The sequence below is a fragment of the Engraulis encrasicolus genome, chromosome 14 (genome assembly GCF_034702125.1).
Source record: "Engraulis encrasicolus isolate BLACKSEA-1 chromosome 14, IST_EnEncr_1.0, whole genome shotgun sequence".
In the NCBI taxonomy this organism is placed as follows: domain Eukaryota; kingdom Metazoa; phylum Chordata; class Actinopteri; order Clupeiformes; family Engraulidae; genus Engraulis; species Engraulis encrasicolus.
Genome location: NC_085870.1, coordinates 26,267,661 through 26,372,660, shown reverse-complemented (window position 1 = coordinate 26,372,660; position 105,000 = coordinate 26,267,661). Strand labels below are relative to the sequence as shown.

Below are 105,000 nucleotides of genomic sequence, written 5' to 3'. Positions count from 1 at the left end.
TTGTTTCCCGAACAGTCCCCTTTCATTTCTGTGGGTGGTGGCAGGAGAGGAGACATCCCCGAGGGGGCTTTTTTTTTGGACGAGACAAAAATCCGTCATCGCATTTTGCTCGTTTTCCCACCAGGGAAACCGGCCGGGGGGACAAAGGGGTTGGTTGTCCAGGCCCGGGCCCAGGGAGAGAGGGGGCCCAAATTGGGTCCTCATAACGCTGTATGTATTGGATCGGGGGCCCTTTCAAAAGGCTTTGTCCCGGGCCCGGCAAAAGCTGTCAGCGGCCCTGCTTCCCACCATGTGCTGCTACAGTATGATCCAGATGCAGTGTGAAGACTGAGGAGCAGAGCAGCACACAGAACAGAAGCAGTAATTGGCTTCCTTCAAAAACAAAACAGAAAAAATTACAGGCTGCATGTTGCCAAATAATTACTGGGTTGGCTGGCTGAGCATCTTTCAGAGATATTCGTACACACACCGTAAAAAAGGTATTGTTAATTTAACACTTAGAGAATATTCTGGAATCAAATACACACTATAAATATATCAAATATTAATATTATATTAATATATTAGATATTAAATCGACTCTTTACATATTGAATTCACACTGCAATTTTTACTGAGTTTTTTTGTGTGTAAGCTTGGGCCCATTGTGCCTGAAGCATCCAAATGCTCTCATGCTTAATAAAGAACTGGGGAATGGCTTCCTGTCTGCTGCCAATGCTCATTGATTATGATTATGTGCAAACTAGTTTTCAGGCTGACAGCTGCTGACTGAGAGACGTCCTGGGAATAATGAGACAAATTTGATTGTGTGTGTGTGCGCGTGTGTGTGGGTGTGTGTGTGTGTGTGTGTGCGTGCGTGCTTGTGGTTGTGTGCGTGTGTGCGTGCGTGTGTGCAAGCATATGTGCGTGTATGAGGGAGAGCATATTTAAGCCTGGGTATTTTGGGAGGGGTGTCCTTCCAGGCAGTCAGGAAATCAAAAGTCCATGTTTACCCAGATTTTGGATGCCTATCTGTAGGCACTACTTTCCTTTTCGGAAAAAGTTCAAGGGTTTGTTTAAAAAAAATGTGGACTGTGATAGAGCAGCAGCTGCCTCTGTGTTTAAAGGGTTATTTAAACATTTAGGTTGGTCTCTTTTCAGGCCATGAATGGGTTTCGACATTGCCTGGAGTGTTGGATTGATTGGGCTAAGCTTAAAGATTAGTTGTGACCTACTAACAGACATTGAACCTCAGCCCAAATCCGCCAACTGTAGCTAGCTACGTATATAGGCCCCTAGTACTGGAGGGTTTATGTTACCCCCATTACTAAAACTTCCCATCAGAGGCAAACAGCATCCTGAGTTTATACCCCCACTAAAGTCCATAACAGCATCTCAACAGCACAGCATCAACATAAACCACTACATAATTACCCCTTTCACTTCTTTTTGTCTTTCCTTTTGTCAGGCAGGCAGTCTTGCTTGCCACCGTGAAAAGTCTCTCACGGTTATCTTTTTGTGGTGAGATAAGAACAATGCGCTCTGAATGTACAAACGCACAAACGTGCAAATGTGCAAACTAGAATAACCACACTATCAGGTAACCTGACGCCCTGTTGCGGCTCCCCTTGTTCGTGGGAAGACAGAGAATTCCATAAAGCTCCGGAGTAGAATGCTGACAATCACAACAAGACAAAAGAATGAGGTGTGGTTGGGCTGGAGCTGTGGGTAGTGGGAGTTTGAAATATGCTCCTTCAGGTTGAACCCGAGACGTGTAGTATAGACCCACTGTAAGCCTCACAGCTGTCTTATTCCTCTTTTCTACACTCAGCTGATGACTTCTGATAAATGTGTTGATTACAACCAACACGTGGCTTTTTTTTTTTACTTTTTCTTTTCAAGCATCATTGCCAGTTGACTTTAAAACAGTGTTGCAAGTTATATCGATGGAAAACAATCCATGTCATACATTTTTGTGACATTCTGTAGGTATTTTTGAGTTGGTTTTACATAGATGTTTTACACTACAGACTACAATTATACGAATAGAGTGTCAGAAAAGGGCGGTATCTGAAGCAACCTCAACGTAAAGGGCAAGCTGTCAAATGGAAGATGTGAATGGTTTGCTTTGCCGCTTTCTGATTTTTTTTTTCTAGGATATGACACATCTTATTTTGATGGTACTCATCTAACTCAACTTAACCTTTGATGATATATACTGTATCTCACACCTCCCCTGAATGTTATGCTTGTCCACTCTGGGTGCCAAGTAGTTTGTTGTGGCTGGACACTATAGCTCTACAGAATCTTCTACGACCATTTATAGCTCGTTTATTGAATTGGAAATGCTGACCCCATTAAAAGCAACTGAACAGCCTAGACTAGAGTCACACAATGCCACACTCTGTTGTTGTTCCCAAATGTGTGTGTGTGTGTGTGTGTGTGTGTGTGTGTGTGTGTGTGTGTGTGTGTGTGTGTGTGTGTGTGTGTGTGTGTGTGTGTGTGTGTGTGTGTGTGCGTGCGTGCGTGCAGTGTGTGTGTGTATGTGCTGTGCGTGCGTGCGTCTGTCAGATGTGACAGAATTTGATATGATGACAGAAAATAGATAGCTTCTGGTTTACAGAACACATATTTGGCCCTTCACAGATTTGCTGAATAACTGATCTACAGCCACCACACTGTAGATTAAGAGAACAATGTTGTTGCATAGCCAATAACCTTATGCGGCAATGTGTACGGATGGGAAAACCATCCAAGGCAGCCAAAGCTGTGGCGTGTTGATAATAATGTAATGCAGTAAGGCCAATTTTGAGCCACACGTAATCTAGTTGGACCTGTGCAGGATATCACATGGCTGCTCTGTCTATTGTTTGTTTTCCCATGAAACAGGAAGCGGAGCAGCAGCAGTGAGTGACCGGTAGCCAGGAGAGGTCTTTAAACTTTTTCCCCCTCTCTCCCTTCCCTTCCCTTCCTCTTTCCTTGGGTTCACCAGGCAGCGGCTCCCCCTGAAAGACCCCAGCTTGTAATCAACACCCACCCCTCAGCATGTTTTTACAAGTCCACAACATGTTTTTTCACACGGCTGGGTGCAAACAAGACACTTAGCCTACATTAGGCTGCAGTTATAACTTGTCGCAAGGGAAATAATTTACTAGTTGGCAGGTGCATTACATGGTGACCCTTCTTAGGGGGATCTGTTAAATTCGTATCTCTTATAGCTCTTACAGATCAACGGCTAATTTAAACATAGTTCTTGGCTGGCACATTCATATGGCAATTATGTTGTATGAGATCGCATCATAAAATTCAATCCTGGGCATTTTGAAGGTGACACAGCACACAAAACCGCGCAGGACACATACAATGGCATGCTACGATAGAGTTAAAAATGCATCAAAGCTTATCCGAGTCACTTTCACAGCCAACGATCACAGACAAAACGAAACCAACGGCTGGTCAGACAATAAGGGGATATCGCGTACGCTACGGGACAACAATAATGGACAATTGAGCACGACGGTGCCAACGGTTGAACCAACACAAAAAAATAAAGCTAACCGTGCGTAAAACAGACAGCGCTGTGCGGCGCCGGCACCTTCGCTACATTATAACTTCAGGTAGAAACTCATATTGCCATCTAAACTAAACCCAACCTAAACCATTGAAACCCCAGACATACAGTAGCCTACATCCCCTTACCTCTGACAACTGATGCCGCCGTATTCAGTCCAGAGACGCTGAGTTGGGCGATGCTGTATCAGCGACGAAAATAGGGCTTCACTTTGCTTTTGTCTCTCACAGCATTCAAAGTCATTTGTTTTGCAGTGGGTGGAAAAACTCGAGCGCGGGATAGACTGTCCAGTCTCTGTCTGGTCCTGCAGGAAGGTGAGTCAGTGCACATATCCTTATCTCCCAAACTCTTGTCTATTCACACATCTCCTCCGCCCCTCACTGAACAGACGAATTTCCCACTACAGCCACCAACGTGACAAGACCCCGGCTGACGCATCCGATCTGGCCCCAGTGTGAAGTGCATACAATACAAAGGCAAGGGGGATGCTCTGCCAATGTATAAACACCTCAGTATGTCACAAATGCAGCAACTTCTACAAATACATACCACAGTAGAACTAAATCTAATACAAAAGTACCTGCCTGTAGCATGTAATAATACTAATTTCCCAGAAAGATAGACTATTATCTAAACGGCTCAAATAATTGTATCCATTTTAATGTGACTAGGCTACTTTTATCACAGTTTTTTTTTTTTTTTTAAAAGGGGCCAGGGTGTTATTGTTCCAGAGTAATCTCCAGATAACAGTGGAATCAAAAGTCAGAGAGACAAAATATTTATTTACAAAACTTTGAAAATATTACTGTGACCAAAAAGTAAAATGAACACTATTTTTGGATGGGACCCATTGCTATTTGAAATGGAGTGAATTTCAACTCTTTAAGAGTTAAAATAACTCTGTGTAATACTGTGTATAATCAGTCATTCTTATAATACTATCAGCCTACAACAGTGATATTACAAAATTATAGTAGAGGTGTGTGGTCTGTAACCAGGAAGCTCAGTATTGTGACAGTACTATGGCAATTGATGAGTGGGGGTGCAAAACGCACACCAGAAAAAGAGGTGCTGGCAACCAGCAAAACACTTGCAGGAGGAGAGAAGTGCCGCACACTCCCGAGTTGTATAAACAAGTTTTTAATGTGACAACGTTTTGGCCTGTCGGCCTTCCTCAGGTCACGTGTCTAGGGTTATACTGTATGTGACCTGAGGAAGGCCGACAGGCTGAAACATTGTCACATTAAAAACTTGTTTATACACAACTTGGGAGTGTGCGGCACTTCTCTCCTCCTGCAAGTACTGTGGCAATTAACTCAGTGTGCTGCTCTCCCCATAAGCCTCCAGGTTTACTGTATAATTTCCTCCTGGCCTGCTGACGTCCCACACATCCAATATCATACAGGGGAAATATTACCATACTAATGGAACTCAGCGAAGCCCCATCCCTCAGAGACAATTCCCACAGTGGGCATATCACAACATCATGCTGACTTGCAAACAGCTAATGTGTGTGTGTGTGCACGTTTGTGTGTCCGTGTGGGTGGTGTGTGTGTGTGTGTGTGTGTGTGTGTGTGTGTGTGTGTGTGTGTGTGTGTGTGTGTGTGTGTGTGTGTGTGTGTGTGTGTGTGTGTGTGTGCGTGCAAGTATGTGCATGTGCACACGGGTGTACTATGTGTGTGTGCGTGTGCATGTGTGTATGCCTGCATGCGTGCATGTGTGCGTGCGTGTGCATACATGCATATTATATGTTTCAACAGCCCAGGCGTCTTGTAAGCTGCACCAAGGTTTCACTTCACACATTTAATGCTTCTGGAATGTGATCAGTAAATATCAATTTGTTAACGCCTTTTTATGTGGCCAGGACTCCAGTGCAGTAGCTGTATGTTTGGCTCTGTGTAGCAAGTGAGCTGCAAACGCTCTCTGCAGAGGACAGCGAGTGAAATATTGAGTGAGCAGGGAACACCCCCCCCCCCCAACACAAAGACACACACAGACACACACACTAACGCACACACACACTAACACACACACACACACTCAAACACACACACACACACTCAAACACACACACACACACACACACACACATACAGACACACACACATAGCATATCCCCTCCGTGTGCAGGATTTTTTTATTACACACTTGGCTGAGTGTGTGAGAGGCTGTTGGCAGTGGCAGCCCTCTCCTCTCCTCTCCCCCCACATCACATTCATCTTGATCTGGGTGATTATCTGGGGCAACCAGCTAATATAATGACTCTTCAAGCCTCTCACCCCCTCGCAAAGTTTCCCTGCTTGGCTCCAAAACACACATGCGCACACACCGACATACCACATACACACATGCACAAATGTACACACATGCACATGCAAAACGTACTCACACACGCTCTCACACACAAGTGCACGAACGTATACAAACGCACACGCACACGCACACGTATACACATGTGCACGCACACGCGCATGTGCACACGCGCGCGCGCACGCACACAGACACACACACACACACACACACACATTGTGTGAGTGTTTATGGGCCCCATGACATACTCAGGAAAGAACTCTTTAGGCTTTATATGATGTGAGAGGCTAGAGGATTATAAACATTAATATAGGTGATCATATATCGTTTGTGTCTAAACAGCATCAGTACACAGAGAAATCCTGAATGGGGCCATTTTATCCACAAATCAAAAAATGAGAGAAAGGGAAACTTTTTATTTTTTACTACACGGGCATGTTTCGGCCTTCTGCCTTCCTCGGTACCCTGAAAGAATCAAAAAACTGTTTAGCCTGTTCCACACTAACAGCTGTTTCGCAACAACTCCCCATCTTAAAATAAGGGCTCTTTTTTTTACCTCCGTCAAGGAGCTTATGTTTTCAGTTGCGTTGGTTTGTCTGTCTGTCTGTCTGACTGCCTGTCTGTCTGTTTGTCTGTCAGCAGGATAACTCAAAAAGTTATGAACGGATTTTGATGAATTTTGTAGAGTTGTTGGAAATAACAAAAGGAACAAGTGATTACATTTTGGTGGTGATCCGAATCACAATCTGGATCCAGGATTTTTTTTTTTTTAAAGATTCTTCACCATTGCGGGATAGGGTGAATTTTGACATTACAGTTTCTAACTCCACAAAAAAAGGGCAGAAAGATTAGGAAAAAAATAGGGTGTAACATAGTCAAATGTTCTATCAAACAGCTTCCTTCTGCATTTCCAGTTTTACATTTATTTCCTTGTCCTGGTATATTCAACCAAGTAGCCACTGTCTCACCTAGTAAATTTAAATTCAAATTCAAATTCTTTATTAGACGATAGCCCCTTGAGATGAGCATCTTGTTTTCTATTTAGGTCAATCACCAAGTGCACCTTGCGTGGACTTTTGTGTCCACTCAGATTTACTCAGAATACTATATGCCTCTTTCTCTTTCAGCATCTGTCATTTCTACAGAATCGAGATTATTGAAGGTGGTGTGTCTCTTTCGCTGATGCATTAATGGATGAGTAAGACAAACTGTAAGTCTGTCTCTTTCGCAGATGCATTGGATGAGAAATGAAATAGTTTTTTTTTCATTTTGGCTAAAAATGAAAGCCTGTGTGGCAGTCAGGCAGCCTGACCCGATTCCGAGTGCCTCTGACCCACACTGTAAGGAAGGAAGGGAGGCACTGAGACACAGCCGGCCAGAACAATGGAAAAGCCCCCTCACATACAAATCCAGGAAATAGAGATGGGGGGTAGGGATGGAGAAAGGAGGTGGGGGGTCTGACATGGGTTTCATTATACCAAAAATCAAAATTACACCCATTTTTTCAGCACTCACTCAGAGTGAATTTCACCCAGAGATTCAGAAGCGGCACCAAATTTAGAATGTGTAACAAAGCATGTCATTCCACCTAACCAGTGCTGGCCAGCCAAGAGGTGCACTGAAGTGCTACAGCGCTACAGCTTCACTGATATGAATGGAGGACCAAACCCCCAGCCTTGGCTACAGTGTTGCTGACAGCTATAACGGGGCCCTGGACAACGTCAGCTGAAAGGCCACCCTCTCAATACATATGTATATGTATATGTATATGAATATAATGATGACCCAATTCTGGGCCCCCCTTCTCCTTGGTCCTACGACAACAGACCCCTTTGTCCCGTCCCCCGTCCCCCCGGCCCCCCCGGCCTCCCTGCTCAGCCACCACCACTCCACACCACACCACACAGCACCCTGGCCCTAACCCCAACCCCTCTCCACACCACACCAACGCCCCCTCTCCACACCACACCACACCACACCAACAGCCCCCCTCCACACCACACCACACACCACCCCGGCCCTAACCCCAACCCCTCTCCACACCACACCACACCACACCACACCACACCACATGCCACCCTGGCCCCAACTCCAACCCCCCTCCTATGTCTTTGAAGACCCCGTCTCGTTAAGCATCTCCGTCAGAGCCATATGTACAAACAGGAGCTTTATGTAAATAATTAGTCGGCCACGCATTGTGCCAGTAACGGTAAGCTGTCACATTGATTAAAAAAAGAAAAGCTTCTTTTTTTTACAGCAACTGTTTGTGTTTTTTATTGTTTTATTTTATTTTATATATTTCAATTTGACTGTGATGTAGGTTAGCATCAATTCAGTGGCTTACAGAGATTCGATTACCATTCCCCATTTTATGTAATTGAAGCATGTTAACAACATTACGAAAACAAATACAGCATGTAATTATTTAATCATGCAAATAATCCCCCCAATACCTCTCAAGGCAACTAATAAGCCGATGTTGTTCATGATGATTTTTTATTTATTGGCAAAGTAGCTCCGTAATTTACCGGTGCATGCCCACGACATTTACATAGAGGTAATGGAAGAAAATAGGATGTAAACAGGCAACAATGATACAATGGATATTGAATATGCGGGATTAGGTTTAATCTGCCCTGCGCTGTGCTGCTCCTGGCCTCAGAACAGATGTCATACATGGGGAGGGGATGCTGCCTCCTCCATGCTGGATGCTGCCTGCATTGTCGTTGCTGATGGCCCATGCTGGGAAGCCAACAGGGTGAAACAAAGGGGTCAGTTGTCCTGGGCCCAGGGCGAAGGGGGACCCAGAATTTGGGTCCTCATTATATTGTATGTATTGGGTGGGTGGGTGTTGGTTTAGATCACTTTGTCCTGGGCCCAGAATTGGGTTGGCTTAATTTTATTCAGGATTAATAAAGGATACTCTAACTCTACTCTACTCATTGTACTGTATGCTAAGGTTGGGGGGGGGGGTTGCTTTAGATTGCTTTGTCCTGGGCCCAGCCAAAGCAGTCAGCGGCCCTGTGCCAATGCGCTGTGCTTTGTACTGCCTACCCACTACACCACACCAGCACAGCCAGTCTGCCTGCCTGGCCTATTGTTGTGGTGTGGGCTGTCATCAGCTTGTCTCCTGAAAGCTTGTCTGTCTTGACAGCCACATGGGCTCAGAGTCGTCAGCCTGCTGTGATTTCAGTACACCCCCCCACATACACATACACGCACACACACACACACACACACACACACACACACACACACACACACGCACACACACACACACACACACACACACACACACACACACACCACAGACACACACATGTACACACACACACACACAAGCGTGCACACACACACACACACACACACACACACACACACACACACACACACACACACACACACACGTACGAACACACACACACACAAGTACGCACACACACACACACACACACACGCACACACACACACACACACACACACACACACACACACACACACACACACACACACACACACAAACACACTCCCGCCCCCTTATTAGACAGCTACAGCACAATAAACACATCCCATCCTCTCCTCCGTCTCTGTTGCTTTCCATCACAGAGCTGCTACTAATCCTTCACACAAACACTAACGTCATGATATGACATGGCACGAGGCAGCGGCGACAGTGCAGTGCACAGACATTTTGGAGCGCAGTTGCTGAAGGGGGGTTGAGGTGTTGGGGGCACGCATGTGGAACTTCTAACTGCCTACAAGTCTATATAGGCTATTATTGTATTACAGTGTATTGCAGCATTATTTTCACATGTTTTCGGTCATCACACATTCATAGATTATCATGTCAACATGGACTGCAGTACATTGTGACGAAAAACTTCTTAAAAATTGCACACGCCTATGGCCAGGGCTGGATTAAGATGGTCCGGGGTCCCTAGGCTACGTGTTTCTCTAGCTACCCCCCCCCTTCAGAAGGAGAATTTATTATTACCAATAATCATTTCACAATTCTGACGTCTACCCCACCTTTGACCAAAGGGGGGCCCCCTGGCAGGTGGGGGGCCCTAGGCTGCAACCATGGTCTAGTTTTTGTGATAATCCGGCCCTGCCCATGGCATGAAGGAAAGCCAGCCCCTGTACGTATTGGGGTGGCTAACAGAACAGTATTTATATCCCCGAAACGCGGAGCGTCGGGGATGTAATGGTTTTGCGTGCACCGCCGCCGCCGCCGCCGCGTCCGCCGCGTAAGGTCTTTCGTGTTAACGCGATAACTTTTGAACGGATGTTTGGATTTGTCCCAGATTTGGTGTGTGAATGCTCTAGGGCAGGCTCATGAACTGATTCGAGTTTGGAGGTCAACAATTTCAAGATGGCCGAATTCAAGATGGCCGAATTTTTGTTTAGCCCATTACTTCTGACCGGGTGGATGGATTTGTCCCAGATTTGGTGTGTGAATGCTCTAGGGTGGGTTCATGAACTGATTAGAATTTGGAGGTTAACACTTTCAAGATGGCCGAATTCAAGATGGCCGAATTTTTGTTTGGTCCATAACTTCTGACCGGGTGGATGGATTTGTCCCAGATTTGGTGTGTGAATGTTCTAGGGTAGGTTCATGAACTGATTCGAGTTTGGAGGTCAAAAATTTCAAGATGGCCGAATTCAAGATGGCCGAATTTTTGTTTGGCCCATTACATCTGACCGGGTGGATGGATTTGTCCCAGATTTGGTGTGTGAATGCTCTAGGGTGGGTTCATGAACTGTTTACAGTTTGGAGGTTAACACTTTCAAGATGGCCGAATTCAAGATGGCCGAATTTTTGTTCGGTCCATAACTTCTGACCGGGTGGATGGATTTGTCCCAGATTTGGTGTGTGAATGTTCTAGGGTAGGTTCATGAACTGATTCGAGTTTGGAGGTCAACAATTTCAAGATGGCCGAATTCAAGATGGCCGAATTTTTGTTTGGCCCATTACTTCTGACCGGGTGGATGGATTTGTCCCAGATTTGGTGTGTGAATGCTGCACGGTAGGTTCATGAACTGATTCGAGTTTGGAGGTCAACACTTTCAAAATGGTGGAATTTTTATTGGCCCATAACTTCTGACTGGGTGGATTGATTTGCCCGGTAACTCCTTAATTTTATGGTTCACCATTTCAGTGAATCTACCATATCAGGTAGGCCTACAGTGTAATAACCAGTGTAACAATATTTAATACCATGTAATACTAGTGTAATACCAGTGTAAAAAATAGGCAATACCAGGTACAGTGTAATAACCAGTGTAACAATATGTAATACCATGTAATACTAGTGTAATACCAGTGTACAAATATGCAATACCATGTAATACCACTTACACACAAATAGCCTACATGATATAAGTACAAAATTGGTACATGGTGTCACACTGGTATGACGTGGTATTAAATATTGTTACACTGGTTATTACACTGTACCTAATGTGGTATATCCACTGTAATAGTGAACCATTAAAACAGTGTTACCATTTGCCCCATGTTTTCCTTCATTTTCACAATAGTCATTTGGTTTTAAGCCTATGCACGTCATTGATCTATGTATAGATATTAAATATATTTATTTTATATTTTGTATTTATCATAAACGTTCATGAAAAGGTGGACGGGAGTGGTAGGAATGATTGGGGACTGGAAGCGTTGCGTTTCGGGGATATACCTTAAGCAGTCGAAGGCGACTGCACAGGCAGTCTAGTTGTTGTTGTTGTTATTGTGGCTGCTGGCTGCTGTTTTGAAGTGGCATTGCGTGGCTCCACTCGTCATGTTCATTCATTGATTCATGTTTTCCTGAGTCATGTTGGTACTGTATTTTTGGCCAACGATAACAAAACACCAAAAAATAAACAATACCCCTGCGTCAGCCTCCCTGTGGGGAAACAGCACACCGTGAGTGTCATTTGAAACGCTTGTAGTTGTACAGCATTGCACCATACACAGAGTACACAGCTGCAGTGTAATGATATGCACAAGTCATTCTCTTCCCCATTCTCGGGTTGTTTACTTGTTTATTTATTTATTTGAACAACACAAAATCATCATTCCACTCCACTCGACGGCCCTTCCCTGAGGGTGCCTGAGATTTTTGTGTTCTGCTTGGCTGCCACAGCTGTCCTGCATGGCAGTAAAGACACTTTAGTCTTCCCCGGCCTGGGTCATGTCCTACAGTAAAGACACTTTAAGCACTCTCTAGGCCAGAACAAACTGACACCTCCATCAGTCCTGCAAATGGCTTTTGCTTTCTCTCTCTCTCTCTCTCTCTCTCTCTCTCTCTCTCTCTCTCTCTCTCTCTCTCTCTCTCTCTCTCTCTCTCTCTCTCTCTCTCTCTCTCTCTCTCTCTCTCTCTCTCTCTACAGTGTGACCCACGCTGGCTGGACACCTACGGAGGCCCTGGGGAAGACACAGCTATTAGTGTGTGTGTGTGTGTGTGTGTGTGTGTGTGTGTGTGTGTGTGTGTGTGTGTGTGTGTGTGTGTGTGTGTGTGTGTGTGTGTGTGTGTGTGTGTGTGTGTGTGTGTGTGTGTGTGTGTGCACCTACAGGAGATGCAGGCTCGTGTTTGCTGCTCGAGTCCTCCGCGCACAATATGTAAGGAATAACGGCCAATGAGGTGTCCCGATTTCAGGGAAATAATGGACGAGGTGAAGCGTTCTAAACAGCCTGACGCTGCTTCGCGTCGTGGCCGCATCACCACCTGGGTGTGCATTATTATGCCTGTTATATGCAGACCGTGTCGTCAATTATCCCTTACTTAAGCTACTTACGTTCTATTACATTTCATTGCATTTTTGTATTACATTCAGTGATGGGCCACCTGGATTCAGAAGCTAAAATCCGGTGCCACATTTTCCAACTGACCTTTTACCAGTTCAATATAACAGTATGTGGCATTGGATGGCAACTTTGGATTGTAACTGGTTCCAGGTTGCCCAACACTACAGTAAGCATTACATGGGGTTTCATTCAGCATATGGGGTAGGTCTCCAGGGGGGTGATTTACAGTTCACAGAGGACAAAAACAAACCAAGCTACTGTAAACATGCAACGCAAAGCACACAGAAAGCATTATGAAGTGTCCTGTAGATGACTGTTTAGTGGTGAGATGGTCGATAAGATGCCTTTAGCCTTTAGCTTTGTGAAGAGAGAAAGAGAGAGAGCAGAGAGAGAGAGAGAGAGAGAGAGAGAGAGAGAGAGAGAGAGAGAGAGAGAGAGAGAGAGTTTAGTTGTTAAAGAGAGAAGGTGTGTGTGCACGTTCGTGTACATGGGTATGCGTGTATGTCTCTGTGTGTGTGTATGTGTGTGTGCGTGTGTGTGTGTGTGTGTGTGTGTGCGTTTGCGTGTGGGAATATCATTATATGCACGAGCCTGTAATGCCTTCATTATTGGCTATAAGTCACATGTGGGAATATATACTGTAGACTCCATTTCAATATGTTATGACCTTTGATAACTCCCACCTGCACTCTCACATCTAGTCCCTTAGGAAATAAAGGCAATGTACTGGGCATGAGAATGAGTTTTCTAATTTCATGTCTTATAAAAAACTGAGCTACTTCATTGGCGGCATGGCAATAGGATTTAGTAGAGCTGGGACAAACAACATTTAGGTGTATAGTGACACTAAGTGGTGAATTGGGGGTACTGCTGAAATGGATTAAAAAAGTTTTGTGTGTAAAAAGTTTTAACTTGTTTCCTATTACGTAGTAAACCGAGCAATTTATGACCCTGATGATGTGTATTGTATTAACAGTTGTTTATTTACAGAAAAGGGAAAAATATATTTTTTTGTTAATGGGCCTATGTTTAAATCATAGTCACAGTAATAACGTCATACTAAAATACTTTACGTTGATTTTCATTATGTCTCCACTTAAAAAAAAAAAACCTGCATGATAAATGTGTCTGCACTAGAAGATGACATTTTTCAGGCATTCCCGTGGGTCCCGCGGGCAGGAGCAGGAATAAAGATGAATGGGAGCGGGCAGGAGCGGGAATGAAAATGAACGAGAGCGGGAATACTCGCTTACTTTTTCATTTAAAAAGCCTCATTTTTTTGATGAAATGGGAGTGTGATTGATTTTGAGTGGGAGTGGGCAGGATTGGGAAACATTCTTTTCAGGAGTGGACGGGATGGGATTTGTTTCTTTTACTCCAGTCTGGGATCATGGGATTTTTTTTCTGGGACCGGGATGGAACGGGAGTGAAAATCCACTCCCGTGTCATGCTCTAGTCTGGATTGAATACCTGTAAAAATATTACCAATGTTTCAGGACCTCCAATCTCTGTTCTAACTCTTTGGCGCCATCTGTGGGGCATGCAGTGCATCACACTGAACTTTGGAGCAGACAAGTCATCATCATTGCAGTAATATACCGCAGGCAACTTAGCCCGAACAACTTTGACTTTAAGGCATTATAGTAATAAAGACTAATATAAGATGAAATATATCACTAAACACTAAAAATAAAGTAGTGCAAAACTGGTACATTAAAAACAAACAAACAACAAAAACAAAGGTGAGACAATGGTTATTTGGTATCTGCTTGTCTTGGGAAAACAAACTACAGTGCAGAAATAATCAAAAGCAAATTCCACCACTGAACAGAATTTCAATGGCATTCGAAAGAAGGTCATGTAATTTTGACTTACACAGTTTCATTCCAGGTTCCCGAGCCCTCTCGTAACTACCAATGTTGAAGTAAAGAGAGAGAGAGAGCGAGGGGCCCATGCAGTGCCTTGACCTGGGGCCACACAGCTTAGGAGACTGTTCCTGTGTGCTGCTGAGAGGGACATGTGACTCAGCCTGGTCCCTGAAAAGCATTACTCACTAAAGAAGAGATTTACTGAACTACACTTCTGTGCCCTCTATCCCCCACACCACAACCCACCCCACCCCACCCGCATTTTGAGACTTCCCAACAGCAACCATTTCCTCCTCAGCATAACGAGTCAACTTCCACCCACAGCCTGAAGCCCTAGAGAGGAGGAAATATGTAGGAGTGTCCCAAAAAAACAAGTAAACCATGATACATGGTGGTTGATCTGATATCACCAAGTATTTACGACATCAAAGTTGTTTACCCAGTATCAATGTTACAGGTGACCAATCAGGGATCATTTGAGATTGATGATGTCATAGCCCTGAGACATGACAATTCCAAATTTCCCTCTCCTTTTACAACCCTCACCATTTTGAGCCTGCCAGACCGTGAATGACAAGGGGGTCTCCGTTTGACTTTCTTTGATCTAGATTTTCTTTTCTCTTATTCACTGACAGCCTTTTTAATAATGTCTTCCATCTCTGAAAGAAAAGAGCACATTTTCAACATGACATGCTTAAATTCCATTGTAATCCAAAGTAATTGCATAATTCATTAATCCAAAACATCTACTGGCCTATTTCACTATTGTAGTTCATCAAAAATATTGATAAAACCATAATTAAACATAAAAAGCATGATATCGAATGGATAAAATGAGGAATGGTTCTGGATTGCTGTGAGCAGTAAATTAACCAATAATTAACCAGTGCTCTCCCCCATCCTCCTCCATGACTGAGGTACCCTGAGCATGGTACCGTCCGGCCACACTGCTCCCTTGGGGCACCATCGAAGGCTGCCCCCTTGCACGGGTAAGGCATACATGCAATTTCGTTGTGTGCAGTGTTCACTTGTGTGCTGTGGAGTGCTGTGTCACAAAGACAATGGGAGTTGGAGTTTCCCAATGGGCTTTCACTCACTTTCACTTCACTAAAATGAAAATGGGCCTGGATCGCTGTGAATGGTAAATTAAACAATGGTCCAGGATCGCTCTGAGCGGTAAATAAACTTCTGTCCTGGATCACTGTGACCAGTAAAATGGACAATGCTCCTCCCTTAGTGTGAGTGATAAAATAAACTTGGGTCATGGATCTCTGTGAGTAGTAAAATAGACAATGGTCCAGAATCACTGTGAGCGGTAAATAAACAATGTTCCTGGATCATTTTTTAAAAATTAATAATGATCCGGAATCACTGTGAACAGTGCATGATCTGGTCCTGGATTGCTGTAAGGGGTAAAATGAACAATGGTCCTGAATCACTGTGATTTGCAAAATGAACAATGGTCCTGGATCACTGTGATTGGTAAAACAAACTACAGTCCTGGATCGCTGTGAGCAGTAAAATGAACAATGGTCCTGGATCGCTGCGAGCAGTAAAATGAACAATGGTCCTGGATCACTGTGAGTGGTAAAATTAACAATGGTCCTGGATCACTGTGATTAGCAAGCGGTAAAATGAACAATGTCGCTAGATCACTGTGATTGGTAAAATGAACAATGGTCCTGGATCATTGTGAGCAGTAAAATGAACAATGAGCCTGGATCATTGTGAGCAGTGAAATGAAATATTGTCCTGGATCATTGTGAGCTGTAAAATGAACATTGAGCCTGGATCACTGTGAGAGGTAAAATGAACAATGGTCCTGGATCACTGTGAGCGGTAAAATGAACATTGAGCCTGGATCACTGTGAGAGGTCAAATGAACAATGGTCCTGGATCACTTTGAGCGGTTAAATGAACAATGGTCCTGGATCATTGTTAGCAGTAAAATGAACAATTCTCCTGTATCGCTGTGAGCAGGGAAATTAAATATTGTCCTGGATCATTGTGATCGGTAAAATAAACAAGGTTCCAGAATAACTGTGAACGGCAAAATGAACAATGGTCCTGGATCCCTGTGAGCAGTAAAATAAACAATGATCCTGGATCACTGTGATTGGCAAAAAAAACAACGTCGCTAGATCACTATGATTGGTAAAATCAACTTTGGTCCTGGATCACTGTGAGTGGTGAAATGAACAATGGCCCTGGATCAGTGTGAGCAGTAAAATAAACAGTGCTCCTGGATCAGTGTGAGCAGAGAGTGGTAAAATGAACAATGGTCCTGGATCCGTGTGAACAGTGAGCGGTAAAATGAGCAATTGTCCTGTATCGCTGTGAGCGGTAAAATTAACATTGACCCTGGATCACTGTGAGAGATCAAATATATAATGATCCAGGATCACTGTGAAAGGTAAAATGAACAATGGTCCTGGGGTCCATATCTTGAAAGCGTCTTTGCTAACGACGGTAGCAACGTCCTTCGTAAGAGCGACTCAAATCTCTCTCGACAGCGACGCTCACCACTAAATCCAAGGGAATGATAAGACGGTCTTAAGACGGTTAGCAACGACAAGAATCCAGAAACGGACCCCTGGATCACTGTGAGCAGTAAATAAACAATGGCCCTGGACCACTGTGATTGGCAAAATAAACAATGGCCCTGGATCACTGTGATTGATGAATTAAACTTTGGTCTTGGATCACTGTGAGTGGTAAAATGAATAATGATCTTGGAACATTGTGAGGGTGGTAAAATTACTTATGGTCCTGGATCACTTTGAGCGGTTAAATGAACAATGGTCCTGGATCTTTGTTAGCATTAAAATGAACAATGGTCCTGGATCACTGTGAGCAGTGAAATGAAATATTGTCCTGGATCATTGTGAGCTGTAAAATGAACATTGACCCTGGATCACTGTGAGAGGTAAAATGAACAATGGTCCTGCATCACTTTGAGCGGTTAAATGAACAACTGACCTGGATCCCTCTGAGCAGTAAAATAAACAATGGTCCTGGATTGCTTTGAGCGGTAAAATGAACAATGTTCCTGGATCGCTGTGAGAGGTAAAACACTGTATACAATGGTTCTGGATCGCTTTGAGCGGTAAAATGAACAATGGTCCTGGATCACTGTGATTGGTTAAAATAAACAACGTTGCTAGATAATTTTGATTAGTAAAGTAAACTTTGTTCCTGCATTGCTATGAGAGGTAAAAATTAACAATGGTCCTGGATCACTGTGATCGGTGAAATAAACTTTGGTCCTGAATCATTGGTAAAATGAATAATGATCCTGGTGAGGGTGGTAAAATTAATTTTGGTCCTGGATCACTGTGAGGGGTAAAATTAACAATGGCCCTGGATCACTGTGGGGGGTAAAATGAACCATGGTCCTGGATCACTATGAGTAGTAAAATAAACAATGGCAGCAATTGAGGAGCTAAAATTGCACTTTGAAGCTCATGTGCTTTGTGCTGGAATGATAAATAAAACATGGTCTTGGATGAATGCCATGCTTTCAAAGAATTCTGACTTCAGGTAGGCTATATGTTAGATACTATGTTAACTAGTTGTTAACTATGTTAGCTACCATAGTTGCTAACTATGTTAGCCTATTGGAACTATACTCAAGTTGCTAACTGGCTAACAAAATATTTTTTATCCCACCACAATGTTTAATATTATACTCTAGCTAGTGGTTAGTATCTAAATCTGTGGACACGCCTAATGTTATGTGAAGCTAATTACTGATAGTCTACATTGGTATGTTAGCTAGTTGTTAACTACAGTATATCACGAAAGTGAGTACACCCCTCACAGTTTTTTGCAGATTTGTGAGTATATCTTTTCATAGGAAAGCATTACAGAAATGTCACTTTGACACAATGATTAGTGACCTTTTAGCAACGTATTTAACGGCTTAAATTTCTTGTTAACTCAGAAAAAACAAAATACAGCCATTAATGTTTGAACATGTACTCACAGAAGTGAGTACACCCCAGATGACAATCCGGTAGAGAAGGAGCTGTGTTTGCTCGAATCGTCTCGAAATGAAACAAAATAAAAAGGGATGAAAAGGGAGGTCATCAGTGTGCGTTTCAACCTTTCTTTGCATTGAACTTTTACATTTTGAGTCTGCATCTGTCTTAAATAGATTGGTGTGAGATTTGAATGCATGGTGTGAGATTTTGAATATCATATCTGCTTCAGTAGTCACAGTGCATGTTGACATGCATGTTTCTTTTAGGTGTATTTCAGATTACCAATGTGGACAGCATCCATGCATCCCCAAACCATGTCAGTCCCACTACCATGCTTGGCTTTTGATAGGATACACTTTTTTTTGTAAAACTCACTTGTTTACCACCACACATGCTTGACACCATCTAAAGTAGGCTATATTTGTTTATCTTGGTCTCTTCAGATCACACGACATGATTCCAGTGATCCATATCCTTGGTTTGTTCATCTCTCTTGGGACCAAGATAAACTGTGAGGGTTGTATTCGCTTTCGTGATATACTGTATGTTAGCTACCAAAGCTGCTAACTATACCCACACAGCAGAGGACAGTTACTAACTGGCTAACAATATTTTTGTCCCACCACAATGTTTAATACTATACTAGTGGTTAGTATCTAAATCTGTGGACACGTCTAATGTTATGTGAAGGTAATTACTGGTAGGCTACATTGGTTTGCAATTCACTCATGAATATTTTTTGGATTAATCTTAGGCCTACCTCTGATTTGAGAAAGTAGGAGACTGCCTTGCCATTCACAGTCTGGCAGACTCAAAACGGTGAGGGTTGTAAAAGGAGGGAAGGAGAGGGAAATTTGAAATTGTCATGTCTCTGGGCTATGACATCATCAATCACAAATGATCCCTGATTGGTCACTTGTAAAATTGATCCTGGGTCAACAACTTTGATGTTGATCCTGGATCAGCAAATCTTTGGTGATATCAGATCAACCGATACATGGTCAATGGACACAGTATGTCACGTAGTACACTTCTCACATTTTTGCGGCTTTGTAAGAGTATCTTTTCATAGAACAACATTAAAGAAATGTTACTTCGACACAATGATTAGTGACCTGTTAACAACATATACGTATAACCACTTAAATTCGTTGCTCACTCACAAAAAATCTAAATACAGTAATTAACGTTTTACAATATGTAACAAAATTGAGTACACCCCCGGCTAAAATCCTGTAGAGAATGTCTGAGAAGGGGCTGTGTTGGCCCGAAACGTCTCGAAATGAAAATGGATTAAAAGGTGATCGGTGTGCGTTTCAATCTTTCTTTACAATGAACTTTTACATTTTGAGTCTGCACCTGGCTAAAACAGATGGGTGTGAGATTTGGATGAAATCCTATGGAAAGTATCATGATCTGCTTCAGTAACACCATCAAAAGCAAATTTGTTTATCTTGGTCTCATCAGACCACACGCCATGGTTCCAGAGATCCATATCCTTGGTCTGTGTATTTCTCTTGAGACCAAGATTAACAGATTGGCTTTAGATGGTGGTAAGCATGTGTGGTGGTAAACAAGTGAGTTTTACAAAAAAGTGTATCATCTGCCTAGTCAAGCATGGTAGTGGGACTGACATGGTTTGGGGATGTATGAATGCCGTCAACATTGGAAATCTGAATTATACCTAAAGAAACATGCATGTCAACATGCACTCAGAATACTAAAGCAGATCACGATATTCTCCATAGGATTTGTTTTTTTTAAAGTTTGGTTTATATTTTTGTTTCCGTTAATAAGGAGGCCTCAGTCAAAGGTTGTCATTGAGGCCAGATCCTAAAAGGTTCCTGCATGTGGTGACAGTGTTAGAGGAGGGGACGGTTCCCTTCCTGTGAAAGACATTGTGCAAAGCAGCTTGGCATGTCCAAAAAGAAGAAGTTGACTTAACAAGTATTAATAACCAAAGCCTATTCTTGGGTTACACATCTGCGTTGACGAGCTGGTTGCTGTCACAATGACTGTTGCTTTGTCATAATGCTTTTCTGACACACACACGTCGCGCACACACACACACACACACACACACACACACACACACACACACACACACACACACACACACACACACACACACACACACACACACACACACACACACACACACACGCAGTACACTTGCACACAAGTGCACACTTGAACACATACACGCACATATACACATGACATGCACACAGAGGCACGCATGTACACACACACACACACACACACACACACACACACACACACACACACACACACACACACACACACACACACACACACACACACACACACACACACACACACACACACACACACACACACACACACACAGAAGGGGCAACTGCCCCCTTTGTCAGCTTCCCTGCCCTTGCCCATGTCACCCACCATATTTCTCCCATCCCATTGTGCCCTGCCCCACTCATCATTTGCCCAAAGTGTTGTCAACCTCTCCTGTGGGTCACCTTGTTGTGACAATGCCAGGCACACAAACATGTTGACAATGGCCTCACAGTGAAAGGCCAAGTCGTGCCCCACCTCTGCCTGAAAACACATGTACTCCTGGGGCCATACCGGACCAGAGAAAGGTCCCCAACACCACCTACCACCCACACCCACCACCCCCTTACTCAACAGCCCCCCACCCCATCCACCCTGGCTCAGTCCCAGGTCAACAGGGTGGTGGTGGCAGGCCGTGTCCACACTGCTGTCACAGGGCCAGGCCAGACATGACGCTGTGCTGCCAAACTGCACGCTCTACCAGATTTGAAGCCATTCATCACAGGCTGGATGATCGTTTGATTCTTGTCACTGTCTGTCTGTCACACTAGCCATGGCTCTCTCGTTACAGCAGCCAGGCCCTCCGACAGGGGGGCAAAGGGGTATGTTGCCCCAGGCCCAGTGACATAGGGGGCCCAGAATTGGGTCCCCATTACGTTGTATGTATTGGGTAGGGGGCCCTTTCAGATGACTTTGTCCTGGGCCCAGTGAAAGCTATCAGCGGCCCTGACAACAGCACCCCTAATGTGCTACCAGATTTAATTACATTGTCACTGATGGAAAAGTTACTCAAAGGCCGACTCTGTTTTATGCTGTTCTTATCCAATTTTTGAATGTAGCATACACAAGACCTTGAACTTCATAAAGTGGAAGAACATTTCAAACGTCTTAGAGGTCAGGTCTTAAAGGCATGCATTTCTTTTACAGAGAAGCCTTAAGAACATTGTGGGGGAGATTGTAAATGGGTGACATACACGTACGTTTGTGTATACTTCATTGTTTGTTGTCTCGCCGCAGGTCAAGCGTTTTACTCTCACCGTCATCCCCACGTTCGTGAAAAGATTGTACGAATACTCAGAAGTGTCCACTTGCTTCGAGCCAATTTTTATTTTTTCTGTTTCAAAGAGGACAACACTCAGCCTTTTTACTTCTTTGTCACGAGTTCCCATCTACCTCATCACATCTTGTCTGTGAGCTACAACACTGGTGCTTTATTCAAAGCTGCAAGGCTGCTCTGACCTTCTCTTTTGGTGGACGAAGGAGGTGCTTGGTGCTTGTGTGCCCATTGTAGTCTAGCTGTAGCATATCGGGAATCAATGGTTTGGCTGCTGGGCAGAGAGAGACGTGTGTGTGTGTGTATGTGTGTGTGTGTGTGTGTGTGCGTGCGTGCGTGCGTGCGTGCGTGCGTGCGTGCGTGCGTGCGTGTGTGTGTGTGTGTGTTAAATGAATGTGTTCATTAAACAAAACATCTGTGCTGCAAATCGTGAGGTACAGGCTGTGTTCCTCTTATGTAAAGTCTTCTCACGTTGCTCAAGTTGAGTCAAGCGTGAGTCATGTTCATGACTGAAGTGATTTTTTTCCCCAAACATTGTACCAATTTATGTGGTACAAATGAAATTATTAATCATTTGTTTTAAAGAAAAAGAACACATTTTCTTAACCTGCAGTGACTTTTGTAAATCATGGAGGGAAGGGTGTCTTGTCATCAAGCTACTGTATAATGCTGTATAATACTGTATAATACTCTCAGTTGATTGATTGATTGATTGATTGATTGATTGATTGATTGATTGATTGATTGATTGATTGGTTGATTGATTGATTGATTGATTGATTGATTGATTGATTGATTGATTGATTGATTGATTGATTGATTACAGACAGCATTATTAGACAAACGTAGCCTTAAAATGAAGTGGTGTCGTGCTGTGCCTCCCATGCCTAACAGGGGGCAAGTCTTTAGAGTAAGACTACCACACAGACACCAAACATGTTACTTTATCGTGGGAATGTAATTTTGCAAATTATGTCAGGTCTGTTACCGTCAAGAAGCACAAGACAAGAAACTCTGAATGCTGTTTCTTTATTCAATAGTTATGAATTCATTTTGGTGGCGGTGTGGCTCTGTTGAGAGGAGTCCCCCTGGCTTTCCATGACCACCAAGGAAAACAGAGATTCAAGGGACAGCAGCAGCAGGGAATGTTCACCCAATTTAAGATTAAGAGAGCAAGTAATTCCCCTATGAACAGAGCAACTTTACAAAGAGTAGCCTATGCCATGTTATACATGACGAGGAGAAGCCGGGGAGGTGGTGAAAGGCACCAGAGAAAGAGAATCTTTGAAAGGCACCAAATTTGAAACTGACCAATCAGGAGGGAAGAGAGTTGAATACCTGATGTAAAGTGCTTGAACAGTTGGAAGATGGAGATTGGCTACGTTTACATGATGGTTTTAATTTCGAATTAATAATTCTGAATTAAATAGTTCCGTCAAGTTTACGTTGCACTTTAATTTAATTCTGAATTGAAGTGAAGTGAAAACGTGATGTTTTCAAAGCAGAATTAAGATTTATTCTGTATTCATTTCAGTTAATTAGAAATTAAATGTCCCGTGTAACAGAGGCCAATGTCAGCAGAAAGTAACTTAAAGATGTATTTATTAAAGCTTATGAAAATGCAAAATAATGCAAAAGAGCAACATAAACTCAATATAACAGACAGATATAATGACACAAAATTAATCTTTTGTCAGGTATTAAGCCATGCAGACAACAGCTTGGCTGGCGCTTTGCATGTAAAGTCGGTATGGGAACTGGAGATATTGAGTCAGAGGTTAGCCAAGAGAGGGATTACAAATAAACTAGGCCCTATATATAGGGGGGGTCTCTTTTGAAATTGAGGAAATACTACACAGTGCTGTGACACACATACAGTATCACTCATTCCATTCTCTGCAGGTGGTATCCTTAAATGTGGTCTGTAGTACTGTATATGTTCACTGGGAAAGGCAGTGAAGCGTTCTGCAGAAATCTGGCTGTCATGAAAAGAAAAGCTGCAAGCAGAAGGTGCCATAGTGCTAAGCTGACATAGAGGCAGAGGTTGTACGGGACAGGGGCAAGAACGAAAGTTCAAGGGAGACCGCCTTGGATTAATGTGTCAAAAGAGCAGTCAAATCTTCGGTCCAACTCCTTTTCAGTCACTGTGAAAGGTAAGTTAAACATATTTCAGCTATTCACTTCATTCACTCATAAAATGACTTTGTTTCCATGTAGGTATGTATGCATTGTTCATTTTATTAATATAGCAATGGTTGCCATTGCACTTTGTCTTACGGTAGAAAGAGCTTTGAGGGCCAAACCGTTAGGAAAGACTTATGGGGTCTTGATGATGATTATGATGGTGATGATGATGGTGATGATGATGATGATGATGATGATGATGAGGAGGGTGCGGAGGGCAGCCACAGGCTCAGTGAGTAGATTCCAGAATGACACTTAAAGACCCGCCACCCAAGGTGGGGAGTGTAGTGGATGTGAGTCTAGTCAGTGTAGGGCAGGGGACAGCCAGGAGATTATGACTGCAGGGTTTAAGGAGAATGGAATTGAAGGCATGGGGATCGGAGATCAGGAGATCACAGATATAGAAATAACTAAGGACTCTGAAGGTGATTAGCTGGAATGTATATAGCCGCCCTCATGGGTGGCGCTAGGGGGGAAAGGTGTTGCAGATTCTGAGGGCCCAAGCACTGACAGCACTGACAGGGGTCCCTAAAGGGGCCCAAAATTTGAATCTTTCACAGAGCCCAAAATATCTGGCGGTGCCCCTGGCCGCCCTTCTCCATGGTAAACAGAATAAGATATGACTGCCACATTTGCCTAACAAGATTTAACAAGCCAATATGAGCAACAACACTCCTCATTAAGTGTCCAGGGAATTTTTTTTTAAACAGACCATTAAAGGTACACTGTGTAAGATTTTTAGTTGTTTATTTCCAGAATTCATGCTACCCATTCACTAAAGCTACCTTTTTCATGAATACTTACCACCACAATCAAATAAGTATTCATTATGACTGGGAAAATTTGCCCTTTTCATACATGAAAAGGGTATTCTTCTCCATGGTCTGCCATTTTGAATTTTCAGAAATAGACATTTTTAGCTGCAAACTTGCTATACTTTGGTCATACTGGTAAATATCTGTTTATTATTTAGTAAACTTTCATGAAAAGATCACATTTGGCAAGGCAACCCAGTTTCAATGAGCAGCATAGTTGCAGTACCTTTTTTGAAAATTTCCTGCACAGTGCACCTTTAAAGGGGGCGATTAGACATAAATGGAACGATGTGGCAACAACACTAGAATCAGATGGAAGGCTGGATAGATCCTAGATGAAAACAATCAAAGCAAAGCAGATTTTCTTTTTGACACCCTTAAAGCCCCACTCCCACAAAAAAAAAAAAAAGATTTGCTGTTCATTTACAGGTTGCACTTTGGGCAGCCATGGGTAAGCGGTTAGGGTGTTAGACTTCTAGCCCAAAGGTTCAACTCCTGACCCGCCAGGTTGGTGGGAGCAGTAATTAACCACTGCTCACCCCCATCGTCCTCCATGACTGAGGTACTCTGGGCATGGTCCCGCCGCACTGCTCCCTTGGGGCGCCATTGAGGGCTGCCCCCTTGCACGGGTGAGGCATAAATGCAATTTCGTTGTGTGCAGTGTTCACTTGTGTGCTGTGGAGTGCTGTTTCACAATGACAATGGGAGTTGGAGTTTCCCAGTTGAGCTTTCACTACAGATGGGATAGAAGGACGCTTCTATACAAAAAGGTCTCTCAACATGCTCCCACTTAGTTCGCGCTATTATTCAAACCAAGTGCAAGTTTATGTTTCTTCTGAGGTTCTGTGTCAATAAGATTACCAAGATCTTGTACCATTGTTGGAGGCTGCCTACTTGCAGCAATGAGCTCCCAAAGTATAGCCTCTGCCTTGTGCTGTCTGCACGTGACAGTAATCTGTTACGCCAGTGATCCGGTTCATCAGCACAGCGAAATCAAACACAATTTCACCTCCTTTAATGAAATACAGTAAGTGCTACCATATCAGCAATATTAGCTTATAGTTATTTTTGTATCATTGACCATTGACTTCTCATGGTACGAATGGTCATTTCCAACTTGTGCCAACCAGACTTCAATATCTTGTGCTTGTCTGTCACCCTACATGGGTACTGACGGACCCTGTTAAGAAAGAGACCGAAGATTTTGCCTAGTGCAAAGTGTTCAAATATGATTGAAAAAATGCAAAAGCTTGAAAAATTAGCCAAACTATTAGCCTTGAATAACCCTGGAACTTTTTAATTTTCGCTTATTCATGCTGTCGTCATGAATACATTGTAATAGCTGTATTTTACATGTCGTCATGAATACATTGTAATAGCTGTATTTTACATGTCGTCATGAATACATTGTAATAGCTGTATTTTACATGTCGTCATGAATACATTGTAATAGCTGTATTTTACATGTCGTCATGAATACATTGTAATAGCTGTATTTTACATGTCGTCATGAATACATTGTAATAGCTGTATTTTACATGTCGTCATGAATACATTGTAATAGCTGTATTTTACATGTCGTCATGAATACATTGTAATAGCTGTATTTTACATGTTCCTTGAAGCTCTTCTGGGTCAGTGGCGCTTCAAGAGTAGCACACATCAGGGTAGCACAGCACAGCAGCCATTGCCACTATTGTATGGATTTTTTGTTTGTTTTTAGTGGACTCTCTAAGAAGCACATTCATTGCTGCATATCATCCACCAATAACAAGTAAATCTATGGGCATTAAATGACTTTACCCCACTTGACGTCTGAGCCCCCCAAAAATCTTTCACGCATGTACAAATGTTTCTCTGTTGAGGAATCAAGTAAAATAGCATATGTGTATAGCTTTTCTATAGGCTGCAGGAATGTGGAACAGTTTGGGGGGCTTACCCAGCTCTGGGCCACACATTCATTCATTGTGTAAGCACTGCCACTCAGGGAAGCTGACAGGGACGGACAAACAGGTCAGTTGTCCTGGGCCCAAGGAGAGAGGAGGGGTTCCATAATTGGGTCCTCATTACGTCATTGGTTGAGGGAGGGGGATGTTAGAATAATAGTAATAACTGTATTTGTATAGCACAGTATCATACAAGGCATGCAGCTCAAAGTGCTTAACAAATGGATAAACATCAATGTTAAAAATGAAAATAAAAAGTGAAGTAGAAAAGAGAGACAGAAACAAGAAAAGTAGCAAGAAGACAAGAGAAGAAACTAGACAGAATAGAGAAAATAATTAGATAGGTAAATAAGTAGATGTAGAGAAAATGAAATAAGTTTAAATAGTTTAAAGAGGACATTAGTAGAGATTATAGAGGCATATGGTCCACCAGGGTTAGGCCCAGGATAAGTGATAAATAGTCACAGTGAAGGGGGCGCTCAGAAGACTTTCTCCCAGGCCCAGCCAAAGCTATCAGTGGCCCTGCGGTCACCAACATACGAAGATCAGATCAGGCTTTCAGCTTTGCTGCTAAACTCTCCTAAAACTCTCCTCTCTGTGTATGGCTTACCGTGAGATGTGCTTAACACCATGAACTGATCATTTGCACTTACATGTGTATACAGAACCTCCGTCTCCCTCTCTATCACTCTGTAAACACCTGTCTGTCTGTCTTTCTGCCTGTCTGCCCGTCTTTCTGTCTGTCTGTCTACCTGATTTGGATGAGAAACGAGAAAACAAATGTTGCTAGATGACAAATGATATGACAAAACAAAATCTGTTTAGGATGGGACTGGAGGCACCTTGAAAGGATCAAGAGAAACATGAAACATTTCCTCACAGTTTTTTTCCCAGTTCTATCACCTTGTTCTTAATCTTAGGCGTCACTTGTCCTGTTAAAGCTGTCTGGCTCACATTAATTACATTAGTCTGTGTGTACCCAGTCTTAATGTCCGGACTGGAACAATGTTAACCCTAGAGCTCCACCGATGGCCCTCAAGTCTCTGTCTCTCTGTCTTGGTCTCTCTCTGTCTTGGTCTGTGTGTCTGTGTCTGTGTCTATGTCCGTGTCTGTGTCACTCTCTCTCTCTCTCTCTCTCTCTCTCTCTCTCTCTCTCTCTCTCTCTCTCTCTCTCTCTCTCTCTCTCTCTCTCTCTCTCTCTGGCCAGTCAACAACCCGTAGCAACAATGCTGATGATGGAGCATCCATGAGAGCAGGAGCACCGACCGAGCGAAAGACGAGGAGAGCAGGAGAGCAGATCTCACTCATACACCCCTTGAGTGCTGCGGACCTCCCTCACAGCGCAGAGGGACAACAGAGTACAAAAGAGGCACCCAGAGGCAGGGAAGGGGGGGATGAGGCCTTGTCTAAACCGCACCTTGTAGGCCTACACCCTCAAGAAAGCCAGGAGCAACGGCAGCCATCAGGAGCAGCAGACCCCATCCAGACAACCCCCCAACTTGCAGACCTCCAACGTTGACACCCCCCCGCCTCTTCCCACCCTCTAGACGGGACCCACTCTGCTCAAGGTGAGGCCTGTGAAGGTAATCTCGTAGCATGGGTGGAAATTTTCTTGTGTAAACTAGTAATGCAGTGTGAAACTGTACACAGTATCGGCTACTGACAAATTGACAGTGTCATTCACCAGCCAACCAGACAGTAAATTGATATTTGATGTACAGGGTTAAGTTTAGGCTTAAGGTTAGGGTTAGGGTTAGGGTTAGGGTTAAGGTTCAGGTTAGGGTTGCGGTAGCTGGAATGTAGAAGATAATGTCATAATAATTCAACCAGCATGTTGCCAATTTCAAACTATCCTTAACTGTGTCTGAGCTGAGCTGGTTCTTACTCAACCCTGGGCCTAAACTGTTCATGGCCAAATGTCTTTTTGTACAATGAACATCAACACCTCAATAACAGCTATGAATATCTCTGTAGCATTGAGGTTACTTGTACCATTCATGAAATGTTGTGCACATGAATGCCATGATGACACTGTGTATCCATATCCAATGTCGATGCGATTATATCAACACTTATTGCATGTTTGTTGTGTTGTTCCCTGTGTAACTGATGCAGTGTGTGTGTGTGTGGGGGGAGAGATATAATCAGGCAGTTATTCCAGACCTAATGTCTCTGTGGCAGGTCTGAGACGTGAACTGTTTTAAGTCTATAGGGGGGATTATGGCCCTTTGGTGAATTCCTCCCCTCCAACCCTCCCTCCCTCCGTCCCTCCATCCCTCCATCCCTCCATCCCTCCACTGCATGCCACGTTTCCAGACATTTGGCATTCAACAGTTATAATCCTATTTTCTCCAGTACACTGGCGTGTTTTCACTGCTTTGATTTTTTGGGGTTGGTTTGGGTGCACTGCACGGGGAAGCAAACCTGATGTTTTAACATCATACTGCGCTCGTTTGGGGAACTTTATATCTCTGAAAATGAGTTTACGTCTAGAGCACCAATTCTGGTAAGACCTTGCGTTTTGCCTTTTAAGTTGATATCCTGCTTTTAAAAACAATTCAACCTCTCAGAGTGTATTTTGATGAATGACTAATTGTACAAAATGGCACCATATGAGTGGTGGCATATGGCATTGTGAGAAATGTAAGTGAAATTGAAATACGAAGTTCAATACTGAGCTCAGCATGTGAAATGAGAATCGGATGTAGATCTTTGTTGCCAAATGTCAGTTTTCTTGAGACTTCAGGTAAACATGACTTCAATGTGTCTTCCAGATGTGTCTTCCAGTTTGAAGTAATGTTGAAGAAAATGATCGCTTAGGGTCAGTTAAAATGATATTTCAAATATCAATTATACACCATTTGGGTCCCAAACTTTTCCTCTCTGCTTCTGTGTCATTATTTGGGTCCTTTTCCTTTCGGGATAGATAAGAGTTACTATATCCTGTGCAAAACTCTCCTGTACTGTGCTGACAGGTCCTGTCATCTCGTAATGGCTACAGTAGGCCATAATGCTGCAATGGTTATCAGTCATTTGTCTGTGACATCAATTTGAAAAACTGCTCTTTTGACTACTTTGAAGAAAACTGAGAGAAAACTGCTCTTTGGTCTGCTGTCAGTGCAATGCTGACATGAAACACCAAGTGGCAAGAGCTCTTCCAGGCATCTCTTTTGGAATGTCTCCATGTATTTTCTTGTTTTCGTTCATCTTCATTACCTTCTCTGTACTTTAATCCAGTAAGACACAGCCCCTGTTATATATGAGCTGTTTACCAGAATGGAGATGACCAGCTTGTCATGAATTAAGGCCCTGTGCACTGTCATAGTGATGTAGTACTACTATGATAGTAATGTTTTTTTCAGTGACTATTACAGTGTTCCAGTGTTGGAATGGCGTGCGTTAAGGGGCTACCATGTCACCTGTAATAGACCCTACATTCCATAGACCTTGTATTGTAAATATAGGCTGCAGTGCCTTTACACCCATTGTGTGAATGATAGCTTTCAAAGTTTCACTACTTTATCCACTGTATATGCATGTTTGACGTTCACTATCAACATTACGGAATTACATAAAAGCGGGAAAGACAAAATTAGCTTATCCGTACCAGGCAGAGCCGTAGACGACGTAGAGGGCTAAAACATTAATCTTCGATGGGTTAGCTTTTAAGACTGGGTAAACTCTTAATTAGCCGAGTGACCCCTGACCCCTGGTGAAGCGAGCAGGGAATCAGTTCAGGGTTCAGTGGAAAAGGGGGCTAACGCGGCCTTACCACACAGCACAGAGCACTAATTCATTCAGGAATGTGCGTAATTAGGCCTACTATACGCCAGGTCTCCAGCAACTCTCATGGAAAAGAAATCCCTCACAGCTTTGAAATAAAGACAGCGGGATTAGACCCGCACGAAGCCTTTTATCACCACTATGAGAATGTGTGTGTGTGAGTGTGTTTGTGTGACACCGTTCTATAAGCAGCGAGAACAAATAATTTGATTTTGCGGAATGCACATTTTTATCCTGCCAGTGTGTTGTGAATGGTTGACTGTGATGCAACAGTATTACGCCATTTATGTTTGTCAACAATTTTTTTCCAGAAGTGCGGCAGACATTTTCACTGTTTCACATGTGAAGAAGTATGTGTCATTGTTCTTATGTTGAGTGTGATTGCTGTTGTCCGATGATGATGATGATGATGATGGTGGTGGTGGTGTTGATCTTGTTGATGATGAGGGTGAAGCTGATGATGATTATGGTGATGATGATGATGATGATGATGGTGGTGGTGGTGGTGTTGATGACAGTGATGACAATGATTATGATGATGATGATTATGATATGATGATGATGGTGATGGTGGCGATGATGACGACGATGATGATGATGATGATGGTGATGGTGGTGATGACGATGATGATGGCAGCCATCCAAACAAACCCCAGATCCTAGTCAGGCTGCCAATTATGTTGTCCGTCTTGAGACTGTAATGTTGTTGAGGGGAGGAAATTGCAGAAGAGATTTTTCTCATATCTGAACATTTTTTCTTTACACAGAAAACCAGAACAAGGACACAAGACTGTACAGACCTGTTGAGTAAAGGAGCTAAAGTACTGTAGCCATTAGCCCTTGTGGAGATGGGTCAGCTAAGGGTTTCTCACCGGGAGCTCTACAGTCCCCAAGGGGGGCCGTTGGGGAGCCCTATGGGGGCGTTGAGAAGGATATAGTTGAGAGGAGGCGGTGCTTAGTTGCCATTTGGTCGAATTAGCCCATTCTGTCTTTTAATACTTAGGGCGGCGTTGGCAGGCGCATGATGAGGTCAGGGGGGCGTTGGGAGACTTATGGTGTGGCCCAGGGGGTGTTTGTTTGTTGTGAGTGCGGATTTTTCTTTTTTAAGTTGACACCTTTCATTGCGCACTCAAGGACATTCATTTTTTCCACGAAGTTGAGCGGTGAGCGCGTCCTTTGACAAAACTGGTAAAATCTCAAACAGTCAGCCAGTGAAGACTGACAGGGTCTGCACTGCATTTGACTGGTGGTTTGCATTCAGACGTATAGCCAAGTTGGTTAGGGAGACATGGAGGCATGTAATCAGGAAGTTACAGGTTGTAATCCTTGGGCCAGGCACATCCAATGGTTGCACCCCCTTAACGCACACCGTTCCACCGGTGGACGTAATAAATAATCACTGGAAAAACGTAACTACCATTGTATTACACCACTATGAAAGTGAACAGGGCCTTTAGTAATAATACATAACGACAATACTTACTGGGCACTATAGGGTCCTTCCAGCTAGCCATCATTTCTCAGCACAGTCCAATCATCTGGATGAAATGATGCTTAACACAAGCAGGGCCACTGAAGCGGGGGGGGGGGGGATGGTTTAGATTGATTCTAAGTTCCTGGCACATCGGTAGTTGGTACATAATTGGCACATCATTATTATTCTTTTAAAACAGATGGTTTGGAACTGAACCTGGTTGGAATCAAACCTGGGTCTCCTGCTTCATGGGGCGGCGCCCCGGAGTCACAGCACCCCCATAAACTCGTCAAGCCAAGCCAAGTCAAGTCAACTTTATTGTCAATTTCTTTATCACATGCACTGCTCAATTGAAATTACGTTTCTTACTTTCCCATGCAGACATAGGAATACTTTAGGCATTAGACAGTGTAGAAATAGACATAGACATAGACATAGACATAGACATAGACATAGACATAGACAATAGATGCAGGGCCGCTGACAGCTTTGGCTGGGCCCAGGACAAAGTAATTTGAAAGGGCCCCCCACCCAATACATACTATGTAATGACAACCCAATTATGGCCCCCCTCGGCCCCTGGGCCCAGGACCACTGGCCCCTTTGTCACCCCCCCCCATTCATAGACGTACACATACAGTACACCTACAGTAGGCCTACCTATGCAATACACATGCAGACATTTAAAGTGCAAGACTGGCCAGCAGAAGACATACAGAGAAAATATATTAAAAAGAGGTACTGTTGTGCATTTATGAATATAAAAATAATGCCAAATACCTTCCATGGGCCCCAAGATTTCTGGCTGTGCCAATGAGTATGACAGACTGGTTGAGTAGGCCAGTGATGAGTTAGACTTCTGCTGCCTTATCACCGGATACTTGTAAAATCTATGGAACAACTTGCCGAGAGCTCTGCTGAAGATGCTAGAGGTTGTGAAAAATGTTATTTCCAGTGGCAACATTAGCAAAGACACAACAGTTTCTTTTGTACAAGCACTGGTTGCTTTCTCTCTCTCTCTCTCTCTCTCTCTCTCTCTCTCTCTCTCTCTCTCTCTCTCTCTCTCTCTCTCTCTCTCTCTCTCTCTCTCTCTCTCTCTCTCTCTCTCGCTCTCTCTCTCTCTCTCTCTCTCTCTCTCTCTCTCTCTTGCTCTTTCTGTCCTATCCTCTTCCTTCTTTATTGGATTTCTCTATCACTTTGTCTACACTCGCCTCCAAAAGAGTTGTCGCCTACCAATCTGTTTGGAATAACAGCTAATAAACTGACTTTCAATTAATCACTTGGCTTCAGAAGTCACTCATATGAACGCTACAACCCTCTCGAATGAAAATGAATGTTCAAAAATACATTTCATGCACCAAAGAAAGATTGACCCTTTAATGAACACAGACAGGGCAGATTTTGACAAGACAAAAGTTGTGTCGCCTATCGAACATAATGTGAAAATGAGCAGATAAGTCACTTCAAAACACTTCAAATACGCAGATCGGGTGTCATACTTAATCACTGATTCACTCACACCTCTCCAGAAAATCAACTTTGGCCTTAGGTGTATGTTTAGGGTCATTGTAATCCTGGAAAGCAACACAATGAAAATCAATGGAGTTCAATGAGAGGTGGTGACATATTTGCTATTCGTAGAGCAATACATTTTTAACTTCATGATGTAATCAATGATAAAAGCCCTCACACACCAGCAGCATGCATGCAGCTCCACATAAGAGCTGTATCCCTCCCATGTTTGACTTTAGGCACCATGTATTTATTCCAAATTCTTCACCTTTAACACCAAAGAAGTCTCTCCCACTGTCCTGTCTCAAAAAAGCCAACCAAGAGTATGTCAAGCCTAATTCTGACAAAAATGAAGGCTAATGGGACTCATACTCTGAAGTCAAGATCCCAAGATCAACCATTTTAGAACTGATAGCATCAAAACTATATGGTGTTGGAGATGAAGAATATGAAAAAAGAGAAATGGTGCATAAAGTGAAACATGGTACAGATACAGCTCTTATGAGGAGCTGCATGCATGCTGCAGGTGTTTGAGGGCTTTTAACATTGATTAAATCATGAAGTTAAACATGTATTGCTCTACGAATAGCGAATATGTCACCATCTCTCATTGAACTCCATTGATCTTCATTGTGTTGCTTTCCATGATTACAATGACCCTAAACATACACCTAAGGCTAAAGTTGATTTTCTGGAGAGGTGAGAGTGATTCAGTGATTAAGTATGACACCCAATCTGCGTATTTGAAGTGTTTTGAAGTGACTTATCTGCTCATTTTCACATTATGTTCGATAGGCGACAAAACTTTTGTCTTGTCAAAATCTGCCTGTCTGTGTTCAATAAAGGGTCAATCTTTCGTTGGTGCATGAAATTTATTTTTGTACATACATTTTCATTCGGGAGGGTTGTAGCTTTCATATGAGTGACTTTTGAAGCCAAGTGATTAATTGAAAGTCAGGTTATTAGCTGTTATTCCAAACAGATGGATAGGCGACAACTCTTTTGGAGGCGAGTGTATGTCTCACTGATTTATGTGTTCTGGAAGAGAATGCGTTTGATGAAGTCTAGAGTAGACTAGAGTGGACTAGAGTAACATTTATTAATCACGTTACCTAGAAATCCAATAAACAATTGTGCTTAAATCTGGTGTTAAAGTAATAAATTAAATTGAGCCAAAAAACACTGTCCATGAAATTTGCCAACATCAACCTGCATAAACATAAGTCTTGTGTAACAAGACGTACGTAATTTATTCTCCCATTCCCTTGAGTTGTGCAATAATTAAAGGATGTATAGTGTTTCTGAAGACAGTTTAGCAGAACTTTTTGGTGCGAGATGCTGTGTGTCTACAGATAACCGTCCCCCTATCTTTGCAATAATAATTTGTTTTTGACATGCAAGACAACGAACATCCCACACTGTTAACACTCATGCAGTAATGTAATGCCATCCCCAATATTAATGCAAAAAGAGTTCACTCCAAATGAAGCTGAACTGCATTGATCAGTAAGATTTTTAACCCTTTCAGATGAGAATGTCGCATCAGTGTAGGATGAGCCTTCTCAAGAGTCTGTGCAACATTATTGGGAATTCTAGAATTGTTGAAGATCACTACAATGTGGTCCTTTTATGGAACATTCAAAACGTCCCTGCTGGTTCTCAGTAGAATCAAACATGGAGGTCCATGTCAAAAGCGCCTCTCCAACAAGCAGCCAGTCAGGCAGTGGATGAGTTTGCAAACAGATGACTTTTAAATACCATCAGATCTTCAGCCCCACGTGCGGAGGACATGCCACGCCATGTTTGGGGGCCTGTTGGTTGCCTTGACCTTTCCTATCACAGAGCTCCGGGCATGGCTGTCTTGTCTTGACTTCATGAAACTGCATCATTATACTCGAGCCTCTGGCTCAGAGAGGCACTGAGATTTCATATTCTGTGCAAACCGAGCCACAAGAAAAAGAGCCCCTTTGTTTTTACACTGGAGGACAAAAAAGACTTCTCTCTTCCATGCTCCTCTGCAAAGCTCACCATATTTCGCTTTTCGGACAAACCCCAAGTCGGCCAAATCAAATGGATTAGTAAATCGTCATATGAAAACATTGAAGATTTGTACTTTGTCTTTTATGCTATTTTATTTGGGATTTCCCCAGTGACATGGCTACATCATCTAAGTAATTGCTATTTGTACGCCCCACTGAACACGGTCTTCCAGGAAATGCTGTTTCCCTTTTCCCATTATTCACAACTTCGTTTCTGGAATAAAACACCAATCATTCTGTGTCTTCAGAATACCTCTTCATGTAAAACACACCTCTGTGCTTATGAAGAGTCTATTTGCAAAACTGTGTATCTCCATGTTGTTGAATGTTGGGAAATTGTCATTTTGTATTGGGCATTCCATTGCATTGCAAAATGCATTTTATATAGGTTGAAAAAGTACGTTCTCAAAATAGTTGAATGGCAAGAATTTACAGGTGATAGGACCTCTGAACATTTTTTCAACATTTTCAATAATAAAATGCAGTTTCTATAAGTCAAAAATGGTGGATACACCGTTTTGCAAATAAACTCTTCTTATAATGTGTGCCAGTGGAATGCTTGTCGAATAGACTTAACTACCATAGTACTACACTAGCTACTACTGGTCGTCATGACATTGATGGCCATTGCCATTCTGGTAACAGCAAATCTATGACAGGGGCCATGTCTTAACAGATGATACATTTTCCTTAGAATATCCCCCTACCTTGTTGTGTGCCATCTATCAGTAATTCTGGTGTAAATGTGGTGTAATAAAACTGTTAAATAGGATACCAGTAAGTGCGCTGTTTTGGACATTAAACTCCTTCTATGAGTTGTCTCAATGTTTTACAGAAGCCATGTTTCGTTACAAAAAAATGTTATGGAATACCAGTGAATACGGGCTTAACAATTGGTGAGTTGCCCACATTGGTTCTTGAAAACAAATGTTTAGGGTGCTTTTAAGAACAGATATGGACATAGATGGCCTTTCTAAAACCGGTTGAGACAAAATCCAACTTAGTGAAATAACAGAGACAGCAACAAACATCAAATTAAAGGATAACTTCTGCCAATTTCAATATGCTGCTGTATTGCTCACGCTACCCTTGACTTGTCAGTATCTGGTGATGCTGCATTTTTCGACTCAGCCCTTTCTGAAATCTGAGCCATTCTAATGGGGGCAGACTTTGTTTACATTAAAACATTTCTTAACCTAGGCCTATACCAAATATTATCTCAAAAGGTATCGCTGTTTGATAGTTGTCTGCTGATGTTGCATAACATTTTGGATGTTATTGGGAATAAATAAACATTTTATTTAAAAAATGTAAACATACGTCTGCCCCCATTGCAATGACGAGGATCTCAGAAAAGGTTGAAGGAAAAAAAAAATCTCAGGTACTGACAAGTCCAGGGTAGTGTGAGCGCTACAACTCCATGTCGAAATTGGCTGAAGTTATCCTGTAATGGTGAGTGGTAATGGCCAACAATTCAGAAAAGAGTCTGAACTGCCAATGTTTCGTTTGAAACATTTCACTTTTCATGACATGTTTCGATCCTGCCCTGATCTTCATATGGCATCAAGAGGCACACTAAAGCAAAACGGCCCACTATGCATCAGCATAAACATAGTCATTCAGTCTATGGGTGAACCATGAATGCATAGATAGATACATCGACCCCTCTGATTTATGGAGCTAACACACCCAGTTATTTTTGGGCATGAATACATTGACCCCTCTCACCCAAAATAGCTTTTTCACATTCCTGACCCTAAATGATCTATGCGGCTAGACTAAGGAAAAATGATGTGGATGATTATCACACATTGTCAAAAAAAAAACCTCAGTTGATCTTAAAGCATTCACCCATAGATACGCAGGCTTTTTTTTGTTCGTCAAGCAAGTGCATTAAACACAACCCCCCCCAACTGAAATACTGGACAATGATGCTCATTTTCGAGAGCGTGACAGTTCATTCTCATTAATGTGTTGCGCCGGGGGCTTGAAAGCACATTGCACGGATGCGGGTTTAAAGAAGAAGAGAGCTTCTTTGTGTGCCTGTGTGTCTCTGCAACTGAGCACTCTGTGTAGGCTGGCTGTGCTCCCCTCTTCTCTTCTCTTCTCTTCTCTTCTCTTCTCTTCTCTTCTCTTCTCTTCTCTTCTCTTCTCTTCTCTTCTCTTCTCTTCTCTTCTCTTCTCTTCTCTTCTCTTCTGCAATGGCACGGTCACCACCACAGGCACAGAGGAGTCACAGCTAGGCCCCCCCTGGGCCCCTTGACTAGCTTACACTTCTTTTAATGCACATTAGCACACTGATGGACAGGCACACGTGCACTATTACAACAAGCAGAGAAATGCACGTGTCATCGCAGCACATAGAGACACGAGCGCACATGCACATGGATATGTACATGGACAGATATACCAACAGCAACAGGTATACACACACAAGACAACAAGCACATTCAGAACAGCGCGATACACTCACATCGTACACTGTGAAACAAAAACTAAATTGCCCCGCTGCCTTACGTTTGCCTTAAGTCTCAAGTTGAGTTAACTTACAAACTTAAGGCAGCAGGGCAACTTACTTTTTTACATTTAACTGGCTTGCCATGTTTTACAGTGTATGCACTCCTTTTGGATTTTTGGGGAGGGGATTTTGTGTCTTGAATGACAAGATAGTGAATAAATGACTGAAGATGAGCTGGAGAGAGCGATGGGATAGGGTTGGGAAATGAACCAGGCTGGATTTGAACCTGGGTCCCTTCGCGCAAGTCGGCCATCCATGTTGTGCATTATAGCACACTGTTTTACAGCACCCTCCACACATACATTACATTACATGACATTACATTACATTATGTTGCATTTGGAAGACGCTTTTATTGACCAAAGCGACTTACAATCGAGGATACAATCATACATACATAGATAAGAGCACTGGGTGCGCACAATACACTCAACACAAATGCTGTAATGATGCACAGACCATGGAAATGACACACACACACAGGCAGTCACACACACGCATGCTCTCGCCCGCGCGCGCACACACACACACACACTCGCACACACACTCGCACACAGGCATAAATTATATGGATATGGATATGCCATGGACTCTGTACTTTGTGTCAGTGTCACTGCTAATGAGGCCTATGTCAACACATTCTAAACAACAGGACACGATTCATTTAAATGTAAAAAAAGAATGCATTTGAACTTATCTATTTCTTTTGTGATTTGCATCTGATAGTGGTAGCAATTGCACTAGTAATTCCAGTCTAAACTATTCTTCGTCATTGTCCCTGAGTCGTGGAACAGCTACCAGCTCTATGACTCTTTTCTTTTCTTTTCTTTTCATTTATTTTCTTTTCTTCTGTTCTGTCCTGTTCTCTTCTCTTCTCTTCTCTTCTCTTCTCTTCTCTTCTCTTCTCTTCTCTTCTCTTCTCAGCTGTGCTCATCTCTCTGCACTGTTATGCATGTGTCCTCTGTATTTTCCACACACATTGTTGCAGTATTGTCGCCATTCAATGTTACAGTCCTCTTTTATAAGTGTTTTGACCACCTCTTTGAGTTTGAAAGACGTGTCATTCCTTCTTCAAAGGACATCCTCAGTTTCTGCTTGATAAGTGTATATAAGAGGGAACACTAGTTTGTTCACTGGAGACAAGGTTGGTCTAGCGAAGTCTAGAGGTGTTGCCTCTAACCAGGCGAATACACCAACCTCGACAAGATCTAGCGACACGACAGAGACTCGCTGGACTGTGCAGTAAGAGCGATGCAAGCGATAGAAGCAACAGAGTATGTCCATTAAAAGCAGAATGCAAGCATTCCAACATGCTCATTGGCTGTGGCTGATGTCACCGAAATGCATCATAGGTAATTTGCATCATATTCACTCAAGTCCAACTACAAGCTGTCACTCAAGTTGCCTGAATCGCTTTTGTTGCGTGATTCACTAAAAAATCAATTACTTTCATCGCAGGAATCGTTCATGTCGCGCTTGGTTTATTCATGCACTAACATCCACCAGAATCTTACAGCTGTACGTTGGGTAGGCTAATGCAGTTTTTATCAACGGGAGCTCTACAGACCCCCAGGGAGCGTTAGGGAGCCCTCGGGGAGTGTTGAGCCAGCTGAGGTGGGTTGAGGAGCTAAATTGCAAATGGGGACCATTATTTAGTTTATTTATTTATTTATGTATTTATTTCATTTTTCTTCAGGGGAGAGTGTGGACACAGTTTATTTAATTGTTTATACTAATGGGGTTGCTGGCAAGGCTTGATGGTGATGAAGTCAAGTCAAAGGAGACGTTTGTTCAAAAAAGGTTGATTATTACCAGGGTAATGTGACCAGGGAGAATGAGGATCTTCACCAACATTTTGGAAGAGACCGCTAAATGTCATCCAATACATGACCTTCAAGTCGCCTTACTCTTCTTCTACTGTACAAAGACTGTTGTGGTGGCACTACAGTCGTCCCTGTGTTTACTCTTTACATAAACGAGGTCTCCGTGCGTTTGCAGGGGAGATGTAACCTTTCAGCATCCCCAATGTGGTCGGCCTTGCTCTGCTCCCAGGCGTGCCCAGACGGGGAAAGAAGGACTTAACCTAGTTGCTATAGCTGTGCGAATACAACTTCTCAAGCTGACAATGGATATTTTGTTTTCTAAGCAGTTGAGTTCCTAAAAAAAAGAACGAACGAACGAAAGAAAGAAAGAAAGAAAGGAAAGATGATTATTTGACCAGATCTCTGCCAAAAATGTATGCAACAGAAGCCAGACCACACAGACAGTGGGGTCAAATCTGAGTCAAATGAAAGCTGTTTCTCAAAAAAAGATAGAAAGAAATGTTGATACTGTTGCAGGCGATTGTCTATTCTTCATTTTGTCTTCCAGCAACCCACACACACACACATACACCAACTTAAACACACACACACACACACACACACACACACACACACACACACACACACACACACACACACACACACACACACACACACACACACACACACACACACACACACACACACACACACACACACACACACACACTGTTATCTTCTGAGACACGTGGTTGTTCAAGGTTTGAACAACTCAAACAATTACGCGTAGGCAATTATGTTGCCCTACCAGCCTTACTCCGGATGAGGCCTCACTTATTCTAAACCTCAAACATCAACAGTGAATTCATTTGATATATTTTCACCCGCGGTGCTTCTGGCTATGAAGAGATGTCTGTCACAGTACAGCCAGGAGCGCTGAGATCTTTTTTTTAGAGAGTGTGCTCAACTCCCAACTATGACTTACAAGGTCTTCGGGTGCGAGCAAACAGCAAAGTTCATATTTAGTAGAAAAGCCGCTCTCTTGGGTGTAATTCTTGTATTTTATTCTAGTGTATTAGCATGACAGACAGACGTTTCGGCCTAAGACTTCCTCAGAGTCATGCTAACCCACTCGAATAAAATACAAGAAGTATACCCGAGAGTGCAGCTTTTTTACTAAAGGGGAGCTGATATGAGATCCACACAGGGCTGGGCTGAGGGAGAAATAGGGCCCGCACACTTTTGGCTTAAAGGGACTCCTCATAATTAGCGACGCAGAACTGACTGACCGGTGAGCCCTGCTCCCTCGTGGGCCCCTATTTTCAGAAATGAAAAAAATGGGAAATGCCCGCTATGCCAGTTGGCCAGTCAAGCCCTGGATCCGTATAACTGCTGTGACCGTATGTATGGGAGAGCTGGCAGAGGAAGATAAGCATGAATGGTATCTTCAGGGAATCTCCCCTTCCCCTCCGTCAACCAACCCCATTACATGATATACAAACACGCACCCACAAAAGATGAACACACCCACAAACTATAGATTAGATATGTCATGAAAGCTTCCATTGTGGTGCACACTGGACAGCTCGGATATACAGAGGGAGATTCTCCATAGGCCACTTGTTCATCATAATGTGTATAATGATATGGTTTGTGGTTTGGCCTTGTTTGTACTGTAAGCTCACCGTGCTTCAGCAAGACAGGGTTGCTAGTGGCACTACCATGTTGTTACACAGCTTATGGTTCCACACATTTGGAACGCTGAGAAGATTTGGCAACGAATGAGAATGTCAAATGGTCCTGTATAAACACGTAGAAACATACAGAAACAAAAAACCTTTATTTCATACTGTCATGAGAAGAAGCAACAGACGTGACCACCATGTAAGATGTATTCATCATATCATCACACATAGTAGTAGTAAGAGTTAAGTTGTGAGCTTGTATGATATTTAATAACCTACCCAGGGACTTATTCGGTTCTACCTCCTCAGTTCTGGCCTGGTGTTAGAGAAACAGCTTTCTGGATTGAAATATAGGCCTACTGAGATTTTGCGCATACTGTAGATGTTTCTTATTTTCTCAGATAAACCGATAATTTTCTTTGTGTGAGTTTGTGTTTCTTTCCTGTCTCTTTCCTGCACTGTAAAAACATTATTATAGTTTTAACAGTAACTTACTGGCAGCTGGATGTCAATTAATTACTGTAATACCATTTACAGTAGCATTACTGTATATCGGTTTATAGCATAGTATCTAAATGTCTTAATTCTTTTTCTTTCTGGATGCGATGTTGTTTGTGGTTAATTCTTCTCTCGCAATTAGTTCCATGTAGTTCCATGTATTCGAGATTTTTCATTGTTCTGCATGATTTTCACTAAACGTCTCATCACTGGACCATAAGCATTTAACCTGAGTTAAAAGATCACGTTCAGAATACCATGCCATTGGGAACAATGCTAGTTGTGTGTGGTAGGCCTACATTTTTGAGATTACTATGTATTGCTTTAATTTGATATGATGAGTGACTATATCACGTGCAATAAACAAAATATGACACACGATAAACAAAGTATGACCAGAACGCTAAAAGATTAACAAACTGTAAAAGATGTTTTTCCTTGAAGGCAAGTTAGGAAATGTGTGAAATGAAGTGTTGAGTTTTCCTTGTTTTCACCAAGCCTTCCTAACAGCTCGGACTTGGGGGTAGACATGCAGACTTCATTTAGTCAGACTAAAGTGTAGCTGCAGTATACATGACTTAATACTTCGATAGCCTATTTGTGGAACTATGGCAATGAATTGAATGTGAATGTAAACTGACTGAGTATGTCTAAGTCTGTAGGCTACGGTAGGAATGACTTGGCTGTAAAATGAATTATATCTGTGGAAGTGTTTTATGAGCAGGGGTGAATTGGTTGTTGTACTCTCCCTTTAAGAAGGAAAAAGGAAAGCTTTTTTTACAACAAAGGGTTAGTTTGTAGACGATTGCCAAATTATTGCCCATGAATGTCATGGTCACCTCTAGGATATTGCTTTTGGCTACACCACGTGTCCTTCTCTGTAAGGTGACTAAGTGGATGCTCTGTGGAAATGCACAAGTACATAGCTTCAAGAAAGAGCTACCGGGAGAGAGTGAAAGTTGCTTTTTTTAAAACTTATTTCATGCTTAACCAAGAAGGTTCCAGGGAGGCCTTATCTTCTTTATAGTCATACTCTGAACCTAAATGAATTGTCTATGCCACTAATATGTAACATATACCTCCACTATTAGCTTTACAATTTGTGTTTTCAACAATAATTTTCAATGGACTGTATGAACGGCACCCTTTATGGCAACTGAACACCACTTCTGCCGGGAAGATAGAAACTCATAGGCTACTTTCAATTATGCAACATTCTAAATGTGCTGACTGACATATGTACACCAAGACATATTTAATTTGATTGAAAAAAGGGAAACTGATACTTGTATCTGTACTAGGTGTACACTGTATGGCTACATTGGCTGAATCAGTTTGTTTAAACTCACAGTATAATGTATACAGTAGGCCAGGGCTATTCAATTGGAGGCCCGAGGGCCACATGCAGCCCAGATGCAGTCCACATGCGGCCCAGGCATGGCCCCCAACTGAAGCAGTATACATTTCAGTTTTGTTACTGCAGTACAACACATTATTGCTTGTGAATCTTCTGCTTGTCTTACACATTCACATTCAATGTGGTTAAGTTTTAGGTTAGGCGAACATGTTTAACATTTGTTTGTGGACTACTGATTTTAAGTGTCATTTCAGTGGTCGTGATGTCTGAAAATGTGTGGCCCGACTGCAGTTCTTGGTTTCGAAATGTGGCCCAGATGAAATTCTAATTGAATAGCCCTGCAGTAGGCCTATACAGCATAAAAACTTCTCTGCAAGTATTTTTTCTTCCAAATGTTTCTTCTAGCGATATAAAATCCAGACAATGGGGAACACATCATCCAGTCCTGAAACCTTTGCACCATCTTCTTATTGGTAATTACATAGTTCAGTAGTTATAATCCTAAACACATCAATATAACGTTTCATCAAATGACAGCTGTCACCTTAATAGCCAAATCAATCCGTTTGGAGGCATCAAGTCAAACGCTTCGTGTGAACCCCCTCCTCTTTCTGAGTTTACTCTTGTCATACTCTCTTTTTTTAGACCAACAGTCGCAGTTATTGTGGGCGCTGGACTCTCAGGACAAATAATGTTTTATGCCGGATGAGCGGAACCAAAGATGAAACGTTAGGTAGCCATAAGCCAGTTGGTGTCTGCGGACGGCCTGCCCATCTCTGAAAGCCCTCTTTGTGTGGCCATGAAGCTGACGTCAAATGCATTGCATAGAGACATAAATTCATCGATGGGCCGCAGCAACACACAACACAAGGGGAAACTAACCCTCCTCCCAGTCCCCTTCAATATACATAACTAATTGGCGCATTCTCCATGCTTGTGGCTTTATAAGTTCAACCAGCCACGACTCCTCTCTTGGTTGTACGTGTTAACTCCTCGGTCAGACCAAGCTCAAAAACAGAGAACCACTCAAAGGGAATATCTATCCAAGCTATTAATGCACTAGGAAAATATAGACAGATCTTTTTGACACCATGTTGGAAATGCTAGAATACAATCATTACCAGGTGAGTAGAAATGTCCTTTGTGATGATTTACAAACATATTTTATTGTTACATTTGAACATCTATTTGCAGTGCTTGGGTTTCAGGTTGATGTGTGCATTGGACTGTGACGTTTTAAATTGGGCAGTGTTTTTCAGGTGAAGAAAATCGTGCGGTACGGTGTACATTCCATGAACTTATTGTGGTGTTGAGGTTGCCTTTGAGTCTTCCGGATATCAGCAAGATGCACATCTATTGCAATTTCGATTGAGACACAAGCATGCACGTGGCTTCAACTTTTGCAAGAGAAACAACCAAACATCTTGTTTTTTATGCTAGCAACTTTCACAAATCCAAGCACAGGTTCATCGTGCTTGCTATTGATTCTGCTCCTACTGTACAGGTCTACAGTACAGTAGGCACATCTTGAGAGTCCGGCCACACCAAGTACCATCTCTAATATGACAATAAAGTCTATTCTATTCTATTCTATTCTATTCTATTCTATTCTATTCTATTCTATTCTATTCTATTGTACAGGTCCAGACGCATCTCGATAGCCCTGCCACCAAGTACCACCTCCAGCATCAGCATCAGCAGTCGTCTCCGCGGCAACAGCAGGTGAAGCAGTACCTCAGCTCCACTCTGGGTGCCAAGCTCGGAGGCTCAGGCAGCAGCGGGTCCGCGTGCGCCAGCCAGCACCCGGAGCACGGGATGCCCCCCGGCCCAGGCACCAGTGCCCCCAACAGCCCTATGGCCCTCCTGACCCTCAACGCCAACTGCGAGAAGGAGGTAAGGCGGACGGACGGGCGGACTGCTCCGCATGTATGAATGCCAACCGGCAGACTGCTCCAGTGCATGGGCTAGGCAGAAAGCAAGAGCTATGGGTATTGGGCATTTACTAATGCCGACCAGCATGGGCAAGGTAGCAAGAAGAGCAATGTATATTGGAGATGTACTAATGCCAACACCACAAAAGCTCCCTTGTTGTGATTTAATAAATGAAGGGTTGGCACAAGGATTTTTTTTTGTTTGTTTGTTTTTTTTTGGGGGGGGGGGTGTCTTTATATGGGGCCTTTATGGAGGCTTTATGGGGGCTTTATTGGGGCTTTATATGAGAAGACAGTGAAGACAGGAAGCAAGTTGGGAGAGAGAGACGGGGAAGGGCTGGCAAAGGAATCGAACCCGGGTACTGTTAAGGCACGGTAGGGCCTGGCACAACGTTTTACCTGACGAAGACCTTACAGGTCGAAACCTTGTGCCAACCTCTCATTTATTAAATCACAACAAGGGAGCTTTTGTGGTGTGCTGATATTTCAGCCTTTTTCCGTATGCGTTCTCTTGATATTCTGTAACCATGGCAATTACATTTTTTGGGATGTGCGCGCACCTCACAACCATTTCATGTACTTATGCCAACAATTGGACTTCCCGGCTCCGTGGGCAAGGCAGAAAGCAGAGAATGTGTATTGGGCATGTACTTGTGTATATACTTGTGCTGATGCCTGTTAATCAAATATTTGGCATGCTACTGTAGGGTGGTAGTTGTTGGGTATTATTACCAGAGACGGTTTAAATGCAGATTAGAATAGAGAATCTTTGTTATTACCAGTCTAGCGGTTGATGGAATGTCAACTATTTGATTTCAAAATGTGCTCAATAAATTTGTTTTGATAGGCTACCGCTCATCTGTTTAGAAGGTGCAGGATTCAGTAGAAATTTCTGTATAAAAAGAAGACAATCCGCACACTTCAGGTCTATTTTTGTGCAAAGTCAAGTAAAGCTTCTTTGCACAAAAATAGACCTGAAGTGTGCGAATTGTCTTCTTTTTTATACTCAATAAATTTGTAAAAATTGAGATCTGGATATCTTAGGTGTGGGTGAGTTTAATTGGCAAGGTTCCAATTTATTGTGGAATGAAAAGCAAACAATATTTCTTAACCCTGTGAAACCTGAACCATGAAAGCAATGAGAGAAAATTCTATTTTTTTGGAATTTGCTTCAATATTGGTCCCTTATAAGAAAATGTAAAAAAAAAAAATCAAAATTTTGTTAAGGTCACTGAGATATTTAATGCATCATATATGATGCATCAGGCTTTTAATGAATGAAAATTCCAATTTCATGACCATTGAAAAATGACTTTTAAACAAAGCATTTTTTGAATATCTTTATTTAAAGTGACATGCGTAGTGTGATGGAGGGAGCATCAACAGGGTTGTCTGTGTGCTTTGACTAACATGCCAACAAGCCTGGCTCTCTGGCGTCAGACAGGAGGTCTGGGTTCGAGTCCCGGTGGGCCAACTCTAGACCCCTTTGCTACACCCCGAAATGAGGAGGGAATTTAGCAGTTCGGGATTGATGATGTAGGCCTACATTTACCTAGTTATCTGGAAAACAGTAGCTTATATATGGATCCATGACGTCTTCTTCAGTTCATGTCACGTTTGTCATATTTTTATGAACTGTCTGGCTGATCTTACATGGTATAGCTAAAAAATGTTTTAGCATCTTTGTCACTTTATACTCTGTTTATTTGCCTTTGCTTTGTTTGGTCACCAGTGGAACTAGTGGAAATACCTAATTTATTTAAACAGACTGTTATTATAAATCTGGTTTTCACTTTAATATGTTAATGTACTAAATAGCTGTTGTTTTATTTTTGACCAAATATGTATGTTTAACCAATGAATAGTGCACAAATACAGCATTACACATATGAGATCAACTGTTAAATAGCCTACAGCCTATACGCTCTACAGTTTATGCCTTTATGAGTCTGTATAGCATTTGGACACATAATGGCACTAATGTTTCCACCACACACAGATTGTGATATTTTTACTGTGACATGAAGTATATGTCTGAGGCCTTTCTGTGTAACTTCAGCAGTGTTCTGCATTCATGGTTTTGACAGATGGATGACGTACTTGAAGACATTATTAGCCTGGAGTCAAGCTATAACGATGACATCCTCGGCCTCATGGACGCTGGACTGCAGATGACCAACACGGTATCCTCACTTGACCCTTTACATGACTTTCAAGGACAAATAAACACATTTTGTTAGTCCTGCCCTAAGATGCTCTGTTTATTTTTTTCCTGGTTTTTTTGTGTGTGTGTATTTTTTTGTTCAGATTCCAGTGTCCTCGAACCTTCTTGAGATGTACAGCAGTCATGGCATCCCCCCTCCTGGAGTGGCCATCAGTAACGCTTGCCCAGCCAGTCTGCCCAACGTCAAAAGGGAATTCTCAGGTAAATACCTCATCCGCAGTCAGTTTTGCTTTCAATGCCAATATTTTATTATCCAGGAATAGATACGGTAGGCTATATTGTTGCACTGACTATTATGCATTAGTTTGTACACTCATATTTTCTTGGAAGATATACAAGTTCACATTTTTGAAGATATTTTCAAAACCCATGTGATAGCCTTACGGCAAGCACTTCATGCAGACATTAGCTTCATAATGTCCATTCTATCAGAAAAAAATGGTCTTATGTAGCCAAACACACACACACACACACACACACACACACACACACACACACACACACACACACACACACACACACACACACACACACACACACACACACACACACACGCACGCACACACACACACACACACACACACACACACACACACACACACACACACACACACACACTGTCCATGAAACATGTATCATATAAGTTAAATGAGTGTCCACACATTGCTTGACATCCATATTGTGTGCAATTTAACATGCATATTTGCAATTTTCTGTAACATTCATCAATGCACTGGTGAATCATGCATTGAAATACGTATGATATTGTACCAAATAGTTGCCCCTGCCCCAGGAATGATGCACATACTGGACAAACCTGGATCCTGTGGCAATTTTGAAAGCTTTCAAAGGCAGGAGGGATTCCCAGTAGGTATGTTGTCTTTTTATCCCTCAAATGACGCCTTCCTCTTGTGGCCTTTGCATCTGTGAAACCAATACAGTACATACACAGTACATTTCACAACATTTTCAAACTTAAAAAAACGGGCAACACAAAACACAATTTACAGTCGGTCTCGGTCATGTGACCGTGTCTGAATTAAGGGGCATACAACCCTTTATTTTACCACTCAATTTTACAACTAAATTGCAGACACTCCATTTTTAGAGCTGATAAATTGCACACAATATGAGTCATTTTCTGGAGAGTGCTTTCTGAAAGTGAGATGGTTAACACAACAGACATCAATTTGTTCTGTTTGACATTAAACTTTAGGTCTCAAGTCATTTTTATTGGGCTTTGGGCTTTTATTTGGGCTACTGGTCTCCCCGAGTAGCTAAACAGCTGATTCCATTATGAATACATCTTTTCTACCACGGACATTCCAAAGACATGATGCCAATGTCTATCTGTGTTTTCCCCATTTGCAGTAGTAGTTCTTCTTCGTTTACGTTTCACTGACACTGAGCTGCCTTATTTTCAGAAGCTGAGGTCAGGGCACTCGCCAAGGAAAGACAAAAGAAAGACAACCACAATTTAAGTACGTCTAGAAATCATTGCCTTGACTATGTTACCAGCTTTCTAAATCTGTCCAGTGTTTATATCTGTCAAGATGACAAACCTTATTCATTTTTTTCCCTTTAGTTGAACGAAGGAGAAGGTTCAACATCAACGACCGCATCAAGGAGCTGGGAACACTAATTCCCAAGTCAAATGATCCGTAAGTAGTCATAATAGTGAAGTTGTGACAGTAAATTTGCGGGGGGAGAGAGATGGGGAGGGTTCGGCAAATGACCTCGGGCCAGAATCGAACTCGGGTCGCCAGTGTAACAGTTGAGTGCCAAGCCAATTGAGCCACGGCTGGGACATAAACAAATAGATTTAAATGTATTATTCAGATACACAAAATAAACTTGTAATGCACATTTGCAAATCTGTTGTCTGTAGTTTGTATGATGTTTTAGATTGCTCTCCCCATGATAATCTACATATTGATATATTGTTGCAAAGACTATTGTTTGCATTCTCAAACAGAGATTTCATCAGTTATGTTGGACATGTATTGGGTCAGGAAGCCACCTTTTTTCAAAATATTTTTTTGGGCATTTGTGCTTTCTTTGAGCCAGGATAGCTACAGAGGGACAGGAGAGAGAGGTGGGGAGAGAGAGACGGGGAAGGACGGGCAAAATTCGGCTGAATTCTTGACAGGACAGTGAAGGACAGACAGGAAATGAGTGGGGAGAGAGAGAAAGAGAGACGGTTAGATCGGCAAATGACCCGGGCCAGAATCAAACCCAGCGTACTAGTAACCCAGTGTCCTATCGTTTGGCCACGGCAGGGCCTTAATTCTGCTGAAATGTACTGTGAGGATTTCAAATGTTTTAACCCTGCTGTTGTCAGGGACATGAGGTTACTGGGAGGTATAAAATAAGCTTATTTCCAAAAATGGGACAGTATCACTTTAAATGTGCCCAAATGTACTATGAAGATTTCAACTGTTTTCGCCCTGCTGTTGTCAGGGACATGAGGTGGAACAAGGGCACCATCTTGAAGGCGTCGGTGGACTACATCAGGAAACTGCAGCGGGAGCAGCAGAGGGCCAAGGAGCTGGAGACGCGCCAGAAGAGGCTGGAGCACGCCAACCGACACCTCATGCTGCGCATACAGGTACACACACACACACACACACACACACACACACACACACACACACACACACACACACACACACACACACACACACATGCCAGAAGAGGCTGGAGCACGGCAACCGACACCTCATGCTGCGCATACAGGTACACACACACACACACACATACACACTCATATACGCATGCACACACACAAACACACATACACACACACACACACACCAGAAGAGGCTGGAGCACGCCAACCGACTGGCTGCGCATTCAGGTACACACAAATACACATAGACGTGCGACACACATGTACATCCACGCATGCACAACTCAAATACTCACACATAGAGTTGACACACATACAGACACCCCCACACACACCTGTACTCTTTTTGAAACACCCTGAAATTCCAAATGAATTGACATGACATCAGGGCATTGTTTTTGTTGGTATGGATCACTCAAAAAGTAGTTTTACAATTGCAATTCGTCCCATGGTTGGCCTTTTTTGAGCTAGATTGACTGGCCTAGTGGTTGATGTCTGTATTTGGTGTTCTCCTCCAGGAGCTGGAGATGCAGGCCCGAGCCCACGGTCTCTCCATCGTGGCCTCCCCCACCCTTTGCCCGTCCGAGCTGATGGCCCGAGCTATCAAGCAGGAGCCCGGCAGCATGGACGAATGTGTAGCCGCCAGCCTCTACTCCAGCCAGGCCTCGCACCCGCACTCACACCCTCAGTCCTCGCCTGACCACCTCTCCCGGCCCTCCACCCTCGACCTCAACAACGGCACCATCAGCTACGGCGACAGCAGCAGCCACTGCGAAATGGACGACGCGGACGGGAGCTCGGAGGCCTACGGCAGCCCGCCCAGGGGCCAGCTGGGAGGAGGAGGAGGAGGGTGCGGAGGGGGCAAGCTGGAGGACATTCTGCTGGACAGCGCCCTGTCGTCGGTCGCCTCCAGTGACCCGCTACTCTCCTCCATCTCCCCCGGCGCCTCCAACAGCAGCAGCCGCCGGGGCAGCACCAGCACCGAGGACAATGACCACGACACCGGCTGTTAGTGTGTGTTAGTGTGTGTGTGTGTGGCGGGACATGGTGTGTGACAATGACCACGGTACCAACTGTTAGTGTGTGTGTGTCTGTCTGTCTGTCTGTGTGCGTGTGGCAATTTGTAGAAGTTCTTGCACACCTCCTTTGGTCATGTGCGTTGGAGGAGAACCCCAGGGTGACCAACGTCAGAAAACAAAAAAGGCACTCGAACAGTGCGCTGTCCTTATTTGCGCATTTATTTCCAAAGTTTCGGCCTACTGACCGCTTAAAAAAGGTCACTAGACCAAAATCGTTGCAAATAAACTTGCAAATGGGGACAGTGTTTGAGAGCTTTGTTTTCATGTGTGTGTGTGGCGGCGGGACAGGACAGGGTGTGACAGTGTGTGTGTGTGACAGTGACAACAGCACAGGAGAACAGTGTGTGCATTCCAATATGCGACCTTGCGTCCTCCACTTGGGATTGTGGCCTCACATTTTGCTGATGCCCCGCCCCCGTGGAGAAAACAATTAAGTTTCCAAGTTGTCAGCCTAGCCAAAACAATTTTGGGGGACTATTCTTCATTTACCATACTGTTTGAAAATGAGAAAACGATTTTACAATTGAGCTTTTGCGAGATATTAAAATATAATGCTGTTGTCTGTGATGTCACCACAACATATTACTTCCTGGTACAAGGTCATACGCACAAGTGGAGGACGAAAGGTCGCATGTTGGAATGCACACAGTGTGTGGAGAACAGGACAGGGTGTTGACGTGTGTGTGTCAATGACACTGATAGTGTGTGCAGTGTGTGTGTGTGTGTGTGGGAGGGGGAGGGGGAGGGGGGCATGACACGGTGTGTATGACCATGAGAATGGGACTGGCTGTCAGTAAAAGTGACTATTTGCCATAATGTGACAGACTGCCGTCTACAGTAGCTCCAGTGATGGATGCTCCACAGCCAGCTAGTACCTGTTCAACGCAATGCTGATGTTTTGTATATTTTGTCCACACATCGACTCACTGTAGACTTCAAAATGGTCTACACTACTAACTGAATTGGATGCCTTTTGGCCGCCAAGAGACTTGGCTCCTCCGTACTACATCTGGCAACTGTTTTCTGTGGAGCGATGTTGGGAGGTAGGATTTGGCCGGCCAACCCTCCCCAGAAAACAGCCAATAAGCGAGGGACAGGTTGGTGGGGGAAAAAGGGGGACGATGTCGTATGACACCCGCGCTATGTTGTTGTTGAGTAACTGTCAGCGATTGGGTGAGAGCTGTCCAATCATTTCAAACCAGAACTGAGTGCAAACTTCCCGATTCCTGCAATCGCGTCAGATCAAACAAACTCCAGACCATGAATACGAAATGAAATGGTAATATTATGGGATGGCCAGGACCAGGCTAAGGTTTCTCTACACTGTTCAGGTTCGCACTCATGCTGTAAAGAGGGGGATTCACTACATGACTTGTTTACTGATAACATGCACTGGAAGGCCCTTGTTTTGAAAAAAAAAGAGATTTTGATTTTTTTTTCTATTTTCTTAAGATACTGTATGTTATACTGTGGTAAAAATTATATTTCACTGAGATCACTGGGTTGTTTATATGATGTGTTTCGTATTACATAACTGATCTGTTTATGAACTTTTTAAGGATATGTGCCAAACTGTAATTGATTTATGTATGACCTTTTTAAAGATACAGTATGTGCCAATATGAACGTATGCTACATGTTTACAGTGTAGCTGTATTGATGTAGGAATGCATTTTCACATCTTGCGGGTAACATTCTGTGCAATTGACCACTGATTAAATTACATATATTTGATTTGATTAATGTTTCACACCCCCTCCCCCCACCCCACCCGTTCAGTGCCTTGAGGATAGCTAGCATTGAATACTTTTATATTTAGAATGAACTATGTAGATGGATTTTATTTTTTAAAGGTAATAAATGTACCATAGTAGACTGTCTCTATTGATAGTTTTGGCAATCAATAACAAGGTCATGATATTTTAGTAAATTTTTGAAAGACCAATAAGCCTGCACTCTCGTCATTGTGTCTGAGCTATCCTTGACAGTGTAACCACACTCCTCACTATGTACATGTATGTATGACAAATCAATGCATATCGTATAATCAAAGAAAAAAGTATGTGTGCCCACCAAAATATCGGAGTCATCTTGATCTTGCCTCCCCATACATGACACAGCTAGCCCACAGAAAAGGCAACAGTGATAACAATGCCCCATGTGTCACTGTGGAGTGAGCTTTACCTTTGGCATAGATCTACTACTACATACTGTGACTGGGATACTGTGACAAATTGATATGAGATAACAAAAACAGTAGCATGTTTGTTTTTGAAAACGGTTATTTCCGCACATAGAATGACACATGAGGGAAGTGAAAACAACGAGACTGCACGTTTACTTCTTGGTCGAAACAGCCATAACAAGACACTATAACAGCACGGTAACAAACATAGGACATAATAATAATAATAATAATAATTGTATTTGTACAGCACTGTGTCATACAAGGCATGTAACTCAAATTGCTTAACAAATGGGAAAAAAAACATAATTGTTAGAGATGGATTTAAAAGGAGAGGTATAGAGGAGAGGCAGAAATAGCAGGAAGGTAGAGGAAGAAGAGATAGATAGAGATTGTAGAGTCACATACTACATAGGACACTTTATCATACAAATAAATATATCAGTATGTAAACCCATTCTACTGTAATAGTAAAGACAGGCCAAGGTTCTCTACATCAACTACAAAAAGGAAACTTTTCCCTCTGGGATGAGAAATGGTGAAGAACAGTGAGAATATAGCTCCTGTGATAGGCAAAATAACTTGAGTAAGAATGACATTGGTGGTGACATTTGCCACAGGCACCAAATCAGTACACACTGGCAAAAGTCAAGAAGCATTTCAGAAACACATAATACCCTGTAATGTAAAATACCTCAATCATGACTTCAGCCTTATTATGGCACAAAAATACACAAGCACACAAGAGGCACCGCAAAGCCAAGCATGATCACACACACATCCAAATGTTGAGACCAAATGCAAAAACAGGTTCAAGTGTAAAGATAACTGAGACTCACAAACTGAAGAGCACCCATTAATAGTGGCGGCGCTCGTATGAGCAGCGGCCCTGGGGTACATACAGTGTATTCTAAAACGCAATTTCGTTGTCAAATTTATTTGTCAATGACAATAAAAAGCTCTTGATTATGACTTTTTTATTTTACTGTGACAGTTTGTAACTCAACTCTTTCCACATGAATGTGTGGAGCTAAGTGGAACACCTACTGTAGTGAAGCTTGGTACAAGTGCATTCATTTGGCGAGAGTCTGGTTACCGATAGACCCAGTCAGCATCTCTGGGCCAGCCCATGAAATTGCTTGTTTTCTCCCACGGTTGCCCCACCCTAAGTATGTTGTGGCTAATTAATATGCCTAATGACTGGCAGTGATTGGCACCGCACGACCATAGGTGGAGCATTCGGAGGGGAAAACAATGCAGTTTCATGGGCGGGTCAGAGGAGCCGACTGGGTCAATTAAACCCTTACCCCCCAAAGAGGAAGTCAAACATGGAGGGAAGACATGAGGTGGGATAAGGATGGCTCTGCACCCAGCTCGCTGTGCCACTTCGCATAAGCCTGGCACACAGTTTCATCATCAGTGTCGTTGAAAATTTCTGTTGAGGACAATATATTGCATATTAACTGCGTATGAATGTGAGTGTTGTATAAAGTACGGAAATCTCATACTCGAGTACAAATATGGATACCTCTCCAAAATATGACTTTGGTAAAAGTAAAAGTCACTGACTGAAATGTTACTTGAGTTAAAGTCTTAAAGTATCTGAAACATCTTGTAAAAAGTACTGTAAGTACTGTAAAAAATACATGTAAAAGTAATGTAGTGAAAAATACAAGTAAAAAGGAAGCAAGACAAATACAGTTTGAATGACATTTGTTCATATTTTGGTAAACTTTCAAAAATTCCAAATACTTCACAAATGTACACATAACCAACTTCAGTGTAAATTTAGACAAAGTTTAGACAGAAGATAAACTTTCTCTCTCTTTTTTTGAGTAACTAAATCGAACAATGAAAATGCATCAGAGCAGCCCTCAATGGCACCCCTAGGGAGCAGTGCGACGGCATGGTACCATGCTCAGAGTACCTCAGTCATGGAGGAGGATGGGGGAGAGCACTGATTGACTTACTCCCCCCACCCACCTGACGGGTCGGGAGTCGAACCGGCAACCTTTGGGCTACAAGTCTGACGCCCTAACCGCTTACCCATGACTGCCCTAAAAGAGGCATTCATTTCATATTCCATTTCACCTGTACCTGCACAGCCCAGGCCGGTGGGCAGTGGCATCCTCTGCCTCCCTCCGCAGTGCGTGAGGCGGTCGCCCAGTGCCCGCTGCACCAGCGCCAGGCTGCAGTCGGCGTGCCACACGGGCAGCTCCAGTGCCAGCATGCAGCGCAGCGCCCGCAGCTTCTGGCCCTCGCTCAGCAGGCCTCGCTCCCGCGCCACGTACACCATGAACGCCATGTCCACACACACCGCCTCCCCGTGGAGCAGCGCAGGGAGAACACACTGGGCAGTGAGAGACAGGCAGGCAGGCAGACAGATGGACAGGTAGGCAGGCAGGCAGACAGATGGACAGGTAGGCAGGCAGGCAGACAGACAGGCAGACAGATGGAAAGGTAGGCAGGCAGGCAGACAGACAGACAGGCAGACAGATGGACAAGTAGGCAGGCAGGCAGGAAGGAAGACAGACAGACACACAGACAGACAAGCAGGCAGTCGTGGTTTTTAAAAATTCAACAATAGTATATATTCTATAGATATACAGTCTATTACAGCAGGGCACCTAACCCCACTTTGCTCCAGGGACTGTAACCAATACCCTGAAAATAACTATGTGTAAGTGGCTTTGGATAAAAGCATCAGCCAAGTGTAATGTAATGTAACCCATGGCCCGCTCGTTAGGCTGAGCTGTGTTTGAACTTGTTACTTCATAAAACTAAACAGCTTTACATCCTCCTCCCCAGTAGCCTACGGCTGGAAGACTGCCAACCTTTTATGCATTTCATAAGCTATTATGAAAGCTATTTAGGTTATAATAATAATAACTACTAAGCAATAACAACAACAAGCAAATTGAGTATATGACTGATATGAGGTCAGGGCCGTTGACAGCTTTGGCCGGGCCTCAGACAAGGTCATCTGAAAGGGTCCCCCTTCCAGTACATACAAATGGAATGGGGACCGAATTCTGAGCCTTCCTCTCTCCCTGGCGCCTGGGCCCGGGGCAAGTGACCCTCCCAAAACACACACACACACACACACACACACACACACACACACACACACACACACACACACACACACACACACACACACACACACACACACACACACACACACCATCGGCTTCCCTGATTGATATCATGACCTCCTATACTCCTATTACTCACCATTTCCAATTCAGGACTTATCACGTGGCCAAAATCCACCAGTCGGTCCAGGCTGTCCTCCCACAGGTTTGGGGCCAGCTCCTCCAGCATGGTCTCGATCGCGACCTTGGTGGCCACTGCAGCTGCTGCAGTCGATGGCAAGTCCACGTTCAGGCCGTTGGACTGGAACTTGGAGTCGAGCAGATGCTGGCCATGCGTCTCCAGCAACTCGAACAGGCCTCGGTGCTTCATCAGCGCCATCTACAGGCCACAGAAAGCCAATTACGCACAGCGCAGTGCGCACACACAAGCACTGTTGTGTTGCACACAGCATTCAACGCGGTCTACAGTATGTCAAACAAATACAAAGAAATAAGAAGCAATGAATATATATGATTATGTTACAACGGATGTGTGGAGACTGTGGACATTCGTTATTATTCATTTTTATAACAATGTTTGCATATTCTTTTTCGTTTTTTTATGATAGGCTACCTCACCTTCAGCAGTTCAGCCAGGCCATTTGATAGGTGTCTTCGTGGTAATGTTTGCATAAATGACCTGTCCAAAAGCACAGCAGCAGGTGGAACATAGGAGCCAAGTTTATTTTTGCAATTAGCGAAGTTGACCCCCGTCTTGGCCCCGATGCTGGCATCAATATACGACAGGAGAGTGGTGGGGACGCGGATGTAGGGCGTGCGCCTTCGGTACAGCGAGGCGGCAAGACCCACGATGTCCAAACAGACCCCACCGCCGATACCGATGATGGGCTCCGTCCGCCTGTCGATACCAAACTTGTGGACCTCACCGACGATCGTCATCACCATCTCCATCGACTTGTTCTCCTCTGTGGTGGCCAAGGGAAGGATGCTGTAAAGGACGCCTCGACTCTCAAAATAGTCCTTGACCTGACAGCCATAAAGTTTGAACACGGTCTCGTCCATGACCACGAAGCGTTTGATGGGCCTGGGTTTGCGTCGGAAGTGCTCCAGCTGTTCGGGGTCTCTGATGTGGCCTGTCAGGAGGGCGTCGTTGCTGGGGTCCAGAAGCTGCTGTGTCTCCTTGACCTGGTAAGTAAACACTATGGGACTGACCACCGTCCAAGTAGTTCCCTTATCTTCACTGCATTCATGGCTTTGTGAAAGAAACGCATTGGAAAGGTCAGACTGGCGAACATTCTCCACATATCCTTTATCCATGTTATCTCTGAATCATCCATGTTGTTGCTTTCCCTTTACAAATCGCCTATTCAACGCACAACGTAGGCCTAATGGGTCGACAAAATCAAATCCTACACGTGAAATATTAAAACATGGAACAAAATGAATGTCAATGTCATAAAATGAGTGTCATAAAACGAGAACAAGTAGGCCTACAACATAGCGATTGTAACTAGCAACTATCCTTAAATAATAAATAGTAAGCGTAGGCCTAGGCTAAGTAAAAAATAAATAGTAGCTATTTGTGTGTTTCCCCCTTACATTTCTGCAGATGAAACATGTTCGTTTTTGTTTTGTCCATGAGTTTTCCCAGTCTTCCTTTTTGTCCACGTCCCTTTCACCTGCACCAGATTATACTTTGTCGTTTTGGATTTGAGAGACAAAGAGCCGTTTAATTCGCGAGCAGGTGGAATAGACATGACTGACAAACGTTGTAGCACAGGTAAGGTGTGATGAATCTCGTGTTCTAACTGGCAGATAGGACAGAAATATATGCACGTGTATAAATTGGAGTCTGTCAAACTACCCAAGGGGAGGAGTTTTTTATGCAAATGATTTACTTGAAGCATTGACCCATACATCAATATCTGTTCCAAATGTATCCTTTATTTGAGCTCAGAATGGAAATTTTTCAGATTTTCGGAGAGGTCAAAAAAGCTGTCAGCAAAAGCTGTCACCCCACCACGCCACTGTCACTGCTGGCACCCTGCTCTCTGTGCGTTTCTCCATGAGCATTTGCTGAGGCCAGCCTCCTGTGTCTGGGGAGTCTGGAGTGGGGTGGCAAAGGGGTCAGTTTCCTGGGCCCAGGGGGAGAGAGGGCCCAGAGGTCGACATTACATTCTACAGTAGCCTACTTCAATATCTGTACCAAATGTATCCTTTATTTGAGCTCAGAATGGAAAATATTCAGATTTTCGGAGAGGGCCCAGATTAGGTCGACATTACATTCTCCAGTAGCCTATGTATTGATGGAGTGCCCTTTCAGATCACTTTGTCCCGGGCCTGGCCAAAGCTGTCAGTGTGGCCCTGCCCGGGACAATTGACCCCTTTGTCCCTCCATTTAAACTTCCCTGTTCACAGAGAAGGGGATGGCTGGTTCAATTCTGACCAAAGTTCTCTGATGAACAAAACGCTATGATTTGGCTATCTGCACTTACAACAATGGCACGCTCAAACAGTGTAAGCAGTCAGTTGATCATTTGCAACTGACAAGTCAACCACTGTTAAGGCAAGCACTTCCACTTTCAAGAGGGTCTCAGTGTCCTTTGATATTGCTCAGTGTTTTAAAAGAGTGTGTTGCTTAGTTGTCAGCCCAGGTCAAAAAAATGTGTACTTAAGTGTACTTTAAATATATTTAATTTTCTGAAAGTATATTTTAAGTACACTCTACTTATCAAGTACAGTACTTAAGTATGGTATTTAAAAATATACTTATAGTTAAGTGTATTTTAAATATATTTTAAAATAATTAGTATTATTAAAGTTATGTACTTAAATATAGTTTTATCAAATATACTGTTAGTGTATTGTACTTTAAATGTATTTTAAGTATATTTGTATTTTAAAAGTAATGTGCTAAGTGTAGTATTGTCAAATATACTATTAGTGTATTATATTTTAAATGTATTTCAAGTATATTTGTATTTTAAAAGTAATGTGCTAAAGTGTAGCATTATAAAGTATACTATTAGTGTATTATACTTTAAGTGTATTTTAAGTATCTTTGCATTTTAAAAGTTATGTACTTAAGTGTAGTATTATAAAGTACACTATTAATGTATTGTATTTAAATGTATTGTAAGTACATTTGTATTTTAAAAGTAATGTGCTAAAGTGTAGCATTATAAAGTATACTATTAGTGTATTATATTTTAAGTGTATTTTAAGTATCTTTGTATTTTAAAAGTTATGTACTTAAATGTAGTATTATAAAATACACTATTAGTGTATTGTATTTAAATGTATTGTAAGTACATTTGTATTTTTAAAGTAATGTGCTTAAGTGTGGTACTGTTAAATATACTTTTAGTATATTCAATTTTAAGTCTATTTTAAGTACATTTGTATTTTAAAAGTAATGTGTTAAAGTGTAGTATTATAAAATACACTATTAGTGTATTGTATTTAAATGTATTGTAAATACATTTGTATTTTTAAAGTAATGTGCTAAAGTGTGGTATTGTTAAATATACTATTAGTATATTCTATTTAAATGTATTTTAAGTACATTTGTATTTTAAAAGTAATGTGCTAAAGTGTAGCATTATAAAGTATACTATTAGTGTATTATATTTTAAGTGTATTTTAAGTATCTTTGTATTTTAATAGTTATGTACTTAAATGTAGTATTATAAAATACACTATTAGTGTATTGTATTTAAATATATTGTAAGTACATTTGTATTTTTAAAGTAATGTGCTTAAGTGTGGTACTGTTAAATATACTTTTAGTATATTCAATTTTAAGTCTATTTTAAGTACATTTGTATTTTAAAAGTAATGTGTTAAAGTGTAGTATTATAAAATACACTATTAGTGTATTGTATTTAAATGTATTGTAAATACATTTGTATTTTTAAAGTAATGTGCTAAAGTGTGGTATTGTTAAATATACTATTAGTATATTTTATTTAAAGTCTATTTTAAGTACATTTGTATTTTAAAAGTAATGTGCTAAAGTGTTTTATTAAAAAATACACTATTAGTGTATTGTATTTAAATGTATTGTAAATACATTTGTATTTTTAAAGTAATGTGCTTAAGTGTGGTATTGTTAAATATACTATTAGTATATTATATTTTAAGTCTATTTTAAGTACATTTATATTTTAAAAGTAATGTGTTTAAAGTGTAGTGTTATAAAATACACTATTAGTGTATTGTATTTAAATGTATTTTAGTACATTTTTATTTTTAAAGTAATGTGCTAAAGATTGTTTTTAGAAAAATACACTATTAGTGTGTGTTTTAAAATGTATTGTAACTATATTTACAAAATAAATAAACTAATTACTGGCCAAAGTACAGTCATTTTCCTAGCAAAAAATGTCTATATCTGGAACATGGACAAGAACCTCAATTTATGATGATTAGATGAATGACTCCCCTTTTCCAGCATGAATTTTGGAAATAAACTACAAAAAATCATACACAGTACACCATTATAGTAATGTATGGTATTAGAAAATGTACTGCTAGTTTAATGTATTAAACTTTGTTCTTAAAAAATGTACTCAAACATAGTGTTAGAAAATATACATTATCAGTTATATATACCTAAACTTTATTTTACAACCTTTACAAATATGCATATTTTTTTGCATACTTACTATATTGCCTTTTTGACACTAATATTAATTGTCTTTAATGAAATGTACTCACTTATAAAGATTTTATGTTATTTTTCTTGTTGTCTTGAACCACTTCAAGTGTATTTTAAGTGTATTTGTATTTTTAAAGTAATGTGCTTAAGTGTTGTATTTGAAAACATACTGTTAGTGTAGTATATTTTAAGTGTATTTTAAGTGTATTTGTATTTTAAAAGTAATGTGCTAAAGTTTGGTATTAGAAAGAATATTTGAAACGTACTTAAAGTTAAGTATGATTTGAGTATATTAAGTACACTTGTACAAAGTTTGATTTTTAGTACCAAAAAGTCAACTTAAAATGTGTTAAAGCTCTACTTAATTATATTTCAAGTGTATTTAAGTATACTATAAGTTGTCCCAAAATAACATTCTTTAAATACACACTTTTGAAGTATATTTTTAATACAAAAATACATACTTATTAAGTATATTAAGTACACTTTTTTCACCTGGGTACTTTTTTAAACCATCATTTTAGTGTATTTTAACCTAGGCTTATTTATTCATTATGCTTTGTAACATTAAATAACCTTCCACCTTCCATTTATTTTGTTAATGTATTTTCATGGTAAAAACACCATATTGAAGAGCACAAACAGATCTTAAAAAGGCATGTAAGGCCTTACCTATTAAACTTTTAAGCACAATACTGAAGTCTGTACTTAAGTTGTGTTATTAGTGTATTAAGTGCACTTTAAGTGTACTTTTTGGTGCACAAATTAAACATGTAAAAGTGTCTTTAATTCGAAAAAAGCATACCACCACCAATGATTTCTAAGTATTATAATTAAGTATATAAAAGTATACTTAAAGTGTACTACTCAAGACTATTACTTCAAGAACGTAATTGTGCCTGTCAAAGAACAGGTAGTTGTGGTCTAGTGGTTAGAGTGCAGGTCTGTGGTTCAGTGAATTGTGGGTTCGAATCCTGGTTGAGGCAGTGGTTGTTGCCTGAAGTGAATGTGAAAGGAAGGTTCATGTGAATGGCTGATGGTTGTGAACAAGACAATGTACAATGGAAATGAGTAACTGGAGATTACATTAATGTTTTTTTCATATACTTTTGAAATATATTTAAAGTGTACTTAAAATAAATATATTTAAAATGTGCTTAAAGTAAAATCTACTTGTAGTATACTTAAATACATTTAGAGTCAATACACTTAAAATGTACTTAAAGCGATTTTTGTGAATATATTTGAAATGTACTTAAAGTAAGTATGTTTTTAGTATATTAAGTACACTTGTACAAAGTTTGATTTTAGTACAAAAAAGTCAACTTAAAATGTGATTAAGCTCTACTTAATTATATTTCAAGTGTATTTAAGTATACTATAAGTTGTCCCAAAATAACACAACTTAAGTATGTACTTCTGCAGTATACTATAAAGTACTTTCTCATGACATTGAAATAGATTTCTAATGTACTTAAAATGTGCTTATCCGCATGCTAAAGTTCACATTAAACACATTTTAAAGTGACTTGGTTAGTATACTTATAATGTACTTAAAGTTAAATATATTTTTAGTATATTAAGTACACTTGTACAAAGTTTGATTTTAGTACAAAAAAGTCAACTTAAAATGTGATTAAGCTCTACTTAATTATATTTCAAGTGTATTTAAGTATACTATAAGTTGTCCCAAAATAACACAACTTAAGTATGTGCTTCTGCAGTATACTCTAAAGTACTTTCTCATGACGTTAAAATAGATTTCTAATGTACTTAAAATGCACTTATCCACATGCTAAAGTTCACATTAAACACATTTTAAAGTGATTTGGTTAGTATACTTATAATGTACTTAAAATTAAGTATGTTTTTAGTATACTAAGTACACTTGTACAAAGTTTGATTTTAGTACAAAAAAGTCAACTTAAAATGTGATTAAGCTCTACTTAATTATATTTCAAGTGTATTTAAGTATACTATAAGTTGTCCCAAAATAACACAAAATAAGTATGTACTTCTGCAGTATACTATAAAGTACTTTCTCATGACGTTAAAATAGATTTCTAATGTACTTAAAATGCACTTATCCGCATGCTAAAGTAAACATTAAACACATTTTAAAGTGACTTGGTTAGTATACTTATAATGTACTTAAAGTTAAATATATTTTTAGTATATTAAGTACACTTATACAAAGTTTAATTTTAGTACAAAAAAGTCAACTTAAAATGTGTTTAAGCTCTACTTAATTATATTTCAAGTACATTTAAGTATACTATAAGTTGTCCCAAAATAACATTCTTTAAATACACACTTTTGAAGTACACTTTAAATACAATAAAACGTACTTATTAAGTATATATTAAGTACACTTTTTTTTTACTTGGGAGGGTTTTCTCCGAGCAGCCTTGTTGTGCCTTACAGTAGGCCTATGTATGTTTAGGTTGCCAATGCCATTTTCTTATTACAGTTAGTCTTTTGAGCCGATGTCGTTCCTGTCTGCTTTAAGTCCAAGACACAGGTGCTGCTGCCAAATAATATTCCTAAGAGGAACACTGTCATGATGCTTGCGTTTCTTTTTGGTTCTCATTGTTTTCCTCTTTATTTACAAGTTTTTGGATGATGGAGGAGACAATAGCCCCGTAAGAACAAGTTATTACGCACGAAATGCACTTTGCACTGCGCAGAGCTGTAAGGAAGTTGACAGAGTTGTTGAACATTTTATCCAACCTTTCCGTTTACTGTGTTGCCCGCCTTGCTCCACAGTAGCAGTGACAGTGCCTCCACTCTGTCAAATTATTTATTCAGGGGCACAGAATACTTCACTTTTTCTGCATGAGCAGCGAAGAGGTTACCCAAAAAAGTTGACAGTCACGTGATCGCTACAAAGTCAGCTGTAGCAGGTCGTGTTTGGAGAACAGCTGCACAGCTTCTGCAAGTAGCCGAACAGTAGCCTATGCAGACGTAGTTCTAGACGTTTTCTATTTTGCCTTTGTGTTGGCGTGTTGGCGAAATCTTCATTATGCAGACATCGAAAGGTAGGTGTATACTCTTATACTATGTTGTTGTTAGCCAAAGCGCGACGTAGTAGTAGTGTAGTTCAGACAACACCCTTGGTTGCTTTACTATAACACCTTATGTCGTTCGAGTCAGAGATGGTTTAGGTTCCTAACAAAATCTCTGTTCGAGTCATCTTGTCTTTGGCAGGTAGCCAAACCGCCCGACTTTTCAAGTCGCCAAGCACAGTCGGTAGTAGACGCTGTTGTATTTATTCATTGATAAAACTGAGAACGGCCAGCCATTGCGCGCACACTTCCCTCACTGGACATTCCAAAAATAGCCCACTGTTTTCAACATCACTCATGCTTGCTAGGTTGAGTTTGCTTTGGTTTTGTATGTATTTATTTTGTTCATCTATTCATTGTGTTTTCCAATGTTCTACTACAGCCGTCTCCAAAAGAGTTGTCGCCTATTCATCCGTTTGGAATAACAGCTAATAACCTGACTTTCAATTAATCACTTGGCTTCAGAAGTCACTCATATGAAAGCTACAACCCTCCCGAATGAAATGTCAAAGTCAAACATGGGAGGGATACAGCTCTTATGTGGAGCTGCATGCATGCTGCTGGTGTGTGAGGGCTTTTATCATTGATTAAATCATGAAGTTAAAAATGTATTGCTCTACGAATAGCAAATATGTCACGATCTCTCATTGAACTCCATTGATTTTCATTGTGTTGCTTTCCATGATTACAATGACACTAAACATACACCTAAGGCCAAAGTTGATTTTCTGGAGAGGTGAGAGTGAATCAGTGTGACACTTAAAGTGAAAAGGGAAAGCCCATTGGGAAACTCCAACTCCCATTGTCATTGTGACACAGCACTCCACAGCACACAAGTGAACACTGCACACTGCACACAACGAAATTGCATTTATGCCTCACCCGTGCAAGGGGGCAGCCCTCAGTGGCGCCCCATGGGGAGCAGTGCGGTGGGACGGTACCATGCTCAGGGTACCTCAGTCATGGAGGAGGATGGGGGAGAGCACTGGTTGATTACTCCCCCCACCAACCTGGCGGGTCGGGAGTCGAACAGGCAACCTCTGGGATGCAAGTCTGACGCCCTAACCGCTCACCCATGACTGCCCATGACTGCCCACTGCCCACTTGATCTGCGTATTTGAAGTGTTTTGAAGTGACTTATCTGCTCATTTTCACATTATGTTGGATAGGCGACAAAACTTTTGTCTTGTGAAAATCTGCCCTGTCTGTGTTCATTAAAGGGTCAATCTTTCTTTGGTGCATCAAATTTAATTTTGCACATACATTTTCATTCGGGAGGGTTGTAGCTTTCATATGAGTGACTTCTGAAGCCAAGTGATTAATTGAAAGACAGGTTATTAGCTGTTATTCCAAACAGATGGATAGGCGACAACTCTTTTGGAGACGTTGTACAGTACAGGCCAAAAGTGTGGACTCACCCTCTCATTTCTGCATTCTCTTTATTTTCATGGATTTTCATTGTGTATTTTCATGCAGGGCATCAAAACTGTGCTTGAACACATGGAGACTTACGTGCTTATCAAAAATATAGTTCTGGCTGTTGTCCAACAGCAATGTTAGCTGTTTATCCACCTGACGTCAACGCGGCACAACTGATGGCCCCACACATTTCAATAAGCTTTTTTTGGTCTATTTTCAAATAAAAATGCCCAGTCAGTCATGTCAATCCTAATTGAACATTAAAGTCCTTCAATAACTCACTAGAATTGTAGAACTAGAATTTGAGACCTAAAACCTAGTTTTAAACACTTGCCAATACAAACATTTTACAGTCATTTTCTTGATCTGATATTGTCAGTCATAGCCAGTTACTTGGAGAGGTCAAACCTGTGTTGGAGGGAATCTGTGGCAGGGTTTTTCAGTTTTACTTTTACTTTGTATCACTGTTTCACCTAGAACCAGCTATGCTGACCAAGTGACCCATTATCAGATCAAGAAAATCTGTCCTGTATTGCTTGTATCAATTAAAATGGACTCGACTGACTGGGTATTTTTTACTTGAAAAAAGACAGAAAAACAATTGAAACATGTGGGGCCCTCAGTTTTGCTGTGTTGACGTCACTGTTTGGCATTTGTTTTATATATTTTTAATAATTGTTTTTATTTTTTTATATTTTCATGTTTTTTACGCACAAAATTCTACATGCGTTCATTCACAGTTTTGATGCCCTCCCTGAAAATGTACCAAGTTCTGTAAATAGCCACAAAAATAAAGAGAATTAATTAAATGAGAAGGTGAGTCCACACTTTTGGCCTGTACTGCAGTTCTACGTTTTTTATGCCATTTTCCTATAGTTTCAGACACTCCTATGGAGTTCATTGTGGACTACCTGTCCAAAGCCAAGGAGATAGCTGACCGCGAGACCAGCAGTGTCCCGGAGGAGCTGCGGACTAACCTACAGAAAGCCCTGGACATGGCCAGCGGCCTAGGCGGCTATCTGGACCGGATGACCTGCCCGGAGAGCCAACCTCTTGCTGAACTTTATGAGTGAGCCATCCTCTCTCATCTCCCTTTCCCTCTCCATCCTCAACTTTATCTTCACTCTACACTACATAATCTTCCATCTCCAAATTCATCTACGGTCCTGTTGTTAACTATGGATATGCTACCTGTTTGGTGGCATGTCTACCAACAACACGAATGGAGTGAAAATTATTTTTTTTAATGAATGGCATTTAATCCAGACCTACGGGTACCGTGCACATACATTAAGTTTATTAACGTTCTACGCCACACTCTATTAGTTGCTCACTGTTACATAAGCATGGATGTTGCTATTTTGTGCAGCAGGATCCATTTAGTAGGTATGTGGGTATATGTATTACGTTCATCATGTCTAACTGTTTTACTCAATACTTTAGATTTTTTTTTACTTAAGACATCTAAAAGTTTTATGTTTTACCTGACATGTTTCGCCGGTATTACTTCCGTCTTTTTTAAGAAAATCTTAAGTATTAAGGTGTGTGTGTAGTCAGTCTCATTGCAGGGCCAGCCCCGGGCTGGCCCGGACAAAAGGGGGCTGACGGTGATCTCATCAAAAGGGGGCTAGGTGCTAAAGATGGCCGCCGGGCCAGGTTGTGGGGCTTAAGGCCGCTTTTCCTGGCCCGTCGAATTCGATGGGCCATCAAGCACCACCGAGGCTCGGAGGCGGGGTCAACCTATAAAAGTACCATTGGCAGGGGGGGTATGTCGTTGTGCGCGCTTGTGCATACGTTTGAGATTACTGTTTGCGTCACAGCTTATTTAAAAAAGGCTTCATGTGCTGGACAAAGTGGACATGAAATAAATAACCTGTATTCCCATCATCCTACTGGGAGGTTATGCCTGCTGTAGCTATTTGGGAAGACATTTGTCTACCCAGCAGACAACTATCAAAACCACATGTTCGGATAGAAAGGACAGAGACGTGTCTTCGATACATTCGTTCCTTTATTTGTAGGCACAAAGGTCATAACGGTGGCTAAGCACGCCAACATAGGCAACATCAAACACACATAAGGTCAGAAAAACACCTGTCGCTAACGAAGAGGACGTTCATTTTGTGTTGCCCATCAATCTGCTGTTTCCATAGCAGCTAAGCTTTAGGCTACTGCTGTTCAGCGAACCACTGTTCCAATGCACGTCTTACGACAGCTCCAGCGTCGGCATTTTCCCCTTCCTCTGCCACGCGGAGAGGTTGAGCAAGTTGTGACGGAACGTCCCACTCTTTTTTTTTTGCTCGCAAAGATTGTGCAGTGTACAGCAAGCCAGCACCATGTCCTCAACAACTGTGACACTGCATTCATTTTTTTTGCCCAGACACCTCCATCTTCCTTTTAACCGCCCAAAGGCATGCTCAACAACACAGCGGGCACGGCTTGTCCTCTTGTTGTACAGTCCGGGGTTTGGTTAGCGACGTTATGCTACTCAGTTCGCCGGGTCAGTTACCTACTTAATTCCAAACCTAGCCTGCTAGCATTCAGCATTCAGCTATGTTTACGAGCATAGCCTAGACTACTGGCAAACACTACACACATAATACTATCTATATGCTGATGCGGGGCGAAAGTGGGCTGTGCCCGACTGACGTTTCACAAACAAGGCGTGTACCTGAATGTGCCTGGGGTCGGCTATGAGTCCGATCAGGCAAAAAATGGCCCGGGGCCGGCAGCTCCGAGCCGGCCACTCTCCTGAGCCCCGGGCGGCCCCGGGCCGCTGAAGCGCGGTAATGAGATCAAGGCTAGTGTGTAAGGTACCTCTCTGCTTTGGTTACCTCTCTGCTTTGGTGTGCAGGAAGACACTGAGTCATGACTGGTCCAACGTACACCAAGAGGGCCATACCATGTTCTGTCTTCCCAAGGAGTGCATCACAGGACATGTGGAAGGTGAGCCAGCCTTATTGTGCAAAAAGGGGAATTTGCATTATTGTACCTGTACGAGCAAGTGAGAGGGGCTTGAATCTAAACACGTTTGCACAGATGCCAGGATATTAAATTACTTTGAGGAGCACTTCAAGGAATTTGCTTTTTTTCTCACAGTTTTTTTTAGTTGAACATTCCCTTTTTGAAATTGTGTAATTTGCCATTTCATTTTGAAACATTGTACAGATTTCGTTGAGTCCTTCTGTTTTTGCCTGTGCTGCAAAAGTAGTGTGATGTGACCTGAATGATGTCACATCATGGAGATTCACTTAATTAACTCGTATGAAAAGAACACAAGAAACCACAGAGACCATTCATTGTGTATCATGCCATTTGAAAATAAGTTAAATCTTGTTTCCATTTGTTTTGCATTTTGTGGCAGGCCAGGTTTTGAAGATGCTCGTGCACATGTGCAAAGCCAAACGGGTCCTTGAGATTGGGATGTTCACTGGCTACGGAGCGCTGTCCATGGCGGAGGCACTACCTGAAGATGGGAGATTAATTGCCTGCGAACATGAGGCCTACCTGAAGGAATTCGCTCAGCCCATTTTTGACAAGTCACCTCATGGGAATAAGATAACCATCAAAATTGGGTGTGCATCGGATACCCTCAAGGTGAATTTTAAATTAGATTTTGCAATGCATATTGAGACAGCGGACCCAACACCTTTACCAACACCTGTAGTGTGAGGTAATAATTGAACAGTTATATACATACCATCATATTATATTATGTATATAACTTTGTAGTTTAAGAAGAATTATTACTGCATTGTGTATAATGTGCATTTGCAGCATGTGCTTTCAGAAATGTCGACAACTGATAAATAAGCTGCATTGACGCTCAATGGATTAAGCAATATAGCAAAAAATAGCATATAGCATATTCCCGCTTGTCCAATAATGATATTGAATTTTAAAATCATGATTTTTCTCTGCAATTGGCGGTGCATTGAAGGTACTGAATAGCAACATACTGTATGTACTTTATTCGCTCCATGTCTCTTTGCACATCACCCCCAACAACTGACATTGTGTTAGTTGTTTTTTTGTTCGCAATTACATCCATAACTTATTTTGACTTATTATAATTTCTTGCTTTAATGATGAAATGCCTAATCTAGCCATGATTATTTATCACCCAGCTCTAACACTGTGTTTTCCCCTTATTATTATTATTTTAGGAATTAGCAACAGCAGGGGACCAGTTTGATATGGTGTTCATAGACGCAGACAAAGGCAACTACATCAACTACTACAAGTTCATCATGGACAGCAACCTCCTCCGCATGGGCGGAGTGATATGTGTAGATAACTGTTTGTACAAAGGAAGAGTGTATCTCCAGGACTCCGAGGATGCCAATGGTTTGGCCCTGCGAGAGTTCAACGAATTTGTCTCCAAAGACCCACGTGTGGAGCAGGTACTGTACTGTAGTTCAATTTTTGAAATAATTTCGGAACAAATTGTTAAGTATTATCGTAGAGTGGCCTCAAAACCTGTCATGTCATGGATAGAAATGTATAAGCTAAGCGTCCTGACAAAGTTTTAGCAATTTTGTCAGGAACTCAAAAACAAATCTGTTACCCCAAAGCAAAAGCGAAGTGAAAGCCCAACTGGGAAACTCCAACTCCCATTGTCATTGTGACACACCCCTCCACAGAACACAAGTGTTCACTGCACACAACGGAATTGCATTGATGCCTCACCCGTGCAAGGGGCCAGCCCCCAATGGCACCCCAAGGGAGCAGTGCGGCGGGACGATACCATGCTCAGGGTACCTCAGTCATGGAGGAGGATGGGGGAGAGCACTGGTTAATTACTCCCCCCACCAACCTGGCGGGTCGGGAGTTGAACCGGCAACCTTTGGGATACAAGTCTGACGCTCTAACCGCTTACCCATCCCACCCACTAACTCCATTTTAAAGTTTTTCGTACTACTGTAGAATTTCCGGTCTGCTAGTTCCTGTTAGGTTGCCTATAAACCTTCTGAATGAGTTAGCACTAGCAACTGCTACCAAATGAACATTGGTGCCATCCTTGTGAGGTAACCATGGATAATAAGGTGGATAGGTTTGTGTTATTTGAGTCAATCGAATGACGATGAGCTTTCTGATTTACTGAGATTATGGCCTCCCTGTGGCTACACTGGTTCGAAGAGGGTTCACAGAGGGGTGGACATACGGGTAGATACGTACATTTTTCATGAAAGATCTGCTAATGAAATTAATCTAGATTAATCTAGATTTCTGTGTTTATATGTTTTTGAGAGTGAGAGATACAGAGAGAGAAAGATAAGGAGACAGTCTCAATCCAAGCTCTCGGATTGAGCCTACAGTGCTGTTATCGCACAAGGTTGAAATTTTGATCTACAATATTTGTTTACTCAACATGTGATCACTATTGCATCAGAGAGTTTAGAAAATATTGATGTATAATTAAGCCCTAAGGGGGGGGGGGGGGGGGGGGGGGGTGGGGGGTGGGGAGGGGGGGGGGGGTGTGGGGGGGGGGGGGGGGGGTGGGGGGGGGGGGGGGGGGGGGGGGGGGGGGGGGGGGGGGGGGGGGGGGGGGGGGGGGGGGGGGGGGGGGGGGGGGGGGGGGGGGGGTGGGTTAGAAAGGGGGGAGGGGTCACATTTTTTTTTGTCGGATTCATGTTCCTCACTGAAAATGAGCCAGTGAATCTCAGTGTGAAAGAAGATGATCCTCTTTTTTTTCACGCTAAAAACTGAGAACGGGTCAAAGTGACCGGAGCACCTTAGGAGGGTTAAATAAACAGGTTCGGGAACACGACTGTTTGTGTTTGATGCAATGCGTGGGTGTTTTGTGTTTGAAATGTATGTCGGGCCCTTATCAATAATTGCAAGCCTGCACTTTGGTGCTAAAGCGAGAGGTGGAGAGGAGAAGCGATTGAAGGAAAGTCTGAAAGCACCTGTCACTCACATGATGGTGACGTGCATATCCCCAACTCCCAACCCAATTTTTAGAATAGATTAACAGGGCCCTGCCATGGCCTAATGGTAGAGCACTGGATGACTACGCTGGCGTCATTTGCCAATCCTTCCCCGTCTCTCTGCCCCTACTCATTTCCTTTCTCTCCTCCACTCTCCTATCAGAATAAAGAATAAAAAGTCCTAAAATACATGCTGTATATACAGTATATATATAAAAAACAATAGACTAACGGCGGTATTTTCTTTATCGCCCGATAAGAGTGTCATTTTCGCAGCACATTAACGCTGATAGCGGCCCTCCAACTCATAGAGGAAGTAGCCGCATTCAAAATCATGCATGAAAGGATGTAGACTTAAGTAGAGTACAGTGAGTTAAATATCATTCAAGCTGTTTTGATGTCCGTTCTTGTACCCCCTTACCACCTTACCACCACTTACATGATCTTCCAGCACTTACCTTGTAATCTTACACCATGCAACATGAGCGTGATAGTCCTCCAATGGTAATTGAATTAGATAAAAGCACCTACAATGTGTAATGTAATTTGATGTAATGTAATATAATTTGGCGTTTGGTGTGCCCTCTGATGTTGTTTTAGGTGATGATTCCCTTAAGAGATGGCATCAGCCTCATCCGCAGACTACCTCCATCAGAGGCCTCGTGTGCGATGGTAAGACCTGGAACCTGTTTTTCGAAAGTATAGTTGCTAATCAGTTAGCAACCTGTTAGGTTTCCAATGGGAAATTGCATTACAACCAAGTAAATTGCTAACTTAGCTAGTGACGATGTCAAGAAATGCACCCCTGGTGTCCACATGGGCTCACAGGGCATTTGTATCAGGCATTGCTGTTCAGTTGTTCTGCTCCTGGTGTTATGTAGTCATGAGGTGCAACCCGCAGCAACTAACCTCTCTGACATGATATAACCTCTCTGGCTATAATATGACCCTTATGAAAATCGACCATGGTAAACCATGATTTTATGTTTTTTTGAGCATGGTTCGGCATGGTTTTTGATTTGACTATGGCTTAACTATAAAATGAACCATGGTTTTACCATAGTTTACAATTATTCATTAAATTACACTTGGCTGCCATTTTTTATCCAACACACATATTGGTGACAGTCCTTGGAGCAATGTGGGGTTAGGTGTCTTGGTCAAGGGCACTTCAGTCATGGATGGAGGTGTAGGGAGAGGTTTAAGGGTGGGATCCAAACCTGCAACTCTGTGATCTTCAGTCCAACGCCCTAACCATTATACCACGGCTGCTAAGTTTTTTTGGGTGACCATGAAACCCACAATTTACCATAGACATACCATACGGTTAAACCATAGACACAAACCGTACTGAAAAAAACATAAAAACCATGAATAACCATGATCCATGGTTAGTCAGGAACCACGGTTTTCATGGTTACCCAAAAAACCCATGGATAAGCCATATACTATTGTTGGTTCAGAGTACTTAGAGAAACCATGGTTACTACAGTAAAACCATGGTCGATTTTCGTAAGGGAACACTTTTTTTTGTCCAAAGACATGTAGACTAACATTTCATGTTATACAGTACCCTACCGACTTAACAGTTACACTGTAGCGAGTGCTGATGCAACACCAAAATGAAACCCACTGGGGCACAGTTGAGGCCAAGTGGTTAAGGAGGTGGACTTTAGATCAGAGGGTTGCAGACAGTGACGTAACAATTGCACACAGGGCCCCAAGGCAAAACACTTCAAGGGCCCCCACACGGCTTGCCAAGGTCACAATAGGGCCCCCATCACCAATACAAGAGTGTCCTGGGCCCTGGTGCAAATGCCCTGCTCGCCCTCCCTATAGCTCCGCCTCTGGTTCTGGTTGCAGAATCGAATCCCACCCTTCCACTCCCTATCTCACTCCATGGCTGAGGTGCCCTTGAGCAAGGCACCTAACCCCACACTACTCCAGGGACTGTAACCTATACCCTGTACTCAAAAACAACTTAAAGTCGCTTTGAATAAAGGCATCTGCCAAGTGTAACGTAAATGTTAAAATGTTTTTAAAAAATGTATATTGGAAGTCTCAGGGTGGTAAGAGTGGTAGCAGACACTACTGTTGCTGATACTGTTCTGCCCTGGAATAACAAAATGACGGTTTATGAATGGCCAAACACCATTCTTACTTTTCACAGAACAGGGTGACCAACGATGACGTGTTCAGGGGGTTACGAGGGAAGCCTATCCTGGAGCGACTGCGTCTGGATGGGAAGGTGGCATATGTGACGGGGGCTGGACAGGGTATAGGCAGGGCCTTCGCACACGCCCTCGGGGAGGCAGGGGCCAAGGTGGCTGTGGTGGATATGGACCAAGGGAAGGCAGAGGCAGTGGCAGAGGAGCTTGCACTGAAAGGTAAGGTGACAATAATAAGAGATGATGTGTTATCTTCAATGACGGTTGGGGAAATCAACCCATTTGAAGATGTAAAACAGGGACTGTTGTGTTTGTGATGAACGTAGTGAAACGAAACATGCAGAGATTTAGTGTAAGCAATTAGATTTAGATTTAGTGTAAGCAATCACTGGCATTACCCTAAGGTGTTCAGTGTGCTGCTGTGTTTCATTTTTTACAGTAAAAGATCTGAGCTCTTTTCATATGAACGGATTTCAGTTTATTTTTAAGCAGAGGCGATACCCCGACTCACTGAAAACATTGTGTATAAATAAATAGTGTATGCTACTTAATGTGAGCGCTTAAAGTATGGTACATTTGCTATTTTTATTACCTGGGTTTTTGAGTTCTTAAATAAAAACTATTCACAGTTAAATTCCTGGAAGAGATCCAGAATTTTATACATCATCTGTGTATGTACAAAAGTTCAACACAGTGATGGACATATAGTAATGCATTAGTGAAATCTAGTATAGCGCTGTCACATGATGAATATGTAGTTTGAGAATTATATAAGACAGACACAGTTGTGTAAAATGTTATGCAGTATGTGGGTACTTGTATGTGTAGGCGTATATGTGTATTTTCACATTTCTACCAGCAGGTGGAGCTGTGCCATTGTGTTATAGATCCCGGAAGGCAATTTTCAGCCATCCTGCTCTACTGACTCTACTGTCTTTTTATTGACTAAAGATGAACATTGACTGAAATGTCCAAAATAAATTCAGCTTGGCATTTTGTGCACACATAGTGGTTAAAAAACTACAACAAGTTATAATTATTATTACTACTACTACTACTACTATTGTAATAATAATAATAATAATAATAATAATAATAATAATAATAATAATAATAATAAAACTAAATTATTAGTTCAATTCTTTTTCTTCTGTCAAACATTTATTTTCAACATTGCTCAGGGATCCCTAGTGTGGCATTGACGGCAGACATCAGCAAGCCAGAGGACGTTGAGCAGATGATGGAGGCCATTGTGAGCCGGTGGGGAGGCGTTGACATAGCGTGCAACAACGCTGGCATCAACATGAACTCAGCCAGTGAAGACACCAGCTTAGAGGAGTGGGACAAGACCTTCAGTGTCAACCTGAGGGGGACTTTCCTGTGTTGCCAGGTACAGTAAATCATGATGTACACTACACGGGTCTGGCCCTCCACACCGTACTATTTATTCAAGCTAAGTCAATTCAAGTGTACTTTATTGTCAAAAATCTATGTAACAGGGTTAGCACAGAATTTGGAAATTGCGTTTTACCAGTCTCAAATGTGCAGTTAAACTAAACCCGTAAAAATAAGACATTGACAATAATCACACACACACACACACACACACACACACACACACACACACACACACACACACACACACACACACACACACACACACACACACACACACACACACACACACACACACACACACACACACACACATATATATGTGCAGTAAAAAAATTAACATACTGATATAGAAATGTACGTTTGCATGCACGTATGGAGCACGCCAACCGACACCTCATGTTGCGCATACACGTACACCCACAGTAAATATGTTTTAATCCCAGTGTGAAGTATCCACACTTTCAGAATATGAATTTAAATGAAAATCAGAATTCTCATAGTATTACGTAAATATTTACTTAATTCTCCAATTTAGTATGTAGCCTATACTGCACCACATCCAGTCCTCAAATTGTTTAGAATTACTCACATCAAAAAATGAAATCCATTACTTTTTCATTGCTGTAGTGGATGTGACAAGTCGAGTAGTCCATTTTCCATACATCTGTCTATGCAGTATGCTATGTACAGTCAGGGCCGCTGACAGCTTTGGCTGGGCCCAGGACAAAGTCATCTGAAAGGGCCCCCCACCCAATAGATACAATGTAATGAGAACTCAATTCTGGGCTCCCTCTGTCCCTGGGCCCGGGACAATTTTCCCTTTTGTCCCCCCCCCTGTCAGCTTCCCTATGTACAGTACATACTATATGTACACTGTGGGCAGCATAAACTCTACTGCACTGTACTGTGCTGTACTGTACTGTGCTGTGCTGTGCTGTACTGTGCTGTGCTGTGCTGTGCTGTGCTGTGCTGTGCTGTGCTGTGCTGTGCTGTACTGTACTGTGCTGTGCTGTGTATATGTTCTCGTCTCCGTGTGAACCTGTGGCAGCCCGTGGCAAGCTGGCTCCGCTTTCCCCATAAGCGTGCAATGTTTGTCTCCGACGGTACAGCCTGAACTTTTGGCATTGTGGAGCGCCGATGGGGTGCTTGAAGCGCGGAAAATCAACCCTCTGTATATCACTCCTGTTATAGCACAGGGGTGCCATTCACTCAGGAATGTGAAGCAAGAAAGAAAAAAAAAAAGAACGAAGAGATTGCACTGTGCCACAGAGGTGACGGAGAGGAGAGAGGAGAGAGGGGTGTGTTTCACATAAACATTTTACAATTATGATATGACATCCAATATGGAGGCCGCCCCCTCCCCTCCCGTCGGACCCGTCTCTGGCCCCGTGTTTACTCTGCACTGCTCCTCCTGTGCCGCTGTTTGGTTAGCCGGGGAGCTGACACGGAGACGTGTTTGAAAGCCTCTGTCTCTCCTGTTCTGTCCTCTCTCTCTCTCTCTCGCTCTATACTGTGCCCCTATCACTCTCACTCTGTCTCTCTGTCTCTCTCTCTCTCTCTCTCTCTCTCTCTCTCTCTCTCGTTCTCGCTCATTCCATCTCTATCTATCTCACCATCCCTACTGTATCTGTGGCCCCCTCTTCTCTCTCTCTCTCTCTCTCTCTCTCTCTCTCTCTCTACCATTCTTTCCATCTCACTCTCTCAACGGTATCTGTGACTAATTCCACGGCTTCTCTCTCTGTCTCTCTCTCTTTTTTTTCTTTTCTGTCTGTCGTTCTATCCATCTCGCTGTCTCTATACTGAATCAGTGGCTAACTATGGTCTCTAACTATCTCTCTCTCTCTCTCTCTCTCTCTCTCTCTTTCTCTCTCTGTCTCTCTCTCTCTCTCTCTCTCTCTCTCTCTCTCTCTCTCTCTCCCTCTGCCCCAGGCTGCAGGGCGGGTGATGTTGAAGCAGGGCTATGGGAAGATCATCAACACCGCCTCCATGGCCAGCCTAATAGGTGAGCTACATGCTCCACTTTGCTCTGGGAGAGGACACAGGGGCCAGATGTCCTGGGCCCAGGGAGATGGGGGCTGCACTTGGGTCCATAATATTATATTATGTCTATTGAGATCTGATGACTTTTTCTCGGGCTCGAAAAAGCTGTCAGCCGCACTGGTGGGGTTTATTCTTGGGGTAGTACTACAAAGACCATGGTCAATCCCAAGTCTTGAAAAAATTGTGAGTACGGCCAAAAAAAAATCGTAATTTCATCTAATTTGACGAATGGTAAAGTATACTTCAGGACATTGGCCAAAAACATTATAGGAAAACATACTCAAAAGCAACTTCTATACACATTGATATTTGTCAGCAGCCCTGGTGATCTGTGAAGCTAAGGTGACCTCCACAGGTTGAGGCTGAGATGGTGGTTGTATGTGGCCCCCACCCGTCCCCACCCCCTTCATTGCCTTCTGCAGGCGTGTCATGCCCAGTGGTGTAGTAGTCTACTTTTTTTGTGGTGGTTATACTGTATATTTCAGCATTTTTATGAAGAGGGTATACTGTATATATTTGTGCTGTTCTAAATAATGGATCAATCAATTTTAGGCGGGTATACTGAAATCCCTGAAATTTTGAAGTGGATATACTGCGCATACCTGCGTTCTACGTAGACTACACCACGTGTCTTGCCCATGTTTCAGCCAGCACCTTAGCCTCTAGTCTCCCCAGCATGGTGCATTAGTTCAAAAGCACCACACAGACACACACACACCTCGCCTCCTGCTCTGCTCTTGCCCCACTTTTCTCTTTTTTCCCTTCATCACTCACTGTCGTGCCGAGAGTATTTTCAGCAGGAGTGCCTCTCTCTCTCTCTCTCTCTCTCTCTCTCTCTCTCTCTCTCTCTCTCTCTCTCTCTCTCTCTCTCTCTCTCTCTCTCTCTCTCTCTCTCTCTCTCTCCGTCTCTCTCCCCCCGTCTCTCTGTCTGTCTGTCTCTCTCTCTGGCCATCTCTCTCACTCTCTCTCTCTTTTAACCCCCTGTTTTCTCTCTCCCTCTTGCTTTCTTTCTCTCTTTCTCTCTCTTCATTTTTCACTCGTTGTATTTCTCTCTCTTAAGTCATTTTAAAAAAGAAAAGAAATCCTCTCTTCCCTTGTTTTCTTCTGCCCCCCTCCCCTTCACCCTCTCTCTCCTGCTCTCTCTCTCTTTCACTCTCTCCGTCCCTGTATGGTGTCCCTCTCTACCTCATAAGGAGACGAGGCGTGTGTGTGTGTGTGTGTGTGTGTGTGTGTGTGTGTGTGTGTGTGTGTGTGTGTGTGTGTGTGTGTGTGTGTGTGTGTGTGTGTGTGTGTGTGTGTGTGTGTGTGTGTGTGTGTGTGTGTGTGTGTGTCTGGTGGGTGTCTGGGTGGTTACCAGGGGCCCCTACCCTACTCTGCTCTGCTCATAGTGTGGTTGGTGAGGAGCGTGAGTAAACAGTAGTGGTGTGTCAACAATGATCAATTTGGCGATGCAATCCAACGCGGGGCATGGACGATCCAATTCAATGCGGCAAGTTCCAGAATCGATCCGGCAATTTTTTTTACGTTTCAATTACTGCCGTGGATATTTCGGGAGCAAATGAATGTTAAATTAAATAAAAGTACTTCAAAGCATTGCAAGACTAATACAGACTGATCCAGACTGATACAGAAAACGGACAATAAATTGTTACTCAATATCTGACTACTTGCATTGCCTCATCATGACTGATGAAATACTTGCTTTGCTTTCAGTAGAAATGTAATGCATTGCAATGCATTGTAGAATTGATTTGGATCGAATCGCATAGAATCGAATCGCTACCTCCCGAATCGTGATCGAATCGGATCGTGAGGGCAGTGCCAATCCACACCACTAGTAAACAGTAGAGATGCACCGGATCCGGTTCCGGTTCCGGATCTGGCAGGATAATTGGGTTTTTCACAGGATCCGGGTCCGGCAGGATCTTAAGGAGTGGATCTGGTATCCGGCATGTTACCTAAAAATCAGGGTCTGGTGCATCTCTAGCCAAGGCTTTTCAGTCAGTCTTTCACAACCCCAATCATTGCATGGAGTGAAAGCCCTTTGGAAGCGGTCGTTGCAGGCAGTGTGGCAATAAGCCAATGAGTCTAAAAAAGTAGTTTGAGCCAACGTAATAAAAAGGGCCCACGTGTGCGAGTAGACTATATGTTTCAAACCTTTTGTAAGATCCGGTATCCGGTTCTGGATCCGGCAGGATCTTAAGCAGTGGATCCGGTATCTGGCAGGATCCTAAAAATCAGGAACCGGTGTATCTCTAGTAAACAGCGTAGCCACTTGGCCCCGTCTGATCCCTGCCTGGCCCCGCAGGCTTTTTGCTTAAGTGGCTGTTCACTACCGCTTCATATTTGTCTCCTCTCTTTTCGTTCATCCTTCTTTTTCCTCTCCTTCTTGTTTTTTTTTCCTCATCTGTTTTTTTTCCCACCTTTTGTTGTTACCCCATTTTTTATGACGGGACCAAAAAAAAAGTGAGCATTGTTGTAAGTGGGAGCGGTTTCGGTGGCGCGCTATAATTCCTCCAACAGGTTCCTCCAGGAGAGCAGTGGCACTTCATCAGCCGTACAGTCAAGTAGCCAATAAACTTGCCTACCATATGGGCCGCAGTCTCCACTGAGGGGGCAATCTGTAATACTGGGGCATGCTGGTAAATAGAGGAGCAGCGTGTAAAACAGCAGGCAGAGAGAGACAGAGAGAGAGCAAGAGAAAGAGAGAGAGCAAGAGAAAGAGAGAGAAAGAGAGAGAGCAAGAGAGAGAGAGCAAGAGAGAGAGAGAGAGAACGAGAGAGAGAGAACGAGAGAGAGAGAGAGAGAGAGCACAAGACAGAGAGAGAGAGAGAGAAGTGATCAATTACTCACATTACAAACAGTCCTAAAGGAATATGCTTTATTGGTCTGGACATCTGTTATTATATTGTCATAATGTATAATCAGATGGGGCCTGTGCTAGCCAGACTGGCTAAGTAAATGGAGACACCAAAGGCCTATTAAAATGCACAATGACAGCGTTTGGTCCATCTGCTGAATAATATTGTTTTTTTTCCCTTTCTCTTCTTTTTTCTTTTTTTTTCATGCGCTTCAACCCCCCACCTCTCTCCCCCTTCCTCAACCTCATGAGAATGCAGGTGTGCTGCTACCTGGACACATGCTGCGATGAAAAATATCACATTATTAGCCATTCAGAAAGCATTAAACAAAGTGCTGTTTGATATGGCGGAGACGGGTTCGCCCGGCCGCTGGTTTGTTAGTTAGTAAGCCGTCATGCTGAGCTCAAGAGAAGAGAGGAGAAGAGAAGAGAGACCAGAATCAGACAAGCAAACGAAAAAAAAGCTGTAAAAGAAAGAAAAGAAAATCCTACAGATTCCGGCTGCGTGTTTGCGAAGGTTAGAAGCAAATGTCAAATGTCAGATCAAAGCTGGCTAACACCGATGAAAAACAAAGCAAAAAAAAGAAAAGGAAAAAGAAAACCTCTTGATGACATGAGGCTTGTAGCTCCACTTAAATAATCAGAGCTTTGTTGGCTGCACCCACTACTTGTTTGCCGGTCCCAGGGATGCTGAAAGGGGGGGTGGACAAAGGTTCAATTTTCCAGGGCCCACAAGGAGAGAGAGGGGGGCCCAGAATTGGATCCTCATGACATTGTATGTATTGGGTTTGGGGCTCTTTTATGTGTAATTTTTATGTTGGCTTTTCTACAGCGTAATAAAGTAATCTATTGGATTGGGGGGGGGGGGCTCTTTCAGAGATCTTTGTCCTGGGCCCAGCAATAGGCGTCAGCATCCCTGGCCGGCCCCTTGAAGAGGGGAGGAGTAAATAGCTGGCGAGATGTTAAAGAGGGCTTTAGGAGGCTCTCCACTGCTCTTTCCTCCGCTGCTCTCCGGGGACGTGGAGGGGCTGGGGGGGAAGAGAGAACATCAAGGGGGCTTTAGTTGATGGATAAAGGCAGTTTTGAACTGCGCATCGCGCCTGGTATCATCGGCCCCTTCAGTGCGGATTACGGCTTTCCGGGGCTGTTTTAGATGCGCTCTCCTCTCGTCTCTCTCTCTCTGTGTCTCTCTCTATCTCTATCTCGCTCTTTTTCTCTCTCTCTTTCGCCCTGCTTATGTGCTTACCAGCATCACACAGATATACGTACATGTGCTCACACACAAGAACACAAACACACACGCGCACATGCAAACAGACACACACAGACGAGCAAACAGACACACACACACACACACACACACACACACACACACACACGCACACAAATATATGCATGCACTCACATGCCAACACACACACATACACACACGTGTGTACACATCCAGTAATACACACACACACACACACACACACACACACACACACACACACACACACACACACACACACACACACACACACACACACACACACACACACACACACACACACCCGCACAGCACAACACAACACATACAGACATAGCTGATAAGGGGGATTTGAGGCCCGTCTCTGTCTGTAAGCCTGAGGCTCTGCTTCTCCTTAAACACAGCAGCTCTACAGGTCACTCTTCATCTTCTCCCTTTATACATGTACACCAATTTATTCTCTGGAACCACCATCATCATCATCATCATCGTACTCAGTGTTGTTACCATCACCTTCATCATCATCATCATACTCAGTGTTGTTACCGTTTATCTTCATCATCATCATCATCATCATCATCATCATACTCAGTGTTGTTATTCTCTGGAACCATCATCATCACCATCACCATCATCATAGTCAATGTTGTTACCATCATCACCACCATCATCATTATCATCACCAGACTCAGTGTTGTTACCACCATCATCATCATCATCATACTACTACTCAGTGTTGTTACCATCACCACCACCATCATCATCACCATCATCATCATCTCCATCATCATCATACTACTCAGTGTTGTTACCATCACCATCATCATCATCATCATCATCATCATCATCATCATACTCAGTGTTGTTACCAGTCCCTCCAGAAATTCGCGATGTCACACTTTGCAACTTTTTTGCAACTTCAATGAATTCTCGCAAATTCTGTGCGATACCACAACTTTAAGCATTCCCCGGGATTTCCAGCAACTTTCGGCACGTTTTTGGCCAATGTTTAGAACCAGTTGCATGCCTTAAATGCTGCGGCGCCCTCTCTATCTTCCTCTCAACCGCTCACACACGCACGCCCTGTAACTGCTTAGGTCAAAAGTTGCCATCATCATCATCATCATCATCATCAATTGCATCATCGTTGTTGTTATCCTCTTCATCGTTGGCAGGGAGAGAGGGGGCCCAGAAATGGGTTCTTAGTACTACATACTGTATGTGTCGGGTTTGGGACCCTTTCAGATGACTTTGTCCTGGGTGAAGTCAAAGATGTCAGTGGGCCTGCCACCATCATCCTTGTTGCCATCCTTCTCATCCTCATCCTCCTCATCCTCGTCCTCCTCCTCATTATCATCCTCCTCCTCCTCATCATCATCATCATCCTCATCATCATCATCATCCTCATCATCCTTACCATCATCGTCAACTTGTTCTTATCTTCTTTTCTCCTTTCTCAGCTGTTTTCTTCCTCCAGCTGATCAGTACTTCTCTCCCTCTGCTACCAACACACACACACACACACACACACACACACACACACACACACACACACACACACACACACACACACACACACACACACACACACACACACACACACACACACACGCACACGCACACGCACACTCACAAGCACACTCACCCCTACCCCCAACGGCCCATCTCTAAACAAATGAGGGCCTGGGAAGCGGTATCCGGAGCAGGATCCTCTCGTCTCCTCTCCTCTCGGCAGGACCAGCCGCTTGCCTCTCCGCTGCAGCTGTGTCATATTTATCATCGCGGCGCTCGCGGCCGGGGCTGTTTGGCAGTGAGATCACCGGGTGACGAGGTTAACTACTAAAGTTGTATGTAACTTGGAGCCCCGCTTGTGATGATTAATCAACCACCGGAAAATGAGGCCCCTCCACACCCCTCCACTTTACACACACACACACACACACACACACACACACACACACACATACGTCCACATCGCATGCAGCGCGCAGCATCTGTGATGGTCAAGGCAAACAAATGGCATGATGCCTTTGTTAGCGACGCAAAGGCGTGCTAGCGAATATCCAGAGTAATTAATTTTACATCGCCTCATCTATGGGGTCCCCGAGAGCTAATGAGTAGCCCGTCTCCCCGTCGCGTCTGGTTCAGACGCCGGGCGTTTGAGTTATGATGGAGAGCGTTGCTCGCTAGCTAGTCAAGTAAGCTAAGCCAAGCCAGCGGAAAGTCTGGAAAGTGTGGTTGATTGGGGAAAGCCTCGTGGTCACATAGAAAGCTACATGTACAATACAGTGGTGGATTCTCTGTGCAATTCCCATGTAGACATTTACTATGATAGTGATGATAATGATAATCTTAATATTGCAAAATATAATGGAGAGTGTTGCCAGTGGTAAAACACATGAAACAAAGTCAATTAATTGTGTAGCTTGGTATTTTTTTTATTATTAAGTGGGCCATCTCTGAGTCCTGTTTATTATGTATTTGCCATACTGTTTCATGTTGCCATGCACATGATTTCTGATCTGTTAGTCAATGCTGTATGCTGATGTTGCCTGGGTGTTCTGGAAATGTTCTCAGTGTTATGTGCTCCTCATCAAGCGTCAGTCAGAGTTTGGCAAAAAGAATGCCTGGAACTTCTTATTATGATTTCAGCAGACATGAGGTCAGCCTGACCTGAGAATCTCATTAGCCAAAACAAATGGAACACACTATTGTTCATTCCATTTAATGCTTTTTTGTGGGGTGGGAAAAAATCATCAGATAAAAAGGAAAATACTGTTTCTTTCCATTCTCTCCCCCACCCACCACCCCCTACAGTTCCTCACCCCCAGAAGCAGCTGGCCTACAACACGTCCAAGGCGGGGGTGGTGAAACTCACACAGACGCTGGGCACGGAGTGGATCGACAGAGGCGTGCGCGTCAACTGCATCTCGCCGTAAGTATCTTATTTTTACACCTCACGTGACACCAGAAGCAGTATGAAGCCCCTGTAGTAGAGGTCTGAATGTTACTGTATGTTGCTACGACACAACTTGGGCGACCCATAATAAGCCAATCATGTATTGGACGACAATTGGACAATAAAGAGTGAGAATAGAATAGAAGAATAGGAGAAAAGAATAGGAAGGTTTTGTCGTCATTATGCTGTAAATGGTTAAATGAGATTTAAAGGTACACTGTGCAGGAAATGGTCAAAAAATGTACTGCAACTATGCTGCTCATTGAAACTGCTGTCTATTGTCAAATTTGATCTTTACATGAAAGTTTACTAAGTAATAAACAAATATTTTGCAGCTAAAAATGGCTATTTTAGGAAATTCAAAATGAATTTGATGGTGGTGGTAAGTATTCATGAAAAAGGTAACATTAGTGAATGAACAACTAAAAATCTCACACAGTGTCCCTTTAAGCCTCCCTTCAAAGTGCTCACACAGTGCAAGGTATGAAAGTCCAAACAATATACTAATAAAAACTACAAACCTACTACGCTATAAAAGTCACATGTATGTAACATGTTCAGTCTAGGTATGCAGACAGACAACAGATAATACAGACCTGAGTACAACTGGTGATCAGCATACTGAGTGGTATGAGTTAAATCAGTACATATGACAAGAAAGATTTCAAGTGAGACCACTAATGGTTAGCATACTGAGTGACTGTGAAAGTCCAAGAGCGATGTAAATATCGTTTCTGATCGCCCAAAAAATCTGTGGAAAAAAATCAGTGCAAATGGCAGTTCAGTAGCCTGGGTGGGGTAAGAAGCTGTCCCTGAGCCTATTTATTCTGGTATCAAATGAGGTATCAAACCAGACTGCCAAACAGGACGTAAGCATTCAGCCACCGTTTAATTGGGAGGACTTGTGAAACAAACAAGATATAACCATTTTTAGAGGCGTCCTAGCATCTCTGTAAGAGGGTATGTCCGTCCGTCCGTCCATCTGTCCATCTGAAACGCATTCTTTCAATTGTCATTCCCTCCCGTGTCCACAAGGCGCCAGTGCATAGACGCATCTTTGTCCGCCTGTCGGACTTGTTTTGTTGTGCGTTATCACATAAAACAGCACAAAATTGTGTTTCTGCTTATTCTAATTCAATATGGAGGTCACATGTTTCCTTATTCATTTGAAAATAATGTGGTGTCCAGCTTATACCAGCTGACTGCTCCCCCGGCACTTCCTCCTTGAACGCTAGGGGTGGGTATTGGCCAAGGGTTCACAATGCGATCCTATCATGATGCATTGCGATTCATCTACTATTGTGATATTAACATCAGCAAATGTATGAAAAATACAGCTTATATTTCAGTCGCTGTGTAGCACGTATAAGACAATTTATTTTGTTTTTACATATTAGCATCTCGGAGTGAGCTTCCATTACAACAACAATATTGCCTACTCTCTTCTGAAAAAAAATGAACCAGTGGCAAATTCACTTTTATCATTATTAATAAATAACCGATTGTCATGAATTGATTAAGCATATAGTGAAAATAAGTATCGCGATACATTGTCATGAATTGATGCAGTACATTGTGAAAATAAGTATTGCGATGTATTGTCGTGTCGTGACGATTTTTTTGCACACCCTAGTGAGGTTCACATTCATGAGCAGACAGGAGTCCTTGCACATTACCACCAGCTTTAAGGGCCGGTGGGCAGCTCAGAGGCCGGCCATTTATTTTTCACAGCAAAACAAGCAATTTATTTTAATCCGCTTTTATTATTACTTGTCTGCCTCACAAAGCAGTGATGAATGGGAGAAAGAGAGATCAGACGGATGAGAATTTTTTAAAGAAAGGACAGGAAAGGAGGAGAGCGTTTTCAGACATTGTGCGTTGATTGGGGCGACATCAGAGATGGAGGGAGTAATTTAAAGCCTTGCAGACAATACTTTAGTGCTTAATTTGACGATGTCTGGTGGGGATGTGTCCACCAAAAAAAGGCGCTTTCCTCCCTCCCCTTAATTGTTGTATTCAATTAGGAAATCAAATTAGTCTCTTGATCCAGAGGTGTCGGCACAACAAGGAGGGCCCTGTTGTTTGTGTCTGTTTGTGTGTGCGTGTGTGTGTGTGTGTGTGTGTGTGTGTGTGTGTGTGTGTGTGTGTCTGTTTGTGTGTGTGTGTGTGTGTGTGTGTGTGTGTGTGTGTGTGTGTGTGTGTGTGTGTGTGTGTGTGTGTGTGTGTGTGTGTGTGTGTGTGCAAAGCGCTTGCGAATGGAGAGAATGGTGGGGGGGGGTTAAGAACAGGACCGGGGAGGGAAGAGGAGGAGGAGGAGGAAGAAAAAGAAGAGGAGGAGGAGGAAGCCAAAGAGGGTAGCAGGAGGAGGAAGAGATTGAAGAGATGAGGAAGAAAAGAAAGAAGAGGCGGAGATAGAAGAGAGGAGAAGGAAGAGAAGCAGGAGGAAGAGAGAGAAGCGAGGAGAAGGAGGAGGAAGAGGAGGAGGGGGAGGGGGAGGAGGTGCGTGTGAAATGGAGCATCCCTGAGCCCTTGCGATCCCTGAGCAAATCCGTCTGGCGTGTGGCAGCAGTAGCAGTGGCAGCAGCAGGGTCCGTAGCCCCTCCGTTAGCCTTGTTGTCGCCGGCGACGGGAACAAAGACGCTCCCACGCCACCCTCGCTCACTCCTCGGCCCTCATTTTTATTTATCGCCCGCTTGTTTGCTAATTTTAATTTGCAAAGAGAAGCAATTCCCCCCAGCCCCCCCCCCCCCCCTCGACACACCCACACACACACACACACACACACACACACACACACACTCACTCACTCACTCCCACATACACATACACTCACACTCACACATACACATACACACACACACACACACACTATCAGAGGGCCGTCTCAATGGGCTGCTGATTTCTTTGAAGTGACGGCGGGTAAATATGCATAAAAAAGGGGGGAACACAATTAGCGAGTGGCGGGCTTGACTGCCACCGTGATTTCATTGGCAACTTTTAGCCGCCGCGGTGATAAGCCACATTATCTAGAAAATTGGCTGAGGGAGAGAGCGCCGTCGCCGTACCTCTGATTGCCAGAGAGAGAGGGAAAAAAAAACGAGGTTCCAGATAACAGGGCTGGTGAAGAGAAATATAATTGAGGTGGAATATGTTAACCAAAGGTGTCACATGGCGTCTCGGAAGCGCTAATTTATCAGAATGGTGGAATTTGTAGCGCGGTGCGGTGGCAGCTAGTGGTGACAGTGGTTGGTGGCGGTGGCGGCGGTTGTGATGGCGATGGAATACATTTAGACCTGGCTAAAGAGGGGGAGATGGATGTCGGGCTTTTAGTCACTGTCATGCTGATTGTCGGAGAATGTCTGGCGGAATTTCTCATTAGACGTCCTCATGTAAATACATTTGTACCAGTCGCGAGTGAATCGCAGGCAGGTACACGTGTGTGTGTGTGTGTGTGTGTGTGTGTGTGTGTGTGTGTGTGTGTGTGTGTGTGTGTGTGTGTGTGTGTGTGTGTGTGTGTGTGTGTGTGTGTCTTTTACTTGAGTGATTGCAGTGATTACTGTTGAAAGGGATCAGGTCTGGAGGTGTCTCACTTGGCTCCCCCCCTGCCACAGAAACAAGCACACGCATTTAGTAGAGACATTTCTACAAGCCAACCTGCCTCACCACCTATCTAATGCTACCTTAAGGCATTTAGTAGAGACATTTCTACAAGCCAACCTGTTTCACCACATATCTAATGCCAACCTGTTTCACCACATATCTAAAGCCAACCTGTTTCACCACATATCTAATGCTACCTTAGGCAGCAGCAGCAACAGCATGGTAGGGCCCTGTATAATACCGAGTGTTCACCACTGATGGAGTTTATTGGACCCTCTTGCATTTTTGGGAGCAGCGTGAGAATTGTGATGAGGACCGCAAACAGTGGGCGTGTCACATTCGGTACTCACACAGGCCAATCTCTGTCACCAAATAGTTGATGATGCCACCTTAACTTGCAGCAGTAATGAACGCAACTGAGGGTTTGCCTTTTTCGACCCTTTCGCATTTTTTGGGGGGCCGGTGCAATGGATTGTAGTGAGTGAGGACCCCATTCACAGACACAGGTTCACCCGTTTCACCAGATAGCCACTCTAACTTGTAGCACTACTGTACTGTACGGTATAGTCAGAGAGAGTAGAGAGAGAGAGGTTCCATTGGCCCATTGTTTCCGGGTTCTATTATTGCAAGGGGGAGGGGGGGAAATCCCCCTTTAGGCAGACCTAGGCAGGCCTAAGGACTGTTCTATTCAATGCCAGGAGTATTATGACACGCGCCTTTAGGCAGACCGGAACCTGGTCACGCTAGGTGCCCATAGAAACCTTTTACATTGGCATATCTCTACACTTAAAGAATCTCTGGGATAGTACCCACTGGGACCCACTTGCATTGTTTGGGTCTGTGTAATTGAATTGCACCCTAACTGGCCGCAGTAGTAGTAGTAGAAGAGTGAAGTACTAGTATTGATCCCAAAGTCTCTGTCAGCTTTCATAAATACACACATACAAAACATACATTATTGCATAGTAAAAAGATAGCACACACATGAGTATAGCAATCAGCCTTACAGCAGTTCACATACACACATGCTCACACACTCTCTCTCTCTCACACACACACACACACACACACACACACACACACACACACACACACACACACACACACACACACACACACACACACACACACACACACACACACACACACACACACACACACACACACAACAGTGCTGTATGGTTACAATAGTGAGGGTTCACTATTTATTAAGTTGTTTGGACCCTCTTGCCTGTTTTGGTGCCGGTGCAATTGAGTTGCTGTTGAGTGAGGTGAATGAGGATCCCACACTACTGTAGTGTCAGTGGTCACTGGCCAGGCAGGGAGTGGACCAGGGCCAAGGGCGAGTCATTAAGCGTCGGGGGGGGGAGCCGGGCCGGGCCCCGCTGTAAACATCATCAGAGGGCCACTCAAGAGGATGCGGGGGCCCTGCCCTGGCTCAGGCCAAGGATAATTGGGTTTATTTTTGTCACCCGAGCGGTGGCCTCGTGTGTCGGCGATGTGTCGTGCCTGTCACTCTTCTCCTATCCCCTCCTCTCTTCTCCTCTCTTCTCTTCTCCTCTCCTCTCCTCTCCTCTCCTCTCCTCTCCTCTACTCTACTCTACTCTCCTCTCACTCTCCTCCTCTCCTCTCCTCTCCTCGCTCTCAGTCTGCCTCTCAGTCTGTCGGTCTGTGATGTCTGATGTGCCTGGCTCATCTCCCCTCCACCCCCACTTCCCCCCTTTACCCATCTACAACAACCCACTCCCCAACACCCCTCTCCACAACCAACAGCGCTTTACTCCCACTTTCATCACCCCCCACCCCCTGCCCTGACATATAAACACACACACACAGACACACACACACACACACACACACACACACACACACACACACACACACACACACACACACACACACACCACCCCTACCCCACTGTAACTCACCCTCCTCTCTTTTTTATCCTCCTCCTCCCATCTCTCTCTCTCTCTCCCTCTCTCTCTCTTCCTCCCTCTCTCTCCCTCCCTCTCTGCCCCCCGCCTTTCTCTCTCTCTCTCTCTCTCTCTCTCTCTCTCTCTCTCTCTCTCTCTCTCTCTCTCTCTCTCTCTCTCTCTCTCTCTCTCTCTCTCTCTCTCTCTCTCTCTCTCTCTTTCCAGGGGGATTGTTGACACCCCTCTCATCCATTCGGAATGTCTGGGGCCGCTGCTGCAGCGGTGGCTGTCAGATATCCCTGCTGGACGGCTGGCTCATGTGACAGACCTGCAAGCCGCGGTAGTCTACTTGGCATCTGATGCCTCCGACTACATGACAGGGCATAACTTAGTCATAGAGGGTGGGCAAAGTCTGTGGTAGACAGAGAGAGAGAGAGAAACTTTGCCTTTGTTCTCTACCGTATTCATGAAGGAATGAGGGAGGGGCAGGGGGGAGGAAGAGAAAGGGGGAGGAAGGGGGAGAAAGAGGGAGAGATAGAGAGCAAAAAAAATAAGAAAAGAGAAAAACACCTTAACCACCCACAAGGGAGTGTTACAGTGGCCAGTAAACTGTTCCTGAAGACAACAAATGAATGCACTCAGAGGTCACTGTCAAGGTCGTTCCCATAGCGAGACAGGCTCTCCTCTCAATGCACTCCTGGTTTCCTATGGTAACGCAGCTGTGGCTAGGTAAGGAGTCATTCATTCAAAGGGACCATTGGTTGAGGATTCGGACTAACTGTAGTGTTCTGTGTCATTCCAAAAGTGTTTCCCTTGATGTACTTTGACCTATACAGATTTCTGGAATAAAATGCTCTGTTTACAGGTTTCTGACTTGTGTGTTTTATTTCAACATTTTCATCCAACAGCATCATGTCAAACATCACAGTCCTGAAGTTCAACTGAGGATCATGGCAGATAATTTGAGCACATATTGGCTGTAATAAACACGGCCTTTTATATGCGTACCTCCGCTGTTTCATTTCCCATGTCAAAAATGCTGTCCAATATTAAACGTGGGCCCCTACTTTGAAGACAAAGACATAACATGTCACACTAATAATCCGGATGACGTGACTTTCCAAAACTCCCGAGCACATAAAACATCATAAATAGCCTGTGCAAATTTTATGAGTTTTTCGGGCGGAACAGCTGCGTTATACCGAATGGAAATACACTTTGAATTATGTGCCATGTTTTTCGTGCGCCATGGACGTCTATTGAAAATATCCTCAGCTGCACGATGACGTCAAAGCCAAGTGGATATTTCTCATATGACTAGCAGTGGCCCTGTGCAGAGCTTGGAACAACATAAATACATTTCAAGTTTGGAGAGGGGGAGGGGGGGAGAAAAAAGGTTTGACAGCATTAAAAAGGTCTGCAGTAACATCTAGTGTTTAGTTGGAGTGCCCTACACACACTGTTCACTCCAGCACTCCAGCCTTGCCTGTTTAAAATCCCTCTCGGCAGTGTCTCTATGGCCTGACGTGCAACTGTGAGCAACGTGAACCAGTGTTGAGCCATGGATGGAGTTTACGTACATGCTGAAAAACAATACTTGACAGAAAGATGGGCAGACAACTTGACCTTGGGCACCGCAATTATCCCCAAGGAGTGGCCAATTAGGGCCATTACTAATGCAATGGGATGGTGCTTAGGCGTATGAGCGTACACAATTCATTTACAGTGCTGACACTTGGAGAGGGAGGCGGATGGGGGGTGGGAGAAGGGGGGGGGGGAGTATTTACATAATTAGGATAGGCCAATCATGAAAGCAAATAAGAGGATTCCATTTAGAGGCAAGACCAATCAGGAAATAGCCACAGCCTAATCAAGTGTGATGCATTCCAAAGTCCATCACAACAGTGGCCAAGGCCTGTGCATGTGTGTGCGTGCGTGTGTGTGTGTGTGTGTGTTTGTGCGTGTCAATGTTTTCCAGCTTTATTTTTTTTGTCTCTATCCGGCAAAGACAAACAGGCTAATTTACTAACAAATCAGTCTGTGAAATTAGCTAAACATCTAATTGTGGCGGAGATGATGGAGCTGGCAAGGGGAGGATAGCCATTTGCCATTTTTCAATCTGGTGAAAAGGTGAAGGCGGTTAGGATGGAACGAGCCTGCGAGACGAGTCATGTTGTGCTGCAGGTTCACCAAACGACCACAGAGGGGCAGTGTGGGGATGATTCTGCGGCCGGTCCGGGCTCTCCCCCTCTTGGGGAACTTAAACGAATGGAGAGTCATCAAGCATATCATTACAATAATCTGCAATGGGTATCAGGGACTGGGAGTCAATATGTAATAATCTCATACAATCTTACATCAGCAATTAAATAGCCAAGAGAGGAAACGAACACACGGACATACATGAGACACAACGGACGGACACAGAACGGGAAAACCTCTGCTAACCCCCTTTTTACGCATGAGCAAGACGTTATTCTCTCTGCACAGATAACAATAGCCAAAAGATTTATAGCTCTGTAATATATTCATTGCAGTCCTCAGTCCTGCCATTTTAGTAAATTAACCAGGATTGAATTGCTGAGGCCACAGTGACCCAAAATAATCAGGCTGTATTTTCCAAGGTGGCGGAGCCAGAGAGAGAGAGAACAACTTTGTCAAATATACACGTACATTACGCATTGAATGTTGAATAGTGAGTGGTTTCTTTAGATCATTTTGGACCAACAGTGCCTCACTGCTGTTTTGGTCTGATGATGATGTTTGTACAGAAGTAAACGCTTTCAGAGCCCTCTCATGAGAACTTGTTTTCCCTCGAAAGTGTGGGCGCAAGAGGGAAATCTTCATCTTTCAGCAGTGAAAAAACAAGTGGTGGCTTTTCAAGCCTATGCCATGTTCCATGAGGTGCAAGTGATCTTGAATAAATTATGTATGACCTTGTGCCGGCCGCAATTACCTCACGCAAACGTGGGCAGGACAGGAGTGTTGTGCTAAACAGTTCTTCAGTGCAAGAAGCACTTGTGCTTGCACACGCTCTCACACACACACTCACACGCTCTTACACACACGCACACACACACATACATACATACATACATACACACACACACAGTAACACTGGCAATGAACTTTCATGAGTGTGGACAGCAACTCCACACGCACATGCAACATTTTTACAGAGGAGGTATTGAAAGCTGCCTATGGACTATGATGACCACATGACAGTACAACACACACGCACGCACGCACACACACACACACACACACACACACACTGCAAGTGAAAAGCGCTCCTCAGTTTTCTGTGCCGTGAAAAAATACACAGAAAACAAAATAAAATAAATACCATGAACTTTAGAGTAACACAAATGACAAATGTGCCAAATGTGCCCATGCAAGCAAAGAGGGCAATATTACTATACATGGGTTTTGGGTTTGTGTTGACTTTGCTGTCAGCTTGTTTGTGGAGGTGCCGCTAGCGGGTAGTTGTAAGTGGGGGACGGCAAAGAAGCCAGGCACTGTTACCCCCTTGTGTGTTAGCATTCCGCTGCGAAACTTGTCCTTCAAAGTTAAACAACTCACGTTTAATTGGAACAAATTGGAAAAAATATGGAACAGACACAGATGCCATGTAATGTAACCTTTCCAAAACTGCCGAGTGGTTGACATTTGTGAGACCTTGATTCAAACTTGGGAATAATCGGCGTATTTTTAATTATATGCATGTTTAAATGAGCAATTATTGATAAACCCAAGTTGCTCAGGCCCAGGGGAGAGAAGTGGCCGTCAAGGCTGTTTAATTTATTTCCTAATGCTCCTTCAAGTACATTTAATTTAATTTTCCCTGTGTGTGTGTGTGTGTGTGTGTGTGTGTGTGTGTGTGTGTGTGTGTGTGTGTGTGTGTGTGTGTGTGTGTGTGTGTGTGTGTGTGTGTGTGTGTGTGTGTGTGTGTGTGTGTGTGTGTGTGTGTGCACGCATGCACATGTGGTGAGGGGGAGTAATATTTTTTTCTTGGACAGATGATGGGGCAGGAGGGTTTAGTTAGAGGCTATAGAGGCACGCAGGCGGGAGTGCGGGCAGGTTTGAGGTGAAGCTCCAATGGTACAACACACGCACATGCGCACGCACATGCGCACGCACGCACACTTGCACACACGCACGCACAACCCCTCAACCCCGACCCCAACATCCCATCAGCCCCCTCTCCTCTCCTCTCCTCCCGTCCCCTCTCCTCTCCTCTCCTCCCCTCTCTCCTCTCCTCTCGGCCTGTCTTCTCTGTTGCCTTGCCTTGTTTACAGTGTGCGCCTGTTTGTGCTGCTCATGGGTTATTGATGGGGAGCAGGTTGCGACGTTTGCTTGCATGATGCTCACCTGCTGACTTACACAGGTTACAATCATGTGGCCGCCCCAGTGCTGCGTTGTGATGCGCGGCGTACGGAGAAGAGAGAGAGAGAGAGAGAAAAAAAGACGTGTTGACAATAAATAATGTACCGGGGCGAATGAGCGCCTCTGCTCCGTTCCGCTCCTCCACGCACCTGTGTTGTGTTGTGTTGTGTTGTGTTGTGTTGTGGTAATTGTATGTAAATAAAGGCAGCAACTGGACACAGAGATGTACATTATTGATGTAAATTCCAGCGGATAGAGTCCTTTGAGCTCTCTCTCTCTCTCTCTCTCTCTCTCTCTCTCTCTCTCTCTCTCTCTCTTCCTCTCCCTCTGCTGCTGTCAATTACTTTCTTCTCACGTTTTTGATCTGCCTGAACAGTAAACCTCATGAATTACTGATTTTTTTATTTTATTTTGTCTTTTCTCTCTCTCTCTCTCTCTCTCTCTCTCTCTCTCTCTCTCTCTCTCTCTCTCTCTCTCTCTCTCTCTCTCTCTCTCTCTTTAATAAAAAAAAATGGGTCGGTATGCCTGACATGAACATTTTCTCTGTCGCCTGCTTCTCCATAACCCTCTCTCCCTTTCTCTCTCCTCTGTCTAGCTATCTCTCACTCTCTAGCGCACACATACACACACACACACACACACACACACACACACACACGCAGACTGAGTCACACACACACTGGGTCACACAGAAACACATACATCTATCTCTATCTCTCTCTCTCACACACACACACACACACACACACACACACACACACACACACACACACACACACACACACACACACACACACAGAGAACCCGAGTTGCGCTGACCCAGCAATCCCCCATCATGTCACATTGAAATGGACTTTATTCAATGAAGGAAAACTAAATAATTCACCTTTTAAGTGAATCTCAACATTCCCGCTCCTATTGTTTTCAGTCATTATTTATCAGCTCAGTGCATCCTGGTTTGGGCTCTTTCAACACTGATGTGTTCCTCAGACACCAGGGAGCGTGGTACAGTACATTGCAGTGCAGTACATTACGGTACAGTGCAGTACAGTACAGTACAGTACAGTACAGTACAGTGCAGTACAGTACAGTACAGTAGGTACTATATGAAGACCCTGTGGCAGCTATTCTCCATACCCCAACAATAATATCATAATAAAACAGATGCCCAATACTGATCGTAGTAATGAAACAACAGCAGCAAATAATCAATAATAATAATAATAAGAAGAAGAAGAATGGTGATGGTGGTGGTTGTTGTTGTTGTTGTTGCTATTGTTATCATTACTAGACAGGTATTATGAAATACACAATTCCCTCGTAATATGTTTTGTTATTTTGTTATTTGATATTTTGACAAAATCATGATCAAATCATACTACAAAATCATCTTAAATGTTGCTCTTTAAGTGTATGTTTGTGTGGCCTCCAGTTTGAGGATTGTGTAAGTGGCGATTTTCCGAGACTGACAGTCCTCTTGCACGAGGATGCAGCACACTGCGGCCTTTTGGTGTCTAATTCCACAACAGCATTAGCCCTCTCCACGCCTGGATTACTCACCGCACAGCACAGGCCCTCCAAGACGCCCCTCCAACGCTTTGTTTGCGCGTCTCAAATTACAGGCTCCCAGATTAAATCGGACTGAGCAAAAAAAGGCATCGATCATAACCTCCACAGCGCCACGCCGCGACTTTGATTCAATTTCCGCATCCATTAATATCTATGAAACGTCCGATTGTCACTTCCGCGGCATATTGATGGTATTGTAAAGCCCGCAGCACCTTCATATAACGTGGCCCCTGGCAACGCGGAAAATGTTACAGGGAATTAGGGGTGCTGGGCTGGGTTGTGTAGGGCGATGTAGTGCTGTGCAGTGAGGCAGAGGCAGCCAGGCCACAGCGGAACTAGTAGCTCACATTTAGAAATTCATTATGTTAATAAATAGCGGCAAATAAGCACAGATCTAAGAGAAGTATCCATCTCATTCCAATCAGCAGGGGGTCCTTGGAGGATGAGAGGGGTAGGGAGAAGGGATGGAAAGGGTAGGGAAGATGGACCCAGAGGATGTTTGCTTCTGAGAGCTAGATCTTCTCATTATGGATGTTCTTCCACCGCAGGGAGCCGATGGGGGGGTGGGGATGTAAAGAGGTTAGTTATCACGGGCCCAAGGACCCAGAATTGCGTTCCCCTTATGTTGTATGCACTGAGAGGGGGGGCCTTTTCAATGATTTTGTCATGGGCCCGAGCAAGGTTGCCAGTGGCCCTGCTTCCACCCAGCAATACCAAAGGGTGCATCTCAAAGCATGTCCTACTCACACTGTATTCCCTTAGTGAAGGCCCTGGTGGCTACAAGAGAAACAAAACACCCTCCACTTCATTCATCTGCACTCACCCATCATGAGCCCATTCATCCTACTTGGGGAAAAAACGCTTTACACATGATTACACAGCCATCATTTGCTCTTTAATGTCAATACCCTTAAAACATAAAGTGTTCTGAATGTGTATACCGTAGAGCAGTGGTTCTTAACCTTTTTTCTTAAAGCACCCCCTTACCTGTGCATAAAACAAGCCGCGCACCCCCAACCCAAACTTCTACACGTACGCACAAAAAATGATTCATTCATTACAATGATTCTAGCTTGAGACATTAATCAATACTTTCATGACTTTACATGGGGACCAAATCATGTTTTAATTTGGTCTTGATTTGGCCTAATTATGTTCGCAAGCAGAATTTTGGTCACAACCTCAACACAGACAAAATTCTGTGCACCCCCTGGAATCTCTGGCGCACCCCCAGGGGGTGCCCGCACCCCAGGTTGAGAACCACTGCCATAGATACATGTACTGTGTACATTAAGTCAAGTCAAGTCAAGTAGGCTTTATAGTCCATTTCCTTACATGCGCTGGTCATACTAAGAATTTAAATTAGGTTTCTTACTTTCCCATGCAGCTTAGCTTGAGCTGCTGTGTAACAATGAGCCCACCCAGGCTCTAACAGTATACACGTATAAAAAATATATTTTGTATAATTAAAAGTTTTGCATAAAAAAGTGAAACTTAGTGTGAAATTACAGATGCTTACTGTGATTAATGAGGCAGCCCCCATATTGCAAACACACATGTCGCTACGGCTGACTTTGAGACGCCACCTCCAGGGAGTAGCGCTGTTGGGGAGGTATATCCTGCTGCCTACCATAATTAATGAAGAAGTTGTTCAGTATTACGGGCTGTAGTGTAAACTGTTAAGGCATCAACAAACACAGGGATGGTTGGAAAACGAATGGCCATGGAAGAAGGGATGCCCAAGGATGGAAAAAGAGCTTAAGTGTAAACTGACAGTCATATTCTATCATACCATATTCAATACGGGGGTAGGTAGCCTATGTCTCGAGGGCCATTTGCGGCCCTTGAGGCCAATTTTATCCGGCCCCCAATGTAATTTGAATAGTATGCAGCTTCACGTGAAATATGGCATATTTTGTAAAGGAATCTTAGAAAATACATTTGCTATACAATTACGTTATATTCGGGGGACCTAGAGAAGGTGGGGTCTGTTTTAAAGTCTGTGGATGCCTTCAATATAGGCCTAAAGTGCAGGGGGAAAATCCTGGTGTGTGTTCATAGTGCAGCCCTCGGATGAATTTGAAGTGACCCCTCAAATGAAAAAGGTTCTCCACCCCTGCCATATTGCCTCGTATCACATCGTACTTCTCTTAACTAGAACTTGAAGTAAGAGAAAGAGAAATACTCATTTAAGAAAATGCATGATACAGGCCTACAGTATGTACTGTACATGCATGTAAACAAAGCATCACAGACTTGTGTGCAAATACCAAAGATTCTCTATTCTAATGCATTTAAACCGTCTCTGCAAATACTACAATCCACATCCACACACTTGATATATTTCTATTAGATTTATTCAGTTTAATCCATGGCAGAACAACATTTTCACGGTGTGTGTGGCCTGGTCTTCTTCAATCTCGAAACATTTTTCTTTTTGTTTTCAAAGTATGTTTTGGGGACTTTTTGGGCCTTTATTATGACAGGACAATGTGAGAGGAGACAGGAAATGAGCAGGAGAGAGATATGGGGTAGGGCTGGGAAATGACCACGGCTGGACTCGAACCGGGGTCTCCATGGGCATTCCACAATGTGTTGGGGGCTTAGCGTGCTGCGCCACAGCACCCCCCCTCGAAACATTTTTCTGACAGAGATTCAATGGAATAAATATAATACAACTATTAAGTGTTTAGGGTACTCTTAACCAGAACAAGGAATGCGCAAAGGCCAATGTCCAGTCTTTCAAAAACAAAAAAACAAAGGAGACCATCACTGATCTCTTTTGTTTGTGACATCGAGCCACATCTGCCTGACACGAACCATCCATGGCCTGAGGCCTCATCATCATCAGAGAAAAATAAAACGTAATTCTCTCTTCCCGATGACATGCCCATAACTGGGAATGAAGGGAATTGCGGCAGAGTTAATAGGCAAGTGGCAATAAAAAGCTCCCGATTCACTCAGCAGTCCTCAGCCAGTCTAACTAACCCCGTCCCTCCAGCCCCCTGAAGACACGCAGAGTATCCACCAAGCAGACTTGTACAGTACAAAATGCAGTGTTAATTCAACACTTAGTGATTAAAATACACTCTAGAAGACGGTCAATCGACTCTCTAGGTGTTGAATTAACACTGCATGTTTTTTTGTTACGGTGTATGCTATTCCTTTGCTATTATTTAGCCTTCTGTTAACAGGCCCCCGCCCAATGCACAATTAATCCGCAGATGCTCAACTGGGTGATCAAAGCGGTGGTGGCGGCAACATTACACGGACGCCTGCCATTAAATTGCAACTCTTGTGGCATTAAATTAGGGGGCCTCCAATCTCCACTCCACTCCAGGGCTGGACTGGCCATCTGGCATACCGGGCATTTCTCGGTGGGCCCTGCACCCTCGTGGGCCCCTATTTTCAGAAATGTTAAAAAATAAAAAATAACATTTTTTTTTTTTACATTTCTGAAAATAGGGGCCCACGACGGTACGGGCCCACCGGTGAGTCAGTTCTGTGCCGCTAAATATGGGGGGCCCCTTTAAACCAAAAGTGTCCGTTCCCTATTTCTCCCCCAGTCCAATCTCCACTCCACTCTACTCTACTCCATCCACCATCCTCCATTCTCTCTCTCTCTCTCTCTCTCTCTCTCTCTCTCTCTCTCTCTCTCTCTCTCTGCTGAGGGAAGGAGGCCTTGCCTTGGTGTGATTCATTGTCTGGTAATTAAAAGAGGGCCTGCACTAATGCAACGACTTGCTCAGGTGGCTCGTCCCCAGAGCGAATGTGTGGTGTGTTGTGTTCTGTATGTGTGTGTGTGTGTGTGTGTGTGTGTGTGTGTGTGTGTGTGTGTGTGTGTGTGTGTGTGTGTGTGTGTGTGTGTGTGTGTGTGTGTGTGTGTGTGTGTGTGAAAGAGAGAGAGAGAGAGAGATGGGTGTCGTAAATAAGACTGCGTTTGGAATTCTATAAATAAGTGTCACCCCAGGACCTCGCGTGATTGCCAGTGTCCAATTGTTTAATTTATGCGCGCGTGAAGGAGCCCTCATTAACATGCAGATGCCGTGTCACTCAGGCGGACTGGAGACTGCACTGGGGGATCATTTCAAAGGCAGAAGCAGACCGAGATGCTGCCCAGAGCATCAATGACTACTTAACACGCCTCCTTCCTTTTCTTCTTCTCTCTCTCTCTCTCTTGCTCTCTCTCTCTCTCTCTGTCTCTTGTTCTGCCTCCCTTTGTCTTTTCCTCTCCCTCAATCTATTTTTTCTTGCTTGCTTTCTTCCTGCCCTCATTCCTGTCTTTGTGTGTGCCTCGGGCTGTACATCTTTTAAAATTTTAAGCTTTGTATCTAAATGTGAAATGGAACAGAAATATGCGGTTGCAGTGTATTTTCTAATAACGATCTGCAATGATCCATTACGAATATCTTCCCTTTTTTTGCGTGAGTTTATGTGAAGACGAAAAGAAATGAATACGAAATAATGTGTATCCCCTTATCTCCCCTGTTTCCTCGGCAACTACACGCCACGAAAAAGTCAAATAGCCGGAATGCTGCTGAAAGACGTGCGATTTGCATTCCGTGCCCAAGAATATAGGATTGTGTAACATGTAATTGTCACGGGGGGTTTCACTTGCAAAGAAGGGGGGTTAGAGTGAAAAAATATTGACATTACCACGGCATTGTGATACAGTGCGCGACAACCGAGCGGCACGCCGGCAAACCCAGCTCACCTGGACAGCTGTTTATCTTTAGACTCTATGGCTTTGTAGCTTCTCTCTCTCTCTCTCTCTCCCTCTCTTCTCTCTCTCTCTCTCTCTCTCTCTCTCTCTCTCTCTCTCTTGCTCCCTCTATACCTTCTGCCTTCAGGTCTCTGATACAGAACTGGAGTGAATCATGCACGACAGATTCTCAATAAAAAAATAAAGAATTGTGTGCGGGTTTTTTTACCATTGATGCCTGTCCTCTGGTGACAGCTGTTGCGTTGCTGCTCAGCTGTGTAGTTTCACACATTATACAACAACATAATGCGAACGAAAAAGTGTGCGCGTGTGTGTGTGTGTGTGTGTGTGTGTGTGTGTGTGTGTGTGTGTGTGTGTGTGTCTGCGTGTGTGGGTGTGTGGGTGTGCGTGTGTGCGTATGTGTGTGTGTCTCTGTGTGTCTGTGTGTATCACCATGCATGTTCGTTCGGCTTGATATCAAAAGGTGCCAGCACCGTTTATTTAGTGTTACACCATCACAAGCTATGTTGCACATCAACTGTTAATTGGAATCATAAACATGAAATTAATTAAAAAGAAATTTAATTCACAGCACATCACACCACATCTGCCAGGTCCTTTGGACTCCACTGTGTGTATGTGAGCTCATGTGGTGCTAGTGCTTGTTCATTCCTACATGAAGTGTATCTTAAGATATCTTGGTAACACTTTGGGATAGCTACCCAAAAAAGCGTTATAAACACTTAATTAACATTTAATAATAATAAACATTTAACAAGGCATTAACAAATGTTTGTAAATGAGGAAGAACCAAACTTCAACTGCACAGTGGAGTTGGAATCAACTTCTACTGTGTGAGTTTTATGTGGTTTCATGCCTTCTGGTCTTTGAAGGAGAAACCTCCAGTAGGTCTACCGATGAGACTGTGCTGTGTCTACTGTGTTAACAGAGTATTTATTGCCCATTTATAAACATTTTGTCTCCTTAAATACTCTGGCTACCTTAAACGCAAAAGCACCCGCATCCCAAACACTTAAATAATATCATGAGATGAGCATGCGATATACCGTGAAATGTAATGTTAATTCAACATTACTCAGAGTGACACGGCATCTGATATAGGGTTCTATTGTAGTGCTTGAATTAACACCTTTGAGTGTTAATGTAACCCTATTCCGAGTGACACGGCATCTGGTATAGGATTCGATTCTAGTGTTAAAATCAACTCAGAGTGTCAACACTTAACATAGTTGAATTAACACTAAATTGACTGGGACCATATTCTCAGAGCAGTGTTGAACTGACACCACACTTTTGACTGGGTACAGTACCAACTCATCTCCACCCCTCCCTCCACCTCAGTGCATCTCCCCAAATCTCCATCTCCAGGTCCTGCTGCCCTGAACACAGAAGAGGCCTCATCCCAAACACACACACACACACACACACAGACACACACACACACGTACACACACGCACACACGTACACGCACACGCACACACACACACACAGACACGCACACGCACACACAAACACACACACACACTCTCTCACACACACACACACACACACACACACACACACATACGTGTGGTCTGCTAAAGTGATCTGCCTCATCAGATCAATTTCTTTCGGCGGTCGGTGTGGAAATTGTGATTGTGTGGTGATGTGATGACTCTAATAGGGAATACAGTGTAGTGTAGCGTAGGTCTGCTGCATCTGCGTCTGGTCTGGTCTGCGGTTACTGCTGCTGCTGAAATGGCCAGGGCTGGACTGGCCATCTGGCATAGCGGGTATTTCCCGGTGGACCCTGCACGCTTGTGGGCTCCTATTTTCAGGGGGGAAAAAAAACAATATACATTTCTGAAAATAGGGGCCCACAACAGTGCAGGGCCCAGGAGTGAGTCCGTTCTGCGCCGCTAATTATGAGGGGCCCCTTTAAACCAAAAGTGCCCGGGCCCCATTTCTCCCCCAGACCAGCCCGGGCTATATGGCTGCTTGTGCTGGTGCACTCAACAGGGGCGCACCCATGAGGAGTTAATGATGTATTGTTTATGGGTTGAGTGGCCACCTTTGGCCCCGGCTATGACAGATGCCTGCGAGGAGAGGAGAGGAGAGGAGAGGAGAGGAGAGGAGAGGAGAGGAGAGGAGAGGAGAGGAGAGGAGAGTGGTGACGGACATGAGTGGGCCGCGCCGTGAGAGAGAGAGAGAGAGAGAGAGAGATTTACGGAGGTGGCCGAGGTGGAGATGAGGAGTTATGGCATGTTCATCTGCAGAGGGCAGGGAGTGAGAGAGAGAAAGAGTGAGACAGAGAGCGAGAGAGAGAGTGAGAAAGAAAGAGAGAGAGCGGGAGAAAGAGAGGGAGGGAGAGATCGATCTGTGGCTAATGTAGCTCTCATTAGTTCCCCGAATAAATTCTCCGAGCACAGGAAGGTACCGACACTAAAAGCACCTGGTCAGCTTGCAGAATGGGGATGGATATAAGTCAGATACACGCCCCCCACCCCAACACACACACACACACACACACACACAATGAACTCCCGACCCACCAACCCCAAAACCTCTCTATTCAAAGAGTTCAGCTCTACATGGAAGAGAGAAAGAGAGAGGGAGAGAAAGAAAGAGAGGGAGAGAGAGAGAGGGGTGGTGGGTGGGGAGGGGGAGGCAATCTCTCTGTCTCCTCTATGCTGTGCTATTTTTTCTCCTGTCCCTACCAGTAGGCCTACATACGGGCCTTCGGATGTCTATAACAAGACCACAATAAATTGTTCCTCATTATTCAGTAATTAACTCCAGTGAACGCCGTCCCCCACCTCCAACACCACCGCCATCCCCCCACACCCCACCACCACACCAACCGCCTAACTCACCCCACTCACTCTGTGCTGCTTTAAATCACCTTCCTCCACCTCCTCCTTCCTCCTCCACCACCACCTCCTCCTCCTCTTCTCGCAACACGGCTCTTTAATTTCCTCCTCACAGTGGGGAGTACGAAGGGGGTGGGGGTGGTGCGTACGTGTGTGTGCATGTGTGTGTATGTGTGTGAGCATGTGTGTGTGTGTGTGTCGGGGGTGCTTGGTGGGCTGGGGGGGGAGGTGGGGTGTTAGACAGATAGCTTGATGTACTCCATCATCCTGCTGCCATATGTGTTCCCCCCACACCCCAAGCCCTCCCAAACCAACACCCCCCACCACCCCGACCATTACACACACCTGCCCCATCCTCTCCGGTGCCCCACCCTCACAAGGGGGGGTCTTGGCCCCAACATTAGGAACACCTGGGAGAATTAGGGCTTATGAGGGAAGGGAGGGCAGGTGGGGTGGGGTGGGGTGGGGTGAGGTGAGGTGAGGTGTGGTGTGGTGGTGGGGTTAGGTGAGGTGTGGTGGTGCGGTTGTGGTGGTGGGGTGGGGTGTGGTGTGGTGTAGTGGTGTGGTTGTGGTTGTGGTTGTGGTTGTGGGGGGTTGAAAATGAAAATCGCTCTGTGCCGTTTGGTCGGGGTCATAACACGCTAACGGTAGGATAAGCAGGAGCCGTGACCATGTGGGGGTTTACGAGCAGGCATCTGCTAAGACACCCATCCCCGAGGACCCCTCCCTTCACACACATCCGCCGGGGGCCCCCTCCTTGCCTCCCCCCCCCCTCCCTTAATTGTTAAAAACGAGGTTATTAATTGGACACGGAAAGAAATCACCTGTCATTCCAGATGGGAATGTGGCGTTGATTGAAAGGTATCTCCGCAATCAGCCCATAAGTTGGTTAGGAATCACCCATTGGGAGACAGCCCACAGGCCTTTTTCTATCTCCTCCTCCCTTCATAATGTCTCTTCTCCTCTTCTCTCCTCCCCTCTCCACTCCTGTCTTTCTCTCTGACACATATTTCCACATGCCGCCTGCCATGGCCCAGATATAGATTTCAGTAGGCCGACCTCTGCTGGTTTTCAAGATTGAGCACTCTGTCAAACAAATCCCAGAGTTCTAGTTTATTTAAATTGCTCATTTTTGTTGCTGCTTTCAAACTTTTTTTCGATTTGGTCACCCAAGGTCTGTTGTGTAACATTGATTTACTATAGATGTAATACAAACAAGAAAGCTAGATAACGCTTTTTTAAAATCATGAAATATGAATTACAGATTATACTTTTTTCTATGATGATTCTAAAACAAATCTCAAGGGAGAACAAGAACAAGAACAAGAACAATGTAAAGAAAATAATCTTCACACAAAATGGTATGTTGCTTTATTATGGAACATACAGTACATATAAGCCTCTGAAAAGTATACAGTTGTGGCTGAACCAGCAATTACTATTTCATGTACAGATCTATGAGCTATAGTTCAATCACAATATACTTTACACATACACACACACAAAAGGGGCAAAATTCAGCATAAAGAAAAAAGATAAGGGAATAAACCCACTCCTTTCAGAAACATT

General features: G+C 43.3%; 3 protein-coding genes across 4 annotated transcripts; 2 read left to right on the top strand and 1 right to left on the bottom strand.

The window, feature by feature from the left end:
• Positions 1-44,493: 44,493 nt before the first annotated feature.
• mitfa (melanocyte inducing transcription factor a) lies at positions 44,494-52,065 on the top strand. 2 transcript variants are annotated; one of them, XM_063216439.1, is made up of 9 exons: positions 44,494-44,623; positions 45,141-45,392; positions 47,518-47,613; positions 47,738-47,855; positions 48,433-48,525; positions 49,082-49,135; positions 49,240-49,315; positions 50,115-50,262; positions 50,802-52,065. In XM_063216439.1, the coding sequence occupies exons 1-9, from the start codon at positions 44,591-44,593 to the stop codon at positions 51,294-51,296; spliced, it is 1,365 nt and encodes a 454-aa protein (XP_063072509.1). In that variant the 5' UTR covers positions 44,494-44,590; the 3' UTR covers positions 51,297-52,065. The 2 variants fall into 2 exon arrangements, with proteins under 2 accessions (XP_063072509.1, XP_063072507.1); XM_063216437.1 differs by having other exon boundaries at positions 49,079-49,135.
• A 2,804-nt stretch (positions 52,066-54,869) lies between these two features.
• eevs (2-epi-5-epi-valiolone synthase) lies at positions 54,870-58,399 on the bottom strand. The gene is made up of 5 exons (XM_063216633.1): positions 58,242-58,399; positions 57,261-57,894; positions 56,782-57,021; positions 55,645-55,897; positions 54,870-54,982 (listed from the first exon to the last, which is right to left on the bottom strand). The coding sequence occupies exons 1-5, from the start codon at positions 58,397-58,399 to the stop codon at positions 54,870-54,872; spliced, it is 1,398 nt and encodes a 465-aa protein (XP_063072703.1).
• Positions 58,400-64,216: 5,817 nt separating this feature from the next.
• On the top strand, positions 64,217-90,761 carry zgc:113054 (uncharacterized protein LOC541322 homolog). Its single transcript, XM_063216436.1, has 11 exons — positions 64,217-64,340; positions 66,663-66,855; positions 68,641-68,732; positions 69,151-69,383; positions 69,953-70,189; positions 72,317-72,388; positions 73,887-74,103; positions 75,066-75,274; positions 77,212-77,284; positions 84,249-84,366; positions 90,129-90,761. Exons 1-11 carry the CDS (start codon positions 64,325-64,327, stop codon positions 90,322-90,324), a joined length of 1,656 nt encoding a protein of 551 aa, XP_063072506.1. The 5' UTR covers positions 64,217-64,324; the 3' UTR covers positions 90,325-90,761.
• Positions 90,762-105,000: the final 14,239 nt, after the last annotated feature.

Excerpts from the sequence above, each read along its gene's own strand:
- zgc:113054 (XM_063216436.1), top strand. Across the intron at positions 74,104-75,065 it reads AGAGGAGCTTGCACTGAAAG|GGATCCCTAGTGTGGCATTG; the intron begins GTAAGGTGACAA and ends AACATTGCTCAG. Across the intron at positions 77,285-84,248 it reads CTCCATGGCCAGCCTAATAG|TTCCTCACCCCCAGAAGCAG; the intron begins GTGAGCTACATG and ends CACCCCCTACAG.
- eevs (XM_063216633.1), bottom strand. The coding sequence starts at position 58,399 with ATGTCTATTCCACCTGCTCGCGAATTAAACGGCTCTTTGTCTCTCAAA. Across the intron at positions 57,022-57,260 it reads GCCTGGCTGAACTGCTGAAG|ATGGCGCTGATGAAGCACCG; the intron begins GTGAGGTAGCCT and ends TGTGGCCTGTAG. Across the intron at positions 54,983-55,644 it reads CACCGGCCTGGGCTGTGCAG|AAATTTTCAACGACACTGAT; the intron begins GTACAGGTGAAA and ends TGTCCTCAACAG.
- mitfa (XM_063216437.1), top strand. The coding sequence starts at position 44,591 with ATGTTGGAAATGCTAGAATACAATCATTACCAG. Across the intron at positions 49,136-49,239 it reads GAAAGACAACCACAATTTAA|TTGAACGAAGGAGAAGGTTC; the intron begins GTACGTCTAGAA and ends TTTTCCCTTTAG. Across the intron at positions 49,316-50,114 it reads ATTCCCAAGTCAAATGATCC|GGACATGAGGTGGAACAAGG; the intron begins GTAAGTAGTCAT and ends TGCTGTTGTCAG.